At 33.2% G+C, this 118,298-nt stretch overlaps 3 protein-coding genes across 3 annotated transcripts; 2 read left to right on the top strand and 1 right to left on the bottom strand.

The window, feature by feature from the left end:
• The first annotated feature begins 11,675 nt into the window (after positions 1-11,675).
• On the top strand, positions 11,676-84,930 carry LOC127733515 (uncharacterized PE-PGRS family protein PE_PGRS54-like). Its single transcript, XM_052242868.1, has 11 exons — positions 11,676-12,429; positions 25,222-26,172; positions 26,634-26,687; positions 41,026-41,967; positions 42,316-42,369; positions 48,338-48,433; positions 70,719-71,516; positions 73,197-73,250; positions 83,377-83,592; positions 84,474-84,527; positions 84,917-84,930. The coding sequence occupies exons 1-11, from the start codon at positions 11,676-11,678 to the stop codon at positions 84,928-84,930; spliced, it is 3,987 nt and encodes a 1,328-aa protein (XP_052098828.1).
• Positions 84,931-93,455: 8,525 nt separating this feature from the next.
• LOC127734794 (adhesion G protein-coupled receptor B1-like) lies at positions 93,456-96,110 on the bottom strand. Its single transcript, XM_052244805.1, has 4 exons — positions 96,042-96,110; positions 95,021-95,217; positions 94,108-94,255; positions 93,456-93,635 (listed from the first exon to the last, which is right to left on the bottom strand). Exons 1-4 carry the CDS (start codon positions 96,103-96,105, stop codon positions 93,568-93,570), a joined length of 477 nt encoding a protein of 158 aa, XP_052100765.1. The 5' UTR covers positions 96,106-96,110; the 3' UTR covers positions 93,456-93,567.
• Positions 96,111-102,801: 6,691 nt separating this feature from the next.
• On the top strand, positions 102,802-116,993 carry LOC127733516 (uncharacterized). Its single transcript, XM_052242869.1, has 9 exons — positions 102,802-102,811; positions 107,152-107,202; positions 108,315-109,546; positions 110,581-110,668; positions 112,054-112,104; positions 112,289-112,468; positions 112,684-112,880; positions 113,973-114,120; positions 115,859-116,993. The coding sequence occupies exons 1-9, from the start codon at positions 102,802-102,804 to the stop codon at positions 115,933-115,935; spliced, it is 2,034 nt and encodes a 677-aa protein (XP_052098829.1). The 3' UTR covers positions 115,936-116,993.
• The last annotated feature ends 1,305 nt before the right edge of the window (positions 116,994-118,298 follow it).

The following is a 118,298-nucleotide window of genomic DNA, read 5'->3' on the forward strand; positions in this document are numbered from 1 at the left end:
TGGTGTGAAAACATGAACCTTTAATTTGCCTCTTTAGAATTCTTTTTTTTATGACGTAAACCCAGCCACATTTTATATCTTCTTGTCCCAAGTTAGGAAATTGTAATTCAGTGGTTGTCGTTTCTTGCTTGTATATCATATTTGTTTTTCGTTTATTATTTTGTACATAAAACAGACCGTGAGTTTTCTCGTTTGATTTGTTTTACATTTTTCATTTCGAGTTTTTTTATAGCTTGATATGAAGTAATGGTTTTGCTCATTATTGAAGGCCGTACATTGACCTGTAGTAGCTAACTTCTATACTAGAAAATTAAGAATATGGGGTATTCATCCATGACACAAAATCAGTACATGTACAGCAAAAAAAAAAACACATAAAAAGCAAAGGAACAGCTCTTTTATTGCTGTTCTTCATCTCAAAGTCACAGTCAGGCCTCAACACGGGGCAAAAAAACTCTATGTCAGTTTGTGTCTGGTGGAGAGGTTTTTATTGGCAATCATACAACATATCCTTTTTTATACACCCAAAAAGGAATAGTCAATTACAGTGCACATTCAATTGGTCTCGCCCACGGTGTCAAACGCTATTCGATAATAATGAAATGTGAAATTTTAATAAAAAAAAAAAGAGTTCACAATGTACCTAATACTAGTAGACAACTCATCAGTTTTATATCAATTGATACAAAAAAGTTTACATAGTGCTATGCATATTTTTGTACTAAATTTCTCATCGAAGAACATTCAAAATAAAAATGAATAAGTAAATTTATTTGAAATTGTACACAGTATCAGGGAGAAAAAAGTGATAGGTAAAGGTTTGTCGAGTGCGATTTCGGTTTATTTTTGTTTAAAGTGTATGCAAAATGTGCTTTATTTTTCCATTAAATATACTAATATAACATTTGTTTTGTAGGATCAGCATATTAAATAACATATGTATATTTAACTGACGGCTGAAGTCGATGAACGAACAACTCCATTTCTTCTCTGTTGTATTAACTTGTTATTAGAATAAACATTGTCATCATAAGTCAATCGTGTTTAGTGTTTTGTCAGAAAATTCCAAAATACAATCCACGTCTTATGACCAACAGTAATAATTATAATCCTTGTTGTTTAGCTGTTTGATTTTTCAAACAATATGTTCATTGACTCTGAGACTCCAATTAACTGTAGAAAAATGTACGCTAAATAAGGAAGAGAAAACGAAAATATATCAGCAAGGAAAGGCAAATCTACAATAGAAAAAAGAAAAAAAAATCCGTTTATTAAGATAAATAGCGTAACAAATCTTTATGGTTCAAAAGCAGCGATCTCTTTTGATTAAGACATTTTAAGCCAAGAAGGATTGCTTGAATTGCACTTGTATATTTAGAAAATCTAGATACTTCAGAGATGTCTAAATATCTCCATGCATTATCACAAGTTCCTAACAAATATTGGTCGTTTGATATTCATGCAGAGTACTTTTAGTAAGCATACTGCACCAAGAGCATTCCCTACACCAGGTCAGGTCATCAAAAAAAGCGAATTGCCCCACCAAGGATACTGTTTAAAAGCAGTTATAAGAACTTTACTAAAAAATCGGGACTACAGAAAAATACATGGATAGAGGCTTCTCTCGTTATTACATCAGCCAAGATGAACGTTTACAAAATACAATGTAAAGAGAAAAAAGTCAACATAAGAGTCTCTTTTGTGTTGACTTACGATCCTAAATTTGACAAATTATCGCTGTTCAACCGGATTTGCGAAAATTGGAAAGAAATAGAAGAAGCACCCAAGCTATCGCGATCTTCCACAAGCCATCCGCAATGGCTCTCCTTTGTCCCAAATGCCTAAAAGATTTTTTGGTGAGAGATGTTTTATCCTCTAAACCAGACTCTTCCCATCGTTTTGGGAAAAACGATGTCTGACTTGGAAGCAAATACTGCATACTCAGACTTTTACCAGTAATGTTCTCTACTGGTAGGTACAAAATACATTTTTTTTTGTATTTTTTCTTGCAAACTACACATAATGTGTATTTTTTATTGTGTAAAAGTTGGAAACCGTATGTTGGTGAGTCAGACCAGCCTTTCACAAACGTTAGTTCGCCCATCGTAATGAATATGAATGTAAGAAAGAACTTCCTCTCAGTCTACATTTGAGATCCCTTGACTATATTAAGGCAGATCTCAATCGACTGACTATTACCATCATTGACCACAACACTGCTTAGTCTCGGGGGGAAAGAATAACTCGGGAAAAGATTTTAGATAAGATAAATAAAAAAAACATCAAATGCGATCAATGAAAAGGTGTTGTTTGAATATCACAGTGCTAACCATATCAGCTGGATTGTTAGTTTCATTTTGGATGCATACATACGCAATCCTTCTCGAGTGATTCTCTCCTGCTTAGAACAATTAAGGTTTTGTTCAATGATGTTAAATATTCAGTCGATTGTGATCTTCCTGGGTGTGGTCAGGGAATCTCTAATGTCGACTAAGAGGAAGTTTTTTTACAATCATAGTCGTTACGATGCCTAATTATACGTTTGTAAAATGGCTGTTCTGACTCAACAACATACTGTTTAATACATTTACATTGTAGAAGATACACAATAGTTGAAGTCTTGCAAGTTTTAATGTAGAAGATACACAATATTTGAAGTCTTGCAAGTTTTTAATGTAGGAGATACAGAATATTTGAAGTCTTGCAAGTTTTTAATGTAGTAGATACTCAATATTTGTAGTTTTGCAAGTAACATTGCAAAATAATGATGGTAAGTCAGCACAAACGGGACTCTTTTGTTGATTTTTGAACGAATTTAAAGTTGTTAACACGAGACGAACCCTTATCAATGTCCTTTCGTATGTACCCCCGTATTGTTCAGATGACAGCGAACTACTTGCAATCCCTTGTTCACAAAATTATTGGTGGAGGAAATTCACTTTATTTGATGGCCTGGCTGTATAAAATGCTCTTGGTGCAGTGTTTTGGATGACAACTCAGGGGAGAGATATTTTGATGTTTACCTGTGGGCTTATTATATAATTCTATCCATCACATGTGTAGCAGTCTTGGTAAAGTGAAGTACTCAGCATTGAGAATTTGATGTTCTAATTTAACCAGGAAACATATTGACATGGGACGGGGCCGGCTTTGTTCCCATCGCTGTTCCATTTATCTGGAGATAGTCTTTACCATTGAATGTGAATTTATGCATTTCAATACTAAATACAGGCTATAATACCATCTTCATATGGGATATTAGTAAAAAGAGAGGTAACGTCAAGCGATACAATGATTGATTCAGGTGAGAGATGGTTCAAGGATTCCATTTTGAAAAGATAAAGTGTTGTAGCTTGTAATGTATGTAAGATGGTATATACCATCCTACACTCAAGATACACACCATTAATTAATACGGCGAATTCTTCATGTGGTGGAGGATCTGCTTACCCTTCCGAAGCACTCATGTTTTTAGTGGAATTCGTGTTGCTCAGTCTTAGATTTTCTATGTTGTGTTTTGTATACTGTTGTTTGTCTATTGATCATTTTAATTTTTGCCATGACATTGTCAGTTCATTTTTTACTTATGAGTTTGAAGATCTTTTGCCTCTCGTTTTGTAGATCAGTGTATTTTTTTGTCTATCGCGAAGGAAGATGACGATACTGCTTACCATATAGTTATATCAAATGTGTTTCTTTTTTATGCATCTAAATATGTGACAAGTTTATGACATTTCACGTTTGATAACCCTGGACTATACAGGGAAAATACCACAATTTAAATATTCTTCGTCTTAAATATAGTCAAACAATGTAAGATCTGTGAATAAGGCAGCGGGATTTGAACGCCTGCTTCTGTGACATCGCGAAAGCCCTTCCAGCATTATATCCAGCGCCGTAGACAAGTCGTTACCAGGCTTTGTAAATGTTAAAGCAGGACTTGTCTGTTTAACCCTCTTTTTCATCTGTTACTAAGTGTTACCGAAAGTTGTTTCTGCGGTTGATGTTTAATACTAATATTAATTAGTTTTCTTTATTCGGTCTTATCATTTACGCTTAAATGCTAGTTTTTTTTTCTTTTCTTAAATTTTCAAATATTTTTGATGTCTGAATAAAATGAATATAACTCTATGTATATCTCTTGCTTCCGAAACGCTGTTCTTGATTTACCTTCAGCAGGAACTCTGGAATCAAACCATTCGAAAGCCAAGGATGTGTAAATACCAGAAAACAATAGTAGCTTAAAGGCCAATAATTAACATGTTGAAGTTATCCAGAAAATTTGATGAACATGTTATGAACAAAATTTGTCCACTCTAAGTCTTCATTTTGAATAAAAGGTAAAATTTCCAGCCTGTGATTATCAAAATACATCTTTATTTTAAGTAAGTTTTCCATTGTTTCGAATAAAGTGTGATATCGCCACACACAGGATTCGAAAATGAATAAATATTATAAATCTATACACAATATTCTTCAGGTGTTCACAAGACATTAATCTTACCGATATGATTTCCTGCTAAATTATTTCTCAAATGTCTAAAGACTCTCGGAAAATTTAAGATCTGCGTGACAGCATTTCCAAATTTCTAAAGTTGAAGGCTTTAATCCTTGCAACAATTAAAAGATAGATAGGAGAAACGAAAAGGACAAAACACTACACGAAAAATCCTACTAACACACGCGGTTGATCTCAAGAGCTCTTGAAGGTAGAGTTGGTCCTGCTAGTCAAGCGGAACTTGTCGTGTTGCTCATGACAAAAGGATTTAGTGGAATTTATCTCAGTTGTGGTAAAATGTAGTTTCCTACCAATCTCATTGCCAATTTCAAGATGTAAGTCAAGATATGAAGCAGACAAAACTGTATTTGTGTATACTTTTTTTTAAGTTCAATTGAATATCTCCGTTCAATATGCTAGTAGTCACCAACCTAGGATAAAGCTAGCGTATCTATTTCTACTTGAGAAGCTCTTTTGTGAAGTCTGCTTCGTATAAATAAAGAAACAAGTCGATAAGAAGGAATACCGTTGGTTAATATAGAAATGCGGATTGTCTGTTGTCCTCGAGACGTAATTAGGAAATGTTGTCAATTCAAAAATTCAAGCATGCCAATGACGTCACTTTCAGAGAACTTGAATGATTCATTCAGAGATTTCTTTTACAAAGTAGATTTCCCCTTCCTTAAACAAGATATTTTCACTTAAATTTGCCATTCCTTTTTTTTTGAAACAGAATGAGACTTTATTTGGAATCTCTTTTTAAGCTTGAGGAATACTTATGTAAAGGGTAGGGAAGACAAATGTATACCCAGAACGAGGAAATAAACCTTCACCGTATGTACTCTTAACAGTTCATTGAAATATTTTAGTACCCACATTTGATTCACACCGCCTCTAGAGTATGTAGTTTCACAGTAACTTTGAATCCCGGTTTTGATTGCTGATAAAATAGATGTTAACAATTTGAAAAAGGTTTAATGTTTCAATCAATACAATGTTGTTTGTAATGACGCATGTGAATTAGTAATTTGGGTATCCAGTGCAGTAAAAGAAGACCCAATTCTTCATCTTGGGTTGATGTTCCAAAGTAACATAGAACAGATCTTTGGTTGTTCAGTATACCTCTATTTTTGGAAGTGTCGTCGGAGTATATTGTCGGTTTGCGAGTTATTTATTAACATTATATCTAATTCCTTTATCAAACAGTTTATATAAGTTTTTTTCCAAACACAATCGGTATTGTAGGGATCTATGTCCGCGCGCAAAACAATATTTTCTATGGAGGTATGGCAGGTGTTTAGCAAAATTTTGTAATCATGTGCCGTGTTGCATAGGGGATATATCTCCGCATTTACCGCATTATATATTTATTAATGTTGTATTCCGTAAGCAACGTCTATCGATAAAATTGTTAAATACAAATTACATTATACTATTTGTATAAAGCTTTATAGTTCAGGACTAGAGGACCTGGATGCTCAATACCTTGAATACAGATGTGTTACGAAGTTTCCGTCTGTCATTTTATCATTATCTGTGATCTCATGTTCATGTTTCAATGATAGCTAAAAAAAACTGCAGTTTTTTTTTCGTCATGTGAATGTCTCAACTTTTATGAGTTACACCCCAAGGGTGACTGGGGAATATAAATATGGTTACTTTGGTCTTTTTCCGACCGGCAGTAAAACCCTCGCCGAAGTGGAGCGTCCGTTTGGCTGTGCGGGATGTATAAAGTATGCAGCTACGTCCGCTCAGAATGGGGACGTTAAATCCGATGCCTCGTGGAGAGAGAGTGCCACGATCTCTGCAGGTTAAGAACCCTTGCAAAAACTCTTTGAGGGGTCCGTATGTGGCATGTTGCAGGGCCAAATTTCTGTACCTATCCAATATACCCTCATTTTCCAGTAGCGATCAAAATTTCCCCGACCTTCATCCCTGCAGGCCTCTATTACAAGACCTACCTATTGTATTTATTGTTAATTTGTTCTCGTCCTTATAATGCATGAAATATTTTCACTGGACGTTAATCAACCAACAACCATCATCAATATCATGAGTTCTATGATATCTATATTTGGTTACTGGTACATGATACTTGCAAGATCTAAATGATCTCAATCTTAATTTATGCATCAGTAAACTAGGTTAAGTATTTGTGGCCAAGTCCGTAGCTCAGATACAATAAGCTGTGGATTATCGAAATATGGTGTAGTGATTGATAGCAAGTTTGTATATGTATCTGTGGCATCATTCATTTGACCTTGACCTCATTTACATGAAGCATAACAATGTAATTATAAGAAATACATGATTTTTTTTATAATTTTATAAGGTTGTAAAAGCGTTGATCGTGCACACATTTTTATTATGAAGCGCTTCCGCAATGCAAAAGGTCGTGTTTTTTCCGACTGTTGATGGTGTCTTTTCACTAGATTTTAGAGACTGTGTGAACTTTCTTATCGGTACTGTGTATCTTTTGTCTTTATGTTAATTGTTTTTGTGCTGCCAACTGATTTCAATAGTTCATATAAAGTTTTGTTACACCATGGTCACAGATAAGAGGAGTGTTGATAGCACACAAACATGTTTAACCCCGCCACTTTCTGTATATGCCTGTCCCATATCAGGAGCCTGTAATTCGATGGTTGTTGATAGGTTTTCTCTAGTTTAATTGTTTTTCATGTGTTCTTCTGTCATAAATCAGACTGTTAGGTTTTTCGTTTGAATTGTTTCAGAATTTTCCATGTCGGAGTTTTTTGTAGCCGACTATATGGTACGGATTTTGCTCATTGTTGAAGGCCATACGATGATATATGCCTGCTTGAATCCACGTCATTTTGACTTTAGTGTATGGTTGTCCTTTTGGAAATCATACCACATCTCCTTATTCTCTATTAGTTTGTGTATTTTTTCGCAGCAAATATTTTATTATCTGAATGATAGACTGTATTGTGTATAAATGCGTTTAGGCCAAATCTCAAGCAAGTCCCTAACATAAGCATGATCTTTCATGGCTTTCAAAATACCTTATGCAAATTCAGCTTTGAAATACTGACTTCAGTTGTGCCTGCTGGTGTGTGCTCAATAGCTCGAACTGTGGTACATTATTTTGTAATCACCAGTCTGAAGGAGATTTAGGCCGAAACCTCAAGCAAGTCCCTAACATCAGCAGAATTCTTTCTGAGCTTTCAAAGCCTCGATACGAATTTTTGCTTATGCCTTTCATATTTATTACGATTGCCCCGAATTCTGGTCGTTTAACAAGACCGACCGATTTGATTCTTATTCTACAATTATAACAAAAAGAAAAAAAAATAATATAATGTTTAAAGTTATGAAATACCGACACAAAATATATTCCTCCAAACAAAGCAAATATCTACAAACTTAAGTGACCATCTAAAATAAATAAATCAACTATACAACAAAAAACAAGCACAAATGAGGAAAACATTAAGTGAAAACTGTCCTGGTGAATGACCTTATTGCGTTTGCAACAAAATGATTAACAGTACGAGTAATTCTGTTTTGAATAAATTTAAAAGTTTTGACTTAATATTTTTTTTTCAAATTGCTTATTTCTGCACAATGACTTGCATTTCACACATAAAATTTGTCACACACATGGACAGTGTCTTATTGCTTTAATCAGAATACAAATCTTGTGATAGTAAGAATATTAAAAATGTGGTAAATTGCGGGTAAATGTTTAGTTTTACTAAAATGCTGTTATACTTATATTTTAAAATTATGTGAATATTTTTCGCTTTCGTTATATTATATAATTAAGTGCCAGTCTTTGTAAGAATCAGGCAATTTAAATAAAATTCAAAACATGACCAAAAAAACCCACCGACCTAACCATCCTATTTTGAAGTTACCCTCATCCTGAGTTAGAAATGGTAGGGCTTTCATTTCTGCGTGTCTGGTAATTCGAGAAATCTCTAGATATTTTTTGGTAAGAATGATAGCAAATTACGGAGTTAGCTCCCCTTAATATCTAATTTCTAGTGCATTTCAACCAAATTATATCTTGAATTACCAGAACAGGAAAAGGAAACGAATGTTATATCCCTACACCATTTTACATTTTGAACATACATTAATGTCAACTTGAGTGGGGTTTTGTTTGTCATGTTTTCACCACTGCCTGGTTCTTAGGCAGATTGGCACTTAATATATAAACCATATTTTAAGTACTATTTCAACCACCAAATAGAGCACAATATTTTTTTCATTTTAAAAATTCCACGTACAATACGGTATATCGGGGTACCTTATAAAACACGTAATTGAGGAAATCATGACCTCGGGATCTACGATGACAATCATGATTGTAAAATATAATGATTTTCCTGTATTTCGCAAATAAATTTAGCCGCGTGTTTTATTCGGTTAACATACACCTTTTAACTAGAAGCTTATTTGGTACGTGGAAGTCTACTATATTCACCAATTGAGGAAATCATGACCTCGGGATCTTACGATGACAATCATATCACATGATTGTAAAATATAATGATTTTCCTGTATTTCGCAAATAAATTTAGCCGCATGTGTTATTCAGTTAAGGATGTTCGCTACTCTGTTTCAAAATAACAAGCTTTTTAAAAGACTGTTATAAATTGATGGTAGAATCATGTGCAAAACAGTGTAGACGAGACCATTGATTGGCGCGCAAAAATATCCCATTGTCTGGGTCAGATTAGGTGAACGTTCGTCTGTAACGCCCATAACTCACGACGTATTTATTATAGACATTTAAACTGTGGGGAAAGAAAAGTAGGGGTTACTGAGCAAAATATTTATTAGCACTACATGGATAAAACCAGAGGATTCCGAGTATCTGACTAATTTTCAAAATCAAGAGGAGCGAACATCCTAAACATAACCCTTATAACTAGAAGCTTTGTGTGGTGCTTAGATTTTGCATGTGACTTAATTGATATATTATTTTGGAAGAAATCACAAACCCTAAAATTTCGAAGTTCAAAATGGCGACTTACTTTAATGACAGACCGGTAGACCGTGGAATATAACACTTCAAAATATATGAAGACGACCATTAATTACATATCAATTTAAAAATTACATTGTGTTACAATGAATAAATGACCATATTACGTAATCTTATGTTATTGTTAGACTTTTTAAGAAAATGTGCAAAATGGCAAATAAAACTGTCTGATTCATATTTATCAATAGATTGTCATGTAAGCAGAAGTAAATGTAAATTGTGGTTTTTGAAATCACGCAAAACATTAGTTTTAAAACGAAGTGTTATGAATAGAGAATGACTAGTGTTCTAAACATCAAATATTACTAAGAAAATCAAGTTCTATATATCAAGGTCAACATTAATGTTCAGGCAAGAATGCGGAAAGCATGTATACACAGCCGTATAAAAGAGAAAAATAGCTGATCATTTATACATACCATTGATAAAGGCATCGAGAGACAGAAATCCAGGTATATGATGGAGAGTTGTCTCATTGGCAATCATACCACATCTTCTTATTTATAATAACAATTTTCAACTTAACAGTTATAAGCTCGAGTAAATATCAACTAATTAAAAGCTTCACATATATAAACATTGTTTGGTTATAATATCAATTAATGTGAAAATGTTTACTTTGGATGTCGTTTTTTTTTTATTTTTATTAATTCATCTTGAATTACATGTAACAACGACAAATATTTCTACTTACTTCTCAAATGTTTATTAATATTTTATTAATTTATTTCAGACAGGATGAATACTTTGATTACCTATGCTGTTCTTTTATTGACCTTTTCCTTTGCTAATGCTGTACCCAAATTTGGCGGCGGTAGAGGAGGTCTGTTTTTCTTACATAAAAATATTTTGCTCTTTCCGATCAAACAGAGGACTAATTCAAAAGGGTTTGCTTTTTAACCTTTATTTTGCAAGTTTTCGTTTTACACTAAGTCTTGTAAATTTAAACTATTATTTGAAGCATTATGGTTGACATGCAATTTGGTCCAGATAAAAAAAAATCTAACTAAACATGATACTATTAATTTGTTATAATATGATTATGAATTTTTTACATTGAATCTAAGACTTGATTCATTATTATGACGAGCTCAAAATGGCTTAGTAAAGTATTAGAAATGATTTTGGTTTGTTTAACATCCAGTTACATAGACTCTAAGGCTTGATTCATTATTATGACGAGCTTAAAGTGGGTTAGTAAAATATTAAAAATTATTTTGGTTTGTTTAACATCCAGTGGCTAATATTTCATGCACATACAGTTCGAGAACAATTAACAAATATGTTAAAGTGGTAGATTCGGAAAAGTGATCCGACCGGGACTGTAATCTTGCAATCGGGCAATCACGGATTCCTCCGTCAGTTATTGCAAGGATTCCATACCATGCAAAGAGCGTGGAACTCTCCCAACATAAGCCTATGATATAAAGTATAAATGCCAATTAGAAATGGCTCTTAATTAGGATCTTAGCTGCAATAATAATTCAGATTTTCCCATTCATAATTTTAGTTTGTAATGAATATTTTGTCTTTAAAAAACGATTGGGGAAAGAATAAATCTAAAAATGTGGCATCAATTCTATTTATTCTGTCGAGCACAACAGTCAGTCAGAAAAACTTTAATAGAAAAGTAACAGAAAAATTTAATGAAAAAATAAAAGAAAAGTTTACTAGAAGATCATTATACAACTAAATTTTGTTTTGCTTTCATTTAATATAGTTGTATGAATTATTTCAGTAAGTGGTTCAATCAGTGGGTCACTTGATGGGTCTATTGGCGGAAATGTGGGAAATGGCTTCGGAAGTGGAATTGGTGGCAGTGGGATTTCTAGTTCTCTCAGTGGTGCTCTAAGTGGAAACTTGGGCGGTGGCATTAGAAGTGGAATTGGCGGTGTAGGTGTATCTAATTCTCTCAACGCTGCTCTCAGAGGAAATTTGGGAGGAAGTCTTGGAAGTGAACTTGGCGGCAGTGCACTATTAAGTTCACTCAACGCTGCTTTAAGTGGAAACTTGGGCGGTGGCATTGGAAGTGGAATTGGCGGTGTAGGTGTATCTAATTCTCTCAATGCTGCTCTAAGAGGAAATTTGGAAGGTAGTCTTGTAAGTGGACTTGGCGGCAGTGCAGTATCAAGTTCACTCAACGCTGCTTTAAGTGGAAACATGGGCGGTGGCATTGGAAGTGGAATTGGCGGTGTAGGTGTATCTAATTCTCTCAATGCTGCTCTAAGAGGAAATTTGGGAGGTAGTCTTGTAAGTGGACTTGGCGGCAGTGCACTATCAAGTTCACTCAACGCTGCTTTAAGTGGAAACATGGGCGATGGCATTGGAAGTGGAATTGGCGGCATTGGATTATCTAATTCTCTCAACGCTGCTCTAAGTGGAAATTTAGGAGGTAGTCTAGGAGGCGGTATAGGCAGCAGTGGAATATCAGGTTCTCTTGCTGGTGCTCTAAGTGGAAATGTGGGAGGTGGAATTGGTGGTGCTGGTGTCGGTGAAACTATCTCCATTAGCATTAGTGCCTATCTTAGATTAATGTACTATATCTCTGCTCTACAACAAGCTATTACTGCCAATACCTTAGGAGCAGGAATCAGTGGTGGAATCAGTGGTGGAATTGGTGGTGGAGTAGGAAGTGGATTCACTAGTGGTACTGGATCTAATTTTGCTGGACAATTTGACGGTGGATTCGCTAGTTCTGTTGGTAGAACTGGATTCGGAACAGGAGTAGGAAGCAGCGGATTTGCTGGACAATTTGGAAGTGGATTTGTTGCACAAAGTGGAAATATCGGAGGCATTGGAGGAGAAGAAAGTTTAAGTGGTGGACTATCCGCGGGATTAAGTGGTGGACTTTCTGGGGAAATAGGAAGTGGTATAGGAGGGGGCGCAGGAGGACTTAGTAGTGCAAGCCTTTCAGGTCAGTATTCTATGTCGTCATTAGGTAAACCATGTTTAACAGCATATGGAAAAAAGGAGCTCTATAATATAATTGTTTGCAATGCAATGCTTGATATGTAGGAACGATATAAGTCATATCTATCTATAAGTGCTGTTCTTGACATTTACTCTTTTTATATACACTGACTTCACTAAGAATTCTCCCTTCTTTCTTTTACCTTTTTATTTTTTTTTATTGGGGTTTGGACCAGGGTTGAAATGATATTCAATCATGTAGTTTGTTAGGCCTTCTAATTTTAAATACACTGTTTTGAATAGAGTCTTATGTTGAGGACCGAAGCGACTGGCGTACCTAATTATAGTATTAATAAGAAGATGTGGTATAAGTGCCAATGAGACAACTCTCCAACCAAGCCACAATGTGTGTAAAAAGTAAACAATTATAGGTCAAAGTACGGCCTTCAACACGGAGCCTTGGCTCACACAGAACAGCAAGCTATAAAGGGCCCCAAAATGACTAGTGTAAAACAATTCAAACCGGAATACCAACGGTCTAATCTATATAAAAAAACGAGAAACGAGAAACACTTATAAGCCTGGTATTTTTATTCAATGGTCTGTTGTATTAAAACATTTTTCCGATTGCATTACTAAGAGATGTTGTTTTTCATTATAGTCATTACTTTATTAATAAAGAATACGTCGATTTCAGGTGGTCTCCAAGGAAGTATAAGAAGTGGATTCGGTGGAGGGTCTGTTGGAAAAGGTGAGCTTTTTGAAATTAATTTTAAAAACAACAAAAAGAAATAAAGAAAAATCTTTGTTAGATAATAGTAGCATGATCAGTACTTTTTCCTCTATTTTTTTTCACTCATTGGGACAAAATCCGAAAATCTTAAAACCTACTGGAAATTCGAATATCGAATAGTCTTTATAATTAACTCGAAACTTTTTTAGTATTTTTACATATTCACATATAACCTGACAATCAAAATGTAGTTATCCGTATTACGTTATGCTGAGGACAATGTTACCAATTTTTTTAACATGTTTTTGTAAAATTTTCCATCGAAGGACATCTTCAACCAAAATGATTTAAATTGTACCTGAAAAATTATATATACATTTATAGAATGGACATTTTTGGTTTTTAAATATAATTAGGTATCGGTTAAGAATGTCGTCCTTATACAATGTTTGAATGTTTATTAGGTCAGTTGTTAGAAATTAAGCCAACATTCGGTCAAAACTGCCCACATTATTAAAGATACAAATATGATAAGTAAATTTATTAATTTTGTTAATAGCTCACAATATCAGGAATACAAATTATTATTAAATGGAACATCACGATTCATTTTTGTTTAAATTGTGTGAACAATTTTCTTAATTTTCCCATTGGATATAATAATATGTAATTTTTTTTGTAGGATCAGCATATTAAATAACAGATGTACATTTATCGAACGCCTGAAGTCGATGAACAAACAACCACATTTTTTCTTTTGTTGTATTTACTTGTTATTAGAATAAACTTTTTTATTCAATCGTATTTAGTCTTGTTCCTGATTAATTTATCTTTATTCTCATCCCTTGTTGTTCAAAAATTTAACTAATAGAAACATTACTTTCATTGAATCTGAGATAGCCTTTTATTTGTTCTACGATCATGTGCAGAGAAATGCCCGCTTAATAAGGAAGAGCAAATGAACAACGGCATCTATGTAAGGAAAATTAACAATAAGAAAAAGAAGAAAAGTTTCCCCGGTAATTAGCGTAACAAATTATATGTTTAAGGTTTAAAAGCAGCGATCGGTTTTGATTTAGAAATTGCAAGCTCAGAATGATAATTTGAATTGGTATATTTAGAAACAACTGGATTATTTAGAGAATATTGTGTCTTTTTTCATGCATTGTTAAAAAAAAAATGAAAACAACACGTCATAAATTTCATGCGTCCGAAGCGCTTTTCTGGATTTACCTTCATCAGGAACGTTTAAGTATCTGACACGAGATTGATCATTTGGTCTTCACTTAGATCAATCACAAACTCCCATCATTACAGTTAACGAATAAATATTATATGAATATATAGTTATTACTGTTATATTGTTAGTTATGTGTTGTTCCCTCGGCGAGATTTGAACTCGTACTTCTGTAACATGAAGCTGTCTATGCTTTATCTAAATATAGCCCTTGTTAGTCGATTGTCGGCTTCATCTATGGTTGTAACACAGTGTATGATGATATATCGCATGTAGAATGAATACTTTGCAGATAAGCTGTTTGTTGTCTGAAGGTGGCATAATAGTATTTACATTCCGGAATTAAGAATGCTCTTTTGTGTACCCTACTTAAGTATCTATTGAAAATACTTTACCAAGCTGAGGAATGAATCATGTGTAGAAAAGTACGAAATAATTTTACATACAAGTAAAGATGAAATTTTTAAGAACTTTTTTAAATTTTGTATTTACTGCAAGATAAACGACCTGAATGCAGTAGTAGCTTTAGGTTTATAAAGAAAAAAGAAAAAGTAAACAGTTATCATACATATTCAAATTTATTTCTGAATATTATATAGAATGTATTTCAGTTAACTGTGTATGTAGTTTCCTGGGCAGTACAAGAAAGTGGTGAAAATTATAAATAGGCTATCATTATCCATATGGGACAGGATATACTACCGTACCCCCTTAAAAGATGATAATACTTACCATGCAGTCATAATAATGAGTTTCTGCTTTATACGTGTGCATATGTGAAAAGTGTAACCGAAATCGCTTTCTTCACCTGAAGTTAAATAGTGATAGAAATTTCCATTATTAGAGCTTGAATCTTTTATGCTGTTTCATATTTTTTAACACATTTGATGTCTAAATGGCATGAAAATAACACTTCCATAGCAGTTTTCTGGGTAAACCTTCACAAGAAACGCTCAAACGAAAACAGTTAAAAGGAAAGGATATTTCAATACCCGAATACGTTGAGAGGTAAATGACCAAAAGCTAACATTTGAATTTGTCCAGACATGTCTTTTCCCTGAAAGGTTTTCATGGAATGTCCTCATTTGGAATGGACGTTTTAATTTTTTAGCCTGTGATTAACAAAATGGATATGTATTCTAAGTTAGTTTTCCATTGTTCAAAAGGAGAAAGTTTGATTTCGCCACACCATAGGATTCGAAAGCATTATACATCTATCAAAATAATTCTCAATATGTCCACAAAAAATCTGTCTGATATGAACGTTTGAAAATTATTTCTTAAATATCTTTTATAGACTCTGGGGGAAACTTATCGAATTTAGAGAAACACTACATAAAGTGCTAAAATAATCTCAACTTAAAATCGTGGCTGTCATAAATAGTTTATTAGATATGAGTAACAGCATAACAATAATTTTAAAGTGAGTCAAATCTTTTCTAGTGAGACTGTAATTCATATTCACTTTTTGCATCAATTCAAAAAAAGAAATTTGAGATACCAAAAGGAAACAACGAAAAGACAACTAAAAAGTTTCAAAACACTCCTCGAAAAACTAGAGATAGTGAAACACAAACCCTACTAAAACCCGCTGGTCATTTTAGGTGTCATGCGAAACCGTCGTATTGATAATAGCAAGTAAAAAAGCGGGGAAATCTTCTCCTTTGTTCTAAAGTGTAGTTCTTTATCGACCGTTATTGCAAATGTTTAGATGCAAGTTATGATAACTGTATCTGTTGAATCCTTTGTTTCCTGGAACATATGATTTCAAAAACAACCTTTGAATAAAACTTTATGAGATGACATCATCTATATAGCGACACATGAAATTACAAGATTATGCTAGCTTTTTAAATAAATTACTGAGAAACTCTGGTAAAAAGTATGCGTCATGTGGATAAAGAAAAAGGTCAGCAAGAAGATGAGCACAGTTGTCCCCTATAAGAATGCAGATTGTCTGTTGATAAGAAGTCTTCAAGACGTAACAAATATGTTGTCCATAAAACTTTCCAGCATTTTAATGTTGCCATTTTTGTGATTAAATCAGAGTGTTTACTTTTAAAAAGTATGATTTACCCCTTCCTGAAACAAAATATTTTTACCTTCGTTGGCCATTCGTTTTTTATGAAACAAAAGTGGTCTGCAGACTTTTCAATCTCTCTTTAAAAGATAGGCAAAAGATACCAAAGGAAATTAAACTCATAAGTTGGAAATAAACTAACAACGCCATGGCTAAAAAAGAAAAAGACAAACAGACAAACAACAGTACACAAAACACAACATAGAAAACTAAAGACTGTGCAATACGAACCCCACCAAAAACTGGGGGTAATTTCAGGTACTCTGGAAGGGTAAGAAGATCTTGCTCCACATGTGGCACCCGTCGTGTTGCTCATGTTAGTACAAACCCGGTGATAAGTCTAATCAGAGGGTCACATTCAGGGGAAAAGGACGGGATTGTGGTTACGACAATTGCAGCATATTTGTCGTCATCTGTGAAACAGATATTCCATAACGGTCAACCAACACGTGATGGCGTCCGTAAAATTTACAAAGGGATGATTTCAACGTCACCACGTGGAACTCTTGGTTTAAAGGGAAACTTCGCAACAAAAATGAAAAATTTATATTATGTTCATTGTGAATAAAAAAGCACAAATTCATTAATATTAACGTTTTATTCCCCAATATAAGAGATCAGCATCGATTTTAATTTGAGATTATCAATTCTCTACATGTCGCCATCTTGACGGCTTCCATATTGAAAAACCACGTGATATCTATAAACCACAAAGTACCAAACAAGCAGGGACTCACGTAGTCGTAATTCAGTGTCGAAATCACTTGTCAAACGTACGTTTTTTTTTAACCCGACAAGGTAATGACAAAAGCAATCACAGTTTCCCGGATCCTTAAAAAAGAATTATACGAAACATGGTTGTATACTACCTATCGGAAAACTTTTTAAACTAACTTGATACGGAACAATGTTTAAAAAAAGGTTTAAGAGTCGGAAAAGTCGGCCGATTGGACATCTATTTTTTTCTTAAATAACTATAGTCTGTCGTTGTTTAAACTGATATTTTTTCATAGTTTATGAAACAAGTAAATATAAAGGAGAATTACTTTAAAGCAATTACTTTTATGGATTCTCTCAAAGTTTAAAGTCATAATTAACGAGCGGGGTTCCATGTAAAATTGTTTTTCAAAAATCTAACTTGGTCATAAGTCTTTTATGCAATACATTTTTTCAAGTCTGTCCTTCTCTAATTTGATCATCAGCATGGCTAAAGGAATTATTGCCAGAGGTATTGTGAGGTTTAGCTGAGCGTATCAGTGTACACGACCGGAAACTTAGATTTTTCCATTTAAAAACCATCAGATGTAATATACATCATTTGTACATTTTTTTGTTTAGCCCGACAGTGATATAATACTAGTCATTGCTAAACTCATACGTGTATACAATTTTACTACCACTTGTTTATGAATGGCATTACTGGTGTAAAGAATCATATTTATCTAAATAATTATAGCTAAAGATTTGAGGAAATAAAATCTATTTAGATACTTCCTACGGTATAATTTGGAAAAATGTCAGTAAACACTCGTTGTCAATAAACATGGAAATTTTTAAACACAGCTTGTACAAAACTGTATGCACTTGTCGATCATTGGTTTATACAGATAGAAAGTTACGGAACTACAGATGGTGACAATTTAAAATATATGTTGAAAATAAGAGAGAAAATAATCATATAAATTGCATAAATATAGCATATTTCTGTAATAATGGAACGGGTATACGAAAATTTCCTCTAATGTTTTAGGGGGAAAAATGCACACATTTGGTATATAAATATAAAAATACACACATCTGGTAGAAAATAAAATCTCGCCAACTATAGCATTTCATATATAAATATCGTTCTTGGTTGAAATGATGGAAGGATTCATTTAAAAAAATGTGCATGCAGTTAGTAGTGGTTATTCAACTTCATAGAAAATGTGCATAGCCGCAGTTGCCTTGTACACACCATAAATATATTTCCAGTTTATTTCTGTCATTTTTATAGGTTAACTCAGAGACAAATATATAAATTTATCTGGTTAACAACAAAAAAATATTTTTAATATTTGAATTTGATGTGACTTACCGTTCATCTTTTTTTTTCCTTTTTGGGGGAAGGGGGTGGGGTGTACATTGGTTAATTGTAGAGTCAATTTATGATTTTATTGCGAACCCAATGAAAGTTTTCCACAGTGCCATCTCTATATGGTCAAGTATTTAAACTTTTGTTAGTTCACCTGTCCAATTGAATAAATACAATAGCTATTGTTCTCTGTGTAGTTTATTCACTGGGACCTTTAAATTTCTTCTAAGAGAAATCTATCACTCATTGATTAATTTACCTGAGTCATGAAAAATGTTTCTTATATATAGACAAAAATACTTTTTTTATACTCATTAACTGCCTGTGATGATGTATTTATTTAAAATTGATAATATATTATCAATCTTTTCAATATAAACACTGATTTATTCATAAAACTTTGATTTTTAACAAAAGTTTTAGTAATGTTCCTATTGAAATTTGCATTTTTTTTTTTTTTTGTTTAGTTATAGAATACATTTAAGTAGGTCTTAATTTGAACATCATAATTTTCAAATTTTTATTTGTCAAACACACAAAAAACAAATTCTTAAGTTTTATCAGAAATCAAGTTTTATTAATGTTTGAATCACTGTTTACATTCAACAAATTGAAAATATCTTTTTAATATTGAATAAATACAACATCACATGCAGTTTTGAGTATAACACATGTATTTTCGTCTATTTAAAAGATTTTTTTTTTACTCAGGTAAATTAATCAATGAGTGATATATTTCTCGTAGAAGAAATCTTAAGGTCCCAGAGAATAAACTACACAGAGAACAATAGCTATTGTATGTACTTTATATGACAGGTGAACTTACAAAAGTTTAAATACCTTGACCAGATAGAGATTGCACTGTGGAAAACTTTCATGAGGTTCGCAATAACTTTACTAAAAATAAAAAGCATTGTTCCAAAAGGGAATTTAAAAAATCAACTCACTTCTATCGAAAGTAACAGATGAAAATTTAAATCATTCTCCCCATCCTGGACCCCTCTTAAATTATGAATTGTCATGCTTTACAATCGTGAGAATTTCTTTGACATGGTACATGCTGTATAGGTAGTGATTTAACTAGACATTTCCGGGTATTACAGAGCTACATGTATATTACCTGTATATTGTAAGGTGTCGTCCCATGAGGTCTTACGTATACAGATTCACGTTTATAATGGCGTTCAAAACCTTTTTCTGATATAACAAGATTTTATGACATTCACACTTCTGAATGTTCTGTATACCGATTTCATATTTTATTTTCAGACTGAATGAGAATATGTTTATTTTCAAAGAAACATATTGAGTATCAAATTAATTTCGGTGGTTTTTTTAACTTGGTATTAAACCACAGAAATTTAAAATACTACTGCTTATCCGGTATTAAGGAGTATTCTTGTCTGTTTAGAGCGGGAATAATGTGTCCTACTGAAGAATATGAATTACAAGTCTTGCAAAGGTACAAGATATAAAGCACATTGAAAATCCGATTCTTCCAGCCTGTCTTAAATACAAATCACAAATGGTTTCTTGCATTTAATAATATATGAGTAACACTTTTCAGCCAAACTATGATTTTTTTCAGTTCCATTCTACACAGGCAAAGTTGACTTTAGATGGTTTCCGATATTGACTTAACACCCTTTGGCCAGGTAACACATACCAAGATTTCAAATATTTAGATAAAGAGTGTTTCCGTACATTTTGTAACTGTATGAGGTAAATCAAAAGCGCTTTGTTTTGATCAGTAAATGATATACTCTTATTATAACACTTGATTATTAGTTTTCCCAAGATTATTTTTTTCGTTTTTAAACTAATCAAATTAAAAAATCATTTTGATTTTAATAACTTCTCCTTTAGATTTATAAATTTGAACATTATTTATCATTTCTATAACATCGGATTTATTCATCCTACATGTATATGAAATACATGTTCAAAATAGTGATTCGGTTAACCCTAAATATAATTTAATATTCCAAGGCGATCTTTTGTATTTGCCACCACCTTTAATATGTATTTTAACTTTGTGTATTAAACTCGACATTCTGTCTTATAATCCATTCGAATTGACAGTCACACCTGACACGATGTGCCCTGAAGGCCCTGCTAGCCTTCCACGACTGTTGCCAGATAATAATACACACATCGTATATACCTAGTCCTATCGTAGATAGTAAAAGGTCAATAAGCGTACACCTATATATTGTCCTTACAGTTTAGGTTAACCTTTAATTTGTTCACCATATCCGTCGGAAAAAGCAAATATTAAAAACATTTAAAAGATTTACTTTTTGTGCTGTAAACAAAAATAAATCGAAATGTATACGGTAGATATGGAAAATTTTATCTCATTAATGTAAAAAGTTACTTGTCTGTTCATTTTATTTTCTTACTATCGGATGGTAATTAGCTATCAAAATTAGTCATCGGCGCGCTTATGATTACATTAAAATATGATTAAAGACCAAGGGGGGGGGGGTGATCTCAAGTGCTCCAGAAGGGTAAGCAGATCCTGCTCCACATGTGGCACCTGTCGTGTTGTTCATGTAAGTATAAACCCGGTGATAAGTATAATTCGGTAGGTCACATTTGGGGAAAAGGAGGACGGCATTGTGGTTACGACGATTGGAACATATCTGTCGGTCTCAGTGAAACTAATATTCCAGCTCGTGATGGTGTCCGTAAAATTTTCGAAGGGATGATTTCAACTTCACCACTTGGAACTATTAATTTAAAAGCTTCTTTGTGAGCAGCAACCCTCTATCAAGGAAATCTATAATGTGATTTCCAAACAAAATCGATATTATAGAGAGCTTTGTCTTTTCTTTTTGTCTTTTGTCACAGCAATATTTTTGTCATAAAGGTAAGCCAGGTGGTTAGCTACATTTTATAGTAAGGAGCAGTATGGGTCAGGGGGAGATAACCCCGCAATTACCTCATTATATATTTATCAATGGTAAATATCGTAAGCCGCATCTATCGATAAAATTGATGAATAAAAATCACATATGTACGTGCGGATAAATCCTAAATACCGATATGATGTAATTTGTTTATTGAAACCCAATGCTTAAATTATATTGTAACTGGTTGCAATAGCTGTTTTTCTTGCCAGGATTGTCTGCTTTTCGACTCCGGCTACTTTATGGTAGCAAACCAATAAAAAGATCGCACACGGATAGATGTTGGTTGTTAACTGAATTGAAAGCACCTTGCAGCAGCAATTTGTTTTTTTAGAAAATAAGTGTCAGCTAATAAATATTTAAGATTTACCGAATATAAGTTGTTAACTTTTTGTCAGCTGATAAAAAAGATGCTGAATAAAATTAAAGTTTGGTTTCCCAAGCATGTCACACACGTGGTCAAAACGAAACTATACTGCATAATTTAAATGAAAACGAAATTATCTTGGTTTTGAATAAAAAGAGAAACGTATGAAACAAATATATAGTGTGTCAACTTCTGGCAATGCATGTTGTCGAAAGCCCGTTCACAACATTCACCATGAAATTCATTCTTTTTTTACCACGCATCAAGATAATAATGGCGTCTGCTAAAAATATGTTTCGATTTTAATTTGTATCGATCCTCATTGAAGTTGCGAGGCTAAAAATCAAATAGTCTTTTAAGATGTCATAATTATTTGGACAAATCCTGGACCCTGTGATCAATTTTCTCCTGGTCCATGCTCCACATGCCTTGTCAGCCATTTGTCATGATATATTTCTCAATTAAATGCCTCAAATTATACTTTTGAAGTTTTGAGAGGTAAGTTTAGACGTAATAAAATTAGAAAAAAAATTAAAAAAAATATATATATATACTTAATGGCCATTTTGCAGTAAGAAAAAGCACTGTTTGTCAGCATGTTTTCCCATTATGAAGCAATTTCCCTTCAAGGCACTTCTCGTGAAACACACGGATGCTCATGTGTGTTCACACAAATACACGATGAATATTCAATAACTCCTCATAGATATCAGACTTAAAATTGTGTACGCCAGACGCGCGTTTCGTCTACAAAAGACTTGTTAATGACACTCGAAAAAAAAAAGTCCAAAAGGCAAAATAAAGTACAAAGTTGAAGCGCATTGAGGACCCAAAACTCCTAATGCTTTTTAGCTCAACTGATTTACAAATGTAGTCCAATTGCTACCATTGCTGAATTGTAATTTAAGTTGCCCGACGTAAAACATATTTTTAACTGTCGCCTATTGAGTTTACCTCGCGACGAGTAAAAGAGATAGTAAACAATGCTGTTATCTCCATTGTAATGCAGCTTAATCAACCACTTTTATTACTATTTTGGTTTCAAATTGTTATAAATAAAAAAATCCGCAAAACTTATTCTTGTCTTTGGCATCTAAACATCGTGATGTCCGAGGTTCACTGAAGAGATAACTTTATTGTATTTGAAGCTTGGCCTACGTCAAATATTTACTGTCGCAAATTAAGTTTATCTGGCGACGCGTAGCGGAGCTGGTAAACGGATATTGGCGACTTTAAAACCAAATTTTACTTAGATTAATCTTCAAATACAATACGGTTATCTCTTTTCTAATGCAAAATGAACAAATCAGTCTACTTCAGTCATTTTTTCGGTATAAAATTTCATAAAACGAAAATTCCGCAAAATAATGTTATCGTCTTTGGTAACTAAACAAGATGACGTCATTTATATGCTTCCGGCGTCAAAAGTAAACACTGGGCGTATTCAGGCTTCTTGTATACCTCCGAATGTAACGAAAATAGATAAAAAAAATCATCTGTAGGTGAAAAATGTGAGTTTTGTAAAAATTTATTATTGAAGAACTAACATATCAATACATTCCAGAATTCAAAATGTCGGCTTCCTTAGCTACAGCCAGGTAGATAGAGAATTTTACTCTTGTTGTTATCCAATCAGAACCATTGATACATAACGATTGCATTAGAATTCCTATTCAGACATACACCTCAGAATGATATAAATATTTACAAAAAGAATTTTTTTCTGGAGAGAAAAAAAACAACATGTGACTTATTTGATATATTTTTGAAGAAATCACATACGCTAAAATTCCAAAATTTAAAATGGCGGCTTACCTTAGTAACAAACCAGTAGACCGTGTAATATACCCCTTCAAAATATATGACGAAGACCAATAATAACATACAAATTTTGAAATTACATGTGTTACGATGACAAAATGACCAAGTTACGTAATATCCCAACTTATTGTTTGACTTTTTAAGGAAATGTGTAAAATGGCAAATAAAAATGTCTGATTCATATTTGTCAGTATATTGTCAAGTAAGCAGAAGTAAATTTATATTGTGGTTTGAAATCATGTTAAAGATTAATTTTAGTGTTAAGAATAAAGAATGATAAGTGTATTAAACATCAAATTTTACTTAACAAATCAAAGTCTGAGTTAATGCTTGCGCAAGAAAGCAAAAAGCACGTACACGCAGCTGTATAAAAGTGAAAAAATGCTGATCATTTATACATAACGATATACACATCAGTTACTAAAGGCATCGACAGACAGAAAACAAGGTATAACACTTTTAAACTTATTAGAACGAGTATCAACTAACTGATATCAACATACTAATGTCTTCGCCTTCATCGAATTGTTTGATTATAATACCAATCTATATGAACATATTTACTTTGCATGCAGTTCTTTTATTAATTAATCTTGAATTACATATTACAACGACAATTATTTCTACTTATTCTCAAATGTTTATTAATATTTTTTAATTTATTTCAGGCAGGATGAATACTTTGATTACCTATGCTGTTCTTCTAATTACTTTTTCCTTTGCTAATGCTGTACCCACATATGGCGGCGGTAGAGGAGGTCGGTTTTTGTTTTGTTTACATAATATTATTTTACTCTTTCCGATCAAATAAAGGACATAGTTAAAAGGGTTTTGCCTATTATTCTTTTATTTTTACAACTTTTCCTTTTACACTTATAAATTTGAAATATTATTTTAAGCATTATGGTAGAGATGCAATTTAGTTCAAAGGAAAAAAATCTTACTAAATACATGGTTCTATTAATTTGTTATAAAATGATAATTAATTTTTTTTACATTGAATCAAAGACTTGATTCATTATTATGACGGGCTTAAAGTGGCTTGGCATTAGGATTGATTTTGGTTTATTTAACATCTCGTGGCTAATATTTTATGCACATAGAGTACAAGAACATCAAAAAAATACATCAAAGTGGTAGATTCGGAAAATTGAGCTAATCGGGACTCTAATCTACAACTTGGCAATCACGGATTCCTCAGTCAGTTACTGCAAGGATTCCCTCAAGTCCAATGAGCATGGCACTTTCCCAACAAATGCCTTGGATATAACGTCCAAATGCTGACTGCTTATGTAGTAAGAAATGGTACTGAATTTTGATGTTCGCTACTAACAAAAATCCAGCTTTTCCTATTGATAATTGTAGTTTTAGTTTTTTTATGATTATTTTGTCTGTAATAAAATTATTGGGAATAGGATAAATATAAAAAAAAATGGCATCAAATCTATATACTATCTCGATAACAAAAGTGAGTCAGAAAAATCGCCAGAAAAGTTTACTAGAAGATTATTATACAACTAAATTTCAAACTGTCTTTGCTACCTTTTTATACACTTGTATTTATTATTTCAGTAAGTGGTTCCATCAGTGGGTCACTTGATGGATCTATTGGCGGAAATTTGGGAAATAGCTTCGGAAATGAAATTGGTAGCAGTGGAATTTTAAGTTCTCTCAGTGGTGCTCTAAGTGGAAACTTGGGCGGAAGCATCGGAAGTGGATTTTCCGGCAGTAGAATATCTAATTCTCTCAACGCTGCTTTAAGTGGAAATTTGGGAGGTAGTCTAGGAGGTGGGCTCGGCGGTAGTGAACTATCTAGTTCTCTCAATGCTGCTTTAAGTGGAAACTTGGGCGGTGGCATCGGAAATGGCATTGGCAGCAGTGGAGTATCTAATTCTCTCAATGCTGCATTAACTGGAAATTTAGGAGGTAGTCTAGGAGGTGGGCTTGGCGGCAGTGGATTGTCTAGTTCTCTCACCGCTGCATTAAGTGGAAATTTGGGAGGTAGTCTAGGAGGCGGTATAGGCAGCAGTGGTATATCAGGTTCTCTGGCTGGTGCTCTAAGTGGAAATTTGGGAGGTGGAATTGGTGGTGCTGGTGCAGGCAGATCTATCTCCATTAGCATGAGTGCCTACCTCAGATTGATTTCCTATATATCTGCTCTACAACAAGCTATTACTGCCAATACCTTAGGAGCAGGATTGAGTGGTGGAATCAGTGGTGCAATTGGTGGTGGCGTAGGTGGTGGTTTTACTGGTGGGGCTGGATCTAACTTTGCCGGACAATTTGACGGTGGATTTGCTGGTTCTGTTGGTAGAACTGGATTCGGAACCGGAGTTGGAAGCAGCGGATTTTCTGGACAATTTGGAAGTGGAATCGTTGCACAAAGTAGAAATTTCGGAGGCATTGGGGGAACAGGTGGTTTAAGTGGAGGACTATCCGGGAGATTGAGTGGTGGACTTTCTGGGGGAGTAGGAAGTGGTATAGGAGGGGGTGCAGGAGGAGTTAGTAGTGCAAGCCTTTCAGGTCTGTATTCTATGTCGTCATTAGGTAAACCATATTTAACAATATATGTAAAAGAGGAGCTCTATGATATAATTGTTTGATAGTTTGTAATGCAATGTAATGTAATGTAGGAACGATATAAGTGCTGTTCTTGACATTTACTCTATTATATACCCTGACTTCACTAAGAGTTCTTCCTTTTTCTTTTCATTTTTTCTTTTCTTTTTTGTTGGGGGGAAAGGGGAGGGTCAGGGATGAAATGTTATTTAACAATGTAATTTGTTAGGCCTTCTTATTTCAAATACACTGCCTTGAATCGTGTCTTATGTCGAGGAACGAAGCGACTGGCGTACCTAATTATAAACCTGTTATTTTTTTCCAACGACCTGTTGTATGAAACATTTTCCCATTAAGTATTACTAAGAGATGTTGTATTTTGATTATTGTATTTACTTTATTAATAATGATTATGTCGATTTCAGGTGCTCTCCAAGGAAGTGTAAGCAGTGGATTCGGCGGAAGGGCTGTTGGAAAAGGTGAGCGCTTTAAAATTAAGTTTAAAAGTCAACAAAATAGAAATAAAGAAAAAGCTTTGTTAGGATAGTAGCATGATCAGTATAATTAAGAAACAGGACCAATTTCCATATTTTTTCACTCACTGGTACAAAATTTGAAAGTCATTAAAACCTATCGGAAATTCGAATATCGAAGAGGCTGTATAATTAAATCAAAACTTTTTCAGCAATTTTACATATTTACATATAACCTGACTGTCAAAATGTAGTTATCCGTATTACGTATTACGTATACAGTTGTTGAGGATAATGTTACCAATCGTTGTATATGTTTTTGTAAAATTTTGCATCGAAGGACATCTTTAACCAACTTGAATTAAATTGTATCTGACAAAAAAAATATACATTTATAGAATGGAATATATTTTTTGAAATATAATTAGGTTTCGGTTAAGAATGTCCTTCTTGTACAATGTTTGGATATTCACACGGATGTTCATAAGGTCAATTGTTAGGAATTAAGCCAACATTCGGTCAAAACGGCCGACATTATTTAAGATACATATATGTAAGTAAATTTATTAATTTCAAAATAGCTGACGTTCTCAGGGATACAAATTATTATTAAATAAAATATCACGATTCATTTTTGTTCAAATTGGGTGAACAATGTTCCTTATTTTTCAATTAGATATACTAATATATAACTTTTGTTTTGTAGGATCAGCATACTAAATAACAGATGTACATTTATCGGACGCCTGAAGTCGATGAACAAACAACCCCATTTTCTCCTCTGTTTTATTTACCTGTTATTAGAATAAACATTTTCATTCAATCGCATTTAGTCTTTTGTTTTATTGATATGACCGTACTACATTATTAAGTGAAAATCAAAATACAACCACATCGAATTAACAACATTTTAATCACAACCTTGAATTGTGATTACTTTTATTTTTATTTTTATCTTTGTTGTTTAATATTTTAAATAATAAAAACATTTCTTTCATTGAATCTCATAAGCCCATTATTTCGTTCTACGATCATGTGCAGAGAAATGCACGCTTCATAAGGAAGAACAAATGATCATCGCCATCTGGGTAAGGAAAAGTAACAATAAAAAAGGGGAAAACATCCAGTTTGTTAACAGATGTTATTCTTATGGTTCAAGAGCCGATTTCTCTGTCGATTTAGAAATTGCAAGTTCAGAATGATAAATTTCATTGGTATATTTAGATAAAACTTGATTATTTAAATAATATTTTGTCAAAATATTTCCATGCATTGTATTAAATATCTTAAACGAGATCAATAATTTGGTCTTTATGAAGATTAATCACAAACTGTCATCATAACAGTAAACGAATAAATATTTTATATATGATAATAATTGTTATATTGTAAGGTCTGTATCCTTCTCTTGGCAAACCAAGCTTTAAACACGTACTTCTGTAACATGAGCCAATCTATTGTAAATTATAGCCGTCGTTTGTCGATTGACGCCTTTATTCCTCGGCTTCTTATAAGGCTTTTACACAGTACATGACGATTAATAACATGCAGATAGAACACTTTGCGGACAAGCTATTTTGTCTGTCTAAAAGGATGATACTTACCATGCAGTCATATAGATATGTTCTGTTTTATACGTGTACACCTGTAACAAGCTGACGATATCCTCCATCTGATAACCTGGAACTATACAGGGCAATCATTGCAATGTACATATACCTTGTTTTAAATATAGCTCAACAAAGTAAGATCTTCAACTTATGTAGCGGGATATGAACTCCTGGTTCCGTAAAATCGTTGAAGCCTTTCATTCGAAATCCTACCCAGTGCCCTAGACAAGTCGCCAAACTAGGAAAGTGAAAGTTGATCCTGCTAGTCAAGCGGAACCCGTTGTGTTGATCAGAGAAAGTTAAATTCGGGGGAATCATATCCTTTGTTGTAAAGTGTAGTTCTCAACCGACCCTTATTGCTTATTTCTAGGTGTATGAGGCAGACTTAACTGTATCTGTGGAATTCTTTATTTCATAAAATATATGATTTTAAATGAAGTCACCAACTTTTGAATAGTTTATATAGCGGAACGTTTAATTTAGTGATAAGCCATATTTTTCAAATTTCTTCCTGTGTAGCACTTGTTTAAAGTCTGCCTCATATGAATAAAGAAAAAAGTCGGCAAAAAGTGGAGTACAGTTGTTTTTTTATAGGAACGCGGATTGTGCCTGTTCAGAAAGACATCATAAAGAAGCAATACATATGTTGTCAATAAAAAATTCCAGAATATGAATTCCACTTTTGTGATTGAATCAGAGTATTTATTTTTACAAAGTATTATTTACCACTTGGTAAGGGGAGATAAACCCGCCAGTACTCATTATATTCTCATTAATTGCGGATTCCGTAAACAGCGTCTTTCGATGAAATAAAAATTACATACGTGCATGTGGATTAAATGAGGATAGTTAAAAGTTATCTGTTTATTAAAACACGAATATTGCATTTTTGTGCTTAACTTAAATTGTAAATGGTTGCACAATCTGTTTTATGTCGGGATCGTCTGCTTGTTGACCCCGCATACGTTTGAGTGACAACCTATCAGAAGTCGATCGTATTCGGATAGATGCTTTTAGTTTGCAGAATGAAAAGCACCTTGCAGCAGCACTTATATTTCATAATGTGTAAAAATATAGCAATTAAAGTAAGTATTAGGTACCTAATATGTACGAATAAAGGAATATAAGTTGTTTACTTTGTAATTCATTCATTTAAGCAGATAAAAAAATAATTCAGAAAATATATAAAATCGGAATTTTTGAATTCATTTTAAAATGAACAGAGGCTCAGATGAAAAAAAATATATATCTAAGAGTGTGTCAACATCGGGCATTGTCCGTTGCAAAGAGCATATTCATAATATGCAATGTGAAATTCATTCTTAATTTATCTTATTTCCTCATCCCTGACCTAGTCGATACAACCATGAAGTCTGCTCCGATTGATTGATTGATTGATTTTTGGTGTTTTAACGCCACTTTTAAGCACCGCTTTTGGGCTATTTCGTGGCGGCCAGTTTTTATTGGTGGAGGAAGCCGGAGCGCCCTGAGAAAAACACCGACCTTCGATAGGAAAACTGACAATCCTAGTCAATTAAGATTGGAGTCGAGTGCACCCGCACGAGCGGGGTTCGAACTCACAACCTCAGTGTTGACTGGCTAGTGATTACAGTAGTAACTACTTAGACCACTCGGCCACCGAGGCCCCAAGTCTGCTCCGAGTATTTTTTTTTTTTTATTTTAATCTTTATTGATCCCTCATTGAAGACATCGAAGCAAATTTAAAACAGCCTTTCAAGATGTCATAATTATTTGGATTTATCCTGGACCCTGTGATAAAGTTTCCCCTGTTCCATGCTAAGCATAGAGGAGCGGCTAACATGAACATAATGGCAAAATAGTCGAATTAGTCACTTAATCATGAATTTTCACATGAAAACTTCATCTATAATGAAGTATAAAACCGCCGTGTGCCACCGTGATTTTTTACCATTTTTAAAGATGGCTGCCACAAAATAAAAGGCCGGTTTTTACACCAATATATTCATTTTGTTCTATCAAGACCCCAAAGGTTGATTGGATTTTATAACCAAATGGTCATTTCGACTCATTCCTCATTCCAACAGCAAACCCCATTCTAAAGAGGGTCGTCCATTTTGCGGTTCAGATGTATAAATACACAGCCACAGAATGGGGTCGCCACTTTCCAATATACCCTTACTATTTCCCCCATTATCCAGGTCTTCCCCTTCCATTCAGAATCACAACTAGAATTAAAATATAGTTTATGTGCCGTGTTTCTTTCAAACAAAGATATGAACGGACGATGACCTTCCCCCAGCTGATTTAAGATTTAATGTGTGTTAGAAGCATCTCCGCGCTATTAATCAAACCTGTTATGTAAACAGACCCAGAACGACTGATGAAGTAATTTAAATTAAGATAATAATAATAATAATAATAATAATAATAATAATCCAATGAAAAAAATCAAAATAACTCAAAAATGAAAAATATTTAATATATTTATATAACAAATTAAAAACACAATAAATAAAATACAAATATAAAAATTATAAAAAAATTGGCGTTACGGGCAACATGCGTATGATTGATATGTATTTAAAAAATAAATAAAATACATATCTTAATAAAGAAATTAAATTTACATTATTCGAGCATCTATCGCTGCAACTGCAATAGACGATAGAGTGTAGATTTATTACTGTGACTTAAAATAACTTAGACCATAAGGAGAAAGTTATGAGCCGCTTGAGTATACATCTAACAGAAACATAACTCGTAGAGTATTAAATGAAACCCCAAACAATGTGAACTTAATAGCAGAGAGAGCCTTTAATAGAGAGTATTGACAAGAGCTCGAAACATAATTCGAAGAACACGTGTTACTTCGAAATATAATACCTCTCTACGCGTGACATGTTGAGCGCTGGCCCATCCTATGTCAAACATAGGTAACTCAAGTATATTTAATACCTACACTAAAATTATATACCTGCATGTTGAGCGCTGGCCCAGCCCATGCTTAGAGGTTATGGGCTCACTTTGCAACCTGAGACGGATAACCTCGAGTGAAAAAAACATTTGCACATGTATCCAAAAGAACTGTCAAATGGACAAACAAATGATTCGTTCACCCGACGAGAGGGCTGCCTAGTTACCCGTTTTATTCATGGCTGCCTGAGAACTCAGGTAATAATTTTGTGACAAGTAAAGAATGAGTAACATCCATTATTACATTGCCCTCATAGCATGTTGCCAAAGCACAAACCACAATCTCGGAGGTGTTAGGAGTGGATGTCGGGTCAATAAATACAGAATAAAGTTGTTACAAAAATAAACATGTATATCTATTTCCTTTACAAAATTTCAACTGCTTCTTAAATAAACTTTCTGATAACTATAGACGATGTTGGGGAGAAGTGACCTCAAGGTTGACACGCCTGATTTATCAGATAAAGTAGACTATCAAACACTGCGGTTAAACAATTTGCAGACATCAATAAATAAGTCAAGATTAAGAGATAAAGTAACAAATGGCAGCTGAAAGGAAATAAACACTTACATAAACTTTAATTAATGAACATTAATACACATAAGGGGACGGCCATTTGATTTTCGGGACGGGGCGGGTCGGAGGGGAATCATGGCCAGGTAAGACCTTCAGATATATAACCTTCCATATGATAGAACGAAAATGAACATACAAAATGCAGGAAGCAGTTGTGAACAAAAGTGAAAGTAAGTTTTCAAGCGGAAAATAATACGCATGTGTAGCGGCATGAAAATGATTAGTCAATCCGCAAAAAATATCTCGGCCCCAACATGAATAGCGAATGATCGTCTTTTAAATAATAAAATCACCAAAGCACACTAGTGCAATTTACTGTCGTGTAACTATATATTTGGGATCAGTGTTAGCTCACGGTCATGGTGTCATATTTGAATTGACGGAGCAATAGTGTGCTTATACATCTTTCGAATGGCCATACATTGCTTTATTAAGATACATTTCAAGATTATATAATAAAGAAAATTTTAGACATATATATGTAGGACACACATCCATGGCGGGTTCCAGATCTATGGCAGATTCCAAATCTATGGTAAATAGGACGTCATGCTATCCCAAATCTATGGCAGATGTTTTAGACAGAAAATATACGGCAAATTTTCTAATTTCCAAATCTATGGCAGATTTTCTGCAAATAAAGGACCATTCAGTTAATATCTGACCAACGACTTACCTCAAACAAGTGGCTTTCAAAGAAATTTTTCTCCAACAGTACAGGAAATAAACATAGCTGAAAAGAGTGTAGATAGTTATTAGAAATCTATGACAGTTATGTAAGTGAGGTAGCGATATACATTAATACATACTTCAACAGAGAAATAATGTGCCCCGCGAAAATAAGCATTTCATTCTCTGTGCATGGTACCTGTTTAACCCAGTCATTTAACCAACTAATATGTCAAAATCAAGGTCCCAAACCAAATGCAGTTTTTAAAACAAGAACTAAACAGTTCGCTTTTTTACATAATATTTATTTCCTTGGAAACTTGCCTTTTCTTTTCCTTCGAAATAACAAAACCGTCATCTGGAATGGTTTTCGAATCTATGTGTTCCGCCATCGTTGTCACGACGTAATATAACGTTATTTATATTTGTGACGTTATAGTTTACTCTTTTTCCCGGAATATTACGCAATTTCAAAATCTGCAATTAATTGATTTGAAGAAAACAAAAACTGCCTTTGATCTATGATTTGTATGGCATTTGTGACGTCATCTTTGTCATAGATTTGAAATCTGCCATAGATCTGTAACCCACCATACATTTGAGTCCTACGTATATGCGTCACATGAGTTAGATGACTCTGGGTGAACGATCAAACATGTGTATGAATAACATTGATAAATGTAGTTGTATCCAATAAAACAAATGTTTTACTTGATAGGGTAAAAGGATAAACCCTCGGCTTTTCATTCCTTACAGTTTATACAAGTGATATTATTTGCAATATTGCAATTTGTTGTATTTTCTTCAGCAAAAAGTTTTTTCAATTCAATTTCTTAAATTCATCAGTTTGTTTTGCGTTTTTTTTTTATATTGAAAAGTATTTGCAAATATTGAAAATGATTCGTCTGTCTGTTTTTCTTTTGGAAAACCAGAGGACTGATTGGTTGAAGTGATTTTTGTGTCTGGATGACAAACATGTAGCACTGAAGACAACGCTAAAACCAATAGATTTGTCAAAGTTGGGATATAAGACTCTTTCAAACAGCATTCCTGAACTCCAGATGGAGATGATGGGGGTTGAATTGAGAGCACTTTGGCAAACAATGAAGCAAATTATTACGAATCTTTTAGGTTGATGTATAATAACACCAAACGCGAGAGGCCAAGGACGAGACGAGACTAATTGGAGAGTCTATGTGTCATCCAAATTTATTAAGAAGACTCCTATTGTGGTATCAGGCAAAGAAGTGTAATTTATAGAAAGTTTCATATGCGGAAGACAAGCATCTCGTTCAGAATTGAGGGAAGCCATGACCATGCAAGTAAGTGAACTCCAGACGCCATCAGTGTGCATAAACGCAAGATGAAAATCATTTGTCAAAAAATTAAGTGCATGGGATGTTTTTCTGCAAGAACTAAATATTACGCAGAATGCCTGACTACACTTTACAATAAAGATTTGAAATAAACAAAAACAAAAAATATAGTAAAGAGAACCAGGCACTACATTTGTACGAACCTCAGAGTAAAATTGACCATACTGTTACACACATAACTGAAACACAACGTGACAGTCAAAGTGGAATAGGTTTCCAACTTGTCGATCTCTGTACGTTACACGAATCTGTAGATTAAAACAAATTGGTTTCTCTATCAATAGTAATAAACTAGATAAAAATATGAAACTGTAAAAACCTCAGACCTAAAAGCATTTCATTAGAGAAGTGAGATGGTTTGGTATTTGAAAAGGATGTTGGACCCCCAATAATTTAAGCATGTGATTTTTCAGTTGCAAAGCACATTGGTAAAGCAGTTAATATAGTTCGGAAGCAAATTTCACAACACGAAATAAAGATATCTGGTCATTTCGATAAAGTGTCGGTCAATCATTAAGCAAAGGCTGGACATTGAATCCTAACTAGAAAACGATTTCACAAAATCTTACCCTGTTATCGCTCAATTGTTGTATTACAACAGCCACAATAAGCAAGGAGGAATCAGGTCAACAGCACAAACATTCAGTACATCGCGAGCCACCATTTTTCGTATACGTAGGTCTAATATTGTACGCCAGAAACAGAAAACGACAACTCATTGCTTCATTGTTTCAGCATGTAAAATGCATTTCACATGATTTAGATTTAGATTTTTAGAAATTTCCACGCGGCTTTGTGCGTTAGCGATCAAAATCCATATAGCAGAAAGTGTTGTCTGTCCATCAATATTACGATAGGTATGCTTACAAATTTTGCTGTTGACAACATAGGTCATAATACTTCCGCTTTAACAGCATTGTCTTCTTTCCTCGGCACAGGCATATCTGTATTTCAGCATCCTTACTCAGCTGTAGTTAGTTCCAAAAGTGACATCACATTTCAAGTACAGAAGCCCAAATCCAAAAACCTTTCAAGCCTCCCCGAGTCATACAATGTTAAACCCGCCTTTAAAAAAAATAAACCAATACCGCCTACTTTACAGACATATCTCACAGTTCCATATCAAGACTGTCTTGTTCGAAACCTTTGTTCTGAATATGAATGGTAACAGTATGTTAGTTTGACTGATGAGGTGTTAGATGTTTAAACTGTGTCATGGTCGTCGAAACATTCATCCAAACAGAACGAACAACAAGTTGAAATTAGCATTACATTATTACTGCCATTGCTACAATATCAGGTCCATTCAGTGGCAACTATAAAACATGCTAAGGATAAAGTGAAAGAAGTTAGAATTTATTTTTTAAATCCAACACAAACAACTGTTATGGTTTGTAACCAACCTGACTTCGATCTTGCAAAACAAATCCAATGCAATGGCCTGATATTTTCAGAGAATACAAATTCATTGTTATATTTTGTGGACTTCATATTGAAATAGCAGCTTTAAATTCTAGGTGATTTACATAAAGATAAAGGTTGGGTGTCAGCATTGACAGAAGCAGATGTCGAATCCTTTCTTACAGTTTTGAAAGTCAAGGCATGCTTATTAAATAACAGCATGCTGGCTCTTTCAATTGATTAAAAGGGCATATCAATTTAAAATTGACAATAACGATGCCGCTTCTATTGATGACATTCTGACTTGTTGCTCAAAACGTTAAAAACAAATTCCCAAGTTTCGCGTTTGGGGCACAATCTTAAATTACGAGCTGCTTTTCCTTTGTTTTGTAAGATCATATAGAGAATATGATTTCAAGTTTTATGAATTCACTGTCCATTTTCATTCACTATTTCTTTGTCTTCGATTTGGTTAATTGTGGTCGTTGGCTTCCTGTCCACTTTTGCGATTTTACTGTTCGATAAAGTGCTAGCACTTATTCTAACATCGCTATTGAACAACCTCATGAACAAAAAAAACGCACTCGTGAAAGGGAATAGATGTGCTATCGGTTAAACAGAAGATCCTTCAGCTCTTAGGCGATGGATGATGAAAGTAGACTTGTTGATAAATTTATGCCTATGGAAAGGTTCAAATAAAAAAAGGAAAACACATGCAGCCTAGAAAGATTGTTTGACAAAACGAACAGGCTACAAGTCTTTCTTTTAGAAATTGGTAATCACTTTGAAAAAAGTCAACCGACTTGCATGCGTTAGATACAAAATATGTTATTGATTCTGAAGTAGCCGAAAAGATAGCACAAATAGCAGACACAGTGAATATTCAATACCGGGGTTTTATGGTTTGTCTGAATAATCGAGAGAAATCACTTTTATATGAACAGTTGAAGAAAAAACAATATAGAAATAAGGAGATGTGGTATGATTGCCAGTGAGACAATTATCCACCAAAGTTCAATTGAAGTGGATGTAAGCAATTATAGGCAACCGTACGGCTTTCAACAATGAGAAAAACCCATACCGCATGGTCGGCTATAAAAGGTCCCGACATGAAAAATATGAAACAATTCAATTGAGAAAACTAACGAACTAATTTATAACAAAACAATTAACGAAAAACAAATATGACAAGCAAGAACCAACGACAACAACTGATCTATAGGCTCCTGACTTGGGACAAGTATGCTCTTTTTAGTCGCAAGAAAAATTCTGATACCAGTGATGCAAAATCAAAACTTGGTAGTTTTAAAAATGATTGCAACCTATTTATTAGGTTATTCATCTCTCATTTTCAGAAATTGGTTCCCTTAATTTTGTGGTAAAATCTAAATTGGTGCCTATATTAGAAGATGCTATAGATATACCAGAAAGAAAACCAGTGTCAAACTTGCTGATAATAGACGGTGCATCGTTGGAAAATTTAAAACCACCAGGACCATCAAGAACCTATGACGATAATGATAATAATGTTATTTTACCTCGTATCAAATCTTTCGCGTAAAGGTATTTGCGAAGAGATGTCGTCTTTAATATAGAAATAAGGAGATGAGGTATGATTGCCAATGAGACAACTAACCACCAAAGTTCAAATGAAGTGGATGTAATGTCTATTACGGCCACAGTCTTAAAGTGAAACAAGAAAGAAACGCGGAACAGTCTCCAGAAGAAAAGTTACAGTTAAATCATAAAAATATATCCATTATAAGAATGTGAATGAGGTAGATCTCTTGATTTTTTGAAATTATTTTACAAATATGATATAACAAAAATTACAGATTTTTTAAACGTGGCAGCCATGTTGAAAAAGGCAAAAAATAATTATCTATTTCGATAAAGTAGACTATAAGAGAGCTACAAATCAAGTTTTTTGATTTTATCATCAAACTATTGTTCCGGTTTCCAGGTCAATTATTATGCCTTGTCAGCCATATTTCATAATGAATTTTCTCAATCAAATGCTTAAAAGTATTCTTTTAAAGGGCATTAGCTGTCAAATTCATATTCGCCGAATTGACTCAAATTCTCATATTTGATTTATAACATACTAAAACGTATATCCAAATTAAAATAAGTCTTATATAAACAATTAACAATGCATGGACTTGATAATATATATCAGCATTTCGTGTGTATAAAGTAAAGTAACAAAAATACCGAACTCCAAGGAAACTTTCATAACGGAAAGTCCTTACACAAATGGCAAAATCAAAAGCTCATACACATCAAACGAATGGAAAACAACTGTTATATTCCTGACTTGGTATAGGCATTTCCTTATACAGATATATATGTTTTTTAGTCTAGACGCTATCTAATTAACCATCGAGACGACCACTGAAGACTGCCGACGGTCATATAACCCGATAGAAACATAAATATAAATATGAATAGATAGAGACCACGTGCAATTGGATTTTTCCGGCTCTGTTTGATTTCATGTTATAGGTTCAAAGAATAAGTTAATCATCGTTTTTACCTGTATAAGAATGTATTTTGTGGAACTAATCAGTCAACGAAATGGTTCACCTTTGTTTCATTTCAGTGTTGACATTCTTTTCCCATTAATAGCTGTGCATGCCAAGTACATGTGGAATCCATTTACAGCTAAAGGTTAAATTGAAGTTCACATTAAAACGGATTCACACCAGGTCGAATTATTTACTTGCAAGTGAATAATACATCAGCAATGTTTTTGAGCTAAGTTTGACTGCTAATAGCGAAATATTGTTTCAAAATTCCGCTTTTATTAATACTTGAAGCAAAAAGATTCGAAATTTAAATTTTTGTCTAAATCGTAGCTAGTGCCCCTTTGAAGAGTTGAGAGGCCAGTTAATACATATGGAACTTATTTAAGAACAAACAAACCCAACCCACTATTTTCTCTTCAAAATGGCCGAATTATCTAAGAAGGGGAGGTTCCAGCAGGATTTGTTTCGGATTGAATATTAATTTTCAATTATTCGGAGTACAACTTATTTATTTTACTCGCCTTGCCTCACGAATATTTATTTTCATTCTTGTACACAACTATTTCCTGCATTTTGTTGGACAGAACATTCAACATTTATGTTTGACTTGTCGGGGGCAAAATTATTTATTGTGAGTCATTGCCAGTCAGAATATTCATTTTCTCCTTTCCACCTTTGCCTCCCTTTCATGCAGATAAGACTTTATAAAAAAAATATAAATATACTTTTTCGCCATTTTGGACTCCTCAAAAAGCATTGTTTTTCCCTCTATGAAGCAATTTCCCTACTAATCAACATACAATTTTTAAATAATGGCTCTAACTTAGGACAAACATTTTTTTCAAAATGAAACAATACCTTTTCCTTTTATGATAAATACAATAAATAAAAGAATAGGACATTCTTCCCTAATCTAATTTGTTTATTAGAAATAATTACCGGGCAATTTATAAAAAAAAATAGTGTCCCCTTCCAAAATATAGTATAACACAACACAACTGCATTGAATATTTAACGCCTTTCAGCTCCATAGTTAACCAGTACTTATTTTGTCTATAAAATAGGTGATAAATGAATTGTACTGTAAGTTTAGCCTACTTAGAACGTGTTCAAAATTGCAAATTGAGTAAACGCAAACGTTTATTTGCGATATAGAAGTTCTACGTAGGCCAAGCTTAAAACACAAAATGGTTATATCCATTCTATTGAAACTTAATACGTTCCATTTTAATTATTGTTTTGGCTTTACATTGTTATAAATATACAATTCATCGAATCTTGTCTTTGGCATCTAAATATCGTGACGTCATAGGTACTCTTCTTATGCACTTTAATTATCGTACTTTATTTGGTCTTTAAACTTTTTTCATTCGAGAATCACTGATGTGTCTTTTATAGACGAAACGCGCGTCTGACGTACAAAATTATAAACTTGGTATCATGGATGCGTTTTTTTTCATCTATTCAAACAAATACATCCGGTGTTTTTAGCCTTTGCATACGCCTCAGAATTATGAAAATTTTAACAAAAATGGATTTTTAGGTAAAACATGTGATTTTTTGGTTTACTTTTGAAGATATGACAAACACAAAAATTTCGGAATTCAAAATGGCGGCTAACCTTAGTTACAGACCGGTAGACATTGGAATCTACCACTTCAAAATATATGACGAAGACCAATAAAAATCGCCGTCACATATTAATTCTAATTTAACATTGTATTACAATGAATAAATGACCATATTACGTAATATTCCAGACTTTTTAAGGAAATGTGTTAAATGACAAATAAAATGTCTGATTCATATTTGTCAATAAATTGTCATGTAAGCAGAGGCAAATTTATAGTGTGGTTTAAAATCATGTAAAACACGAATTTTACAGTTAAGTGTTAAGAATAGAGAATGAAAGTGTACTAAACTTCAAACTTTATTGGAAAACATCAATGTTCATATACAAAGGTCAAATGTAATGCTCGCGACAAAATACGTAAAGCACGTTTACACAGCCGTATAAATAAGAACAATTCCTGATCAGTTACACATACCAATAATTCACCAGTTACCAAAGTCATCGAGAGAAAGAAAACCAGGTATAACATTTTTCAACTTAACAGTTATAAGCTCGAGTAAATATCAACTATCTAATAGCTTCAAATTTATCAAAAAAATCGTTTGATTATAAGACAAATTAATATGAAACTTATTACTTTGCAATGATTTTTTTTATATTTACAAACCTTGAATATTATGTTACTACGACACTTATTTATACCTTTTTTGCAGATGTTTATTAATATATTTAAATTATTTTCAGTCAGGATGAATACTTTGATTACCTATGCCGTTCTGTTAGTGACTTTTTCCTTTGCTAATGCTGTACCCAAATTTGGCGGCGGTAGAGGAGGAGGTCTGTATTTATAGAATGTGATTTTCGCTTTATTTGACGTAACAAAACACATATTTAAAAGAGGTTTCACTTTTCAAGTTCTGATTAATTTTTTTTTGCAATGATTCCATTAACACGATGTAAATTATAGTATCGTTATAAACATTATGGTGGACATACAGTATTGTTCTTTTTCTTTATTTCTTTATGAAAACATGATAATATAATTTGTTATGATACAATTATCAACTTTTTCATTCGATCTAAGGCTTAATTCATTATTATGAAGAATAGTATTACGACTGATTTTGGTTTGTTTGTCATCAAGTGGCTAATATTTCATTCACATACAGTAAGAGATCAATAAACATATACACCAAAGTGGTATATTCTGAAAATGAGCCGACCGGCACTTTTGCCTTGCAACTGCCCATGGGAAATAATGGATAACTCAGTCAGTTGTTACAAGGATTGCTAAACGTGTAAAGAGTTTGGGTCTCTCCCAACACATGCTTTGAATATAACGAAACAATGCTTACCTTGCCTGTGTAGCTAGAAATTTCACTGAATTAGGATGTTAGCTGCTAACAACAATTACTCAGATTTTCCTATTCCTAATTTTAATTTTAATAGCTGTCTTGTCTGTAAAAGACTTAGTACGGAAAGGATAATATAAAAACATTGTTTTTATTCAATTCACTATGTCGATAACAAAAGTAAGTCAGAACAAGTGCCGGAAAAGTTTACTAGAAAAATGTTATTTAATAGAATATCGTTGTACAACTAAATTTATCATTTGTTTTTGCTATCATTACATATACTTGTATGAATTATTTCAGTAAGTGGTTCAATTAGTGGAGCACTTGATGGATCTATTGGGGGAAATTTGGGAAATCGCTTCGGAAGTGGAATTGGTGGCAGCGGAATTTCTAGTTCTCTCAGTGGTGCTTTAAGTGGAAACTTGGGCGGTGGCATTGGAAGTGGAATTGGCGGCAGTGGTATTTCTAATTCTCTCAACGCTGCTTTAAGTGGAAATTTGGGAGGTAGTCTAGGAGGAGGGCTTGGCGGCAGTGGACTATCTAGTTCTCTCAATGCTGCTTTAAGTGGAAACTTGGGTGGTAGTATCGGAAGTGGCTTTGGCACCAGTGGAATATCTAATTCTCTCAACGCTGCTTTAAGTGGAAATTTGGGAGGTAGTCTAGGAGGTGGGCTCGGCGGCAGTGGACTGTCAAGTTCTCTCAACGCTGCTTTAAGTGGAAATTTGGGAGGTAGTCTAGGAGGCGGTATTGGCAGCAGTGGCATATCAGGTTCTCTGGCCGGTGCTCTTAGTGGAAATTTGGGAGGTGGAATTGGAGGTGCTGGTGCCGGCAGATCTATCTCCATTAGCATTAGTGCCTACCTTAGATTGATTTCCTATATATCTGCTCTACAACAAACTATCACTGCCAACACCTTAGGAGCAAGATTAAGTGGTGGAATCAGTGGTGCAATTGGTGGTGGAGTAGGTGGTGGATTTACTGGTGGTGCTGGATCTAACTTTGCTGGACAATTTGACGGTGGATTTGCTGGTTCTGTTGGTAGAACTGGATTCGGAACTGGAGGTGCTAGCAGCGGATTTGCTGGACAATTTGGCAGTGGATTCGTTACAAGAAGTGGAAGTATCGGAGGAGCAGGTGGTTTAGGTGGAGGACTATCCGGGGGATTAAGTGGTGGACTTTCCGGTGGAATAGGAGGTGGAGTAGGAGGGGGTGCAGGAGGACTTGGAAGTGCAAGCCTTTCAGGTCAGTATTCTAAGTCGTCATAAGGGTAAACATGTAATCAACATATTTAAAACTAAATAAAATAAATTTATACAATTCAATGCTTCATATTATCAGTGATATCAAACAGTTTATTTTTTAAGTGCTTTGAACTTTTTAAGGGGAAGGCTAAAATGCTAATCAACCATGTTATTGGTTTAGCCTACCCATTTTAAATGAACTATTTTGACGCGATCGCCAATTAGGAGTAGATGGACTGGCGTATCAATTATAAGCCTGAAATTTTTATCTAATTATCTGTTGTATGAAACATAGTTTTACTACGCGATGTTGTATTTCTATGATAGTTAGTTTTATATTTTTTTTCAGGTGCTCTTCAAGGAAGTATAAGAAGTGGATTCGGCGGCAGTGCTGTTGGAAAAGGTTAGCTTTTTGAAATAACATTTCAAAAATAACAAAATAAAAAATTGCCACCCAATGGGACGAAATCAGGAACTTATTAAAACTTACCGGACATTCGAATATCAAAGAGTTTATATAATATACTGTAAACGTTTTCAGCAATTTTATATATTTACACATTACCTTAAGATCAAAATTACCCGTGTAACTTATATAGCTGTTTAGAACAATGTTACCAATTTTACAAGTTTTTGTAAAATTTAGTTTCGAAAACATCTTTATCCAAAATGAGTAAAATTGTATCTGAAAAAAACATATATACATGTATAGAAGGGCAAATGTATTCCCAATAAAATTAGGTTACATTTAAGAATGACGTTTTCTGGATATTAACTCGAATTTTGTGGAAATCTATGTAAATTGCAGTTTTGAGCCATCTTTAGGCATTTGATCAATTGTTTCGATTTAAGCCTAGCTATTATTAAAACTCTTTTTTGTATAATTACATGTTAAGAAACAAAAGCCTATTGCAATGCATCTTTTATTTGTCTCGCTCTCGGGGTCAAAGTTGGTGTGATGATGAAAGTGAAACGTGAATATAAAAACAGTCCACAATGTACCTAAAAATATAACTCAAAAGTTTTATATAAATTGATAAAAAGTTAATATAGTGCTATGCATGGGTGTAAATGACAATATAGCGAATTTTTTTCGTAAAATTCACATTGAAGAACTTTCACAATACAATTGAATAAGTAACTTTATTTGAAATGGTCCACATTATTGGAAATACAAAAATAATAAGTAAAAATATTATTTTAAAAATACCTCACATGATCAGTAATACAAAAATTATGTTTAAAAATATTAATTAATTTTTTGTTTAAAGTGTATGCATAATGTGCTGTATTTTTAGACATTTATAATAAGATTTACTAATATAAGATTTATTTTGTAGGATCAGCATATTAAATAACAGATGTACATTTATCGGATGCCTGAAGTATTAATAAGCAACCCCAGTTGTGTCTATTGTATTTACTTGTTATTAGAATAAACATTGTTATTAAAATTCGTATTTAGTCTTTTATTTCACTGTATCTTTAAGAGGGTCTTTTTTTAATCTGTAAATACCAAAATACAAACCACAACGAATTACACAAAGAAATACTTCACATTCATGTTGTTTAAATGAGAGGCGAAATATACCAAAGGGATAATCAAACTCATAGTCGAAAACAAACTCACATTACCATGGCAAAAAACGAAAAAACGACCAAAATCCAAACAACAATAAACAAAACACCACAAAGAAAACTAAAGACTGGGCAACACGAATCCCACAAAAAACCGGTGGTGATCTCAGGATTCATGAAAGAGTAAGCATGTCCTGCTCCACATGTGGCAACCGTCATGTTGCTCATGTAATGTTTTGGTGGGGTTCATGTTGCTCAGTCTTCTATGTTGTGTTTTGTATATTGTTGTTTTTCTTTTTGTCTTTTTCTTTTTTTGCCATGTCGTTATCGGTTTATTTTCGATTTATGAGTTTGAATGTCCTTTTGGTATCTTTCGCCTCTCTTTAAGTACAAACCTGGTGATACATCTTATTCGATAGGTCACATTCGAGGAAAAGACGAGATTGTGGTTACGACAAATTGAACATATGATATACATCGTCATATGTGAAACAGATATTCCATTACGGTCAACCAACTCTTAATGGTGTCCGTAAAATTTTCAAAGGGATGATTCAACCTCACAACTTGGAACTCCTGTTTTAATAGCTTCCTTATACTTGTAAGCAGCAACCCTCTATCAAGGAAATGCAGGCTCTGGAATATCGAATCAACTGGGAGATATATACTCCATACGTAGGACTGTTGCTACATAGAAAGGAAAACTCCACTATTGGAAAACTGAAATCATCTCTTTTGTCGTAAAGTTTAAGTTTTAAAAGTTGATCCGAAAGTATTAAGACATGATAGATAAATAGTCAGTGTCTATTTTGCAAATGATACGAAATGGTCATGAGTTATAGTTTCAAGGTGATGAAGTTGTATATCTTTTTATTAACTTTAAGTTTTTTTTGTCTCCGACCTATTATGTTTGACATTTGAAGTGTCAGGGTATGTATCCTGCTATCGTGTTTTTGACTTTGGGCGTTTCTGGTAGTGCAGGCGGGTCCTGGGGTGCGATTCGGACGCAAGAGATTTTTACAGCGTTATTTCCATTTTTTTTTACCGTTATATTTATATTTTACTTCATTTGTACTTTATCGAGAAAGTGTATACTATATATGGTATGTACTATCAACTACAAAACCTTTTTTCGGCGTCTTTGTCAATGAACTATCAACTACAAAAATGTACTATCAATTGCAACTGTTTTGTTGCCGTCTATGTTAGATTTATTTGTATGTTTGTTTGAATTGTTTAGTCAGTTGTGTTATATATGTCTGTGATGTATGTTTATACAGTTTTTGCTGCTGGATCCTAATTATTGTCACATTAACCTATTATATCTGTTTGGATTGCTCACCCAGTTTTGTAAATATAACGGAAAAATAAACAAAACTGTCATATAAGTGGGAGGTTTAACTATAAAACCAGGTGTAACCCACCATTTTCGTCGGAAAATGCCTGTTTCGAGTCAGGAATCTGACAGTTGTTTTCCACTCTTCCATTGGTTGATAACGTTTTTGATTTTGTCAGCTTTATTATTAAGGACTTTCCATTTTTGAATTTACATTGGAGTTCAGTATTTTTGTTTTACTTTTTTATATTGCTGTAATGTTACGATAGGCTTACCCAACTTGCAAGGCAGCACCATACTGTTGCAAACTAATATAATTCAAACTTAAAATAACGATATTTCAACTTAATACCAGTCTAGTCATGCTATGCATTTTGCTGCCTAATGTGAACATCATGTACTTTCAACTGTACGTTATGTAGTTTCAATGAGTATATTGTATGCTAACCCTATCGTGACAATGTCAGATTATAATAATATACGACGTGCTTTCTTCGCTCAACATCATAAACTTCCAACTGTACGTCGTGTAGTTTTAAGTGAGCATATTGTATGGTTAGCCCATCTTGACATAATAATGAAAACCCATCGTGCTATATTAGTTTAACATCATGTACTTTCAACATCGCATCGTGTGGTGTTAAGTTAACACATTGAATTGTAAGCCTATTGTACCATTACAGCAATATAAAAAAGTTTTTAAAAAAACCCGGAACTCCAAGGTTAATTAAAAAAGGGGAAGTCCACAAACGCTGAAAAAATCTAACGTTATCAACCAATAAAACGAGCGGACAACTGTAATATTCCTGACTCGGTACAGGTATTTTCCAACGAAAATATAGGGTTAAATCCGGTTTTCGAACAGCGGTATACTACTGTTGCCTTTATTTATAGCTAGCAAAACCTCCTACTTGTATGACAGTAACTGTTGGTTATAATTCCGTTATATTGACAAAATTGCGGCAAAAACTGTGTAAACATACATCCCAGACATACAACACAACTGACCAAAACATACAAATAAATCTAACAAAAAACAGTTGCAGTTGATAGTAAATTTAAAAATGAGGTAAAAAAAAAAAATTTTTTTTTTAGTAGGTAGTAAATTGACAAAGTGTAGTACATACCGTATATAGTTAAGACTTTCTCGATAAAGCACAAATTAAGTAAAATATAAATACAAGGATATGAAAAATGGAAACAACACTGTTAAAACATCTTGCGTCCGACTCGCGCCTCAAGACCTACCTGCACCAGAAACGTCCCTAAAAAAACGTAAAAAAGGGATGCACAAATACCTTGTACCGTCAAAAGCCGTACGACCAAAATAATCATAATAGCACGAAGACAAATAAAAGATGACGTTTTACAGAGTTTGAGTAGCAGCTGCAAGCTCTTGGATTTCGTAAGAGTTGAGAAATGTATATTCCATACGCCGATGAAATTGATATATTGTTGCTAAGGTGAGGAAAATTTAAATTTCAAAATAGAAATCGTCTCGTTTGTCATAGATTCTAGTACTAAGGTGACCGCTTTTGTCAAATCCGAGGTAAATGTCTATAAATGAGACGAAGGAAGCTGTATCTGTGGTTTCTTTAATCTCTAGTTCAGGAGGATATATTAATGGGATCCAATCAGAAAAGTTTGGATTGTTAATGGAAAGAACATCACCAATACACCTGTAAGTGAAATTAAATGATCTAGCTTCTTTGGTCTACTTGTTTTGGACAAGTGACTGAAGAAACTCCGACTCATATGAAAATAAAAAAGGTCGGCCAGGAGAGGTGCACAGTTTGTTCTCATAGGAATGCCGAAAACCTGGAAAATTCTACCTCCAAATTTAACAAATATGTTTCAATGAGAAACTCTCGCATACTGATCACTTGTTTTTCGGTGTAAAATATTTTATTTTCGGACTCATTTTTTATCAAAAATAGGATTATACTGGCCACTAAAATAAAAATGCAAATATGCCAATTCCTAAGTCGAGTCAACAATTTGTTCGCATATAGGTGAATTGTACACGTTTTTTGCCTTCTGTTCGTGTAAAAATGAACCTTGTCTACCTTGAAAACTTTTGGCCTTTTCAGTTTGAAAATCGGAAGCGTAACCGTAGTACAAAAGTCCAAACGTATGAAAAGACCAATTTTTGTCTCGATTTGCATGAACTATTACTCGGCATTTTCAAAAAGTATGACTTATGTCTTAATTTTTCTTGACAAATTCTGACTTATATTAAATTTGTATGAAAATTACTCGACATATTCTCGACGTTTTGAATTACTGTCTTAAAATTTCTTGACAAATTCTCGACATTTGAATACTGTCTTGAAATATCTCGACAGGTTCACGACATTCCTTTTTTCTCAGTATGGCTTGACATATTCTGAACAGTTTAAATTGTGTTTTGAATTTACTTGACAAGTTCTCGACATTCTATAGTTTTCTTAATTTGACTCGATATATTCTTGACATCCATAATTTCGTCTTAATTTTTCTTGATATATTCTAGACAGGCTTAAGGCTGTCTTGAATTTACTAAACACTAGTTTAAAACTAGTTTTCCTAGTTTAGTTAGAGTTATTCTCCTTTATCAATTAAATGCAGACTATTTGTATTGGAAGTGTAAGTGTAGATAATAATACGTAAATCTGTTATTAACAGCTTAACTTGTTTTATTGATTAATTTAAACTAGATTAGTTGTCTTTAGATTGATTAAGTCAAGTGTGAACTCTTTGAATTGACCTTTATTAACTGATCTAAACTAAAATACATAAAGAAATAGTTTACTTAAAATCGATCTAACGAAAACTGATATAGTTTAGAAACAGAAAAAAAAAGAAATAACAAAATACATGTAACATGATTTAACAAAACTTTCTCGTCCTTCCAGATGACAAACTGTCATAATATATGTTTTTACTATATATATAATTCATTTATAGTGAAACCGTTATAACAGTTTTACATAAATATATAAAAAAAAACCAATCAGCTAGCTCTCAAAGGCCTATGAAGCACTGTCAATTTATATTTATATAAATACTAATAAAATATGAAAATAATACTTCAAGAACAGTAAAATAAGGTAATTTATGTTTCATGATGTTAAAGTAACTGAGCTATACATGCATTAACCACAGTGTCTATGCAAAAAGGTGACTATTTTTTTCTTTATGGTCTTCACCATCTGACCATCTACTTCTTCTGTTTTGCCCAAGCAATGAAAAATACTGTTCACATGTACACTGTCTTTGTAAAGTCTACCACTTCCTAGTTTCCATTGAGTAAGCTTAGATCCAGCTTTTTTTAGGTATGTAATGTCTACACGAGAACTCCATACATTATCCACAGTTGCACAATCACAAGACTTGCATCTTGCAATACAAACATTGTCTCCAACTTTGAAACACATTACCATTGTGCTTGACTGTGGTAGCTTGGATATTGCAATAGCTGCAGGGGGTGCTTTACTAACTGGTGATTCAGCAAGTGAAGTAACTGGTGAAATAGCAGGTGAAGTTACTGGTGATTCAGCAAGTGAAGTTACAGGTGAATTAGCAGGAGAAGTAACTGGAGCACAATATCGTCAGAAAGGAATACCTATTCCGTTTTCTGATTGACGTTTCTGATGTCTTATAACCAGACTCAAGTTAGCGAACAATAAGCCAGCGAACAATTAGGTGTATCAAGCTAGCAAACAATAATCCAGTGAACGATAAGAAATACGCGCCAAACTGATCACGCCTAAAAACCGAAGACTTATATTAACATGAAACGTCCTTTGAAGTCTGATGACAATCATTTCCAGTAGGAAGACGAAATGCTATACATTTTCACAAAGAGAAATTTGATATTTTATTTATATATATATTTAAAACAACATCATTTTTCTTGACAGCCAAGCATCTCTTATAGGATTTTTAAAATTAATTTTAGCTAATCCTTTCCCTTTTGATTACCTTTGATTACAAACGGCTTGTCTTTATAATATTGAAAAAAATAATAAAAGTAGACCATACTGATCTAGTGTAAAGATGAAATTAAATCCACAAGCTGATATGCTTTTGAAAAGAAAAGAAGAAAAAAACATGCCGTTTTTGGAACGTCAAGTACAGAATTTTGCATCCAAAATTATAAGTTTAAGTAAAAGCTAACAAATATCCACAGTTTTCGATTTGGTACAATTGAAAACTTGCAACTTATTTATTACATTTCAATAGGAAATGTGTTACATGTGACAATGATACACAAGTAGCACGAGATATGAATTGATATGAAGGTTTTAGATAATTTAACCGGCAAAATGTTCAAATCCAAGATTATTACAGCTTTTCAAAAAGAAAAGTCCCTTGCACTGATTCGAATTAACAAACAAGGGTAGAATCACAACAATACGAACTATTTCAGTTTAACATTAGAACGATAACCGGGGAACGGTTCAAAGGTGGGGTATAATGACCCTACCCCTTCCCTACTTTAATTCATAAAAAAGTCCCTACAGCAAAGCTTTTGTCCACACTAGATACAAATGATAGGCAATTGTCTAAGGTTGCCTGGACCCAAAGACCCAGGTGGATAAAGTTACGGATCGTCTACAACTTTGAACCTGAGTTGCAGTAGTTCCGTGAAGTTTCTCACCTGGGTCATCTAATCCGGGCACCTTCAGGGCATTGACTTTCATCTATACCTGGTGTGGTCAAAGCTTTGCCGCGTAGAGAATTTTTTTGACGAATTAAAGTTGGGAGGAGGAAAGGTCTCCATATCCAATTTGGACTTCAGTTGCAAACGTTCCGAGAATTTGTCCACCTGGGCTATCTGTTCCAGGCAACTTAAAGGGAATTGCCTATCATGTGTGCCTAGTGTAGATAAAAGCTTAGCCGTAGGGATTTTTTTGACGAATTAAAATTGGGATTGAGTAGGGTCTGCATACCCCAAATGTGGAATCAGTTGTAGCAGTTCCGTGAATTTACCCACCTGGGTCTTTGGGTCCAGGCAACCTTATGCCATAAAGAAAACATGAAAGTCTCCTGGAAGTCATGAAGTCATGAAGTAGTGTTAATGGGAATGACCATTCTATCTTCTCTTCTACCAACAACAACAAAAAACATTGCGAAAAATTTGAGAGTCAACCCTTTTAGCAGGTGCTTGCAACAATAGTAGATTTATTTCTAATAGTTTTCTTTAAATGTATTATGTCTAAAGAAAAATGGAGAAACAACATAAACATGAAATTCTAGTATATCGGTTTGCAAAGAGTTGTGCTTTTCCGGCGTGTTTAAGATATCTTGACATTGGGGAAATAATAATGCTATTAAAACGAATATATGCATGTTGCATGAAAAATAGAGCAGCAGAAAAAGAAAGAGGTTGAAGACATATACATGTATAAGCATTTTGACAAATGACATAAAGTTTTCTGCTCTTTCAGATGCTAATTAGAACACATATCTACGTCAACTATATTAATCTTCGTTATGGGTTTAAAATAAATTGAGAATTGAATTATATAACTTCAGATATTACTCATTATCTAAAGTTTGATTTTTTTGGGTCAAAAAATCAAACCAAAATTTTCCGACCAATCCTATTATTTTTTCCAACTGCATAGAAAGTGTCTGTTGTTCTGATTAAATTTTAGTTAGGTAGTTTATTAAAATATGCATTTATATTTGGTTTTATTTGGTAAACTAAAAAAAAAAAGCACACCAATCTCAGATTTGGAAAAGAAGCTTATAAATGTTCTAAATTTATAGAAACAAACTATTGATCAAGGGTATCTGTGTGTTATAAATGAAAATACAAAGTTACCAGGGCTGAACACGGCAATAGCTGGGCGGAAAAGATGACGTCACTGACGATGATTGCGTTGGCAACCATGGAAACATTGTGGAACCCCGGCGAACCTAACGAATTTACGGAGAATGAGGATTTTCTGACTACATCGATCTATGCAAAAGGTCTCTCGAACGATAGAGCATTTGGGAATTATAGCTGACTTATTTGTAAAAAATAAACCATGATATGAAATTAGATATACTATAAATTAACAATCCATACTAATTAGCCAATGAAACGCGTAGAGATCTCTATACGGTCTAAAAAGATGACCAAGAGCATCTCTTTGACTATTTTAGCACATTTTGTCGGAAGTGATATGGTGAAAAAAGAGACCGAGGATATCAATTGGAAATTATAAATACAATAAAAACAAACAACACAATGGCTAAAAATAAACGACAAGCATACTGACAACAATAACAAAACATCAAACAGAAGACCAAAGATTGAGCAACAGGAATCCAATTAAAACCGGGTATTAACAAAGGAACTTCGGAAGGGTAAGCCATTCCTGTTCCACATGTGGCAACCATTGTGTCGTTGATACTTAGTACCATGATCGTTAAACTTTGTTCATGGAAGTTATCAATATACTTTACATACATATTGTGTGATCCTGCTTTTTCTAAAAAAAAAATCATACAAAAGGTCAGCGACGGACGTTTTAAAAAAACATTCTGTTATCATACCTTGTGATAACAGAACAGTAAAAACTTCAATTCTCGTTGCCTGACTTTTTTTCACACCAAAACAATCTTAAAGAATACGCAACCTTAATCTTTTTTTCCAAAAAGATAATTTAGAAAATGCAGGTTAGGTGGTTTTACCAACTCTTTCGGAAATGAATGTTGGCTATCTCTCTCTCTGCTTGTCTTAATATCTTTTAAAATTACAAAATTAAAACTTTCTAAATACAACTTAACCAAATTTTCCAGAATTTGAATGTAGCTCGATATCTCCATATATGAAAAACAGGGGAAGTGGTATGATTGCCAATGAGACAGCTATTCACCAGATTTCAAATCATGTGGATGTAAGCAATTATGGGCCACCGTACAGCCTTCAACAATGACAAAAACCGATACCGTATAGTCGGCTTTAAAAGGCCCCGACATGAAAAATGTGAAACAATTGAAACGAGAAAACTAACGGCATAAGTTATAACAGAACAACTTACGAAATTAAATATGACAGAACCAATGAAATACAGACTCCTGACCTGGGACAGGCAAATGATCAATGTGGCGTGGTCAAACATGTTTGTGAACACTCAACCCTACCCTTACCCTAGACAGTGGTGTTACAGCACAACACAATAACAAAATGTAAAAATCAGTTGCAATTGGCTCAAAAGATCGGTATAAGGCACACAACTTACTTACATAAAAACAATAGACACAAAGAACAGAAATAAGAGTACTCACACTTACTGAAAGCTATTTCAAAGCCAATTACAACTAAAATATAAATCATGTTCTCCACTCGGTATTATTTTTGCTCCAATGAGTATTACCAACCAAATTGTTCAGTGCTATTATCTAAAAATTGGAAAATGGGTATGATCGCCAAAGGGCAACTATCCACCAGAGATCAAAATGACATAAATGTAAATTTTTGGTTTTTATAAAAAATAGATAATGTTCAAACAAAATGCATTAACAAAAAAAAAACAGAAGATGGAAACACTCCTGCTTATCTTGTCTTAAATCAGATATACTTTATCAGCATCCAAAAACTGAGCATCAGTGATTTGTCTCAATATGACGTCAATTAACTAAGGATGCTGAAAATTTCCTATACAGTTGTAGCATTGCAATATACGCAAAGAGTCGTATTAGCGCCACATCATATTTTCTTAATTCTTTTGCGTTATTTTCAACTATTTGGCAATTTAGCAAACTTCGCACAATTTCGAAAATTTTGTGTTTTTTAACAAAGTTTTGCATTATTTTTGATATTGGACTTAAGAGTAAATGTTCTTCTACTGGTTTTTATCTATTTTTCAAATCTAGATCTAGATATGAAAAGGGTTAGGATTGAGATAACAAAATACTAGATTAACCCCCGCCTTATTTTCAAATAAGAATAACGAGATGTGGAATGATTGCCAATGACACAACTATCCACCAGAGAAGAAATGACGTGAATGTTAGCGTACGGCCTTCAATAATGAGCAAAAACCCATATAGCAAGAAATTAAAGACCAAGAAATGGAAATGTAAAACAATTCACACGAGAAAAATTAATGTCGGAACGATAAACAATACTTATTTTATTTGTTTTGTATAAAGTTTGATCTCCTTTTTAGGAAATTAAGATGTCGATTTGAATATGATAATATTTTCATGATCTATATGATTTTGTATTGATATGCCTAAATAGTTTGTAGCTGTTTCTGCTTGAAGTATATAACCATGAAGGACGTAGTCGTTGTTGTTTTAAATGCACATTTGCATTCTGAAAGATTGATGGCATACAATAATTATCAAAAATGAATACGGTACAAATTAAATAAAATACACAAACTTCATCATAATTATTTTGATGATTTAAGTGGTGTTTCTATCGATGATGCTGTCATCAGCAAATAGCCTTAAAGTGTTTTGTAAAAGTGTTTTGTCCTAAAAAATTTTATGAGAAATAAAATGGGACCGAGAACAGTGCCTTATTGCACTCCAGATGTTACCATAAGTTTCTCAGATTGTTCTCCAGCTAGCATGACTGTCTATGTACGGTTATGTTAGAAGTCACCTGTCCATTGTCTCTGTCGTAGTATTTTGATTTGTAAACTAGCCGTTCCCGACGGACTTTGTCAAAAGCTTTGGCAATGTCCATCACAATGACATCTGCTCTTCAGTTTGTATGTTGTAACTTTTCCTTTGCAAGGTCTGAAAGTGTCTTGTTCTTGTATGAAAGATATTAATGAGTGTCTCACGAGCTCTTCTTAAAAAGTCATGTTGGAAATTATACAATATGTTTGTTGGTGATGTTCCTTTAAAAGTGTTCCATTATTTGTACAACTTATACATGTTAGAGAAATGGGTGTATACTTTATGGCATTGTGTTTATCTCCTCATTTTAGGACAGACCGTTGCATGTTTCCAGTCTATTGGTATTTTGTATGTCTAATTGATCATTTTTTGCAGGCTGATGATTGGACTGAGATGGTCTTTCATTTAATTATATAGCTTTTTTTCGCTTAATGAAAAAGGCAATTTTTTAATGGCTCATATGTGCAGAAATTTAATATATTTTCTATACTTTGTAAAATATGATTTTGATTTTCTGGATTTTTAAAGCTAAATAGATAAACTTTTGATTAAAAGTTATTCCAATGCTGTATCATCCAATCAGAAGCCGTACAAGATTCTATTCTGAGAACCATCTTGACGTAAAATGTAACAAACAATTGCGCTCTTGTAACCTTTACCTTGTCACACAGCTCATCAGGTCCTGTTGCCGTTTTAGTTGATAGTATGTAAAAGTTTTATGTAAACATTCATTTCTGGTGTATTGGTTCCATTATCTGCATAGGATGATAGAGTCTTTACTGGTTTGCAGATAATTCAATGGTAAATTCCATTGAGATATCACTTTTAGAATAGTTGCCTTTTCTTTGTTTGTTATAAAAGTCTCTTTTGTATTTTCTTGACATTTAAACGGGTAATATAAGAAAGGTATGGACCAATGCAAATATCAACCATAAGTGAGACTCAGTGCATAATGTTACAAATATAAACTTTTTTTTTTCAACGGTAGTTTTTAAGTTAATAATTATACCTAAACCACAATGTTCTTTACTTTTGAAATAATAGATATGGAGTAGATGTTCTTGAGACAAAAATTTATGAAAAACGATGAAGTAGCAATATATATTGCTGTTCTTTATCTTAAAAGTCGCTGCGTCCATAGCATCTACATTGATACATGATATCGCCGGTTTTGAAAGGTCTGTGCTTCAGTTCATTGTCTTAGCTTGATTAATCAAGATAAGTTATAATTTTGTAACCTGATTATTTAAGATACGCTAAATTTTTGTAGTCTGATTATTTAAAATATGTTTTTAGTCTATCAACCTTAGTAAAAACATAAACACAAGGATGACCGCTTATCCGAATATATGGGGTAAGTGGTAAAATTTATGTGTCTAATGCAATCACTGTTATCGGTTTACTAGATTTACCAAAATGAAAAAAATTGACAAAGAATTAAAATGCAAATGAATATGTTCTGGATTATAAGCGATATCTTCCACAACATTTACAGTTGATCTATGCAAAACTTCAGCCGTAATGAGTTTACTTTACTCGACTCCCCTTTTAACTTGCCTGATACGTTATTTTTTAAAACAGAATTAGAATGCACTGGAGCGGTCTTTATCGGCGATGATTCCACAGGGTGTTTGACAAAAAAGATGATTCACATTTTTCTGATATGAACTTTTCATTTGTATGTAATAAAACATATGTATATAAGATGTATGTCACCCAGTTAAGAAGATAATTTAAAACTTGCGTTGCTTCGGCACAGGATTGTTGCTTACATGGAAGCTACTATGTTTCGTAATCGTTAAGTTGAAGTCGTCGCTTAGAAAGTTATTTCGTGATAAACCATTTATATCGAATATCTGTATCACATATAATGGATACGTTTTATTATTCGTATTCTCAATTGTCCTGCTTTCCTCTGTTTTTGCTTTCATCCCCAAGTGCATTTAATCCTCAAGTGTTACTTGTGATGAGGAAAACTAGAGAGGTGGGAGTGCATACCGTTGCGAAACATTCCAAGTTGTTTGGTGAGGTTCATGTTAATTAATCTATATATAATTACGTTAGCATGGTAGCTAATCTTTCCATTTTCTGCAAAACTGCATACTTTCGACTGATTTTATCTTTTTCTGAAAATTTACGGTACTTTATACTTACGATAGTCTCAGCGTTTTCTTAGTTAAAGGGGTTTCATGCCTTCCACTTACGTTTTGTGGGCATGACTTAAACCAACAAAGATTTGTCTAAGGCAATACTTAGTTTAAGATGTTTAAGGCATATCACTTAGATAAAAAATTTGAGTGTTTACTAAGGAAAATATTTACGTTAACTTACGTAGCTTTATGCATACGGGACCAGATATTTATCACCACTTAAACCTTTACCACAACAATTGCTGCTAATATTAAAGAGAATAGCAATTCTTAACTTTCTAAATTAAAGAACCTTAATGAGCACGCTCACATACCCCACGCCCCCACATTGTCACTGGGCAAAAAAATCTCACCAGATTTCTAAGTTTATCGACTCATAACTCCTACAAAAGTCAACTGATAAAAAATGCTTGTGGATATGCACTACATAGTATGTCCTCTTTAACTACAAAGTTTCATGAAATTCTGTTTTGTGATTTCAAAAGAGTTGCGCTGACAACCTATTCCTGTAGTATATTAAGGTCAAAATTCTAAGTTCACAGGGCATAACTCTTAGAAAAAAACGAGTCATAATTTCCAGTCGATATGCACATCTACATAGTATGTCCATATTATCTACAAAGTTTCATGAAATTCTGGTGTGTGGTTTGAGAAAAGTTGCGAGTACAAGAACAGGACTGACGTACTGACGGACGGACGGGTCAAAAACAATATACCCTACACAAATTGTTGCGTTGGGTATAATAAACAATATGACAGTTATTATTATTTTAAGCTCTTCATTTGGAAAATTTGATTTGTTTTCTAATGTTTCATTACTGTCGGGAACATTATTTATTATAAAATGTTGTTATTTTAAGAAGGTTGATAGTTTTTGAAGTTTTTTTTTAAATTCCAAGTTATTGTCAGTTGCACAATTTTTTGTAAAGATTTTCTATTTTGAAGAACACGCCTAGTACATTTATTTGTAAATGGTGAGAATGTATGCATGTAGTTACAACACATCTGTTACCTTTGTTGGACTCTGCGCGAGTATAACAATTCATTATAACACCGGAAAATTCTTCAAATTTGAAAATATCCTACCAAAAGTGGGAAATTATTATTGATGCTTATTGTCACTTCCCGAAAGTCACAAACATGCGAAACATATCGTTTTAAGTCACCTTTCTTTCAAAGCGAATGTCAAGCATGAATTCGGAGTTTTACTACATATGACTTCAACTAATGACTAGAAAAGTTATTTATATAAGTAATCTATCTTCGCCAATTACACATTGCAAAAAGGTTTGACCTACCGTTCATACAGATGCTGCTATCAGGTCCACAATTGTATATGTTTGTCTCAACCTAATAATATTAAGAGCTTAAATTAATATTAAAAAAGTTTCTTGTTTGGATTTATAAAAGTTAACAAAAAAGCTTTTAACCGTATTTTACTAATACATATCATAATTTCTGTTGTATTTCGTTTATCATTAATTCTGCATATTCCTTGTATCGTAGTGGGCTATCACCATTAAGTATAGTGCGAATTCGTTCTAATTCAACAACCGTTTTAAAGTGTGTTATTGCAGTTCGAAAATTTCCAAGTTTATAGTGAGCTTGTCCCATGAAAATATTCCAATCTAAAACATAACAATGTCGGGTCAAATAGTTCCTTAGGTCATATAGATCTTTTAAAGCATATGTTACACCGGATTGATCATGAAGATGGTATAAACATAGGAAACGTAAAAACATCCCGTACATAATCGGTGATTTAGTAACTAATATTCTCATTCGAATTTCCGTCTGCAGTTCGAGTGGATAAATACATGATGTAAAAGAAAACTTGACTTCGCTTGTAAGATGTCGTTTACAAACATAAAAAGCATTCATCACACCATGTTGTATTGCTTCATGTTCAATGTTACTGAGGGTACTATTCAAACTGTCATCCGTAAGCTTGAATAAGAATATTTTATTTTGATGACATTTACTCAATATCAACACCGTTAAATATGAAGATAGTCTATACTGTTTCATGCAGTAAAAATAAGTCGCCAGATTTAGCCAACCAGACAATGCATCACATTGCGTTCCAATCATGAAATATGGCAAAAAATGTTTATGTCTTTTATACTGATTTTTATTTGTGATTTCCAATATGCATGTACCCCGCGTACTGATATGCTTACAGATTATTGATATTAATGTTGAGTACAAGAATCGGTGCGATTTCAATTTGTGTCGGTTTAACAGTCTTAGTAATTTATCTAAATCAGTCAACTGATCGCTTCCGAAGAATCCATTTGAGAACATAATCCTTAGCTGGCTGTCAATATGATCCATCTTGGAAATGGTAAAATAATTCCAAATGAAACAGTTTGAATAAAAAAATGTCGACATCGTGTTGGACTGATAGAAACAATAAATACCTCTATCATACAGTTCGGTTAACATATTAACAACATTTGATATCTGGACTACATCATATCTGTTTTTTATTATATTCATTTCGCTTATAAAATAATTAGGAAGATTTTCGAATTTCAAGAAGAAAAGTAAACGTTTCATTACATGCTGAAAACAAGAAATTATATTTTCTGGTCTCCAAACATGTACAGGAAGTTCTTCAGATGCCCAGAATACTACAGTCTTCATGAAATAAGAGCACAACAAATCCTTGCAGCTTTGGTTCAAATTAATTACGTCAGTTAGTAATATCTTCATTAATGCATAACACAAGAGTTGTGTGTGAGAAAATGAATATATAAGCTGTTTCTCTGCAACAGAGAAAGAAACTCGCCATTCAGTGTCCTCGTTTTGTGAATCTTTACAGCCGATAGGTACAAGCATAACACCAAAGTTAATTATTTCATTTATCATCTCCGGAGAAGGCCATGTACGTTTTCTCTTGACCCAGGGGTTTGCTTGTTGAATCCACGACCTACATCTAAAGCAAAAAGCATTATCAGTTATTCCATCTTTATCTGCAATACAAGGCCCATGGATATAAGCTTGATAAGGGAAATAGATTAAACAGTACTCTTTCAGAAGTTTGTTTGATAGCAATAACCTGCTTTTGTCATGCTCTATACACCAGTTACGAATAAGAGGACTATTGATACCATGTGATATTAAACGAACATATCCTGGTGCTGTGTCTTCTGTTGATATGATAAAGCAGTCGGTTAGCATGTAATTTGGTGGATGTTCATACACATGAACAAACTTCAGATGACACATTATATCGGTATCGCTTTGCTTAAAATCTAGACCTTCAGCTTTACTACCACTAGGAATTAGTGAATTGTAATCATAAAGATATTCTGATATCGTATAACACAGTCTCCTTGTTTTTACAGCATTTTCATTGCCTAGTTTGCAACATAAATAATTGTACATAGGAACTGACATATTACCATCATCCATCTTTAGCCTAAAAATCTAAAAGAAATGCGCAAATCAAATACCATAAAAAAGCATCAAAAGCTCTACAAGTATGGTCACTTGAAAGAAATAACAGCCACATCTTAGGATCTGCTATCATCCCTTATATTTTTTTCTTTTTCTAGTCTGCATATGTAACATTAAAATAAACAAATTCCAATATTTGCCACCGTTATGCGGGTTATGCACGTCATAACTAAATATATTAGGTGTTTAATTACAAAGATATTCAAATTGTATTCATTGAATAACTAAATAAACATAAATAGTTTTATCTACATTATATATTAACCCCCAATGTTCACGGTGTATAGAAATAAAGTTACCATATGGCAAAAATACTCCGTACTTTATTCATATTTTGTGTCACGTAAGTTGCCCTTTATATTCAAATACCACCCTTGGTTGTAAGTTGAAAGAAATATATTACCTATTAGATTTACGGATAATCCCATTTTTTTCCGTCTTGGTTCTAAAACTAACATGTCTTTGGAGATTAACAAACAAAAAGGAGGTACCGTTTAAAATTCTTCTATATGCCGAAAATCGTTGATAAGACGTAAAAATTGGTGCATAAGCATTTTTATTTTTCTGGCTTTTATAATCCTATTGAAAATGCTGTCGTCAATATTGGTGCTGTGCAAATTAGTGAAGTACTAAAAATTCTGCCATATGACTATTTCTCCAATCCGGAATTAAACCCCATGCTGAAGAGGGGGTTATTTATTTGTTCTATTCTATGAGATTTATGCAAGTTAAACCTAAGCGTCAAGGATACTGATTTTTATAACAACCAGAACTAACTAGTTTAGGGACGTTCGATAAAAGTACCATCATTTGTGCGAGAGAGAGAAAAAAAACTCACCTTAAGATATTACCCAACTAAATAATTCAAATCATGGTGAATTGATAGAGAGATTAAAGAAAAATCCAGTAAATGACTATAGATAAAAAAATAAATACAAACCTTTTTGTTCTTGTTAACAGATCCAATGGATTCTACATGAAACTTCTCGTTAAAAGTTTCGTGTCGTGTTACCGACAAGGCAAATTAATTGTGCGCACATAAGTTGCTTTTTCAAACGATATCGTCTACACGGAAATGAAAATATTATCTATTTCATATGATAGTTGCATTTTTTAATCTTCTACAATACTGGAAATTTATTAGGGAAGCAAAAGAGGAAAATATAAATTATTTTATTGAATATATGAAACTTAATGATTAAGCATGAAATAGAGTCTAAATGATATATCATTAAATAGACTAATGAAATCAAAACTACACAATAAGTCTTCGCATAGTTAAATAAGGATTAAAAAATCAAAACCATGAAAAAATTTCCATATAATAGTTGTAAATAATTTAAAATAAGGAAGCTAATTTTTCTGGAAAATATTGACCCGGTCCCTCATATTTCATATTTCTGTTGTTGAAACTATTTGTAAATCATTATAAAATCTTAGGTTTTCTTTCTTAAAATGATGACAAGTTTCTGTGCTTTTTCGGTTTTTAATGACGTTACCAGTTGCAAAAATAGTTAGTACGAACATATAAATAATCATTTTGAAGAACACACCTGGTAAACCATCGATTAATTGTTCTGGCCATAGACATAACAGTCCAATTGTAACTGTTTAATTCAACTTTATGTCGGTATAGATATTCTACTACAAAAAAAAAGTATTTCTGAAAATGCTGTGCCGAAAATGGAAATGATAAAGCGATAATCGATGCCTATCTGCAGCTATGCAAAGCAAGAATTCAATAAATGAATATTAGCCTCAATAGTTGTATCTTATAATATTTCTATCGATAAAAGACAAGATTAATATAATGCACCAACCGACGTCAGGACATATATGGTAAAACAGTTTGACTTTCCAGTCCTTAAGGTGTTGTAATAAGGTATACATCTCTTTAATGTCATTTTTTAGTAACAACAAATAAAAGAACTATGTCAATTGGACCTGCTTTGATACGATAACTGCACTTGAAGTTTTACTAGATAATATTTTTGTTCGCTATGGAGATTCCGTATATCGTCAAGTTATCGGAATTACAATGGGGACTAACTGTGCACCACTTATTGCAGACCTGTTTCTGTATTGTTACGAGTTACAATTTATGACTAAAATCATCAAAGACCCACCGAAACAACATCTGATACAAAAATTAACTTTTAGATATTTGGATGATATTTTGGCTTTCAATAATTATGACTTTAGTATGTGCACTAAAGAGATTTATCCTGCTGAACTGACTTTAAATAAAGCTAATACTAACAATGAACACTGCCCTTTCCTGGATCTTGATATCTATATTTTTAACGGAAAGCTTAAACTAAAATTTATGATAAAAGAGATGATTTTTCATTTCCTATTGTTAATTATCCATTTTTAGATGGTGACATTCACTTGGCACCATCCTATGGTGTTTATATATCTCAACTTATTCGATTCGCTCGAGTATGTAACAATGTATTTGATTTTAACGAAAGAAATCTCTGTATTACTGTAAAATTATTACACCAGGGTTTTCGATATTACAAATCTGTCAAAACATTTACTAAATTTTATCATCGGTACAAGGACATCATTCGTAAATATAAATCAACGTGCAGACATCTTATACGTTCAGGTAATACACATCTTTTATGGTAAAATTATATACAAAGCAGTAGTCATTCATCTCAAAAGCTAACCAAACCTTTAAACAGACTTATTCAGAAGGGATATAGTTACGATATTGTTGTCAGGTAATTAAAGATGGCATCTTTTTGGAATTAATATTGATTCACTCATAGGGTCTTTGAATCGGAAATAAACACAATTGTTCTAAAACCAATTGTTGGCATGATACAGGTTATGTTCTTCTCGTATATTTTATTATGGTATGATACTAAACCCATAACGGGAGGGATGTGCTTGATTTTCATATGATGAAGACATAATCTTTCAATCAGTTTAATTGAGGTCTGGAGCTGGCATGTCAGTAACTGCTAGTAGTCCTTTGTTAATTTATGTTGATTATCATTTTGCTTAGTTTCTTCTGTTACCTATTCTAACATCTGACTCGGACCTCTTTTGAACTGAATTTTACTGTGCGTATTGCTGAGTGTTTGTTTATTCTACATTGGCTAAAGGTATAAGGGGAGGGTTGAGATCTAAAAAAAAAAACATGTTTAACCCCGCCGCGATTTTGCGCCTGTCCCAAGTCAGGAACCTCTGGCCTTTGTTAGTCTTGTATGGGTTTTTTTTAAATTTTGGTCCATTTATATGTTTCGGAGTTTAATGTGACGTCCATTAGCTGAACTAGTATACATTATTGTTTAGTGGCCAGCTGAAGCCCTCCTCTGGGTTCGGAATTTTCTCGCTGTGTTGAAGACCCATTGTGGCCTTGGGCTGTTTTTTGCTCTTTGGTCGGGTTGTTGTCTCTTTGACGCATTCCCCGTTTCCATTCTCAGTTTTATAAGACGATGGTGTACAAGTGGCATACGAAAATACACTTTTCAACAGTGTATTAAAGAATGATAGCATAATTTTAATATTTTACTGTATACAATAATGCACTTGTCAAAAACTGTATTGTAAAATCTGCACGTTGCGCCTTTTGTAATCGTTTTCTTATTATTTATCGTTGGATTATTCAAAATTGTTCACTTTACAACGTCTACTTTCCCTTTATACATGCACTTCCTAATTTTTGTGTCTGAAAATGAAGTTAGCTCTAATGAAATATTTCATGATACATCTGCATACCAAGTTTGATCAACCCAAGTTCAATGGTACAAAAGTTATACATCGGACACGAAGCGGGACGGACAAACGGATAGACAGACAGACATACAGACAATTAAAGTTACTGTCTATTGACAAGTACACTGTTATTTTGGAGTGTTTTGGATGTATATTAGGGTGTTAAAACAAAAGAAGGATCAAAATGCAAACACTCGGTAAAAACCTTTTGATGAGAAAATTTGAGTATGCTTAAAATATATTGGAAAGAAAAGTTATAACAATATAAAAATAAAAAGATTTGCTATGATTGCCACTGAGACACCTATCCACTAGATACCATTTACGAACTTTAACGATGTGCCAAACCAAACTGCATAGCAAGCTCTGAATGACACCTACATGACAAAAAGAAAGCAAATTCAAACGGGAAATCAAAGGCCTTATGTATGTACAAAACAATAAACAAACAGAACACCAACAAACATATGCAGCAACAAACGATAACCATTCAATTACATGTTCCTGACGTAGGACAGGACTCTTGTGTTCAAAGTTCTAAATCTATTAAAAGTTATTATTGTCATACGATTCAATTCAATTACTCATGCATGCGTCTATATAGCATAAATGTATCGATTTAGAAATAAATAAACTGAAACTTTCATTATTAGGCATACCGGAAAACCGTGATGAAATGGGTTATGAATATTAGTCATACAGTAAACATTGAGTTGAGTCATTCGCTTGGATTACATTTTGTGACAAGGAGAAACTAATACATTCATTATATGCTTATTTAGAATGTGCGTACAAACACACTCATTTAGCTAGCTATAAAACCTGGTTTAATCCAATATTTTCTACATAAGGAAATGCCTGTACCAAGTCAGTAATATGACAGTTATTTCCATTCGTTTGATGTGTTTGAGCTTTTGATTTTGCCATTTGATAAGGGACTTTCCATTTTGAATTTTTCTTGGAGTTCGGCATTTTTGTTATTTTACTTTTTTGCAGACCAGAGAGAAAGCAGTCGCAACTAAATACCTCCCACAAGAATACATATTACCTCGGAGCAATTTATGATTAATATTTCCAAGTGGACTCTTTTAAAATAGTTGATCGGCACTGATTTTCGAACTTGTCCGAGTCATTGCAATTAAAAACCGTTAAATATAATTTTGATAAAAATCTGACAAGAATGCATTTTTTTTTATATAATTGATATTTCCTAGGGATGTAACTTTTATAGTTGATCCGCACTGTCCGAGACATTGCTAATGTAATTATTGATATAAATTTCATAAAATACACTTGTTATATGGTTCCTACTATTTCGGACGAGGAAAACAAATTATTTCTCTAATACAAACCATAATTATTGAACCAAATTATTCTTTTTTCCCTTCCATGGTTATATTACACATATTATAATATTTTTGTTTCTTTATTCGTAATAAATCCGGTATCCTTTAGTTTATGGTGGGCAGTCAGCAAATTCAATACAAAAATAAGGAGATGTGGTATGATTGCCAATGAGACAACTATCCACCAAAGTTCAAATGAAATGAATGTAAGCAATTATAGGCAACCGTACGGCCTTCAGCAATGAGAAAAACTCATACCGTATGGTAGGCTATAAAAGGCCCCGACATGTAAAATTTGAAACAATTCAATTGAGAAAACTAACGGCCTAGTTTATAACAAAACAATTTACGAAAAATAAGCCTGACAGACATGAACCAACGACAACCACTGAACTACAGGCTCCTGACCTGGGACAGGCACATAAAGAATGTGCCGGGGTTAAACATATTTGTGAGCGCTCAACCCTCCCCTAGCCTGGGACAGTGGTGTAACAGCACGACATAAGAACAATATATAAAAATCAGTTGAAAAAGGCTTAACTCATCAGATCGATACAAAGAAAAACATCAAACAAAAACACAGATAGGACGTTTTTGTTTGCATTATTTATAAAATTGAGATTTATAGAATTACTTTAAAAAAGTGTCAACCTTTACATATTACCTTTTGATGAAGGTCATTGAATTATTATTGTAGATATACAGAGAACCATGCTGTAATATATTTTTATTTTATATTAAAGTGATCTGCGGTTATTACCATATCCAATATAGAAAAACTACACTGCAATGTCAAGAAATGTTCAATGAACAGATTAAGAGATAGAGTTACATTTACATGCAAGAGTGTTTATACCTATGTCATTAAGTTGGTATACCAATGAAAAATTCGAAACACAACTAGTTTAAGAAATAAATGTACAGATATCGTCTTCTTATTGCCATCAGGATTTTGTTGGGTAATTGTTAGATCTCCAAGTCCGTTCATTACTCTTTTTACATATAAAAATAAGAAGATGTGGTATGATTGCCAATGAGACAACTTTACACAAGAGACCAAGTGACACATACATTAACAACTATAATAGGTCACCTTACGACCTTCAACAATGAATAAAACCCATACCGCATAGTCAGCTATAAAAGGCCCCGAAATGACAAATGTAAAACAGTTGAAACGAGAAAACTAACGGCCTGATTTATGTACAAAATAATGAACGAAAAAAAAAAAATGATATACAGCAACAAACGACAGCCACTGAATTACAGGCTCCTGACTTGGGACATGCACATATAGAATGTGGCGGTGTTAAACTAGTTAGATGACGCCAAACCCTCTAAACCTTCTTTAATATACATCCGTTTTATAACCAGCACACGACCTCATTGTAGGTTATTCCATAAAGCGCACGGAAATCGAGATACATAAGTTTATCCTACCGTAACCAGTTTATAATCTTAAAGATACAGCTTATGAATTTTGAAAACATGTTCTTAGTCTTTTAATATTTGAAAATTATTATGACGGAAATGTGTTAAAAAACAAATAGTACCAAATGTTTTTACCGATTTCTTAAATCTGTACATAAAGTATAGAGAAATATTTATCAATTCCGAAAAGGTTAAAAAAAAGCCGCATCCTTAATTTGATTTATGATGACAAGAGGATTATGAAATTAGAACCATTGAAATTTCTATATACACACAAATAGACGGCTATTATTGATAACAAATAAGGAAGATGGTATTAATATAATAAGGAAAACAATATAAAAGTCTTGATAAAGGAAATCAATATATGATAATAATATACACTAAACTGTACGAACAAGATGTAATAAATTCGGAATGACAAATATTTCGGCGCAACAAATGGCCTTGAAGTTCGTGTCACTGTTTCTATCAAATGCAATATAATACTATTTTGTTTTACTGTTTAAAAAATAACTCAGTAATTCAGGTAAGTTTTGAAAAAAAAACTCAATACTATCATATGTTGACGTGGCTGCGTATTTATACGTTCAACAATGTCAAAATGTATAGTAGTTAGTGTAAATATATGCAAAAGAATAGTAGATGAACACACTCAATCAACGAAAACTGCTAGTACTTCCTGTAGATGCCATTTGAATGATGTACATTTAGTTCCTTTATCCAGAAGTTTTCCTGAACCTCTCGCTGGGTATCATTCCAGTGAATGTTTTGTGCTATCACTAGGCATTTCATACGGTTTAAGTCTTCAAGTTTGTGGTCCGATTGTCAGAAATTTTGACTAACTAGGAGATGTGGCTTCTTACTGATATCACTCCTATGGCAATTGAAGCATTTTTGGAATGGCTGCTTTGACTCATTAACATATTGCAGTTTTCTTAGATAGAGGTGTGTAATATATATATTAAGACGAACTACTGCGACGTAGCTTCGTATTTATACATCAAATACTGTAAAAATGTAGTAGTGTGTGTAAATATAAGTATAAATAAAATTGATGAACACCTCTATCAACGAAAACTGCTTCCTGTTGATGCCGTTTGGATGAAATAAATTTAGTTCTTTTATCCAGAAACTTTCCGGGAACCTCTCGCCGGGCATCATTCCAGTGAATGTTTTGTTCAATAACTTTAAGATTAATTTTTGTGCGATGACGTTATCCGAAGGAAAGTTCTAGTGGATGAACAAACTGAATAGAAATGGAAAGTTAATAATTTGAAAGCTGAAATCATCTATTTGTCTTATAGTTTTGAACTCAACCGACCGTTAGTGTCAATATCTTGATGTTAGTCAAGATATAAGGCTGAATTATGTGTATCTGTATCCTTGCATCTATGTAGCAACACTCCAGCAGTGCCTGGATATGGAGTATATGTCTCCAAGTTGATACGATATTCCAATAGTTGATGGTGTGTTGTCGGTCTGACTCTCTCTTCGACTTAAGAGTTTTGATTGTCCTTTTGGTTTCTTCCAGCTCTTTTTCAAGATTGAAACTGTAGGACAAACCATGTACCCTGCATCCATAACTTCACAAAAATGACTAAATTCAACATCCAGTGTTCAGTGATATGTTAAAAGGTAATTATAATATGCACACCCTCAGTAGATGTACCAACATCCTGCCTAATATGGAGGTTGTAGCTTGAAAACTGTGGGAGGAGTTATTTGAACAAAAAATGTATCCTATGTGGGATGAACGGACAGAGGGGAAAAAATGTGTTTCGGGGTTAAAAATATCAAGCACCTTAATGATGTCAATTTCAGAGAACTTTTAATTGGAAACAGAGTGACTTTTTTATACAAAGAATGAGTTATCCCTCTCTATATATAGCTAATAGAAGATAATGGTATCTCCGTTGAACTAAGTAGGATATCGTATTTTGAGAAAATATTTTTCTTATCAACAGAATAAAAAAAACCAGTGTATATTTAGTATGACATACGCACATATAGAATATTCAAAATGCAATAATTTATTTGAACAACTTGTTAAAATACATTTTCTTGTCTTTCGAATACTTTCACTACATATCGTTCCAGACCTCTTTAGTAAGTTTACAAGACAGGAAGACATATTCATTGTTGAACCGTAATATATTCAATATCATATCTGACCTTGGATTGTGTAATCTAATTCTGATCTCGATTGAACCTGGTGTTCTTATTCTTGAGACACATATCGTTTCCATGAAGCCGGAATTATATGTTTATATAAATAATCACAAATTACGTAATACCCATTGTAAGAGATTTGATGTTAAAATTTATGAAAAAAATGAAAAAGGACAAATAAATCAGACTGATTAATATTTGTCAATAAAATTACATCTTAAGCAGAAGTAAATGTTTATATTGCGGTTCAAAATCATGTAACACACAACGTTTACAATTCCGTGTTAGTGTTAATGTGACAGTTAATGCCCGTGAATAAAATAGAAAACACGTACGCGCACTGATATAAACAAGAATAACCAAGGTCCTCCTCACATTCTCCTGTCAGTTCCACAGACAACCAAGAAAAATAAAGGTATGATGTTTTATTGTCAAAATATTATGTACATTTTTACTGCACATGAATGCTGTTGTAATTAAAGTTGAATTCAATATGAAAATTGCATCATTTTGAATTATTTTAATAGAAATTTAGTAAAAGATATATTTTCAGTATTTAAATTTTTGATGTATCTAAACATTATGATACAACTAAGTGTTTTATATTAGTATTGACTTTTTCTGACTTGAGACAGGCACATACAGAATGTGACGAGGTTAAGCATGCATGCGGGCGTGCCAAACTTCTCCTTACCTTGGACTCTGTTGACTAGACAAAAACTTTATAGTCTAGATTTAATTCGAAATAAACATAAAAGGGATAAGGACTTCCAAAAATATCTCTTCTCTAACGTTTTACCTTTTTGATATCTGTTTTTGAGTGGTACATACTATGTCTTTCAAAAATACCCATTCAATCCTATTTGTAAAATTCTTCCAGTCACCTTAATATTTTAAAGGAATGCTTTAATATTTTAAAAGAATGCTTTAATATTTTAAAAGAATTGAGTTAAGCTATTTGCATCTGATTTTACACTTTCTATTATGTTGTGCTGTTACACCATATTCCCAGTTGGTAAGGGGAGGGTTGAGCGTGCACAAACCTGTTCATCCTCGCAACAATTTTTATGTGCATATCCAAAGTCAGGAGTCTGTAATTCAGTGGTTGTCGTTGGTTAATGTTTGTTATATTTGTTTTTTTCGTAATTTGTATTGTTATAAATAAGGCCGTTAGTTTTGTCGTTTGAATTGATTCACATTTGTCATGTCTGGACCTTTTGTAGTTGACTATACGGTATGGGTTTTTCTCATTGTTGAAGGCCGCACAGTGACCTATAATTGCTTATATCACGTCATTTGAACTCTGGTGGACGGTTGTCTCATTCGCAATCATACTACATCTCCTTATTTTATACTTAGGGTAGTATTGAGGTATACGTTTTTCAAAAATATATTTAACAGTATAGGTCACCGCGTGCTTGTTATCAAGCTACTTATTATATAATTTAAAAATTGAATGCTCCTTTTTGTGAGTTTAGTGGGGTGTAAAAGCATTGACTGAAGCATTTTTTGTTTGAAGCGCTTCCTCTAAAAATGTGCGCACGATCAACGCTTTTATAACCTTTTAAAAATTACAAAAAAAAAAGAAAAATTCAATTCTTATAATTACATTCATATGCTACAGTCATGAACTTACGATTTAAATAATGCTTATCGCTTGTTTTCCTATACAAAGGCGTGACATTGTCATGGGCAGCACAATCCATGCAGTCATAAATTATTTTATTATTTTCACATAGTATTTTCTGATGCCAGAATATCAGGATGGTGACCTCTTTTTCTTTTCCTTTCTGAAAGCATACTAGTATAAGAGCTTTCTTTTCGTGTTTTTTGTCTTCAAAATTCTATCATTAAGTTTTGTCTCTAGTCAAAGCATTTAATATTATATTATTATTTTCTGTGGTATACGAAATGATATTCGTTGTAAAATATTGGATTCATTTAATTTTTTTATGCATGTTATTGAGAAATGTATTATAGTACACTATTTTTAAACGATGTTATATCTAAGGTATTCATTCCTCATAATCTTAGTTTTACATTAAAATAAATGTACTAAATATAAATGTATCTATTTTCTGATGCAAGAATATCAGCAGCAATGCAAAGTTTTTGTATTTTTAATCAATAAAATGAATTTGTGAAACATAAATTAAGTTATTACCATTTGAAGATCAAATTATAGTATCCTTATAAGACCATCTTTATTTAAAAGAAAACTCTCACAAGTTAATTGCATTTATCCTTTAATTAACCCTTTAACTAATCATTTCCGGTTTTTGTTTTACCAAAGAAGACAGTTTTGAATAAAAGTGCTAAGACACACTATATATACAAACAATGACCACACACAGAATATATTTATGGCAAATTTTCCACTGAAGATATTTCTAAGTGATTAAACTTTACAATTCAGATTTAAAACTGCAATATATCTTTCTTCATTTTAGACATGATGATGAATAGTTGCATAACATGTTTTGCTCTATTGCTTACAAGTTCTCTTACTCATGCCAGTGGTAAATTTGGTGGCAGCGGAGGAGGTATGTGACACTGATTTCATAACTTTAAACACAACATTCTTCTGAAAAATCAAAAGTCTGAGATATTACTATAGGTTAGAAAGTAAACCGCTCATTTCTTATCCAAAGAACGAGTAAAAGGATATATTGGTATTACATCTATTTGACATTTACGCAACAACACAAAGCCATAGAATATATCTACAAGCTTGGTCTTCATCAACATTACAATAACTTTATAACTTATCTAATCATTTAGTATACAATACTTGATTGATATTTATATATGTTTAGAATATCGTTTTTGAAAATATGTGATCAACTAGTAGTTCTCTTAAAACATATACTTTACAGAAAGAAATCTTATACACCAAATAATATTTTTGATATTTAATTCTCTGGTTTCGCAGGTGCATCTGTAAGCGGGTCAATTGGTAGCAACTTGGGTCTTGGTTTTGGAAGTGGGATAGGTGGTAGTGGCGTATCCGGTTCCTTGAGTGGTGCACTAGGTGCCTCATTAATTGGCAGTAGACTTGGTAGTAGAGGATTATCCAGTTCTCTGAGTGGTGCTCTTGGTGCCTCATTGGGCGGTGGAGTTGGTGGACGTGGAATATCCAGTTCTCTGAGTGGTGCTCTCGCTGCCTCATTGGGTGGTAGAGGTGGAGGTCGTGGAAGTGGAATATCCAGTTCTCTGAGTGGTGCTCTTGCTGCCTCATTGGGCGGTGGAGTTGGTGGAAGTGGAATATCCAGTTCTCTGAGTGGTGCTCTCGCTGCCTCATTGGGAGGTGGCAACCTGATTGGAAGTGGTGCCGGTCAGTCAATTACCATCAGTTACAGTGCTTACCTCAGATTGATGTATTATGTATCTGCTCTTCAACAAGCTTATTACACTGGTAGCATAGGAGGTGGGTTGACTGGTGGAATCGGGGGATTTGGCAGTATTATCGGAGGTGGATTAGGTGGAGGTCTTGGTTCTGGATTTTCTGGTCAATTCGGTGGTGGATTTTCTGGTTCAGCCGGAAGAACTGCATTCGGAGGTGTTGGTAGTGGAATTTCTGGACGATTTGGGGGTGGATTTGCCGGACAGGTTAGAAGGTTTGGAGGTAGTACCGGGGGATTGACAGGTAGTTTAGGTGGTGGAATTTCTGGTGGATTCGGAAGTGCTTTTGCCAGAAGAACTAGTGGATTTGGCAGTTCTAGCCTCTCAGGTAAATATAGAAAATCATCGGCGTCATTCAGGATATGTTATAAATAATTTATGAGTTGGAATATCCTTTTGGTATCTTTCGCCTCTCTTTTTCTATAACATACATGTCTAGAAATTAAACATTAAAAAAGATAGTAAACTCACATTTATTGCAAGCATATCTTTCTAAGAAATGAACTCAAATTGATTTTAAAATACAAGTCATAAATAGAAAATACCTGTAATCTTAATGAAAAAATATCAAACCAGAGTTGCGTTCTGCAATCCTTTTTATTTTGAGTATTTGCTTTATTCTAAAATGTCAGGACTTACTCTATTACAATGACATTAAAAGAGGGTTGTAAAGAGGGGATATGTGTACGGACGAACAGGAAATAAAATGTACATTTCACAATGAACAAACAAAAAATAGTTTGCACGTTGCTTTTTCTTCAATTTTTACGAAACTTTGTCAGTAATAAGCTTCAAGCACGAAAACACATTGAATAAATTGCAAACACGTTGCACGAAAGCAACCCTTTACCATCCCCATAAAACAATGAAGCGTACGATATCATCAAATACTGTTTTATTTCCCTTGAATTGTAGCACGCACACACGAATTATTTGTAAAGGCAATTATTGATGTCCCACCAAATAAAACTAATAAATATGCCAATGACATATTGATTTTCACGAAGATTTGTGACACATATAAAAACTTTGAGCAAGATTTATCTGATCTTTTCCGCAACAGCTATCTTTTCATTGATATTTTGGGACAGTTAGCAATACATATTTTTATTTCTATTCAAATACACTTTGGTTCGTACGAAAAAATATTTTCCGAAAACCTCACAAGCGGCATTGTATGTGTCATAACACCAATTCAATCCAATATAATCAAACAAATTTTCCAACTTTTCACAGGTTATTGTACCGTAAAGTTTAACTTCATGAGAAACATGTATGTCTTGAGTTATTTTAACGATAATAAGGAATATTTAACAATACATTGAAAACAAACACCCTTAAGTGCAACTTAAATATAAACAAGCATATATTCTCGTTTTTATGTTGTGATACAGAAATTTACCACTCCTGTAAAATTTCAACTATGATGACATCTATGCTTGTTTTTTTTTTTTTTTTTTTTTTTTTTTTTTTTTTTTTTTTTTTTTTTTTTTTTAATCTATTTTCTTTTTTGATAAACTTGTTTTGTGTGTTTTTATTTTTTCGACTTATTATTTCCTTCTTTTTGTTGTTGCTATTATGTTTTGACGAGTAGTAGTCTTAAGGACGCATACCAAACTTTTTTTTTCAACATACAAATGTTGTTAAACCAAATTCAATATTATCATTGTGGTACATGTATACCCCACTTGATTGAAATTAAGGTGGTACCAAACACCTTGACTAAAATTAATTTGGCTCGTTTAATTTTCATAAAATTTTGACCAAATATTTACTTTGACACTTTGACAAAAATATAAAAATTTCAAAAAACTTGAACCACACACTTTATCAGAAAAAATTATATATAGCAGTTTGACAAACACTAATTTTAATCTTTGAGAAGCTTAACATCTCCTTAACAATAGAACGTGATTAAAACGTTCAGCTGATTTTTAAAAAGTTATCTCCCTGTAGTGTTATGTATCACCTTAATATAATTACGACTAAATAATTGTACCTTTCACAGGTTCCCTTCAAGGAAGTTTAAGAGCTGGATTAGGTGGTAGAGCATCAGGAAAAGGTAAGAATATAAATCAGTGATTATCAAATATTCATATTTAACGTTTTAGCTGTTGACAGTTACTCTTGATATCATTTTGTTTTTTTTTTTTTTTTTGGGGGGGGGGGGGACAGCTACAGTCAATGCACATTAAGTGTAAAAGGATAGATCAGAATGAGAATTTTCTATAAGAAAGCTGCTATAACCCACAACTCTTCATCTGGATAAGTTATTGATAACTAAGTTTGCTGTACAAACATTTTAAATGATTAACTTAAATATGAACTTCTCATAATATATTAAAACATTTCGAGTATTCTTCGTACATTGTATTTTTGCTACAGGCTGCTAAAACAGGTACGTGACTTGGCATTTACTTTATTTTTCTATATAAATTCATTATGTATTTCTTTTTTACAGGTGCTGTTTATTAAATATATATCCACTAGACGCCTGAACTTGTTGAACAAATACCCTTACATTTCTATCTTCGTGGTGGTTGTTATATATCATAAAATAAACGGTTTACTCCTAAATTATATGATTGTTTTTGATTTCGCCCTTTCGCATGCAATCTACTTTTGAATATTATTTTCGAAAACAATTGATCACACACGCACACAATCTAGGGAAAATGATCGGAGGTAGCTTGTTATCAATTTCAGTCGTAAGATCTTTTATTAAATATAAAGGGTATGACTGTAAATTTTTTAACATTGAAATATGAAGAAGCGGAGGTGGGACTATTTAAAAGTTGGACTTACATTAAGCACAAATGAATAAAATGCAGGTGTTTCAACCACCAATCATGCCATTTCCAAGTCTCACACAGTTGTAAATAAAAAACAAACTAATAAATTTAAGTTGATCGTAGCGCTTTTCTGGATTACATTTCATCCGGAACACTCTAAGCCAAAAAATGAAAGCCGAGGATGTATAAGTTCTTTAACACGTGAAGTGCTATATGATCAAAAGTGACATAAACATTTATTATACTTCACGTAAAAATGCAACATTTTGATTGGCTTATACGAGGGTGTTAATTTACTCTATTACCCTTCACGGAAACGCTTGATCAAGTGTGCGCTTTATTAAATACGGATGGTTGTTATGTATAAGACGTCATAGTTTATTACTTTGAATTTGAAATTTAATCGACAGTAATAACAGAACATTCAGTATAATAAATTAAATAACACATATCTGAGAGGGTGATAGAGCAGATTGTTACCCCTCGAAAAGACATTGTCAACCTTGGCTTCGCCTCAGTTGACAATGTTTTCTCGGGGTAACAATCTGCTCTATCACCCTCTCAGCTATGTGTTATTTATATATTGGTATATGATACATCCTAATTCACGAGAACGAAAATGATGTCGGTTCACAATATTGGACTTAGGACAGAAATAACATTTTGTTTAATGTTATGTACTGCGCGATTTGAAGAAATTGGTGTATGATGGCTTTGATATCTTCTATTTAAATTGTTTATACAACTTCTTGTGTTGCCATACACTTTCCGGTCATTATTGGCCTCATTAACGTACTCCCACATAGCCTTTTTGTCGTATCAATTTAAAAAAAAACGTTGACAAGGAAACTGTAAAAACCAATAAATTTGTGAATGAAAATGGTAGAAAAGGAAAATAACACTTTATATATTTGTTGGGTCCAAATCTTATTTCTAGATTCATTTTCATGAACACGCTCAATCATAAAGATTCGAAAGATGATAAGAATCAATAGGCTATTTCTGGAATTATGTCTTTCACCGGAAAAGATCTTCAATTTCGCACGCCTTTATGACGTCATTTACCAAATAGAAGGCGAACCTGTATCCCTGCTCTATTACAGTTTCCAGCCCTATCAAATCGTCATTCTGCAGGGTATTCTAGAAATAATTTATGTTCCGTAATCTTAATTCTCGTACGAATGAAGGGAGGGTGACCAACTTATTAGATTTTAATTTCCCAAATAATTTGTGCAGTATAAGATCAAACTTTTTCACCCGTTCGCTCGACATGTGTTAGAAGTGATGATGCCTACATTTTGGTCACGTGGTGATGGAAGTCACATGACAGATTCAACTAACTACCGTATCCCGGAACTGACGTATTGCAAATCAATAACATTTACAATCTAGACAAATGACAGGTAAAAACATATTAAAACAAGTGTTGTACATGTCATTTTATAATAAAACTAAGGTTATGTTGATATTGACCCAAGTGCACCAAGGAAATGTAGTGCATGAATATAGAGGAAGGCATAAAGAGTTAGTGCAGAGAAGTCTCAATAGATAAGTAATAAAAACATATTTAACCATGACGTATACCGTAAATCACATAGAAAATTATTGATATGTATATGTAATATGTAATTGACTACGTGAGGATCTTTATGACCAGAAAGGACATACAAAGAATAACCCAATCTATCTTGAAATAATCTCTAAATTTCTATACGGAAAATTTAACATATGTAGGTATGTTCCGCTGCTTTCTATGTTAAATTCTGCAAATTAGAATATTCACACTATTTCGTCTGAATTTTAAATAAAGTGACAGTCATTTCATGTCAAAACAATACCTGTACCTTAGTCTGGCTCATAGAAATTTAACATATTGCAAAGAAAAGAATTGCATAGAAGTAAATTCGATTATCAAGTGTCATATCACATAGACGGGCGTCAAAAAACGTTTCATTTTATTTTTCAAACTAGAATATTGTTTTGATCCAATGCCGAATATTTGACTCAATTTGAATCGTTCTTTAGTTTGCAGGTGTTTAGTGTTCACAGATTTCGTGAATCAGGTACCATATATGTAGGACTCGGAAGTGCGATGGGGATGCTGCAGTTTCATGGTCCGCACTGGGGTACGATGGTCCTTTCGCTGAAGTGCGATGGTTTGGCATGACGCTTGACTATTGCGACGTTTTCAAATACAACGTTACTTTAAATACAAATCGTAGGCAAGAGGATAAGATTTTGTAAATGAAGGTTTCATGCTAACAAAGGAAAGGAAAGGAAAGGAACAAGAAAGCAACAACGATTCAAGTTTCGAACAGTTTTGAGTAGTGCAGGTGGAGGTTACAAAAATGCAAAGCGGCTGAAAGATGAACTTGATCTATACATGTGTTAACCAGTTTTCAGAAGTATGCCGCAAACCTTTTGTAAGACTAATAAAACAAATGATCTAAATATTAATTTTGACTTCTCTTTTTAATTTTTAGCAACATGTTGAGATAATTTTGTTTTATTCCCGAGATAAATCCTGTTTTGTAAGAAAACCAGCACTCTAGCCTAATTTTATTGTGGTTACAGTGTTAATCCTCTATAGCAAGTTAGACCGAAATAAACCCGACTGGTCCCTACATGTACGTCCCAATTTCTCCTGATCAGCGGAGACGCAGCTAATTCTAAAGTTATTTGAGGAACATGTGATACGTCTCGACATAAGTCAAGCAAAAATGAACTTGGCGGTGTCGTTCTCTTTTTTTTCTCTCAAAATTTTAAGATTGTATTATTAAGCAACGCTCAGACACATATACTAGTAAGTGTACCATTAGGTAAATATACAATAATAATCATGAATTATAATACAATAAACAGGTAACAAAAAAAATATACAAGATACTGTAACATATCACAATACGTTCTCTAGGTTTCTAATAAAAGATGCCACCGGTCTATATAATTAAACATTGCAATAACTTCAGCGTGTTAACCAACGCACTTCAGCGCAGACCATCACATTTCAGCGTGACCATCCCGGTTCGGAGTACCATCGCGGTTCAGAGTCCTACATATATACTTTGACATTCAAACATTTGAACGAGGAACATACCAAAGAATTTAATCAGTTAAAAGTGTCACTAAATATCGTCCTATATTTTTTTGGGTTTTTTTCGGGGGGAGGGAGAGTGCAAAGACTTTATTTAGATTTTCTAAAATTCATCAATCCGAAAATAATCAGGAGCATCTATGATCATGTCGGATAACATCGGAACAGTCCTGATCAACTCGAAAGGATCTTGAGCAGTTATGAGCATCTATAAAAATATTGAGAGCAGCTATGAGCAACTCTAAAAATATCTGGAGCAGTAATGAGTATCTCAAATCATATATTATAAGTTGCTGTGAGCATCTCGGAAAATGTGCTGAAAACGACAGCCAAACGGAGCAACTCGGGGGAAGAGGGAGAAATAGTGTTGAACGACATGATGTATAATAATAAAGCTCTACAAGAGATCACAAAACAAACTTCAATCAGTAATTCATAATAACTCGCAAAATACGGACGTCTCGATAATATACCATATGCATATCTGATAATTAATTAACTCCTTCGAAATTTCACAGCAAACGAATAGAACGAAAGAAAAGCACAGTACTAACATTAACGACACCAATTCTATTGCAGCAGAGATTCTACAAGAATCACCAAATATAACAAAACGATACCCAAACCTGCTCAAAATGTTAGATATAACAAATACCAGAGCAGTTTAGTAAAACTTGGAGAAAGTGTAAAAATGCTAGGTACATCTTCCATAAATGATGAAGATACAATAATAACCAAGCAAAAAATGAAGCCACAAATCGGTATAGAAAAACGGGTTCTGTCAAACAATGGATTGAGAAGAATGGATACAACACAAACAAAATGTTTATTCAATATGCATGGAGCATAAAAACTGGCATTAATGAATGGGCCTAAGAGGCGTCCTTGATAGCGTTAGCGTCGGAGTTAGGAACACAACACAATAACAATAGATCCGAAACCACTGACAAATGGGAACCAATGCCACATAAAACTTTTGATCTTCATCAAAAAGAAAAACGAAAGCATTGTTGACGATCGAGTTTTGGACGGTTAAGGTGTACATTCTTTGGCTTCTTATAAAATGGGAACAACTTTAATCAAAACATCATTTAAAATCTGAGGTTTCAGCTTCCCAAAGCAAAGGTGACATTTGATGGGTTTGGCTATTGTTTTTATGTCCTTTTCGGTTCATCCTTGGCTTTCAAACTTTCGACTTTGAGCGTTCCTGATGATGGATGATCCAGAAAAGCGTATCGGAAGCATGCAATTTATAGAGTGTTGTTTTGATTTTTTATAACACTGGGTCGATACCGCTGTTGGTGGACTATCTATCCCCGAATTATCAACAGATCATTAGTCAGTACTTCGGTACTAAATTATAAAGAAACTAAGGTTTCAACTCCCTCAGGCAAAATCGGCTTTATATGGATTTGGCTATTGTTTAAGGTCCTTTTTGGTCATATAGCTCTTCTATTGTTACAATTGGGGCCTCGGTTGCCGAGTGGTCTTAGTAGTTACTACTGTTATCACTAGCCAGTCAACACTGATGTTGTGAGTTCGAACCCCGCTCGTTCGGCTGCACTCGACTCCAATCTTAATTGACTAAGATTGTCAGTTTTCCTATCGAAGGTCGGTGGTTTTCTCCGGGCACTCCGGCTTCCTCCACCAATAAAAAACTGGCCGCCACGAAATAGCCCAAAAGCGGTGCTTAAAAGTGGCGTTAAAACACCAAAAATCAAATCAAATTAATTGTTACAGTTCTTCTACACTCTTGGCTTTCACATATTCGGCTTTGAGCGTTCCTGATGAATAAAAATCCAGAAAAATGCTTTGGACGCATGCAATTTATAAAGTGTTGTTTTTATTCTTTAACAGACAACAGCCCGGAAATTGTATCTCAAACTGATTTTGGAACAAACAGGAGATGTCCATCGATTCAGTTAACAGAAAAGATCAAAACCTCTGAAAGACGTATAAGGAACGAGAAAGAATATAAGCTCAAGGAATCATGGAAATTTGCCATTGAAAAACGAAAGTTTCTTCTGCATGAAGTGATAAAATGATTCAAGCCGGTACCTGAAGATGAAGATAAGGACAACTTAGGCCATAACAATTGCTTTACCAAAAAAGCCTTTGAAGTTAAGAATACGACTTTCGTAGTTTTAAATTCCAGTTTAATATTGCCTGATACACCATTACATTCTTTACTATATTAACTCCCATTCGCTTCCTAATCCAACGTCGCACTCCATAATATTTATTGTTTTACTGATAAAAACAAAATACCAGTAAGAAGCCTTTACAAAAGTAGCAGCAGGAGCAAAACCAAACCCTCAAGCAGCAGCAGCCATACCAAGCTCTCGCACCCTGGAGCAGCAATACCAAACCATTGAACAGCAGCAGCTAGTGAGAACATTCAAAATCCATTACCATCAAAGCTCACGAAAATAAAGTGCGAATTTGTTAAACACCCGCAATAATAGAAAACTTACAATTACCTCCCTTTAATAAAATTAAGAAACCATTCCCTCTGAAAATTAAATATATCCTTCTCGTAACCGAACATGAGAACGTAGACTTCACAGAATATATAAGAAAAATTATAACACGGTTTACGATTGACTGAAATTTTCCGTAACATGCCTTCCCATTGTTGGAATTTCAAACCTTTTGATTTGCAATTCATTGTTAAGCTTCAAGCCACTTTAAAACTTTTTTTGCACTAAATTATACCATTCACACTTAAGTTAGAGTTAAGAGAAATATAGACACTACCTACAAGGACAAGAAATTCTGAACGAAAAATGGCGGAATTTGTTGTCTGCTTCCAAAACAGCGGGAAATAAGCTTCAATTCACGCATGCACAGTAATTTCACCTTAAATGGCGGCTTCCGTAACTCATATTCTGTCATTTGACTTCTGGTCACGGATGCGCAACAACCATTTCCGGTATATTGATAGATGACGTCACTTCTGGTAAATGACGTTACGATGACGTTTCACTGAAAAATAAAATTGCAAAACATAAGCCCTACTGATAATATAGGGTCGAACTTAGGTGATACGACGCATGAGGAGTTTCTGCTTCATATATGCCGTTATTTGAACATGTATTGGTATACTGCCATCATTTGTCATGGTAATAGCCAGTTCTTTTACAAATATACATTTTGTCAAAAAATTTCCAGTTCATAAGTAATATTTCATTGTACTGACGCAGTGTCTTAAATCTGTATTCATGCTATACGTTAACAACATCCAAGATCGACTGTAGCTTACTTTACGAAATTGTTTTTGCTCATAGTTGAATGTTGTACAATGCTCTATAGTTGTTTACATCTTTGTCCTTTGGTCTGTCCTTTGATTGTGTGATTCACATGTGGTCTCGATCGAACCTAACGTAGGTTATTCCAGAAGCTCATGTCGTTTCCGAGAAGCCGGAATTATATGTTTAAATAACCATAACATAGGAGATTTCATGTGTAAATTTGTAAAAACATGTCAAAAATGACAAATAAAGCAAACTGATTAATATTCGTCAATAAAATAACCGCTTAAGCAAAAGTAAATCTTTATTGTGTGGTTCACATGCATGTAAAACACGACGTTTACAATTGCGAATTCGTGTTTTTGTAACAGTTAGTGCCCGTGTATAAAATAGAAAACACGTACGCGCAATGATATAAAAATGATGAACAAAGGTCCTAGTTTCATCTAAGAGTTCCAAACACACCGAAGGAAATACAGGTATGAAATTTTGTCAAAAAATTATGTAAATTTTCAATGCTCATGAACGCTGTTTCAAACTAAAGTTGAATTTGATATGAAAAGTGCATCAATTTAAATCATTTTAATAGAAATATAGTAAAAACATATTTTGAGAATGCAATCTTTTAGCAAAGAAATGTATTTATGTTTAATGGTACTTATCGGTGTTTTCACTGTCTGTATCACTCTGCTTAGCATATCACGGCTTTGTGACGTCAAATACGTTGACCTGGCCTTAATAACTTGACCCGGACATATCATCGACGTCAATAAGAATAAGAATAAAAATATTTATTGAATCCAGTTAAAGGGCCCGTTTCCGGAGCATATACATATATATGTATAGTATTAATTATACAGTAATTTTTAAGATATATTACATTAAAAATAAATGATTAAATAACTATATTCCATACCAGATGGTGTTTGAAAATACATAAAATAGAATATTAATCCTTTCTAATACCTAAAAAATAAACTACGTCATAACTACATGTATATTTAGATTCTGGAATGCAAATTTTCTCTTATTTCAAAACGAGTACTAATAAATCTTGACATTGACATATTAACATTTTCAGAATCACAGGACATCAACCAAATAAACTGTTCGTACTTTGAAATATAAGGGAAGTTTTTACACTGAATGCATGCTTCATTAAGAATAAAATTCCTTCCTTTTCGTATGCAATGCATTCCATTACAAAATGAAACTCGTCTTCAACCTGCATATTTAAGCACGATCCACAAAATCTTTTATCTTTATCGATTTTTTTATATCGACCTTTCTCAATGGCTAACTGAATAATATCAATATGAATAAACCGACAAAGATAAGTTTGACCCGATCTTATCACGTCATCTTCCAATTTGCTGGTAAAACAAAGAAAGACACTTGTTTCTATCATGCAAATACACAAATACAATGCGATAAATCGATTATCAGGTTGTCCGATATTGACATTGTAAAATATCAGCTGCTCAACACAATATGAACCCTTTTTGAACTCGTTCGCTGCACTCACTCAACTAAAATCTTCATATTGTAACTCAATATGCAGACAACCTAATAGTCGTTACAACTAAGTGTCTTATTATAGTATTTTGTATTTGTTTTTCTAAGTATTAATTTTCCTAAATTATACGTGTTAGTGAACAACCTTGACGTAAATTTTCGAATGAGAACAAATGCACATACGATTCTACTTTGGGTTACTTTTCATACGTCAATAGCTATTGTGGTATATAGTGTATCTTAGCCTTTAAAACAAATGTCGTGAATGATACAATAAATGTGCGGCAAAAAGGCGAGACAACAATGACCCCAAATATAATGGTATTAATGGTAAATTGTCGACTTTCCAAGAATTTTCGAAGTATTAAAACTTTACAATTCAGATTTCAAACTTCAATATATCTTTCTTTACTTTAGGCATGATGATGAATAGTTGCATAACCTGTTTTGTGCTGTTGCTTACAATTTATCTTACTCATGCCAGTGGAGGAGGTATGTGACATTTATTTTATAACTGAAACAACACATTGATTCTCTTAAATTAGAAGGCAGATATATCAGGTTAGAAATTAAATCATGACTCATTTCTTATTCCAAGTATGAGTAAAAAGAGATATTGGCAATACAAATATTTGATATTGACTCAACAACTCAAAACTATGAAATAAATCTACATGTGTGTTCATTATCAATATTTAGAAGCCTGTACCATATATGTATGTCAAGTTTCTCAAACGCTATTTGTGTTATAGTGTTCACACATTTTATTGCATTTTATATAAAAAATGACTGCTAATTCAGAAGTTAAAGCGAGGTTTTTATGAATGCGAATAATGCGTCTTGGTAAGTTTCAAAATGATAAGAACTCGCATCGGAATATCTGATACTCATAGTTTCGTCTATTCTTTAAAAATCGCAAAAATAAATGCACGCGATTATTCCAGTTCTATTCCTACAAAAAATAAATAAAACACTATACATTTTATGAGTCCGATGCGCTTTTCTTGATAAATTTTCATCAGGAACGTTCAAGTCCAAATATCTGAAAGCCACGTGAATAAGTATATTATCAAAATGAACTAAAATTAAAAGCCAAATCAACATCAAGTCAACTTTGCCCGAGGAAGTTGAAACCTTAGTTTCTTAGTTTCTTAATAATTTATCAATTTATAAAATGATAATTTAAGAAATGTATGTTATAAATCATGATTATTCATCTGATGGTATTATCGGGGACTAATAGTCTATCCGGAGCGGTATCGACCAAATTCTATTAAAGATGAAAAACATTTAGTTGAGCGTTAAATATTTTACAGACTGAAATCTAGTACACTCAATACGTTTTTAATATTGTAGTCGCTAGTCTAGGAGGCTCAAGGGGTAACGTTGGTGTTCAACTTATTGGTGGTAGTGGAATAACCGCTTCTCTGACTGGAAGTGGTGCTAGTCAATCAATCACCCTCAGTTTCAGTGCATACCTAAGATTGATATATTATGTATCCGCTCTTGAAAAAGTTTGTTACAATGGTATCTTAGGAGGTTGGTTGCCTAGAGGATTACTCGGTGGTCTTGGTTCTGGATTTGCTGGTCAATTAGGTGGTGGAATTGCCGGACAGTTTGGAAGGTTTGGAGGTCTTGGTGTTGTAGGCAATACTGGGGGATTAACAGGAAGTTTAGGTGGTGGAATTTCTGGTGGATTCGGCAGTGCTTTTGCTGGAAGAGCTAGTGGATTTGGCAGTTCTAGCCTCTCAGGTAAATATAGTAAAAATTTGTCGATATTCAAAAGATGTAATTAACATATCTATGATTTACACATCTAGAAGTTAAAACTCGAATTAAGAAAGTATGCTTACATGTATTGCAAGAAAATTGATTCAAGTTAAATACAGGTCGTAAACAGAAAAAAAACTGTAATCTTAATAAAAAATAAAAAATCGAAGTTGTGTTCTGCCATCTTTTTTAGTTAACGTATTTGATTTATTGTAAATGTCAGGATTTGCTCTACTACAATGAAAAATAAAACAATTAAGCGAACGATATCAACGAAAACTGTTTTATGTTCCCTGAATAATAGCGCACATGAATTAGTTGTGAAAGTAACCATGCATGTCCCACCAAATAAAACAAAAAATATGTCTACGACATATAAATTTTAACGAAAAGTTTGTGACATATACATACTTTTATCAAGATTTATCTGATCTTCCCTGCAAAAGATATGTACCCTGAGACATTATGGAAGATATTGGTATATATTTAACAATACATTAAAAAATCATTTAGCGCAGCTACGATAAAAATTAGCAGAGAATCTCTTCTTTCTATTCTGATAAAGAAATTTATTCATTCTTAGAGATTGTAACTATGATGATATCTATGACTGGGTTTTTTTCTTTTAATACCTATTTTTTGGTTTAACGTGTTTTGTGTGATTCTTTCCTTCTTCTTGTTGTTACTTTTATTGTGCTTTGACGAATTGGTGTCTTATGAACGTATACCAAACTCTTTTTTTCAACATACAAATGCATCGCTGTTACACCAAATTTAATATTATCATTATGTAACATGTACATGTATACCTTATTTGTCAAGAAATTAATATAATTACGACTTAATGAGTGTGCCTTTTACAGGTTCCCTTCAAGGAGGTTTAAGAGCTGGATTAGGTGGTAGAGCAATAGGAAAAGGTAAGAGTATAAACCAGTGTTTATCAAATATTCATACTTAACTTTTCAGTTGTTTTGAGTAGCTCTTGATATCAGTTTTATTTAAACAGCTACATTATAAACAAATTAAGTGTTAAAGGAAATATATCAGAATGAGAATGTTCTATAAGAAAGCTCCTTTAACGGTCAACTCTTCAGTAAGATAAGGTATTGATAATTTAGTCTGTTGTACAAAGATTTAAAATGATTCAGTTGAAAATGAACTTTATATAAAAACATTTCCAATATTTTTTGCTACATTATATTTTGGTACATATAGCTTAAACAGGAATGTAACTTAGTATTTCCTTTATATATGAATATTAATATTAAAATTCTAATATTATATTTTTGTTCATTTCTATTTACAGGTGCTGCTTATTAAATATATATTTACTAGACGCCTAACGTTGTTGAGCAGATAACCTCACATTTTTATCTTCGTGGTGATTGTAATAATTCATAAAATAAAAATGTTTTTCTCAATCAAAATAGTATCTTTGAATTCCCTTTTTCGGAAGTAACCTGTTCGTTTAGGAACTTACAATTAAGTTCAGTCGTAGATCTTTTGTTAAGTATGATGTTTCGTAAGGATGCAAATTCAAATTTTAAATATCCAAGTATAAAAATACAGAGACGGGATTGTTTAAGTTAGTAAACATAAGTACATAAAAAGTATAACTCCGTGATGTCTAAACCACCATTCATGCCATCGTGAAGTCTCACACAGTGGTAATGAATATTACACCTTGTAAATGTTAAGCGTTTATTTTCTGGATTCACCTTCATAAGGAACGCCCAAAGTCATAAAATCGGACGCCAAGTATGTATAGGTACTTTTAAAAACTACGTGAAGAGCTATATGGTCAAAAAGGATAAACAAATATTGTATATAATAAGCCTTATACACGACACCTAAAGTTATGTAGGTTGACGATAATGGACTTATTGGAATCAGAACAGAATGAATAGTTTGTTTATTATGTTTTACTGAGAAACTGGTGTTCGGTGACTTTGGGTGGTATTTTCTGTTTAGATTGTTCACAGCTTCTCTTGTTGTCATATATATATATATATATATATATATTGCCTCTCTACTTCTTCCGGTTATTTCAGCTGTTGCTTTGCCGCCTCATTGAAGTTACATCCCACATAGCATTTTTATTCATTTATGCTCTTAGAAACCTTTGCAAAGAACTTGAAAAAAATTATGAATTTGTGAAGGGAATATTAAAAAATGTAGAAAATGCAAAAAAGCCTCAATAAATGTGTTGCGTCCGAGGCGCTTATCTGGAATTATTATCATCAATAAGCTCAATCCAAAAGATTTGAAAGCCGATTAGAAACATTTGCAGAACAATAAAATATACAATATAGACAACAGACATATGAAAAAAAAACATATTGAATTAAGTGTTGTACATGTCATTTTTTAGTAAAACTAATATTATGTTGACATTGACCCAAGTGCACCAAGGATATGTAATGTGACAATTAAATATACAAAAGGCATAAAATGTTGGTGCATTAAGGAGAAGTCTCTACAGATAAGTAAAAAAACCATAATTAACTATAAGGTATACGGCAAATCACATTGAAAAATTGATATATATGGTCTAGGGCGCTGGACACGGTTCAGGCGGTGTTGCCACGATGTCACAGAAGTAAAGGTTCGAATCCCGCCGAGACAAATTTGAAGATCTAACATTGTTGGGCTAAATTTGAGACGAATTATATACATATTATGGTGTTAGCCCTGTATAACCACGTGTTATCCGATGGAGAATGTCTGTCATAAAGTTGTCGCATGTTAAGATGTGTATCACAAAACAAGAATTTGATGTGGCGGCATGGTAATTAAAATTATCATCCTTTACGACTAACAAACAGAGCTGATCTGAAAGGTACACCATTTACTTGCCAATATACATCATGTACTGTGTTACAACTCTAGATAAAGTCGACGAGGAAAGACATTACATCGACCACCGAAAGCTATATTTTTATGTAGCCTAGGTTGTCGAGTGGTCAATGGCGCTGGCCATGGTGCAGGCGGTGTTGCCAAGATGTCACAGAAGCAAGGGTTCGAATACCGCTGAGGGAAGAACAAAAATTTGCTAACGCAAATTTGAATATCTAACATTGTTGGGCTATATTTGAGACGAATTATTTACTTTTTTGGTCTTTAGGAAAATGTTGTTTGTGCTGTATTTAGACCCCTCTACCAAGAAATTTGTTTTGCATGCACACGTATAAAAATTGCAGTTTTTATCCAACGCAATCATAGGTTTGAACGTTGTTTTCAATTTAGACTTGTTTAAAATATTTTTGGGCTTGTATTATATTTGCCATCCCTAACATCACTGATGAGACATTGATTGTCGAAATCCGGATATGGTGTATAACATTTAGCACCTCATGTTGAGGTTTACCATCTTTGCCGCAAGTTTAATGTTTTCTACTTGGTATTAAATTAATATAGGAGAAAAATTTTGTTACACCTTGTGATCAATTAATTTGGCAATCGTCAATGGCAGTCAGCAGGGTTTAAGAACATCAGTTGTTCGACCTGTTAGTCAAATGCGTTTTGTTAAAATATATTTTTTCACTCTTTTTTTATCTTTTGGAAAATGTTGTTTGTGCTGTATTTAGACCCCTCTACAACGAAATTTGTTACATGCACACGCATAAAAATTGCGGGATTTTATCCATCGCAATCATGGGTTTGAACGTTGTTTTCAATTTAAACTTGTTTATATTTATTTCGTTTGGGCTTGTAATATATTTTCCCTCCGGTTTATATAATCCGTTCATCCTATTTTGACTCTTAAAAATTCAAGAGTCTATCCTAAATTGAGGTAAAATTAATGGCCTTCCAAATACTTGCGATCCCTAACATCTCTGAAGAGACATTAACTGTCGAAATCCGGATATGGTGTAAAACATTTAGCACCTCATGTTGTGGTTTACCATCTTTGCCGCAAGTTTATTGTTTTCTACTTGGTATTAAATTAATATAGGAGATCCATTTTGTTACACCTTGTGATCAATTAATTTGGCAATCGTCAATGGCAGTCAGCAGGGTATAAGAACATCAGTTGTTCGACCTGTTAGTCAAATGCGTTTTGTTAAAATATATTTTTTCACTCTTTTGGTCATTTGGAAAATGTTGTTTGTGCTGTATTTAGACCCCTCTACAACGAAATTTGTTACATGCACACGTATAAAAATTGCGGTTTTTATCCAACGCAATCATAGGTTTGAACTTTGTTTTCAATTTAGACTTGTATATATATATATATCCGTTAAAATTCAAGAGTTTATCCTAAATTGAGATAAATTATATGGCCTTCCAAATACCGTTTCGATCCCTAACATCACTGAAGAGACATTAATTGTCGAAATCCGGATATGGTGTACAAATTTTTGCACCTCATGTTTGCGGTATACCATCTTTTCCGCAAGTTTATTGTTTTCTGTTTGGTATTAGATTAATATGTACGATCCATTTTTTACATCTGGTGATCAATTTATTTGGCAATCGCCAATGGCAGTCAGCAGGGTTTATGAACATCAGTTTTTCGACCTGTTAGTCAAATGCGTTTTGTTAAAATATACTTTTTCACTTTTTTGGTCTTTTGGAAAATGTTGTTTGTGCTGTATTTAGACCCCTCTACCAAGAAATTTGTTTTACATGCACACGTATAGAAATTACGGTTTTTATCCAACGCAATCATAGGTTTGAACGTTGTTTTCAATTTAGGCTTGTATATATATATATATAAGTAATTGAATACGTGAAGAGCCTTATAACCAATCCGCTATTGCGTATTCTGTAAGAGTAACGCGACGAATGTCATATGTGGAGCAGGATTTGCCTACCCTTTCGGAGCACTTAAGATAACCCCCAGTTTTTGGTGGGGTTCGTATTGCTCATTCATTAGTTTTTCTATGTTGTGTTTTGTGAACTGTTTGTCTGTTGGTCTTTTTGTTTTTTTATACATTTTTATTTAAATCATTTTATTTTCGACTCTTGAGTTTTAATGTCCCTTTGGGATCTTTCGCCTCTCTTTTAGGACCAGAAAGGACAGAAGAAAGCCAAATCCATCAAAGATCAAATTTGCCTTATGAAGTTGAAGTATAAGTTTCTTGATATGACTCTAACTGTTTATACAGAGAATTTAACACAGGTGTAATAAAGCTGGTCAGTACCGGAGCACTGACTTCTGACTACTCAGATACTATCATCAGTCCAACGGCAGAGGTATCGACCCAGTGATAAAGTTGTGAAGTAATGACATTTTATGTCATATTCATGTTAAAAATTTTTAATGAAAAGACGATCTTGCATGTCGTTTCAACTGAAAAACGTAACAGGCATTGGCTTGGATTGATACCTGTGTCACTTCTCGGGGAGTAATGCATAGGAATAGGAATAGGAATGGAACGGAATTTGAGGTTAACGGCATTTATATAGCCTTTCAAAAACACAAATAACACAAGATAACTATAGGTTAACATACAACAATAAGATAGCTTCCAACAGCACAGAAGAATCAATATAATTTATGAAGGTCAAAATATCTTAAGAAAGAGTCTAAAGGTATGAAATCACTTAGGTTTCTATTTTATATTAAGCAATTTCAAGCATTCCAGGAATTTCGTCTGAAGTTTACATTAAATGACAGTAGTCTCATGTCAAAACAATACCTAAACCTTGATTGTGCAGAATTATTCAACACATCTTTAATTTTTTACAAGCCTTAGGGCGCACTGTTTACCGGAATACGGGAAGTACAAAACAAAATAGGCAAGATATGTCCTTCATTTTATTCACAATAAATATTCAACGAAGGTTCAATAGTTATCCGAGGCCCATAAACTTTCATTTCACACTAAAATCACCAATTTTATTTGCATTTTTATGTGTAAAATATGTATTTCGTTCGTATATGTTCTTCGTACACGGGCCGGGATAAGTTGTTTTGTTTTTAAACAAACTGGAAATATATCACACAATGATGAAAAAAATGAAAGATCTGTCGTTATCACAAACATGACAAATGTAACCCGCCAAGTAAACAGAGCATCGATGCTCTTATGAATTAAATGATACACGTTTTTCGGATATCACTTTCTCTGTACCGCTTCTGATGGACTTGCAGTCCCTAAGAGTAGAATCAGCACATTAGCTGGTGCCATCGTTCTTGCATGATACACATTACTTTTAAAACCAGGTTTAATCCACCATTTTTTACATAAGGAAATGCCTGTACCAAGTCAGGAATATGACTGTTGTTTTCCATTCGTTTGAAGTGTTTGAATTTTCCTTGGAGTTCGGTATTTTTGTTATTTTGCTTTTTAATTAGATTTGAACATTATGTCATAGTGTAAAATAGTCATTTGTCTATTTTTGAAAACCGTAATGTGTTGAACTATAACAATAGTTTTTTTGTGTCGTCTGGTTGCTGCTCCAATAACATATACCCCCGAAATAAGTTATTCTTGTTTAAGTTGATGAATGTGTTCAAGACCATAATCGTTAAAAGTCACAAGAATTCTAAGAATTCTAATCTACTGCAGAGATATTATAAAGGAAAATAATCGTCAATAAGACTGACTAAGACGGGTGGCATGGCTGTCATTAATTGTCGGAATACATTTCAATAAGGATACCAATCACATTATCGTGTGCCAGTCCTAGAAAATTGAAAACAAAACTTTATAAATTTCAGGATTAACCTTCATCAGGAAAGACAACCGACAACAGGAATTCCTAAAACAGTATTTTAACAGTTATTGTGGTTCGTAGCTTGAATAATTTATATCACCATACGGATGTGTAGATACCTATAGCTACTTGCCTATTGCTTAAAACTGTTTGTTGACTTTTAGATTTTTCGTATGGGTTTTTTTTTGTATTATAGAGTTCATATCTTTTTTTATTTAAGTGTGTTTTTGTTATTGCGATAATACTTTTCCAATCCTTCAGTCAAAAATTGAATTGCCTACATTTATATATTTGAAAAACGTTTTGACTCTTTTTCGGTCCTCAAAAAAGTTACACACAATATTTTGCAAATTTTTAAATATAAATAACAAGTTGAAAATGTTGTGTTCTTTTTTTTTTCTCATGTATACATACGATGAAATCAAATGTTATATCTTTTATTTTACTGTCAAGTTGTACTTTATGCGAGAACATTAGCAGGTTATATAAAAAAGAGTACAAGAAGAATAAGTTATCATTATACAGCATTGCACCACTTGCACTAACATATTTCCATGCTCAGTGAACCGCGAAACTGAGTAAAAATTCTTCTTTGAAATATAATTTTAAAAGTTTACATACAAATGAACAGATGTATTGAAGTAACCAAATCTTCACTATATGTAAATATTGATAGCTAAACAAATATTTCATTGGACCATACTGTCTCAAATGATATTTGACAAAATATTATATTCCCCTTATTCGAATTCCTCAAGATTTAACTAGTATGAGTTATCCTTCTTTGGTCAAACATAATTAATAAGATAAGATAAGTCTAGACAGCCTCCGAATACTTTTTGTTTGTAACCGAAAATGGCTAAACTGTTTTATGTGGAAGATGACAATGAAATCGAAGAAATGCTCCAAATCAAAGACTCTTTGAACACTAAATTAAAGGAATGTATTTGCAGTTAAATGTTTAGGACAGTTTCTTGAGGAGTAGGAGGGAAACCCCAAATTTGAGGAGTATTACCTTTCAGAATTCGACGCGGCACTGAAAAGTTTCTATGCTGAAAAACTGATGGGAGTCTTTTTAGAGAAATCTGCAATTCAGAATGTTTAATAACGTTCATCAAGATACCTTTATGAAAAAAAAACATGGACATCAACAAGGACAATGGATTCACTCTGAGCAATTTATTATTTCAAGCAGTAATTGTTGATTTAAAACGCAAGGGCTATGCAAAAAGTAAAATCACAAAAGTACTGAACTCCGAGGAAAATTCAAAAAGGAAAGTCCATAATCAAATGGCAAAATTAAAAGCTCAAACACATCAAACGAATGGGTAACAACTGTCATATTCCTGACTTGGTACAGGCATTTTCTTATGTAGAAAATGGTGGATTGAACCTGGTTTTATAGCTAGCTAAACTTCTCACTTGTATGATAGTCGCATCAAATTCCATTATATTGACAACGATGCATGAACAAAACAAACAGACACAATAGGTTAAAATGTCAACAATAGGGATACTGCAGTCAACATTGTGTTATCATCTTAATCACTATAAAAACAAACAAATGTAACAAAGAAGCACAAAAGGCATACATCAAATTTAACATCCAAAGGTTTTAAGTACTGCCGTAGAATCGTGCGTTTGACGTCACACAGGTAGATATAAAATAATTTTGTCGTTCAAAGTATGACGGGATACATAAGTACGGAGTCACGTCAAATGGATATCACTAAAAACAGACTTAACAGTAAAAGTAATATTAATAAAATAAAATAATTTTGTCGTTCAAAGTATGACGGGATACATAAGTACAGAGTCACGTCAAATGGATATCACAAAAAACAGACTTATCAGTAAAAGTAATATTAATAAAGACAAATAAAAGAATACTATAACACGTTATTAAGATGATAAACAACGTCAGTACGTAGAATCTATAATTCAAGACCATCGTGTATTATTTGTGAAGTTGATACGGAATATTTATCAACAAGGTCTTGGTACCTTCAACAGTTGACCATTATCCCGATATTTCTGAGGAAGATTTGCAGAAACTTTGCAGTGATGATCTTCTAGTTTTCGATGTTAATACTCCTTATAGTCTTGAGATCAGAAAAATTTATGCACAATGACTAAAGACACATTTCGTGTGAAAAAAGATGCAGGTGGCTTAAAATAATCAAAACAAGGATGAAAGGGATAAAAATCAAAGGGCTAACACTGATCCATCAGAATCAGTAACTGAAGAACGCATGTACGAGAAGAAAGGTAATTTTTTATCCTGCCGATAATTGGCTGTTGTTTTAAGTTACAAAATGTTTACATGTATGAATATATTGAAAAGAATGTATATGGAAGGCATTTGCATGGCATAAAATATTATTGCTGACAAAAAATCTCCATACACACAAGAATATTTAATAAACACAGATCTTTTATTGCTTTTTTTTACCACAAAGTCGTGTATAAATTCAGCTCAATAGATATTTCAAAATAAAGAAATCACGGACAATTTGTTGAAATAAAACCGTTGAAAGAGAGAACATATAGAATCAGTGAAATAAAAATTTGAAATTTTAGCATGTTTATCAGATGGTTTCCAAAGAAATTGCATACATTGTAGTGTAAGTGTCCAATATGCTTTATTGTTGACACATTTTCACTTCCCTTCTATTTTTGAAGAACATGCATGTAGAAAATCATTAAATATACAAGTATTCATATACTTTGTACATTACAATGATACACATGTATGTGTGAAAACCTTTTATTGTGTTCTGTTGATATCATAGTTGAAATAAAAAGTTGGAGTTATCTTTTATTGTTGTATTATATTCATATTTCATTTCAAGAAGTCAAATAAAGTATAGATAGTGGAATAAACATTCATCTCCCTTGCCGTTTGGAGATATCACGATTTGTTCACCCTCCAAAAGTCCTGTTTTCCTCGAGCGAAGCCTTTGGAAAATATGAATTTTCTTGAGTAAAATCTCTCCATATCTCCCTCAGGCCAGGGAAAAAAAATGTATAACAATCTACCTTTAACCAAACCCGTTACCTAATACACGGTGAAAAGATGTACAGTCCGACCCGACGCACATGCCAGACAACATGAAGCTCCCACCCAAAATCTCGTAGACGGAACATACATATAATAATGATAATAAGTAAATAATATGGTATTGATTTATTTATTTCTCAATAAGTAAAGGAGTAAACAATGTTTAGGTTAATTGCAATTTATATAAATCCCGAGTAGTTCCAGTTCATAGTGTCAGCTTAATGGTGTTTTTACTGCTTAAACATTTTCATAAATATCCACATGGATGCCACAAGCATAACTGACATCGTCATAGAATCTAAAATAGATAAAACTTCATCGTTTCTAAACTTTACAAATATTTTTATATTTAAAAAACAACCATTAGGCTGCGTTAATGCACATTGACGGCAATTTATGGCCATGGATTATGTGATGTAGGTTATTAAAACATAAACTGGTTTAAATTGAAAATAAATAACAGTTATTTTTACTTCAATATTAAAAATAAATTCAAATAAGTAACGCTTATATACAGTCTAAGTTGTTTTTTTTTATTTTGCAAACCTTACATTGTCGAACGTATAATTCCTACCACAGTCTCAATTCCTGAAAATGTTTTTTTTTTGCATTCTTGGCTTTCAAATTTTTGTGGTTTAAATGTTCCTGATAAAGGTAAATCAAGAAAATCGCTTCGGACGCACCAACAAAGTGATATTTTCATTTATTATGCATATTATCTGAAACTTAATATTCTGTATGGATATCTTGTTTGGGAAACGGTTACTTACCTGCCCCTGAACATGTTGTGACACAACCAGCATGTGTAAGATCTTCGTCACTACCATCAGAACAATCAACTGTTCCATCACATCTTCTTGCACTGGTAACACAATTCACTACACCGGAAACGCATCCATAGTTATCGGCTCCACAGTTCTATAAGAATTTAAAAACATGATTAACGAGTTTTATTTTCTTTAAAGTATACAAAGTTTAATTACTAAAATGGCTAAGTATAATCTTCATATATGAAAATAAGGTGAAAAAGACCACACCATTTATTAAATTTAACAACATCCGGTTTTTTAAATAATATTTTCATCCTGTTCAAGACTGTTACAGGAAAATTTCTATTCCGTCAAAATTGTCACCCATCATACGCATCAATCATGAGAATTGAAGCCGTTGTAGAGATGACGCGCTATAATTTAAGCTCGATCTTTGAAATCGATAAAATGCAAATTATATCACGACGATTTTAACTTGAAAGTTGTATTTCTTCTACCTTATAAGAATCAATCAAAAACACTTCTGATTAGTTGTCAGGGCGTATTTTCGAAATTCAATATAACACTAAAAAAGTTCAATTAAAATATTTCGTGGGAGGGCTTACATGAAGTTTAAGAAATTAGAATGAATAATAATCGTTGATTACGCCATAAAAAGTTTTTTTTTAAGTTATGCATTTTCAAGATCAAATATGAAAGTCTGTCGGCAAGGTTTTTATATAGAAATTTAAAGAGGTGTGTATTTGTCTTCAGTTTCAAAGATTTATTATATCTCATAGCTTCATACTTTGATTTGTGTATAAATAATAAGTGTATGTGATACAAAGTAAGATTCGTCAAACACAGAAATTTTTATTGTCAATTCAATATCAAACTGATGGTCAGTTCAACGTGAGATTTATAAAACAGTAACCTTATCTAAGTTTCCAAGTTGACTGGGATAACAAGTTGACGTCCAGCAACTATTAGTTTCTGCATCGTCACCAGCACAGTCCGTTCCACCACCAGATGCCGCTGGGTTGTCACATTGTCTTGTCCGGGTGTATTGTCCATTTCCACATGTCACTGAACATGATCCATAAGCAGACCACGATCCCCAGTTTCCATTAACTGAAAAAAGTTTATTGATTCTAGACATGAACAGTTAGCAATGCATATTTTTATTTTTATTCAGATATACTTTGGTTCGTACTAAAAAGTTAAAATCCAGGCAACTTCTCAAAAGCGGTTTCGTAGGTATTAAACCAACAATTCAATTCCTTTATAATCAATCTTTTTTTTCAATCTACACAGGTATCTTAATATTGTATCGTAAGTTTAACTTCGTGTGAGCCATGCATATCATGCATTTTTTTTTATGTATCACCTTTCTCTATTACAATTTTCAACCATGCATAATGATAATGTAATTAGGAAAATAGCAGACTTGTTAAAGAGTTCCATACCAGAAGAACAGTTTCCACAATGTACATTTTAAGTTTAGATAACCAGTCAATGGAGGGAAACATAAATTAAACATTTTAATACTAAGTGAAATATCAATAGACGAAAAAAGAGCAATAACATGTTAAACCCCGCCGTACAATGTATTAAAAAATTAGAAGATATGGTATGATTGCCAATGAGACAAATCTCCATCAGAAAACAAATGACATATATATAGAAGTAAGCAACTATAGGTCACCGTACGACCTTCAACAATAAGCAAAATCCATATCGCATATTAAGCTATTTAAAGTAGCCCCAAAATGACAAATGTTAAACAATTCAAACAAGAAAACTAACTAAGATTTATGTACAAAACAATGTCATTTGGACTCTGATGACTAGTTGTTTCATTGGCAATCAAATCACACAGCCTATTTCAATAATGTCATACAAAAAATATTAAAATCAGAAATGTCATTTATAGACGAAAAATTGAAGATACTTACCAACTTGACCTTTTGCCAATTCCACAAAAGCGAATACTGTCACAGCCAACAATAACCGACTCATGTCTGAAAAGGTTAGAGATTAATTCCGTTATTGTGTTTTTGTAAATTTTCTGTTGCTTTTAGAAAGACGACATGCACTTCGATATCTGTCTGTTTCTTTACTACTTCTTTTTGCATACTTTTGACATTGCAGTAAATTTTGTGTTGGTTTTTTTTTTTCAATGTATCGTTTTTGTTTTATATGTAAGCGTCCATTTCTACAGTCTGAACGAATACGACAAGAATCTCGAAAAAGTTAAATGACAAAAAAGTGTTTACTTAAAATCATTGTACAGTTTCACATTAATAAAACAAAATGAAATAAAATTATTAAAGATATACATGCAAAGTGTTTACTGTCGATTTACATGAACCAAAAACTTTAAAATTAACTGTTCACTTCGGAGTTTCAATTTAATATCTAATTTTTAAAGAATGGGTCTATATCACAATATTTAATGTTTAGATAAATGCACAATATGATATTGAAACGCAAAAATGCAAAAGTAAAATTACATTAACTCAAAAAACAATATTTATAAATGTTATAAATATTTAGGCCTGTATTTAATAATCTAGGTCTTAAGCGGATTTAGTACACCTGCTGTAGTTAAAGAAAGTTTAAATTATCTAAATGGGTATCAAACTATGCTTTTAATTCAATCCTGTCTTTTCATACCAAAACTTAACATCCTATGTATTGTCTGACTTTCTTTTTAATCAAAATGAAAGACTGAACAACTTAGCCCACTATTAGCAAATTAAGTTATGTTTCTTTTGCGAACAATGCAAGAGCGCTCTATGTCAACACTGCATGACTTTTAGAAAACATACACAAGCATGGCTTAAAAAAGATATTATTTAAAACATCGAAACTAAGAAGACAAAGAGAAGCACCGATTATATTTACTAAAACAAACAAAATCGGACACAAAAAAAAAACCAAATGTATCCTTACTCGTTAGTAGACATTAGCACTATATAAATTAATGTATCGTCAAACACAAAGTGACTGTTTGGTAGATGTAAATCATTTACACGGTTCAAATAATTATACTAAAGTTCTAAGTAATATACCAGAACTGTATGAGATGTCAAGTTTTAATATTCAGTCGGCATAATACAAATCTAAAATATCATCAAGACTGATTGGTATATCTGAAAACCGCTTACAGAGTACAGCTCTTAATGATAAAGTTACAGACCAAATTTCTTACCACTCAATATTACAGAAGCGGCAACAAGAATTCCGTATGTACAAATACAGTATTCCCCCACTCCCGACCGTGTAGGTATATACTGAATATCAAATTTCACTTAAAATTTCAATAAAAAAAGATAAAATGTAATACACGCACCAAGCAAATCCATGAAATTGCGGCACTCACTAACAAAACCAGAAATATACGAGCCACAAATTAAAAATGATACATTTAAAGAATAGTAAAAATATGGGAAAATCATGAGCTGAGAATAATGAGTCTAATGACTTCATTGCAAATAACATGAATAATATTTTGTTTTATTTTCAAACGATTTCCATTTACAAGAGGTCGAGGGAAAAGTTGTATTTTTCTCAAAATACATGTTTTTTTTTTTCATTCAACATACCAGTTCGATTTGAGCATGAATTAAAAAGAGCTCCCTAAAGTTTTCAAGGTAATGCTGCTCTTGAAGAGTTTTGAACTGCATGTATTCTTTTTATTCGAGATTCCAAACATGCATTCAAATAAGTATGTAAACATCTAAGCACCTAAGCCCAGATATATTTGCGTCGTGGGGCCAGGTGAAGATCCGATGATTTAATTTGTTAAGAAGTAACGTGGATTAAATTTCTCGGTTTTTGTAACAACATTTTGAAATAAGATATAGAGTAGGTTGGTCATTATGATAATGTTAGAAATTACTCTTTTTTGTAACAGTGACCCAGTCACAGAGGTAATCTGCTTAACAGATAATAAACATTTGTTGATTCACCTGTTTGTTTAATGTAGGATAGTTTAATAACTTATCAAAAAATAATCCATGTATAACTTTTATCAATATTTAAATAAAAATTTTAATTACTATAAGAAGAAATGGAATTAACATTTTACTGACTTATCTCTTCAAATTCAAATTTAGATATAAATTCCTTGTTTTAGGTCATGAACAATCCTACTTTGTGAATAACTACACTGATTCCAACCACAAATGCACCGAAGATGAATCATCAAAATGCTAGGCTTTTTTTATCGACAAAATATATATTGAGTTTGGTAGATTGACATAATAACAGACAGTCGGTACATGTATTCCAATGTGTAATAATTGTACACCAACTACTGGCCGCTTTGTTTTTGAACTCATATGAACCAGAATTCATACAGAACCTACTCAGAGACAAATGGAATAAGCATCTTGCAAAATTCTTTATTTCCACTTTCAGATATATTCATAATCTCCCCCTGTCACTCATTTACCCACCTTCCGTCTCATATATCCATGTGAACTTGAAATAAGGATACTTCAGAAAATTGAAGGTCTTTTTCATATGTTAATCTGTTCCTCTATGACAAACGTAATGATTTCAACTTTTAAACTGTCATCTTCCCATTAAGCAGGAGAAGCATATCCTCTGACCAATCTTGTGTTGTTTACATTTCTCTATTAATACGCTACGCTCGTGCATGTTAACAAAATATGGACTTCATTAAGTGTATGCTCTATACACAAAAAATGCTCCAAAAGATATAAGAAAAAGAACTACTGAAATATACATTACGTAGTTTTACTGTTCCCATTACGAACTGGTTGACCGAAACAATGTATCTGTGTCTAACGTCAATAGCTACACGTTTTTTGCGGTCTACATCATTAGATACCAACATAGTCTTCTTATCTGTAATTTTAACGATTGTGTCCTACTCCCGATTGTGACATTTTAACTGAATGTAGATTTGCATGGCTTAACCTGTCGACGAACCAGATTTCGTTCCTTTTGGAGTTCATGTAATTCTGTCGGTTATTTTATTTATTTTATCTTCTAAATCGATTGGTGAGGTATGAACATGGTATAAACATTGGTAAACTACTATACTTATATGAGTTGTATCGAACTGTAATAAATCAAAACAAACAAACAAGACAACCTTGTAGTTCATAAGGTGGTCTTGATGAACTCATCATATGCTAGGATAATTTTTCTACGTAAAAACCTACCCATTCATGGTGAAATATAACAGTAAAACTTTTTTCTGTTTAGATGAAGATAAAAATAATTGAGATTTTTCACACAGATTTTCTTATTAGCCATGTTTTTGCATTACGGATAATTTTCTAAATAAAAGAATCATTCATGTTTCATTGTTTTTCAATAAACAAAAATATATCTTTTGTTATATTTTGACTACTACAGCTAGGCTATGAAGCTCCTACCAAGTGTTTGATTAGACAGGATATTTACATAACTTGTTGAAGAGATGAAGCAGTTTTGAATTATTTGGCTGTAAAATTATTGGAGAAACAATTGTTTGTCCTAGATAGCAAACTTAAATTGACTCTGCATTCAAAAGCGATATCAATACTATTAAATGAGAATGAGAAGACCTCATTTTGTGTGTCGCTTCTCTTCCTTCCACAATGAATTAAACACCATGCCTCTGTGTTCTATAGGTAACATACGTAGTCGCATTTGTCACCCTCGCTTATGATTATTCCGTTTGGGTTATTTTGGGAGGAAAACGAAAATAAAGGCGTCCGGATATTGTTTCCATCATCGGACGGACTTTCAAGTCATAGAAAAGACTTCCGTTTCATAGGTACTTGGGGACAGGACAATTATTTTTGCGTTTTTCTTTATTCTGTGAACATACATATACTATAAATTAAGTGTATTTGCTATTAACTATCAATTTCAAGTTTACTATCCACGGCGGTCAATGATATATTATATAGAGAGTCTCTATATATATATCAGTGACAGCCGTAAACTTGGAATTGATAGTAAATAGAAAATACAATTTATTTATAGTATATGTGTGTTCATAGTATACAGAAAAACTCGAAAATAATTGAAATTAATAGAAAACAAAAATATAACGGATTTTGGAAAAAAGGGGGAGAGCAAAAAAAATTGTCCTGTCCCCAAGTACCTATGACTTTTGATACCTTTCCTGAAATTCTCCAGTTATAAAATCTTTTACAAAAATTCATCCTACAACAGTTTACATACTTTCAACCACGTTATAAATGCCCGCAATTTCGCTTGTGTGTTCTAGTATTTCTTTATATATATTAAAGAGGTCATCACATTCTTACGAAGTTATATTCAATACCTGTGCGAAATTTCATTCTCTGTACAACTTATGTTTAAAAACCATATTACACAGCTATTATCTCAGATATTGCCCGTCACATACCTGTTAGCATTGGGAAAGAAGTAACGGAGAAACAATCCTTTCTAAAGCTTCCCTTGCCTACAAAGTTCGTGCTATCAATTTAGACTGTGTCCTGTATCATAAGTCAGTTCAGTCAAAAAAAAACTTGTACTTTAAAGATCAATCTGCATCTATCATCTCTTATACATGTACCTATACCACACATATTGCTACTTAAATGTTCAGCTACAAACACGTGTTGCGGGATCTCAATGCGAGATCTCTTAACTTCCTGATTGCACCCTCATTTTTTCCATTCATTTACATATGTGTAAACCAAAGAGACTAACAACCGTAGGCATAACTCTATAAAAAATTGGCGTAATAGCTTGACAAAAGAGCGATATCAGGTGCGTCGACAGGATACTGATAAGTGTCTCCTCTGAGTACATAACCAGCAATGAGAATCCCCACGCAATCATAATGTCACAATCGAGAATAGGACACAATCAGTGAATTTGTAAATCAGACGACTATTCCGGTATCTAAAGACCACAAAAAAATTAACCTCAGACATATTGTATCGGTCAACCCAATCGTAAGGAAGATCGTAAATCTTGTATAGTGTCGATTTCAGACGTTCTTCCTCATATCTATGTTGAAACAATTAATGTGTTAGGAGCACAGTCTTGTTTATGAAGTCCGTATACACACACATATATGTATATATATAGTGTATGTGAACATGTACTAGCTAAACGTATAAATTGAGATTTGTAAATACCACACGATAAGACAGAGGATATGTTACTGCTTAGAAATGAGAAGTTACCGTTTGAAAATGTTGAAATCATCACGTTTGTCATACACTCTAGTTTAAAATCGTTCATCGATGTCAATATCAAGGAATGAAGCAGACTGAGTCCTTTTAGTTTCGGTAATATCCTAAGTTTCTCTATAAAAATAAGATGTGGTATGATTGCGATTAATACCGGTATCCACCAAAGGACAAGAGATGTGTTGACTTCACTTTGATGTATGAGATACACGCACTTACTGAAACTGACAGGACATCATTAATATACACGTAAATGTGAAAGTGTGAAATTAAAGTTCTTTGCAAGAATATGTCTTTTGATAGGTTCTGTATGAATTCTGCTTCATATGTGTACAAAAAACCAGTCGACTAGTAGGGGTGCACAATACGCACTAGATGGAATTGTCTATTAAAATATATATTCATTAGACTCAACATGGAACCGAGAGGCGAAAGATACCAAAGGGAATATTCAAACTCACAAATTTAAATCAAACTGACAATAACATGGCAAAAAACGACGAAAAGACAAAGAACAATGCATAAAACACAACATAGAAAACTAAAGACTGAGCAACACGAACCCCACAAAAACCGGGGGTGATCTCAGGTGCTCCGGAAAGAGTAAGCAGCTCCTGCTCCAAATGTGGCACCCGTCGTGTTGCTCATGTAAATGTAAGTACAAATCTGGTGATAAGTCTAATTTGGTAAGCCACAATCGAGGAATAGAGGACGGGATATAAGTTGTCGATCATAATTTGGTGTATTTATTGTAAGATTCAGCGTGGTTCTTTACAAAATAAGATTTTTTTTTTCATGACATAAAAGAAGGAATTTGTATCTACGATTCCCATTATGTACAAAAGGGACTGTTTAATTGGAAGATGTAGTCAGTCTGTATGGGGAATAAAACTAGATAGTGCAGACATAAAGTTTTGATATTACTGCAAAATTGTAAAGATTGTGATTAGAGATTTTGGGAGTAGATCTCTAGAATTTTTTTAAAATTCACCTTTGATTGATACCTCTTGTTGAGTTTACCTTTACAAAATATTGCTGAGAGTAATTTTTACGGTAAAAAGATGGCAGTAGAAAGGTGCTTAGATGAACATTTCGGGACCTTTTATAGCTGACTATGCGGTAAGGGCTTTGCTCATTGTTGAAGGCCGTTCGGTTACCTATAGTTGTTAATTTCTGTGTCAATTGGTCTCTTGTCTCATTGGCAATCATACCACATCTTCTTATTTTTATAAGTTAATTGTCCGCAAAATAAGTGTGCGAACTGGTGAAGCGGGAACCAGGTTAAAGATAACACAATTATTAGTTTGTGTACGTCGGTTACTATACTGGTAAAAACTATATAAAACCACAATTGTACATTTTCTAAGATAGCTTGCCAAATTCAGAGGGAAATGATAACATAACATACTATTAATTAATGTTTTGTTTCAATATTGCTATTTACAAGAACATCTTCTTGTGCACTTATAGCAGTAGCGTCCTAGTTGAAAACGTGCCAAACATTGAAAAGTTCTATTTCTTGATGTTATCAGGTAAGATTTCATTTTTGCCATCAGAGTTAGGGAATTCATGTTCGTTACAGACAAAAATATAACTCCTACCGTCATCAAGTATAAACTGCAAAATTATCATGCAAAGACTAAAGGATTTATCAAAATTAAATAAGTCTGACAAAAACTAATAATCATAATGCCTCCGTCTAAATAGCCATTAGAAATATTGCATGACAAGTAAAAAGGTGGTAAGAGGAGTTAGCAATTTGGCGACCGGATTGCTCACCAGTGACAAGGATAAGCATTATCCGGTCCGGTTGACTAATGTATGTTTACGACTTTGAAAACCTCTAAATTGTTTTTTTTTCACTAAACTTTAATGAAGACATTCTATATGTTTTACTAAGAAACTGCTGTACTCTTTCTACTTATGAATTGAATTCGGTTAACAATGCAAAACATTATCTCTTTGTCTTTAAATGTCGTTTTCGTCAGTTTCTTGTCGTAATTTTTTTAAAGTTTGGTAGCTCCACTTCTCAAACTTTTGCGACTGTCTTGATTAAACGTTTTTAAATGAATTTGAAATACATATACACCAGATACAATCATAACTGCGTCTTCTCTGAAGTTAAATCAACAAATATGCAGAATCCATATAACACAATGGGCTTAATCATTTTGTCAGATAATTCTTATTGACATTTTATGGAGAACTGATTCAGTGTTTATTTCAAGTTATTATAACGAATATTATAATGACGTTTGTCCTCTTCCTTTTTAGCTAAGGTATTGGCTTCCCTTTTCGACTTGTTCAATCTGAAAGTTTATTGGTATCTTGTGTTTTGGTAGGGTTTGTGTTGCGCAATCTTTAGTTTTCTACGTTTTGTTTTGTAGACTGTTGTTTGTTTTTTTGTTGTTTTGGTCGTTTTTTCGTTTTTTTGCCATGGAATTGTCAGTCTCTTCTACGCAAATGTTTTCAAAGTTTACAGTGTCATGATTGTTCTTTTGAATCAGCCTTATCTATTATTCAAAAAAGTAAAAAAAATGTGGTATGATTTCTAATGTAACAGCATTTGATAAAAGAACGAAGGACAAGATATTTCCTTATTTCTAATTTGGCAGTATCTTTGTTTTAGTGGAGATTACAAGCTTTCCAAAGAATAAAGTCATATCATAATGTGGACAGTGAATTGGAATAATTATAATGGTAAAGAAATATCTTAGCTTGTTGAAATTGCGTTAAATGATTGACATAAATTTGATGACATAAATACTTTTTAAAGATATGATAAGTTCTTAGTAATAAAAACTATAGCTCTGCCAAAAAGGATTTCTAAGGATAATGAAACGATCTGTAGTGTTAATATTGAAAGTGCTTACCAACATATTATTCATATTTTGAATAAAACATCATAACAATAAATAAGCTTAGAATACTGAGGGGTGACAATATACATATTTTCGCAATCACCATTTGGGTCATTAGTCTTCGTTTCGAGTGGCATGCAGGAGGTAAATATAATTAAACGAATATAACTGAAAAGATATATTGCCATTAATATACAGCATTAACGTTTTCTTAAAAACAATATGCATTGCCGGAAAACGATTTTAGCAGTAAATATAATAAACTGTACTATGGTTAAACGAAATTATTACGTTTCGATTATATTGTATATCTTGTAAGTAACTTGATATCGAGATTAAAGCTATAAACGTTGGCAGAAACCAACATATTGTTATAATTTAGTAACGGAATCATGAGGAGATATAACTTATCGATTGATTGTTGTTAACCTAACGTTCAGTGGCAAATATGTCATGCATGTTCAGGAAGAGAACAAATTAACAAATAATACAATAGGTAGATCATGCAATAGGGGTTCGAGTCAGATGAATGTATATTGGATAGGGACAGATTATTTTCCTTGCAACAGGCCACCTATGGACCCCTCAATGAATGCTGTATGAGCTCTTAACGTGCAGTGAGCTTGGCACTCTCTGTACACGAGGCATCGGATTTAATGTTTCCATTTTGACTGGACGTGGCAGTGAATATATACATCCCACATAGCCAAAGGAGATATTAGTAAGGTTTAACCAGTTATTGCTCAATACTTAAACAAAATACAGCGCTTCTCCGTTTTCTGGTCGACTCATTTGTGTTTCCAATATTTGCATATAACATACACACAAAGAAAGGCTATTTGCCCAATTTAAAATCCGCTCGATTATGTATTGATAAAAAAGATGCAAATATACATCAATGAGACAACAGTTTTGTTTAGGCTGGTGCTTATCAATTTCTATCACCTATATCTGCACTAGAGTAACCAAACTATTGTAATTTTTTTTTTCTAGATCTGGTCAGCGAACATGAAGACTATTTTGTATTTGACAGTTCTAGTAGGGATTTGCTGCGGGCAAGGTAAATATATGAACAATGAAAATGTTATTCTTAGTTTTTTTTTTTTCTCGGATTGTTTCCAAGTATATTAACTTTTAAAAACAGAATTCGAATTGTGAAACAGAAAAAGTTTATTAACTTCCAATAATTTTTATCATGGTCGCTGAAACTATATGAATATGCCATTTGTTTGTTACAATATATACTTTTAAGATTTTTTCAAATCAATTCTTTTCGTGTTTTTTTTTTTTTTTTGCAAAAGAGTATGATCTGGATCCTGTATTTTGACTCTCTTTATGCTGTTCTCTTTGCATGTACATAACGGAAAATAGTATTTCATTTCCTTGGCATTATGCCATTTCGAGAACTCAGGAAATCTAATTGGAAGCACTTTGATTTGATGTATGTGTAATTAATTTTTTTTTATGAACAACTGCAGTTTGTATATTTGACTAAATTTCGAAACATGGAAATATTCTTTTAATATGTTTGATTTTTATAAAAACATTTTGTACATGAAGGATGTTAAATGATGGTTGCTATGGATATTATTAACAAGTTCAAAATGAAGATGGTAATACCTTTTTTAACTTCTAAAACAGAATGTACTTCTAAAGTTTTAAATGCATGCGTTTGTATAATAGTGGAATTTATTATAACAGCGATTTCGTTAATACCCTTTAGTTGTTTTTAAAGCAAACACATTAACTGTATATATGCATACAAGATACCAACAATTAGTAAGTACTGTCGACAACAGTATCATATGTAAGAAAATTTCTTTCATAAGCTTTTCTAAGTGATATGAAATTGGTTACTATATAGAATTACACCTGGTTTTTCATTTCTTTAGTTTGGAGTGCATGCTTATTAAAGACGTATTTCCCCTGCAGTTAAAAATAAAATATATTAAAAGATTTTCCTGGAGCTTTGCTTATATATATCAAAATGATTTGTAAATGTGCTTATTCGACCTCACAAGCTGTCAAATTGCAGTCTTTTTTTTTTTTGTTATTTTACTTTTTGGATGTATATACAGAATGCATTGACATGACCTTTTAGTGTAAAGTAAAATATCAAAAGTACCTAACTCCAAGGGAATTTCAAAACGGAAAGTCCTTTATCAAATGGCAAAATCAAAAGCTCAAACACACCAAAACGAATTGATAACAACTGTCATATTCCTGACTTAGTACAGGCATTTCCTTATGTAGAAAATGGTGGATTAAACCTGGTTTTATAGCTAGCTAAACCTCTCACTTGTATGACAGTCGCATAGAATTCAATTATATTGACAATAGTGTGTGAGCAAAACAAACAGACATAATAGGTAAAAATGTCAAAAACGTGGGTACAGCAGTCAACATTGTGTTATAATCTTCATTACTATAAAAACAAATAACTATTTCAACGAAGAAAAACAAAATGGCATATAGACACTCTATAGACAAAGTACATAAGCAAAAATGAAAGACAAGAATACAAAAAATGACCATAACTCAATAACACAATGGCGGGATTTATAAATACCGAGCCACTCAAAAAATATATTTCTAAGAAATGGACTAAACAGTAAGGTTAAAACATACAAAGACAATTAAAAAGAACACTTTAACAAAAAGGCTATGTTTAGTGTATGATTTATATGATTCTGATCATTAGTATTAAATAAATGAATAACTGCTAAATATTTCAAAAAGACGTACTCAACGTGACAAACAGAGACCCCTTTCATTTCGAAAGAGATAAATTAATGGTAGTTTTTAGAATGTTTGGTTATAAATGCATTAAACTTCTTCATTGATTGGCCTTCGAACTGCGAAATCTGGGTGCCACTGTTAGTCTTGTGTTGACGAAACGCGCGAATGGCGCACTAAATAAAGCCTAATATCTGTGATGCGTTTTTTTTACCCTTTTCTAGGAAATGTCTATCAGGAAATATTTCTTACAAATGTAAATTTGTTAATTACAGGAAGAGATAACCAAGGCACAGAGTTTTTGCTTGGTTTTATGGACAACAGAGGTAGGTAGTTTAAAAACTGTCAAATAATACAGTGTAATAGTTTAAACAATCGTCTGTATATAAAAAGGAGATGTGATATGATAGCAAAAGGCACAAAAGGCGGTGGCGTATCTAGAGGGCAGGGGGTTGTGGGATTCGGTTCTTACCTTTTCTCTTATTTTTTCTTTGAAAGACACACAATGATGAGAATTTCATGTTTCAAATTTTACAACTGAACTAATGTTTTATTTATATACAAATAAGTAGATATGGTATGATTGCCAATATGATAACAATCCAACAGAAAAGACGAAGATATAAGCAATAATAAGTCACCGTACGGCCTTTAACAATGAACAAAACCCATACTATGTAGTCAGCTATAAAAGCTCCCGACATAAGAACTATATAAAGACACATCTCATGAAAAAAAAACCCTACTTCAAATTTAATTGGTTTCTGTAATCTTGGGTGGTTGATAGTTACGAACGTTTCCATCACCAATCTAATACCATCGAAATCAAGGCATTTTTTTTGACAAACTTCAAGTCCTAAAAAATGTGTATGGTAGAATTAAACTGCATTTATTTTGATAACTGACACTTTAACGTATTGTAAACATCACAAGTACATTTATTTTGATAACTGACACTTTAACGTATTGTAAACATCACAAGTACATTTATTTTGATAACTGACACTTTAACGTATTGTAAACATTACAAGTACATTTTTTTTGATAACTGACACATTAACGTATTGTAAACATCACAAGTACGATAACTGACACTTTAACGTATTGTAAACATCACAAGTACATTTATTTTGATAACTGACACTTTAACGTATTGTAAACATCACAAGTACATTTTTTTTTTGATAACTGACACTTTAACGTATTGTAAACATCACAAGTACATTTATTTTTAATAGATTTATATTACTTTGGGCATGTCCATTTCAAAAACATCTTTGTTTTAATTTTCAAGCATTAGCAGTAAATGTTCTAGACTGAAATGCTTATCTTATAAAAATCAAATCCTCCAGTTCCAGAGCAATTATATATAAAACATTAAGTTTATATTTATACTTTACACATTTTTGCTAATTGAAAAAGAGATGTTTTTTTATAGTTTCAGGAAGTTCAAGTAATGACCTTGAACTCTTTGTTACCACAAGCTCTAACACAGCAGTAGATGTAACGGTAACAGCCCCATTATTTTCACCTGGAAGTACACTTGCGTCTACAACTGTCAGTCGTGGGAATATTGAAAAGATAACCATAACGATGTCCCTTCGTGGACTTGATGTAGAACTAGGGAATAAAGGTGTCTTGATCGAAGCAACACAAGAAATCACGGTATTCGCTGTAAACAAAGAGTTATATTCCACGGATGGATTCGTAGGATTTCCGACCGACACATTAGGAACAGAATATATATTGATCACATGGTCCACTGACGGACAGTTTATTGTTGTTGGCGTAACAGATGGAACCACTGTAACTATTACACTTCCGACATTTGTGTCTTCTACCTTATCCGTTACATACAACGGAAATACATATACCAATGGTCAATCATTCACCGTTATTCTTGATCGCTACCAAACATTTCATTGCTATCAAAGCGATGGTGACTTCACAGGAACAAGGATCGAAGCGACTCACCCAGTATCGGTTTTCAGCGGAGCTAGAAAGGTAGCAGTAAAAGATACCATGACGGGTACCAGTTCTGATCATCTTGTAGAACAGATAATGTCAGTGGACACTTGGGGCAAAGACTTCTTCACCATAAGTACACCAGATAGAACTATAGGTGATTACTTCAGAATAGTGGCAAGTGAAGATTCCACTACTGTTTCATTGGCCGGTTCAACACATGGGACCATAAATGCATATGAATACATTGAACTGAATGTCGACACAGGGGATTATAAAACCATTACATCTGATAAAGCAGTTATGATTGTTATGTTCGGAAAAACCGTTAGTTCCCAGAATGGAGATGCACCAAATGGCGGTGATCCACAGATGACGGTAATACCACCTCTTCCCCAATTTCCGTCAGACTATACCTTTAGCACTGTTGAAACACCATCCGGTGATTTTACAAATTACGCCCTGGTTGTTATAGATACATCAAAAACTTCCGATTTAATGGTTGACAATGTTGCTGCAAGCGCTTCATGGGCGTCAATTGCCGGATCAGCCACTTTGGTCACTGCAACGTTTGATATTAGTCCCGGATCACACTCAGTCTTCAACAACGATCCTGCTGCAACTTTTATGGCAATAGCATTCGGCAATGCTCAGACTAATTCATATGCTTATGCATGTGGTTTTCGATTAGCACAAATCAATGCAGTAAGTATTTATTTTTTAATTTTGTAATACAGAACAGTTGATAAAAGAGAAAACATGGATGGTGGACGGTTGGAAATAATGTAAATGCACTTCAGCCCTGTGTAAAAAAAAATCACCATCTCTTTGGCTAATAAAGACTGTTGTTTCGCCGTGTGATTAATTTTTGTATCGCCAAATAAAGAAACAATAAAAAACTTTTTTTTATGTGTATTGAAATTTCTGGTTTTAACTGTATTATATGATATTGTTATTCCCGTTTTGTACATTTGAACACCAGACATTCTGACATTATCCTCACTTTCACTAGCTAGTTTTGGAACAAAAGTTTGAATGTATTCTCTATTTGAATTTAACATATAGGTAAAACTAAGATATCAGAAAGTTCAAGCTTTCTCGTGCGCTGGCATCACCATGTTATACCGTCTTTTAGTTGGTTTACAAGTTTATTCAAAATATGTTTTTAAACAATTTGTAACTTAGTCTATTTACACCGAAATGCATAATATTGCAAAAGAAAATCCAGAGTCTTTTCTGTTTCCCCTCGTTAAAAGGCATAAAACACGTGTCGTCAACAATTTCGTGGTTCCATGGAAGTATTAATATTAAATTGAATATAATACTTTCATGGTTATACCAGTCATTAATGCCGTTTACTAAGAAGTGCTGAAGTGATAAAAGAGAATGTATACCACAAAAAAATACATAAATAAATAATGATTTACCGATGTAAAACCCACTTAATACGAAATATGTATTGAAGTAATTTTTGTATTGTAGCTCTCTGCATATCAGTTAAATATATTAATATTTACCATTTTCCTTTAAAAACTTATTTTCAACAACGATTTTAGATTATAAAGTTTGCCTGTAACGTTTTATTTTCTGTCAGACTTTTAATGAAAATTAAGTTAAGTCAGTTAAATTTGACAATAGTCTACACAGAAACAAAAGTAAAAGAAATATCAACTTGCATGTGGACCCAGTCCTCATTCATGAATCCAAGAGTTACCATAATACATTTGTATTTTTAATAGCCATGTTCAAGCACATCAACAGTAGCCGGTGACATCTTGGATAACGACTGTGATGGATGGATTGATGAAGAAACCGACAACGGAATAGGTGATATAAATAAATAGTTATCATTTTAAGAGTTACCGATGTATCTAAAATGTAAAATTGAGAATGGAAACGGGGAATGTGTCAAAGAGACAACAACCCGACCAAAGCGCATAGCCCAAGGCAACCAATGGGTCTTCAACAAAGCGAAAAAAATCCCGCACCAGGAGGCGGGCTTCAGCTGGCGCTTAAACAATAATAAAATTGAGAATGGAAATGGGGAATATGTCAAAGAGACAACAACCCGGCCAAAAAGCAGACACCAGCCGAAGGCCACCAATGGGTCTTCAACGCAGCGAGAAAGTCCCGCAACCGGAGGTGGTCCTCAGCTGGCCCTTAAATAAAAATGTGCACTAGTTCAGTGGAAATGGACGTCATACTAAACTCCAAAACATATAAATGAACTAAAATTAAAAAACATACAAGACTAACAAAGGCCAGAGGCTCCTGACTTGGGACAGGCGCAAAAATGCAGCGGGGTTAAACATGTTTTGTGAGATCTCAACCCTCCCCCTATACCTCTAGCTAATGTAGAATAAAGAAACACACAGCGATACGCACAGTAAAACTCAGTTTAAAAGAAGTCCGAGTCCGATGTCAGAATAGGTAACAAAAGAAACTAAGCAAAATGACAATGATACATAAATTAACAAAGGACTACTAGCAGTCACTGACATGCCAGCTCCAGACCTCAATTAAACTGATTGAAAGATTATGTCTTCATCATATGAAAATCAAGGACAATCCCTCCCGTTAGGGGTTTAGTAACAAACCATCATAAAATATATGAGAAAAACATAACCCGTATCATGCCAACAATTGGTTTTAGAATAAATGTATACTTGTTCATATTTAACAATATTGATCAAATAAAATAAGTTTTAATGTACTTCACGTAAAAAATAATAAGAATGTAATGCTAATTGCATCATATCAATGACATCTGCTTAATATTATCGAATGGCGAACCAATATAAAAAGTATTGCTGTCAATCTCAATACTGTTCTATGATACAAGTATTTACTTACCTTGCCTAGATCTAAAACAAAAATACTTTGATGATTTCTATAAGGTATTTTACACATGTAGCATGCAACGACGGATGACTGAAATAGCCCGTATGGAGAGAATTGTCATCGAGTGTCGTTTCATTTTTTGTTGGAAACATATTTAATGTTGTTCCATACAAATTTCATACCTAACTCCAGGAATTTTTCGAAATAAAATAAAATCTATTTTATATTGTATAAAACTTACCTCGGAATTTTACCCCAATTTCGGTGAGTTACTTAGAAGAACTTTTCTCTAGATTAAATTAATGAAAATATCAAGAAACTAACACAATGAACTATGCATCTTAATATTAGAAATGTTTTTATAATTGCAGACGATGACGGTGATGGATTGATAGATGAAGATTTAGCTACTGCTCCACGAGGTAAGATTTGTATCAAATTAACAAAATGATTTTCCTACAGTCAACCTCCTTATTTACAGATAGAAACTAATTAGATTATATTGAAAATGAACGCTTGATGTGTTCAAGATTCAAATAAGCTTTCATCTTCAAGTCTAATGTAGCATATATGGTTCTGTCAACTGTATACATTTTCTTTTTTCAGTTGATGGAAACTGGGCAGATTGGGCTAATTGGGGCGCATGCTCCGTAACTTGCGATTCTGGACCCGGAACACAGTCCAGAACAAGAACATGTACAGACCCTGCTCCTGCAAACAATGGATTGGATTGTACTGGTGATACGACTGAGACACAGTCCTGTTCAACTGTCACGCCATGCCCAAGTGCGTATATATCCATAATAAATCAATACAATTTTGCAAGATTACGTAGATTATAATAATCCTTAATAGTTATCATTCCAACCTCTTATTATTTCTAGAAATAATATAAGTTATTTTAAAGATCAGATCTAAATATTGTAGATACATACATGTTTGTACACTGAATTTAAACATAGCAACATACACTAGCTGTTACAACATTCCTATCATTACAGTTGATGGAAACTGGGGATCATGGGGCGTATGGACTGACTGTATGGTGTCCTGTGGGACTGGTGAAATCAACAGAACACGCGAGTGTGACAATCCAGCTGCTCAATATGGTGGAGAAAACTGTACAGGTACTGCTGTAGAAACTGACAGCTGCTGGAATGGAACTTGTTATCCGTCAGTTATAGGAAATATTGATAGAGTAATTATTATATAATTTTCTGATTGGTTAAGGTTTTCAGTAATTTCCCTGATCAATTAGACAGCGTTCCAACAGTTGGCAACAATGAATCATCAATCAAAAACTGCAATTGAAGCTTATTTACAAAAGAAAAGCGAAAGACACCAAAGGAACATTCAAACTCATAAATCGAAAATAAACTGACAAAGCCATAGCTAAAAAAGAAAAAGATCAACAGACAAACAATAGTACTCAAAACACAACATAGAAAACTAAAGACTGAGCAACACGAACCCCACCAAACACTGGGGGTGATCTCTGGAGCTCCGGATGGGTAAGCAGACAACATTTAAGCAAAACAATCATATATAAAAACAGTTGATGACTTTTTATTGGTTGTATACAAGGTTACTCAAAATAAGAGAAATATATTAACCTCGACATAAGACCTCGGTAAATATTATTTTCTTGTATCTAAGGTCACTACATGTAATTGTATATTACAAGTATGTCATGATAGTAAGAATGATCGACATTTAAACTTTTACTGTGTACAATTTCGGTAGCAGTTATATACGCTTTATTAGTATCGACCTATGTTAGTACCTTTATGTTTAATAGGCGTTTTCGAAGGGTCAAGTGAGGTCAAACGTCAAATGCATATTTTGGCTTAATTTCATAATGTATGAACAGTAAATTTCAATGTTGTGCTATTTTGATGATTCTATACACTGCGTTCAAAAAACATTTTCAAAAGCTTCTTAACCTTTTATTCTGTGTTTATGGATACATTTTACCACTAATTTCAGCAATAAGATTGAATCAATTTCTTTTTTCTTTTGCCCATTATTCAAATTATATATCACGCTCAATGTCATCTGGCTATATATAGAACTTTTGCCAATCACTTACTGACAATAAAAACTCCTTCAGGTCAATTTTTCCACTATAACAAAATGACCTAGAGAATAATGTTACGCTGGTTTTGAATAAGATAAATCACAATTTATGGTATTTTCAAAAGCAATGTATGTTACTAACAATCTAGTGGATTCATAAGTGAAACGTTTACAAAAACCTTCATAGTTTCATGTTTGTAAACACCGATTTCAGAATTGTTCTTGGACATGGTTTGGATGTAAAGATGGGTCCATAACATGTATAGATTTCTCCTTCCGATGTGATGGAACCGAGGACTGCGATGATGGTAGTGATGAGTCAGCAGATATTGCAGGATGTCCAACAGAGTGTAACGGAGCAGGTAATTTATTTTTAACGTAAGGTAATCAATCCTGTCATAAAATGATGTGACTGATCAGGTTTGTGATCACTAATATAAAAATAAGGAGATGTGGTGTGATTGCCAATGAGACAACTATTCACGAGAGACCAAATGACGTATATGTAATTAATTATAGGTCACCTTACGGCCTTCAACAATGAGAAAAACACATACCGTATATAAAGTAAGCTATAAAATCACCCGACAGGACAAAATGTTACACAATTCAAACTAAGACTTTTCGGGTATATCGGAGCGGGTATACCTCTCGAATAGAATATGAAAGACCCGGAGTATATTTCTCTTACAGTAAACAACGGAGAAGGTTCTGCATTGCCCTGGGCCTCAATGAAGTCGTGAAAATTAAACAGATTCTACCAAAAGTATGCTTTCATAAACATAATGAAAGATAATAAAAAAGAGGCGAAAGATATCAAATGGACATTCAAACTCGAAAAGTCGAAAATAAACAGACAATACATGGCAAAAAACAAAAAATGACGAAAAAATAACAACAGTACACAAAATACAACATAGAAAACTAAAGACTAAGCAACACAAACTCCATCAAAAACTAAGGGTGATTTCAGGTGCTCCGGAAGGGTAAGACAATCCTACTCCACATGCGGTACCCGTCGCGTTGATAACAATTCTTACCTCTAGCGGGATTTTTCAAATCATATATGCCGTTTCCATCAACATGTACAACGGAAATGGTATGAATTAAAAGGATTCACTTATGATTGCTAGCTAAACGGTAGTGACAAATATTTCATGCACACAGGACGAGATAGAATCAACAATTAATAATATAGTTTGGTTTTTCAAATTGTTTGATTGAAGAAAAATTTATTGCCGGCCAATGGAAAAATGAGGGTATTGTTATTAAGGACACACATTTTGCCTTTCAACAGGCCGCCTATGGGTCCCCAAAAAGTTGTTGCAAGGGTTCTTTAACTTTTAAAGAGGTTCACACTCTCCATCGGAATAATCGTTCCCATTCTGAAAGCACGTGGATGCGTATTCATACATTCCGCACAGCCGAACGGACGTCCCTCTTTCACGTTGTTTTTACTGTCGGACGGAAGTAGTTTAGATAGTCATATTTCTATACCAAAGTTATGAATAAAAGGAGAAGTGAGTTTTACGTCAATGTGACAACAACCCAATGACATAAATAATAAAAAAATATCTTGAGGTCAACAACATACAGTCTTCTACAATAAACCGACGTCTATTCAATATGTCAAGCTCTAAATCACACCGATTCTAAAGAAATTATCATAAGCTATCAAAGATCTGCCCTAAATACCAAGATCTCCAAATAACAAGATTTTAAGATAAGATAGAAGACAACCACTGACGAGGTTCTTCACTTGAAACAGGCACGTGAACAGATTGTTATTTCTAAAAGATGTAATATTTTCTCTTTGATATATAAGTGCAACATAACATGATAATACATGTTTGTCGTGTAAATATTATCAAATCTTTCTTTAATTTTCGTACCATTAATTGAAAAATTCGCAAATAAGACAACAAACAAAAAAACACTGACGAATGCCAATCTTCTTGAAATTCTAAATAAACAGCACAAAAACGAAAAGAAAGACGTTATTTAAATTATGTTATAGGTTGTACAGTTTGTAGGTATATGTTAGTAGTGTAACACAGAGAGTGAATGTTTAATTATTCATAATTTTCTTCTTTTTTTTAGGTACCATGTCAGTATCCAGTATTTTGATTGGTACGATAATCTGCTTCCTTTATGTGACAATAATGGGACATTTTTAACTTTTTAACCTTTGAATGCAACTTGAACTATTTAAGTTGGTTAGTTGAAATGTATGTTGTTGATTTGTATTTATTTTGTTAAATGTTATTTTTTTTTACTCTTTATTTATGTTCCGGACCATATGAATATTTGGACCATACGCGTATGGTCGGACCATATGAGTATTATACTCTTTTGGTTATTAACGGTCCGAACTATATGAGTATTTAGACCATATAGATATTTTTCGAATAAATTCTTATTTCCTCCACAGGAACACATAGTTCATTCTCCGAACCCAAAACGGCACAAGTTTCTAACTGATATCCTCTATCTTTTACATATTGTCTGAATCTTACTGTATATGTTGTAATGCCAGCGCTATAGTCCATTCAAAGCGCTTTTATCCTGTCGACTTTTCCGCCCGTAAGTGAAACCACAGGCGTTTGGGGCATGGGCTATTTTTTTCTTTTTTCGTAATGTTTAAAGCATTATTTCAGAAACAAAATTTATTCTAATTTCTACTTATTTTCATTTGATTGATGTTTTCTTGCTCCCATTCATACGATCGTACTGTTATTGTAAGATCGTATTTAAAGGAGCAAGAACACATTAACTAACTAAGATTAATTCTAGATTTTAAAGAAATTTTAGTTCAATAGAACAAATTTAAACACCAAAAGAAAATTAAAAAAAAAGAAAAGAAAGAGGGTTCAATGGCCAAAGTTCATGTGAGCTAAACAATTGACTTCTTGTTTAACAGTTCATTTAACTATTTTTTGAAGTTTCGTAAGGACAAATTATTAATTTCGACGTAAAATGATTATACTGTGAGTAAAATTCACTATATTTCAGTAATCATGTTACAATGAATACGGCCATATCATTGAATCAATCAAAATCTCTAAATATATACCTTTTCAATGTTCATCGCGTTAATAACCGGACCATACGCGTATGGTCGGACCATATGAGTACATACGCGTATGGTCCAAATACTCATATGGTCCGGAACATTTATGTAATAAACTCAACCATTTATAGTTAGTATCACTATATTAAATTGTTTCTTTTTGCACTCTTAGTCATAGTGTTTCCTGTGCTTTTACGATTTACGGGGGGGGGGGGGGGTGTCGAATGCCGATGGCCGAGTGGTCTAAGAAGTCGAAATACTGTATCACTAGCCTGGCAACGCTGAGGTTGCGAGTCCGAATCCCGCACGTGGCAGGTGCACTCGACTTCAACCTTAATAGAATTGTCAATTTTTCTACCGCAGGTCGGTGGTTCCCTTCGGGCACTCCGGCTTCCGCCACCAATAAAAACTGACCGCCACGAAATAGCACAATAGTGCTGAAAATGGCGTTAAACACCATTCAACCAACCAACCAACGTTTTACGGTTATGATTGCTCCTGTGCTTCTTCTTATTATTCAACACGTGTCATTCATGGAGGTATCAAGACGCAGGTTATAGCGTCGTCATATAGAGGAGCGTTTTGCAAAGTGGCATGATTTGGTGCAGTGGGTCACAATTAAGTTAGGTCACTCCCCCGAATGATTGCTTTAGTTTTCTACAAATAAGCAAACACAAAATAAAAGAGATGTTTGATTCAATATTTTACATCAAAATTTCAACATTGAATTGTGGTTGTTAAAAATTAACGCACGTTAATCATACTATCGAAAATTGACATGGTTTGGTCAAGCAATTGACATGGTGCAGCTAAGTGTTCCAAATTCTGTCATGGTAGATACAAACTGATCCATATTAGTTTCACGTTAATATTGATAGTTTGTTTAATAGCGTCAAAACAAATCACACATTTACACAATGTACCGAATGACTTTGACACAATCTTACTTATATTGTGTGTTCAAATATACCATAGATCTTTGTGTTGCAATTCTTTGGTACTCTTTTCGCCTACAATTATCTCCATATGTTGGATACGAATTATGTCAGATGAGCGACATTAGGAGTCAAACGGTAACGACCTGTAAGCTTTGGGTAATTTAATCCTGCAATCCTATGAGCAAATAATCCCATCAATGCCTCAGGATGGTTTGTTAACAAGTGAGTTTTCAAACCACCAAGCAATATGCAAATGGAAAGATTTGTCGTATCTCACCATACACAATACCAATCGATGTACCACTGGACGAAGTATTTTAAGAAAATGTCACGGTTTGCCGTAGCCGTCGGCATATACGTTTCTTGTGGCAATTGCCTATTATGTTCCTCTTTGTTGTATTTTTTTTAGTCTTTTTAGGGGGTGGCGGTGCGTCAATCGAAAAAAATCAAGTAAAATCAATCAAACCCGCTAGGCATGGGACAACACTCGTACATATATCAACAGACCCATTTTTTTTTAAACATACAGTCT

The sequence above is a fragment of the Mytilus californianus genome, unplaced genomic scaffold (genome assembly GCF_021869535.1).
Source record: "Mytilus californianus isolate M0D057914Y unplaced genomic scaffold, xbMytCali1.0.p SCAF_3, whole genome shotgun sequence".
NCBI lineage: Eukaryota > Metazoa > Mollusca > Bivalvia > Mytilida > Mytilidae > Mytilus > Mytilus californianus.

What these genes read in the sequence shown, in the direction of transcription:
- LOC127733515 (XM_052242868.1), top strand. Translation starts at nt 11,676, where the DNA reads ATGGGCGGTGGCATTGGAAGTGGAATTGGCGGTGTAGGTGTATCTAAT. An exon ending in TAGTAGTGCAAGCCTTTCAG is followed by an intron (nt 12,430 to 25,221) that starts GTCAGTATTCTA and finishes TTATTATTTCAG; the next exon opens with TAAGTGGTTCCATCAGTGGG. An exon ending in CGGAAGGGCTGTTGGAAAAG is followed by an intron (nt 26,688 to 41,025) that starts GTGAGCGCTTTA and finishes GAATTATTTCAG; the next exon opens with TAAGTGGTTCAATTAGTGGA.
- LOC127733516 (XM_052242869.1), top strand. An exon ending in TGGTTTTATGGACAACAGAG is followed by an intron (nt 107,203 to 108,314) that starts GTAGGTAGTTTA and finishes GTTTTTTTATAG; the next exon opens with TTTCAGGAAGTTCAAGTAAT. An exon ending in AGAAACCGACAACGGAATAG is followed by an intron (nt 110,669 to 112,053) that starts GTGATATAAATA and finishes TTATAATTGCAG; the next exon opens with ACGATGACGGTGATGGATTG.
- LOC127734794 (XM_052244805.1), bottom strand. Translation starts at nt 96,105, where the DNA reads ATGAGTCGGTTATTGTTGGCTGTGACAGTATTCGCTTTTGTGGAATTG. An exon ending in ATTGGCAAAAGGTCAAGTTG is followed by an intron (nt 95,218 to 96,041) that starts GTAAGTATCTTC and finishes AACTTTTTTCAG; the next exon opens with TTAATGGAAACTGGGGATCG. An exon ending in CACAACATGTTCAGGGGCAG is followed by an intron (nt 93,636 to 94,107) that starts GTAAGTAACCGT and finishes TATCTATTTTAG; the next exon opens with ATTCTATGACGATGTCAGTT.